General features: G+C 34.7%; 21 protein-coding genes, 1 non-coding gene and 1 pseudogene across 31 annotated transcripts in view; 14 read left to right on the top strand and 9 right to left on the bottom strand.

The window, feature by feature from the left end:
- The window catches only part of LOC105179525 (leucine-rich repeat receptor-like protein kinase PXC1), a 2397-nt gene extending 1307 nt beyond the window's left edge, over positions 1–1090 (top strand). The window contains exons 1-2 of the mRNA XM_011103177.2: positions 1–127; positions 217–1090. The exon at positions 1–127 is cut by the window's left edge and continues 1307 nt beyond it. Coding sequence (XP_011101479.1) covers positions 1–127; positions 217–893 — 804 coding nt within the window. The 3' untranslated portion in view covers positions 894–1090. The remainder of the gene's footprint in view (positions 128–216) is intronic.
- A 1302-nt stretch (positions 1091–2392) lies between these two features.
- Positions 2393–6597, bottom strand: LOC105179524 (uridylate kinase). The gene is made up of 7 exons (XM_011103176.2): positions 5680–6597; positions 5020–5179; positions 3953–4006; positions 3773–3864; positions 3084–3319; positions 2830–3000; positions 2393–2735 (listed from the first exon to the last, which is right to left on the bottom strand). Exons 1-7 carry the CDS (start codon positions 6303–6305, stop codon positions 2638–2640), a joined length of 1437 nt encoding a protein of 478 aa, XP_011101478.1. The 5' UTR covers positions 6306–6597; the 3' UTR covers positions 2393–2637.
- Positions 6598–9210: 2613 nt separating this feature from the next.
- On the top strand, positions 9211–15006 carry LOC105179523 (pyruvate kinase 1, cytosolic). Its single transcript, XM_011103175.2, has 16 exons — positions 9211–9479; positions 9618–9733; positions 9814–9904; positions 10122–10277; positions 10685–10762; positions 11188–11319; positions 11812–11892; positions 12000–12071; positions 12194–12283; positions 12694–12838; positions 13078–13166; positions 13367–13462; positions 13592–13659; positions 13756–13855; positions 14252–14311; positions 14482–15006. The coding sequence occupies exons 1-16, from the start codon at positions 9411–9413 to the stop codon at positions 14632–14634; spliced, it is 1596 nt and encodes a 531-aa protein (XP_011101477.1). The 5' UTR covers positions 9211–9410; the 3' UTR covers positions 14635–15006.
- Positions 15007–15694: 688 nt separating this feature from the next.
- On the top strand, positions 15695–15767 carry TRNAR-UCU. Its single transcript has one exon. It is a non-coding gene; the product is annotated as a tRNA-Arg (tRNA).
- Positions 15768–16163: 396 nt separating this feature from the next.
- On the bottom strand, positions 16164–18329 carry LOC105179522. The gene is made up of 2 exons (XM_011103174.2): positions 17866–18329; positions 16164–17758 (listed from the first exon to the last, which is right to left on the bottom strand). Exon 2 carries the CDS (start codon positions 17682–17684, stop codon positions 16347–16349), a length of 1338 nt encoding a protein of 445 aa, XP_011101476.1. The 5' UTR covers positions 17685–17758; positions 17866–18329; the 3' UTR covers positions 16164–16346.
- Positions 18330–25398: 7069 nt separating this feature from the next.
- Positions 25399–30305, top strand: LOC105179521 (F-box protein PP2-A15). Of its 2 annotated transcripts, XR_849301.2 has the most exons (4): positions 25399–25910; positions 26598–26716; positions 28814–29384; positions 29913–30305. XR_849301.2 is itself a non-coding variant. In XM_011103173.2 (3 exons), exons 1-3 carry the CDS (start codon positions 25599–25601, stop codon positions 29274–29276), a joined length of 894 nt encoding a protein of 297 aa, XP_011101475.1. In that variant the 5' UTR covers positions 25399–25598; the 3' UTR covers positions 29277–29656. The 2 variants fall into 2 exon arrangements, 1 of the variants encoding a protein (XP_011101475.1); XM_011103173.2 differs by lacking the exon at positions 29913–30305 and having other exon boundaries at positions 28814–29656.
- Positions 30306–34345: 4040 nt separating this feature from the next.
- On the top strand, positions 34346–37685 carry LOC105179548 (putative homeobox-leucine zipper protein ATHB-51). 2 transcript variants are annotated; one of them, XM_020691351.1, is made up of 3 exons: positions 34346–34656; positions 35414–35760; positions 37090–37685. In XM_020691351.1, exons 1-3 carry the CDS (start codon positions 34554–34556, stop codon positions 37360–37362), a joined length of 723 nt encoding a protein of 240 aa, XP_020547010.1. In that variant the 5' UTR covers positions 34346–34553; the 3' UTR covers positions 37363–37685. The 2 variants fall into 2 exon arrangements, with proteins under 2 accessions (XP_020547010.1, XP_011101501.1); XM_011103199.2 differs by having other exon boundaries at positions 35408–35760.
- A 1189-nt stretch (positions 37686–38874) lies between these two features.
- LOC105179547 (sulfite exporter TauE/SafE family protein 4) lies at positions 38875–42138 on the bottom strand. Its single transcript, XM_011103198.2, has 12 exons — positions 41908–42138; positions 41669–41828; positions 41302–41502; positions 41124–41185; positions 40974–41019; positions 40823–40878; positions 40648–40734; positions 40426–40476; positions 40112–40351; positions 39544–39637; positions 39233–39373; positions 38875–39137 (listed from the first exon to the last, which is right to left on the bottom strand). The coding sequence occupies exons 1-12, from the start codon at positions 42094–42096 to the stop codon at positions 39055–39057; spliced, it is 1410 nt and encodes a 469-aa protein (XP_011101500.2). The 5' UTR covers positions 42097–42138; the 3' UTR covers positions 38875–39054.
- A 5159-nt stretch (positions 42139–47297) lies between these two features.
- Positions 47298–50469, top strand: LOC105179520. 2 transcript variants are annotated; one of them, XM_011103172.2, is made up of 10 exons: positions 47298–47715; positions 47827–47964; positions 48073–48261; positions 48636–48773; positions 48893–49014; positions 49089–49200; positions 49304–49433; positions 49515–49594; positions 49695–49829; positions 49919–50469. In XM_011103172.2, the coding sequence occupies exons 1-10, from the start codon at positions 47395–47397 to the stop codon at positions 50117–50119; spliced, it is 1566 nt and encodes a 521-aa protein (XP_011101474.1). In that variant the 5' UTR covers positions 47298–47394; the 3' UTR covers positions 50120–50469. The 2 variants fall into 2 exon arrangements, with proteins under 2 accessions (XP_011101474.1, XP_011101472.1); XM_011103170.2 differs by having other exon boundaries at positions 49089–49212.
- A 947-nt stretch (positions 50470–51416) lies between these two features.
- LOC105179519 (embryonic protein DC-8) lies at positions 51417–53492 on the bottom strand. Its single transcript, XM_011103169.2, has 2 exons — positions 52259–53492; positions 51417–52042 (listed from the first exon to the last, which is right to left on the bottom strand). The coding sequence occupies exons 1-2, from the start codon at positions 53360–53362 to the stop codon at positions 51581–51583; spliced, it is 1566 nt and encodes a 521-aa protein (XP_011101471.1). The 5' UTR covers positions 53363–53492; the 3' UTR covers positions 51417–51580.
- Positions 53493–54581: 1089 nt separating this feature from the next.
- LOC105179546 (probable glycosyltransferase At5g03795) lies at positions 54582–58315 on the bottom strand. The gene is made up of 4 exons (XM_011103196.2): positions 57977–58315; positions 56750–56952; positions 56131–56476; positions 54582–55469 (listed from the first exon to the last, which is right to left on the bottom strand). Exons 1-4 carry the CDS (start codon positions 58208–58210, stop codon positions 54792–54794), a joined length of 1461 nt encoding a protein of 486 aa, XP_011101498.1. The 5' UTR covers positions 58211–58315; the 3' UTR covers positions 54582–54791.
- Positions 58316–60618: 2303 nt separating this feature from the next.
- Positions 60619–62636, top strand: LOC105179545 (probable glycosyltransferase At5g03795). Its single transcript, XM_011103195.2, has 4 exons — positions 60619–60856; positions 61066–61223; positions 61354–61699; positions 61809–62636. Exons 1-4 carry the CDS (start codon positions 60638–60640, stop codon positions 62481–62483), a joined length of 1398 nt encoding a protein of 465 aa, XP_011101497.1. The 5' UTR covers positions 60619–60637; the 3' UTR covers positions 62484–62636.
- A 629-nt stretch (positions 62637–63265) lies between these two features.
- On the top strand, positions 63266–74269 carry LOC105179516 (E3 ubiquitin-protein ligase UPL7). Of its 3 annotated transcripts, XM_011103167.2 has the most exons (15): positions 63266–63514; positions 63641–63763; positions 63839–64079; positions 65046–65629; positions 65896–66879; positions 66984–67306; positions 67862–68140; positions 68220–68472; positions 69449–69619; positions 69696–69788; positions 70378–70485; positions 71709–71825; positions 72730–72819; positions 72978–73090; positions 74181–74269. In XM_011103167.2, exons 1-14 carry the CDS (start codon positions 63491–63493, stop codon positions 73059–73061), a joined length of 3474 nt encoding a protein of 1157 aa, XP_011101469.1. In that variant the 5' UTR covers positions 63266–63490; the 3' UTR covers positions 73062–73090; positions 74181–74269. The 3 variants fall into 3 exon arrangements, 1 of the variants encoding a protein (XP_011101469.1); XR_002286350.1 differs by lacking the exons at positions 72730–72819; positions 72978–73090; positions 74181–74269 and having other exon boundaries at positions 69696–69774; XR_849300.2 differs by lacking the exons at positions 70378–70485; positions 71709–71825; positions 72730–72819; positions 72978–73090; positions 74181–74269 and having other exon boundaries at positions 68220–68462; positions 69696–69774.
- On the bottom strand, positions 73423–76125 carry LOC105179518 (GDSL esterase/lipase At5g03820). The gene is made up of 5 exons (XM_011103168.2): positions 75533–76125; positions 75308–75438; positions 74997–75227; positions 74223–74478; positions 73423–74003 (listed from the first exon to the last, which is right to left on the bottom strand). The coding sequence occupies exons 1-5, from the start codon at positions 75774–75776 to the stop codon at positions 73810–73812; spliced, it is 1056 nt and encodes a 351-aa protein (XP_011101470.1). The 5' UTR covers positions 75777–76125; the 3' UTR covers positions 73423–73809.
- Positions 76126–77698: 1573 nt separating this feature from the next.
- Positions 77699–83607, bottom strand: LOC105179515 (threonine dehydratase biosynthetic, chloroplastic-like). 2 transcript variants are annotated; one of them, XM_011103166.2, is made up of 8 exons: positions 83036–83605; positions 82321–82500; positions 81750–82226; positions 80904–81152; positions 80744–80817; positions 80543–80660; positions 78286–78420; positions 77699–78205 (listed from the first exon to the last, which is right to left on the bottom strand). In XM_011103166.2, exons 1-8 carry the CDS (start codon positions 83492–83494, stop codon positions 78065–78067), a joined length of 1833 nt encoding a protein of 610 aa, XP_011101468.1. In that variant the 5' UTR covers positions 83495–83605; the 3' UTR covers positions 77699–78064. The 2 variants fall into 2 exon arrangements, with proteins under 2 accessions (XP_011101468.1, XP_020547012.1); XM_020691353.1 differs by lacking the exons at positions 77699–78205; positions 78286–78420 and adding an exon at positions 79680–80030 and having other exon boundaries at positions 83036–83607.
- A 1459-nt stretch (positions 83608–85066) lies between these two features.
- LOC105179514 (polyadenylate-binding protein 7) lies at positions 85067–90087 on the bottom strand. Its single transcript, XM_011103165.2, has 10 exons — positions 89617–90087; positions 88596–88714; positions 88288–88481; positions 87914–88173; positions 87707–87813; positions 87428–87617; positions 86517–86809; positions 86192–86338; positions 85927–86058; positions 85067–85536 (listed from the first exon to the last, which is right to left on the bottom strand). The coding sequence occupies exons 1-10, from the start codon at positions 89810–89812 to the stop codon at positions 85339–85341; spliced, it is 1836 nt and encodes a 611-aa protein (XP_011101467.1). The 5' UTR covers positions 89813–90087; the 3' UTR covers positions 85067–85338.
- Positions 90088–92416: 2329 nt separating this feature from the next.
- Positions 92417–97722, bottom strand: LOC105179513 (aspartic proteinase-like protein 2). Its single transcript, XM_011103164.2, has 10 exons — positions 97107–97722; positions 96746–96875; positions 96404–96654; positions 95776–96003; positions 94429–94591; positions 93962–94035; positions 93741–93837; positions 93465–93531; positions 92833–92904; positions 92417–92692 (listed from the first exon to the last, which is right to left on the bottom strand). Exons 1-10 carry the CDS (start codon positions 97358–97360, stop codon positions 92517–92519), a joined length of 1512 nt encoding a protein of 503 aa, XP_011101466.1. The 5' UTR covers positions 97361–97722; the 3' UTR covers positions 92417–92516.
- A 5863-nt stretch (positions 97723–103585) lies between these two features.
- LOC105179544 (pistil-specific extensin-like protein) lies at positions 103586–104485 on the top strand. The gene is made up of 2 exons (XM_011103194.2): positions 103586–103800; positions 103935–104485. The coding sequence occupies exons 1-2, from the start codon at positions 103626–103628 to the stop codon at positions 104294–104296; spliced, it is 537 nt and encodes a 178-aa protein (XP_011101496.1). The 5' UTR covers positions 103586–103625; the 3' UTR covers positions 104297–104485.
- Positions 104486–105058: 573 nt separating this feature from the next.
- On the top strand, positions 105059–107765 carry LOC105179512 (dnaJ homolog subfamily C member 28). The gene is made up of 3 exons (XM_011103162.2): positions 105059–105368; positions 106268–106598; positions 107150–107765. Exons 1-3 carry the CDS (start codon positions 105124–105126, stop codon positions 107252–107254), a joined length of 681 nt encoding a protein of 226 aa, XP_011101464.1. The 5' UTR covers positions 105059–105123; the 3' UTR covers positions 107255–107765.
- Positions 107766–110495: 2730 nt separating this feature from the next.
- Positions 110496–112714, top strand: LOC105179511. Of its 4 annotated transcripts, none has more exons than XM_011103160.2 (4): positions 110496–110665; positions 110887–111082; positions 111353–111568; positions 112139–112714. In XM_011103160.2, exons 2-4 carry the CDS (start codon positions 110909–110911, stop codon positions 112385–112387), a joined length of 639 nt encoding a protein of 212 aa, XP_011101462.1. In that variant the 5' UTR covers positions 110496–110665; positions 110887–110908; the 3' UTR covers positions 112388–112714. The 4 variants fall into 4 exon arrangements, with proteins under 4 accessions (XP_011101462.1, XP_011101461.1, XP_011101463.1 ...); XM_011103159.2 differs by having other exon boundaries at positions 110496–110738; XM_011103161.2 differs by having other exon boundaries at positions 110497–110665; positions 110900–111082.
- Positions 112715–115771: 3057 nt separating this feature from the next.
- On the top strand, positions 115772–119865 carry LOC105179510 (flavone 3'-O-methyltransferase 1). The gene is made up of 4 exons (XM_011103156.2): positions 115772–116262; positions 117143–117564; positions 118910–118974; positions 119403–119865. Exons 1-4 carry the CDS (start codon positions 115988–115990, stop codon positions 119703–119705), a joined length of 1065 nt encoding a protein of 354 aa, XP_011101458.1. The 5' UTR covers positions 115772–115987; the 3' UTR covers positions 119706–119865.
- A 113-nt stretch (positions 119866–119978) lies between these two features.
- On the top strand, positions 119979–122370 carry LOC105179541 (annotated as a pseudogene).
- A 3009-nt stretch (positions 122371–125379) lies between these two features.
- On the top strand, positions 125380–128774 carry LOC105179509 (caffeic acid 3-O-methyltransferase-like). The gene is made up of 4 exons (XM_011103155.2): positions 125380–125732; positions 126223–126701; positions 127041–127105; positions 128369–128774. Exons 1-4 carry the CDS (start codon positions 125458–125460, stop codon positions 128669–128671), a joined length of 1122 nt encoding a protein of 373 aa, XP_011101457.2. The 5' UTR covers positions 125380–125457; the 3' UTR covers positions 128672–128774.
- The last annotated feature ends 8195 nt before the right edge of the window (positions 128775–136969 follow it).

Here is a 136969-nt window from a genome sequence, read left to right as displayed (position 1 = left end):
ATGGATGTGGTTGGGAAGCTTAAGCATCCAAATGTAGTTAGATTCAGAGCTTATTACTATGCAAGAGAAGAGAAGTTGCTCATTTATGATTATCTGCCTAATGGCAGCTTACATTCACTTCTTCATGGTACGAAATAAAAAACATTGACTTTTACTCAAACAGAAAACTCTGTTTTTATTTTTCTAACTTAATTTTGTTTTTCTTGATGGTGATAGGTAGCAGAGGACCTGGAAGAATCCCATTGGATTGGACTACAAGAATCAGCTTGATACTCGGTGCTGCTCGAGGGCTTGCAAGAATTCACGAGGAGTACGCAGGTTCAAGAATTCCTCATGGAAATGTGAAATCATCCAACGTATTGCTCGACAAAAATGGGATAGCTTGCATTTCTGATTTCGGGTTGTCACTGCTTCTGAACCCTGTCCACGCCATAGCTAGATTGGGAGGGTACAGGGCTCCGGAGCAGGCAGAAATCAAGAGACTCTCACAGAAGGCTGATGTTTACAGCTTTGGAGTTGTGTTGCTTGAAGTGCTCACCGGCAGGTCCACGTCTCACTATCCTTCATCGGGTGGGCGTCGGGCGGAAGAGGAGGAACAGGCAGTGGACCTGCCGAAATGGGTCCGGTCTGTGGTGAGAGATGAGTGGACAGCTGAAGTGTTTGATCAAGAACTGTTGAGGTACAAGAACATTGAGGAAGAGCTGGTGTCTATGCTGCATGTGGCAATGGCCTGTGTGGTGCCGCAGCCTGAGAAAAGGCCTACTATGGGTGAAGTTGTGAGAATGATAGAGGAGATAAGGGTGGAGCAGTCGCCACTGGGGGAAGAGTACTATGACGAATCGCGCAATTCGCTCTCGCCCTCCATGGCCACTACTGAAGATGGATTGGCCTGAATTGTGTGCTGTTCCACCGTTTGGTGCAGAATTTGCAGTGTCTCGTTGCAAATTGGTGGTGGTGATTAGTTCTTTCCTCGAGGAGATGGAGATTATTTCTTCCCTGTAATATTGTGGCTAGTATTCTTGTGTATCATTGCATTGTGCATCTTGATTATTCATGAGAAAAGTTCGTCAATATGCAGCAGCATTAATCATTTTCAGGATTCTATATTCCATTATGATTGCTAATTGCTATGAAACGTAAAGAGAGTGACCAATCATATAAAAACATATAATTATATTTTTATGCGAATATGCAACCTCGTCCGTATAAAAATTTTCTTCACATTAGATGGCAATAGTACAAAATGAATATGATCTTGATTTTCAATTGACTTGATATGGAAATGGAAGTAAAAGCGAGGTTGGAAGCATCAACAAAACAAGAACAAGCTTTAACCAACTTCTCATTAATGCTAATTGTGTACATAATTACCGGACAAGTTCTGAAGAGAATAAAGGTTGTAACATCATCATCATGGGCTGTCAAACAGTGGCAATGTTGAAACCTTTGACAGGCTTTTGCGTGATTTCAGCTACTTAACGATTTCAAAGCAATCTTGTTGACGTTGGTCATAGTACAAACATGCACACCCGCTTGTCCGAAGTGAGCCAGTAGGGTGGCTAGCTATCAGGTTGTCATAGTTATTCATATAGCTACATTTAGTGGTTATAAGCAATGTTTTCAGAACAAATCAGGAGCTAAAATTGGGTAAATTATCAGTTCGTTGGTCTGATTAATTGAATCAAATTTTAAAAATTGATTCACCTAGATCCTATTATATACATACATATAAATCAATTAATTGATCAAAAAGAAGAAAAAAAGTAAAAACAAACTTAACATAAATATATAATCCAATTCAACATAATTAATACATAATCTCAATATAAGTATTGACTAAATAGACAAATAATTAAATAAAGATAATCAAATATGCTATAATTCTATAAAACCATTAAACCTTTTGCCTTTTAATCTCCAGCGATTCCATACATATGAACCGGTCCGAACACATGTACCGTTCTGATTCTAAAAACATTGGTTATAAGAGTCTATACTAATAATTATTTGCTTTATTTATTGTGTTCTTATTCAAATTTTTGATCTAGAAGAATACAATTTTTTCACTATAAATTACATTACTTTGAATTTTGTGTTTACCCATTGTCATTTACATTATTATTTAAGTAAATTACAATGGGCTCCTCTAAGATTTACTATAGTTATAAATATCTCATCGTTTGAAAAATTACAAATATCCTCTTTGAAAATTAATAGTCGTCTAATAAATATCCTGCTATAATAGATTATTACGAGAAAGTATTTATTAAGTGACCATTAATTTTAGAAGGTATTTATAATTTTTCAAACAACAAAGGAAAAATTATAATTATAGTAAATCTCATAATATCCAATTGTAATTTACCCTATTGTTGAACAAAATCCAGGATCCAAAGACAGGATTAATTTAGTGTAAGATTAGGAGCTTTTACTGATTAAGAGGGAACTCATTCTCACATGGTTTCTTTATGGCACTACACAAACATTTCCAACTTGTACATATTGTACAAACAGCTACAACTTCTAAATGCTCTTGGCAAATTCACCCCTTTTGCCAGAGATGATATGATAGCTAGCACCAATTACATAGAATAAGAAATTCAATAGTCATGTGTATCGTGAAGCCAAATTCAAGTATCAACTCACCGGACCTGTCTGATCAATCAGTATTCCAACCCTTTCTCCACATAATGCCCTTGATATATTTCCAGGCTCGTGAAGATTGAAAATGCCAACTGCAGAGTATGATTCTCCAGTTTAATGAGAGGGGCTATATAGATTACCCATCAGGGACAAAAGATCAGAATAGGATATGCAAATTTTAAAGACCTGGAATCCCGTTCTCCTCGCAGAATGTCACAGCCATCATGTCCATCGGAAACGTGCCCCGGGAAGCCAACTCCCTAAAGGAAATATGTTCCGCTGCTATGCTGTTGTTTCTGGAGTCACAAACATAGATACCATCGACATTTGTTCCTTTCAGGACAGCATCAGCATGAACTGGGAAAGATCGAGGTGTTATCTTATCTATGAGACAGGGAAGAAACCATGGAATAATGGGATATCATAAATCAAGGTCATACTCTCCGACGCTCGAAGGGCTGCAGCTGTATCTGTGGAGAAGAGTGGATTCCCTGTTCCGGCTCCTATACCACCAAAAATTACAACTCTTCCCTTTTCAAGATGCCGAATGGCTCGTTGCCTACTGTAAGGCTCGGCAACTTCTGGCATAGAAAATGCACTCTGCACACGTGTCTGCACGCCCAATTTCTCCAAAGCAGACTGCAGTAGTATGGAATTCATCACAGTTGCCATCATTCTGGTTTGGAATATCATTGCCGAATCAGTGCATGAATGAGAAGGGATTCAACTAATTTGCTAGCAAATATGAAGGATATATGGAAGTTTCAGGACATCTTAAATCATCAACTAAGTGCTTATCAAATCCAGTATTTACTATTTGTTCTTTTGCCAGCCTAATATCGCACAAATAGCAAGAATATACCAAGTGTCTTATTTTAGCTTATGAAGACAACTTCATTCAGACCTTCAATGCAACTGAAAATGAAGTGCTGAAGAGCATAGACAAAAGTGAGGAAATCAAGAAACTAAACCTGCAAATATTCAAAAGAAATATAAATATATGCATTAAAGAGGGCATGTAAAACTGAAGGCCTTTGTGGCAGCACATACTCTATAGGAAATGACGAAAAGATTACAGAAATTCTAACAAAACCGAGAAATAAGGCTAACCTAGAGTTAAGACACTAACCCAATCTGATAGGCGGTACACCTATCCAAACCAGTTGATGTAACCCATGTGTCTCCACAAAAGAAGTTGCGGCCACCAACAACTATAGCCACCTAAGACAAAAATTTCAAGATTGCATGACCAAGCAATTTTGAAAATAGAGAATCCCGAGGTGCTAATGAGAAGTTTGTTAGGTAATACCTCAACACCAACATTGCATGCTAATGATACTTCTCTTGCAATCAGCATCGCCACCTATGGTATAAGAAAATGAAAAGTAATCAAACAAACAGATCATACAGAGAAAAAAGATAAAGCCATGTGATCCTGAATCCCCAACAAACTTACTACCAAAAGTCAAGAAATGAACAACCTCTATTGAGAATCCTTTCAACCAAAGTATTTATTATGTTCAAGTTCTTCATAATCAGAATCCAGAACAAGGATCCCCAAGAATGCAATTCATCCCAAATTACTCTATGAAATTTTCCTTGAAGTTCTGTTTTATGGTTAAATATTCAGAATCACCGCACCAGTACATAACATCTGCCCATCAAGTTTAACAATTGATTAGCCAAATACAGATACGAGTCAAGTTACTGCATTAATCCTTCAAGTTGAATGAACAACAAAACGTATTTACATGGTTATCAACTCCACCCATGTAAAACACCATCAGAAATAACTTGTCCGCACAATTGTGATGCCCAATTATGAAAGGAAGTTCAAACATTCCTCCCAACCCATATTCTTACATTCATAACCCAGTCTACTGTTCAGAACCAAATAACTAAAATCCAGAAAGTTTTCAAAAACACATTTTTTCAATTTTAAATTAGCTTGTATACAGTATTAGCAAAGGTTCAAATTTAGGCCCTTTCTTAAAGAAGAAGCGGGTCAACTTGATAACCACTGAGATAAAAATCATAACTGAAGGAGACGGAATGAACAACCACACAACGCCCATTAGTCTGTAAGTGCATTTTCATGTTGAGAGAAAGGGATCAGATCAATTTGGATTTGTAGCTAGCAAAGGGGCCCATTTATGTATGCACTGCTGTTGACTTTTTCAATCATGCACAAGACATCCTCAAATGTCAATCCCAAGCATATAGATCACCATACCCTTTTATCATAATAAGATGACTTCAAGATAGCTTAGATCATACCTTGCTCAATTATAACATTACTCATGATGCATAGCTTCATCAGATAACAGGTTAAATTTACACGATTATCAAAAATGAAAAGTGGAGTAAGAAATAAACCTTTGGATCAATATTATTAGGATCAACACTATTAGGAGCACTTCCAGCTAGAGCAGCTCCACTAATTTTGAACACAACCCTTCGCCACCTAAGGTTATTTGATGGTTTGGACTTCACGCTATTAATTTGACCACCAGGACTATTGGTTATTGTTCCCAATCTGCCCAAAAACAAGTCCACCGTGAGGAAACAAAAGAAAGAATTCATAAAAGAATTGGAGCATCACAAAGCCAAAAAAGTTATGGGCATCAACTTCACATTCTCCAGTTCATTTCACCAAAACATTTCCCCAAATTTGCCAGCTTAACAAAACCCTGGCTCTTTGCCTCATCAAGTATACTCTACAATTGTTGTGTGCACTTTAAACTCTGCAAACTCCCAGCTGATCAGAGCTTAAACTATGCCTATTGTGCACTACTAAAAACCTCACAACAATTTTCCTCTAATTTGTACTTGCATCACAAAAACAGAGTACAATTTTTTATAAGAAATAACTATAAACTGTATATAATCGACAACAGCTATCAACGAGGAAAAGAAAAAAGGAAGCAACATCACCAAGCAAAGCAGCAGAAAAATGATGTTAATATTTGTTGCATTTTCCTCTATTATCAAAATTTGACACCAGCAGTTAGTCTTCAGAGCCTTTTGGATATATACCTCTTGGACTGCCTAGTCGAGTAGGACACCCCGCCACCAGCGGAGGACTTCTCCTCCTCAGCCGCAGCTTTAGCGGCAAGAGAATTACCGACGATCTGCTCCATCTGCTTGAACCAGGGCCAGTGGCTCGCAGATACGCCGCCGTTGCTTAATCGATGCCTTTCCAACTTATACCGCTTCTTCAAATTGTCCACCTTGTTCTTACACTGCTCCACGCTCTTGGTCTGATTTTCGCACCTCTCACTCACCATCGCCGCCACCTCTTCCCAATCCCTACCCCTCAAATTCCCCCTATTCAACTGCATAAACTTCTCGCTGTACGCCTCCAGCAAACACGCAATCGCCGTGTCACTCCACTCTTCCCTATCCTTCCTGTAGTCTCCGCTCCCACCAGAGCCGGGCAATCTGCTCCTCTTCGATGTACCCAAGTGGATTTCATCTCGATCGGCCAGGCGCTTCCCCGATAAGGTATTCGGGTCGGGCTCGGAGTCGAAGGGGTCTGAATCATGGTCGTAAGGGTTGATTTGATACGGCGGGGTTTGGGTGGTGGTTGCGGTGGATGGTTGGGCGGAGTTAGGGTTTTGGTGGTCGTCGAGGAGGGAAAAGTCGTCGTCACACGAGGCCATGGACGGCGTCAAGTTGACGGAAACGGAGAGGAGTAGACGGACGTGAAAAGAAGACGTTTAGGGATGGCGCCGTTAAGGAAATTGGAGTTGGGGAAAATCTGCAGGGGGAGGCGTTACATTCGTGACGAGTCCGTTAGGTAGGCACGTGGTGAGGGGTCACGTGAGTGGGGCCGTTTTTACGTTACAAATTAAGTACCGGACTCATTTTGCAATAACGGATCATAAAGAAGGCGAAAATGAAATAGCAAAAACTGCAATTTGCCCCTCATATTATTATCAACCACAAGAATGCTCCTCTTAAACTCTTTGCATACTTCATACCCTCCCTTCTTCTCTAAAAAACTTTTTTTGAGTCGAACTGAATTTTCCATTCTATATTTTGGAGTCCATGCCGAGGTGTGGTGATTTACTATCATATTTTTTATTTTATCAATTTTTATTTCAATTGTAAAATTGTTTGGGTAGGTCTTAAATATAATTTTTTTTGATATCTTGATTAATATTAAATGCAGTAACCAAGACCAACTATGATATGTCGAGTCTGATGGTTCTTAATACTAATAATGTCAGCAAATTAAATTTTACTCGAATCGATCTAAATATAAAATAAGCGACTTATTATAATATTTTGGTCATGTGATAAGACTTTATATATGATCTTTGCATCATATTTCATAAAAAGGTGTATTATGGTCCTTTTCCATACTTATTGAACAATATTGAGTTAATTCTCCTGTAAATTCACATTTAAGGATGGCATTTGAACTCGAAAAATTGGGGCCACAACTCGGACGCACTCCAATTGGTGGCACGATTGGCGTTGGTTTTGGCGGGTTTGGGTTTATTGGGTTGGGAACTGATCGAGTCTGCAGGTTTTGTATCTAACTGATTCATATTTCATATATTTGTAATAATTTATTATTCATATGTAATACATCATTAATAAAAAAAAATTATGATATATGTAAATCCTTAAACAATAAGAAATGTAAAAAATAAAAAATATAGTTGAATGTATTATTTGTAGATCATAAAACGATATTAATTAAATGAGAAAATTAATAATTTATTAATTAAAGAACATACAAAACTTCAAAAACCTCTTTCCTCTCCTCAACCTTAAATCTCGACAGAATTAAGGATTTGAAGAAAAGATAAAACTTGAGACAATTTGATTTTTTCTATTTAATTTTGAGAATGACTATCAATTTGTATTGAGGCATGCAAGTGAAGTTTTATGTTTTCTAAGACAAACACACTCCAAATTATTGGGGTCGGATCTCAAATTCAGACAAACCCACTCCAAATCAGCATCATTGCCATTCCTATTCACACCACTTGATGATGTAATAGGATTTTAATTGGGAAATTGAGCATTTGTTTGCATCAAGTGCAAAACTCATAAGCATGTTGGGGTTGCTGTTATACTGGAATACGATGTTAAGTATGGTTGTCTCTTTATCTTGAATCACAATGATGCATTGCGAAAATTGATATTTTTTTAAGGAAAACAAGTAAAAATGAGGGTGGAGTAGTAATTTTGATTTTAGTAGTTTAGAAAATTAAATAATTATTTTTTATTTAAAAAGATATTTATAATTTATAAAATAATTAAAAAAAATCAAAAATCCTGGAGGGCGACCGTAATTACTCTTTAAAAGCCCTAATTTTGAAGGTGGGAAAGGGAAACAGCCCATAGGATAGAAGGGGGAAGGGTTCTGGAGGGCGGGGCCAGAACTGAAATACACGTGGTCTTTTCCCGGCAGGATCATCCGCGTCAACTCCACCACGCCGCCGCCGCCGCCCGCAGCCTCATATTTATATTCAATTCAATACCGTACACATCAATACCGACATTCTTTGCCTGATTAATTAACTTTACCCTACACACTTCCAATTAAATATCTCATTCTTACTTCACTTTACTCTATCAAATTTCTTATTGTCCAACTCACAAAACTCAAAACTCTTTTATTTTTATTATTATTATTAGATTAGAGTAGGTGGGATTTTATGGAAAAATGGATCTTTTTTTGCATCATTTTTATCATGTGCTAGTATATGGACGTAGGTAAGTCTTCTAAATTAATTTTAAATAAAAAGTTTTAGCGGTTTATAAGTCTCAATATCTCATATTCTTAATAATGTTTGTGAAGCACATTCAAAATTAAAACGACTAATATTTCACGCAACAGAGTATCTATAGATAGCAAGCTGCATTATATATAACTTGAAAAACTAATTAGTGATATAGATAGTGAGTATTTAATGGGACTTACGACTCGAATGATATCATATTGTATAAGGTATTATCTACTTTGACTTTGTATGAATTTTACGATTTTATCTTAAAAAGATATTTTGATAGAACGAGAATATCTTAGGACTTATAAACTGATCAAAATCATCATTTATGACTAACATTAGACATTTACATTAATAAGTATTATATGTATTTTAATACACACTTAATTATATATATATAGTATATTATTGAGTTAAATTTATCTAAAAATAATTGAATGACTCGCCCATAATTTCAAAACCACGTGTTTATATTTAACTCAAATTTTGCCACCACTAATTGTGCATGGTCAAACTTAATATTGACAAAAACTTTTATTATTTTTACCCTTATTTCTATTTCAATTTAATAAAAAATATCATTGTTAATTAACAATACCATCCTTTCATTTGTTTAATATCTTCTTTTATTCATTTTTTCGAATTTTATTTTCATGGAAAAGTAATCAAAATCTGGAAACATATAAAAAAATCCGGGTTTCCACCCGACCCGAAAGACAAAAAGGTAAGGGGGAAGTTTTTTGTTTTCTTGGGGAAAAAGAAAGGGTGCCCGGACCCGAAGTCCGAAGCACTGCCCCTACTGCCCACCTGTTTTCCTCAAAACAAACCTTAAACAAATCAAGAAAATACTCCTTCTTCAGAGAAGCAAAGGACAGTTGTCCCTCCTCTCTTCTTCTATTTCTGTGTTCAAACTGTGGACCTGAATCAGAAACCGAGAATAAAGCCATACGATTCTTCCTCTCTGCTAAGTATTCCATTTCTCGTTCGAGTTTTCACACAGATAATTGAAGCCAAGGAAAAATGCATTCAAATCACTTGCTGCTGGAGGAGCCAATCAGGATGGCTACCATTCTGGAGCCATCCAAAGGGGTCGGATTTTCTTTTATTTTCTTTGATTTTTTTTTTTGGTTGAAGTTTCGTTTTTGTAGAGATCTGTTTTTTCGTATGATGTTCGTGTCTGCATGGAAAATTTGGTTTTAGTGAGTGATCTGGTGTTTGTGGGTGCAGAGTTTCTTCCCTGCAATGACGAAGATCGTGGGGACGCTGGGCCCGCGCTCGCGATCTGTCGAGGTTATTTCTGCTTGTCAACTTATTCAAGTTCTTGCCTTTGTTTCTGTCTTGTTGTTTGCTTTTTGTCTTCGTGGGGCTCTCATTTTTTTTTCCTTTCCTTTTTTGGTTTATTTTTTAACGGGACAGTGGCAAGATTTGATTTTTCATGGGGTGATGCGACATATCATCAGGAGACACTAGAGAATCTGAAGGCTGCTAATAAGAGCAATAAGAAACTATGTGCTGTAAGTGATATTGATTTTATACAGTTCTATTTCTTTTTCATTAATTCCGCGGCTTTAACTGTTTTTAGTCGTTTAAATATCCGTGTTTCTGATTTTGGAACTAATTTTTACGGTGGGACAATGAGATGAACTCGTACAGGGCTTTCTGTTGCTTCAGTGTTCCGTATGAATGAATCGTCCAACAATGTTTGACCTCAACGCATGTTGGTTTATCCAGGTTATGCTAGATACCGTGGGCGCCGAGTTACGGGTTGTCAATAAAAGTGAAAAAGCTATAACCCTGAAGGCAGATGAGAAGGTTGTTCTAACACCTGATCAAGGTCAAGAAGCATCGTCGGAGATTTTGCCAATCAACTTCGCGGGACTGGCCAAGGTTCTCTATATAATTTGGCTTCTATCTTTACTCTTGATTGCCTAAAAGTATGCCATTTTCTATTCATTCTTCCAAAATTTCTGATTCCTAATGCCAGTTGTCTAACTCATTTGATTTTTTTTTTTGTTTATCCATGATTAGCATTATTTACTATTGATCTAATTTGTGTAGGCTGCTGTTATATTTTCAGCAACTCTCACAAGTATTTTCCTTGCCTCGTCCATGTATAAAATGTATCTTGTAATAATGACAGTTGGCTGTTTTGCCTCTCTTTTGTTGGATAATGAAGCTCGTTCCTAATTATGACCAGTACTTGGATTTTTTTCTCCTTTGGAGTGCCTAGATTTGGCTGCCTTTTGTTTCAATTTTTGCCTATTGTACTTTCTAATAAAGCTTATTATTTGCAGGCTGTGAAGAAGGGAGACACCATTTTTGTTGGCCAATACCTATTCACAGGAAGTGAAACCACTTCTGTTTGGCTAGAGGTATGAGGTGGAGTTTTTAATTCAACGTGTGTCTTTTTGTAGTTTCTTAGTCTTTTCAACTTATCAATTGTTCACGCTTTCTTGATTTCTTCTTTTTCTTTTCAATTAGCATGCATGCATGCTTGTGAGTGTTTCCTTTTGAATTTTTTGGAGCATTTTCTTGGTTGAATAGTAAATGTCCTCTGCTGCTTGTACGTAGACTTTTTATCTTGCCTCAGTTGTAAATAAACTATCTGTTATTTGGTTCTTCTATATATTCTTTTTCTTCTGCATCCTTCTTTAACCCATTGTAGTGTGGAAACATTCCCTTGGGATCAAAGAGAAAATGATCATTACTACTGAATTTCTGGATTTTGCCTTAGGATGAATGAACCATCACTTATGTTTAATTTATTTCATTCCATGAACTGAGATTTAACTGGCAGGTAGATGAAGTAAAAGGTGATGATGTGGTTTGCATTATCAAGAATTCTGCAACCTTAGCTGGAGCACTATTTACATTGCATGCTTCTCAAATTCGGATTGATCTGCCTACTCTATCTGATAAGGACAAGCAGGTCAGTGGTGGCAAATATTTGTGATGGGTACATGTGTGCTTTCTTTGTCTGAGGCATCCATTGAAGACTTTTTAGGGTCTTATTAATGGACTTAGCAAAATATAATCAATCATTGTATCTCTGGTTGGATCATTAGGAAGTTTTCTTTTTAACAGCAAAAGAACTTGTAGATACACAGAAAAGGTGAAAAAGTAACTAGTTTATACTAATAAATGGTTCTCCGCTAAGTTAGACTATTTCCTGCTGTAACATCCTTCCTTGCTCAATCCTAGACCTCATGCTGTTTTCCTTTATCATACATATTGGTGAATTTTGTTTGATATTACAATTCTTGTGCCTAGTGACATTCACGAGCATAGATTAAGATTCTTTTATGGTTAGTTGAAAGCTTAAACAGCAGTTCTTTTGTCCTTTATATCTCTTTGTTCCTGTCTTGACCTATTCCTTTTATTGGGTAAATTGCTATAGCTTGAATGTACCACTTGTCTACAGGTTATCAGCTCGTGGGGAGCTCAGAATAAAATTGATTTCCTGTCATTGTCATATACACGTCATGCGGAGGATGTTCGTGAGGTAAAACAACAAAGATGTTTTTATTTCTTTATATTGTGAGTGTGCACTTTCTATGCTTTTTTCAACTCATTTGGATACCTAGGCTCTGATGGTTTTGCTTCATGCAGGCTCGTGACTGTCTATCCAAGCTTGGTGGTTTAAGTCAGACCCAAATCTTTGCTAAAATTGAAAACGTAGAGGTGAATAGTACTCCTGTAATTAATTAAAGAAGGGATTTACCTTACTTTTCTACAAGAGGTTGAGTATGGGCTAGATGAGCTACTTGTGAAATTAACAGCTTACTTTGGCACCATATTTCCAGGGTTTGACCCATTTTGATGAGATCCTACAAGAGGCTGATGGAATCATCCTCTCACGCGGAAACCTTGGCATAGATCTTCCACCTGAGAAGGTTAGTTGTTGTGATGCTTTCTAATGGAAGCAAAATGAGTTGTCAATGCTGAATTCTATTCTATAGTCGCCGCGGTTATCATTTTAGATGCATTGGTACCAGCTTATGCTATCCACACGCACAGTCTCACACAGAAAATATCTTGTTTATGTAGCTAGGATTCTGTATGATATTTCAAGTTTCTGAAATGATTGCTGGTTTAAACCTAGTTCCATTTAGAACTCTGATATATCCTTCTCATTTTTAGGAAATAGTCGGGTGTATATTTGTCGGTGTATCTTTCTATTGCAGACACTGTACTGTTAATCCTTAATTATAAGTTGATGAAATTGCTTGCTCCTTCCAACATAAGAGAGGTCAAGTACATGTGGCTCAAGCATAATACATGTTGCTTTGTTCTATATTTGCAGGTTTTCTTGTTTCAGAAGTCTGCTATTTACAAATGTAACATGGCTGGAAAGCCAGCAGTGGTGACTCGTGTTGTTGATAGTATGACTGACAATCTCAGGCCTACTCGTGCAGAGGCAACTGATGTCGCTAATGCTGTTTTGGATGGTCAGTCACCGCCTCAAATTCTTACAACGAAAGTGGCTATGTACTTTTGTGAAATTTAATACCTTTGTATCATTAGCTTTTCTTTAAGTGCTTGATGTGTATTATAGGTTTGTTCACGGGTATAAGTTAAGATGGGATGTCTTCATATCTGTATTTGTAGTTCAATTTATTCTCCAGTCCTTGCTTTCTTTGTTATTGCTTAATCCCTACAAAGCTGGTACCTCATCACTATGTTTCAGGATGCGACGCAATTCTTCTTGGGGCTGAGACCTTACGTGGATTATACCCTGTTGAAACTATTTCCACTGTTGGCAAAATTTGTGCCGAGGTAAGTTGTCTTTATAATACCTGAGGATTATTTTCTAGAGTTTTCCTTTCCTGTCCATGTTAGTTGGGGTGTGAGAGGAGGGTGAGTTGAACAGCTTCAATTATGAGTTGCCAGTTTATGCGACCGCAAGCCTGTTGGTTCTTTTTATATATTCAGGTGCTGTAATGAAGCATAACTGCCATTTCCATATTGGTTCACAGGCAGAGAAGGTCTTCAATCAAGACCAGTACTTCAAGAGGACTGTAAAATTTGTAGGCCAGCCCATGAGCCACCTGGAATCTATTGCTTCCTCTGCGGTATGTTCCAAGAAAAAAATAGAAAGCATAGGAGAAAAAGAAATAAGGAAAATCAACCCGACGAGAACTTCTATTATTGTCCAGTTCTCTCCATTCTACCTTTCTTTAAACGATAACCTTTTTCTTTAGGTTCGAGCGGCCATCAAAGTGAAGGCATCTGTCATCATATGTTTTACCTCATCAGGAAGAGCAGCTAGGTATAGTATTACTTCATAGTGTGTTTGAAGTGATATCTTGAAGTATTTGCTAATACATTTTGGCATATATCCAAACGTTTCTTGCTAAATACACAGATTGATCGCTAAGTATAGGCCAACAATGCCTGTTTTATCTGTGGTCATCCCTCGGCTCACTACAAATCAATTGAGGTGGAGTTTCAGTGGTGCATTTGAGGTATATACTTCGACCATAATCTGTGATGATACTCTATAATAAAAATCGTTTGATCCTAATCTGCTGAGTCCATTTCATAAACAATGACAGGATAGCTTTTATATTAATGACACATTAGGCACTAATTTCATGGTATGCCGTACAGAAGCATACTTCCCCTGTTTGTTATATGATCTGGATTCTACTGTTATATACTAATAGCCAGGGCAGAAAGATTATGCTCATTGTTAATGCTTTAATACGATCTATTTGTCCATTATAATCTTGGAGCTAGTGGACTATTTAACTGTTGCTCGGAGCATAGTTCTCCTTTTTCGTCTCTCTCATTGCTGGTGATCAATGCCTTTAAGTTTGTTGTCCTCCGACGAGCTTATGGTTCTTTTCTTTAATGTTTAGGCAAGGCAATCGCTCGTAGTACGTGGTCTCTTCCCCTTGCTTGCTGATCCTCGACATCCAGTAAGTTCTTAATATTATGCCACTTAATTGCCATCTCATATTTACAAGAAGGGTTCTCTTAACATTGAACACCTCTCTGTTTCCTAAATAAACCACCTGTTTCGACATGGGTGGGGACCGTCTTAGGAGCCTTTTCCTTGGCAATAAACTTACTGTCTCAAATCTTACAGGCTGCATCCACAAATCCAACCCACGAGTCAGTTCTTAACGTTGCTCTTGATCATGGAAAAGCCTCTGGAGTCATCAAGTCTCATGATCGAGTAGTTGTCTGCCAGAAAGTTGGAGACGCAGCTGTAGTGAAGATTATCGAGCTTGAAGATTGATAACTTAAGCCGATACATCTTTAACACGCATTACCCTCCTTTTTTTTCCTTTCCTTTTTGGGTGGTAGTGCGATCAACAATCATATTAGGCGTTGCCTTAAATTTTGATGGTAATTTTTGGTCATACGATGCGTTTTACGTTTAGATCAAATATACATCGGGGTATTCTTGATGGGAATTTTGCTCTTGTGCAAAGCTCTCCATAACCCCAGCAATTTTTCTGTTGCGGCTGACCGATGTAGCAACAGTTCGGAGATACTAATATGTAATTTTGAAGCTGCATATGCAGAACCATGAAACTGTGGCTGTTTGCTGTTCATTCTAGCAAAGCAACTAACTTATATACCAACACATGACATGATATGATGTATATGTTGGTAGTATTTATTTATTTATTTATAAGGGTAAAAAGATAATTTTTTCCGTGCAAGCCACATAATAAACACATAAATCCTATCATATTATAAAACTCAAAAATTCCTTTTTCAAGACTTAATTTCGCCCTGTGAGCAATTGTGTTGAGTGTAAAATTCTCATTTCTATCATTCTACTCCAATTTGAATCTATTGCCCCTATGGTTGGGGTAAACACTATCCTCCCTTTGTTAATCTTTAGACTTTGTTTACTTTGCGAAATTGGATTGAATTGGTGGTCTAATTACCTTGAATAAGTTATCATAGTATTGCTCGTCTAATAACTAATGAGCCCAAGTTGGTAGCTGAGTCGAAACACATGAAAAGATCAAATTGTTCAAATTTTGTGCTTTTATTTTTCTTTCATATATAATAAAAAAGAGGCTAATATGATCATTTTACCATTACAACTTGATTTATCAATCAAAATAAATACTTTGTTAAATGTAATCTCACTGATGCAACCTAGTTCAGTAAATGACTATATCTAATTGTGGATTTTTTTTTATCATACAATTAATTTTGTTTTTATCCTAACTTCCAATTATCCTATACAACAAAGAAAACTTCAATGTTTTTTTATCATGTAATTAATTTTGGTTCTTGGATGACTGTAAAATTTTAAGTACGTCAACCATAATCAAGAAGCGCCCATGGCCTAATGGATAAGGCGTCTGACTTCTAATCAGGCGATTGTGGGTTCGAGTCCCACTGGGCCCATGGCCTAATGGATAAGGCGTCTGACTTCTAATCAGGCGATTGTGGGTTCGAGTCCCACTGGGCGTGATTTTACTTTTATACTTGCCTTTTAGGCAATACAAGCTTCTGCATCAATGGTCAAATGTCAGACTATATTACAGACCAATTTCCTCTCGAAACGTGAAAGCCCTTGACAACAAAATGTCAGAGAGAATCTACTTTTTTTATCACATCGTCCATTAACTTCCTCCTCAGCAGATAACCTGTGACTATAGATTTGTAATAATATCACCACATGATTCTCCCTTACAATATCTGTGTTCTTGAATCATTAGTACTAATATTTGTATAATTAGTAGCTGTTAACTGAGTTACATGGCAGATTCTCATGACTCAAAACATATACTGTCAAGCAAATGAACAAGACACAAGCTTAATACATCAGCTAAATCTCTTGCAATTAACTTTAGAACACTAGATCCTTTAAGCAAAATTTGCAAGAACGAGGAACAAACATCCTATTCTTGTCTGGACTAATCTATTGTATAATCCCAGAAATGGGAGATGATCACTCTTCTTGTTGGAGGAATGTTGTTGCTGCTATTGTTGATGATCATGGCCGAGCAAATCAAGCTCTTGTTGGCGGATGAGGAGAACCATTCTCTCGTTTTCCAACTTCAGTCTTTCGTTCATGAGCTTCTCCCTCTCCATTTCCCTCTCCTTCTTGGTGCTGAATTTTAACCACTTCAGCCGCTGTTTTTCAAGCTCAAGGCCTTGATACTGGATGCCGACACGGTCCTCATCCAATTGCGTCAGTTTGGTTTTCATCCACTGCCTCTTCTCAAAGGAGCTCTTTCTTCTATCCTGCAACATGTTCACTAGTTCAGCATCCAATTGTTGGATTAACGGCGAATGGCTCGTGCCCTTTCTCTTCCTCAATGATCTTTCGTCAGTTTCGTGACTTTCTGATCCTACTCCACTCTCATCCTCCTCCTCATCATCATCTTCATCCTCATCATCCTCATCGCTCATCATCTTTGCCAATTTAGATGCCTCATTCTCCCCTCCATTTAAGTTTGTGGGAAATGGGGCGTTTCCGGTTGAGTGTAAACACCTCTGCTGCCGCGATTGCAGCTGAGATTGAGACGGCTCTGCTGCAGCTTCCGGTGGCGAATGGTCAACTCCGCCAACTCCACTCACACTAGCACCACTACCATGACCACAACTATTGTGATAAGCACACATTTCCCTGAAAAACAAGTGCTTGGAATTGAGCAATTTCCTCACTTCTTCCTTCATCTTTGGTGACAAATGATCCATTGTATCCAGCAGGCTCGGGTTCTCCACCACACGGCACGCAGTTCCCTTTCCAAGAATGTCATTAACCCTCTTATACCTCTTGTTTAAATCATTGAATTTGTCCTCACACTGCTGTGGAGACACATTAAATCCCTTCTCTGTCATAACCTTAGACACCGATTTCCACTTCCCCTTCTTCTGCAAAGCCCCACCACCACCTTTCTTTTTGCTGGCAGGATCATTCCCTTCAGACACAACCTCATCACCAACATAGTACACCACCATGATCAACAACCTTATCATATTGTCAGTCCATTTCATTCTCTGCCATGGAGACATTTTCCTCTTCCCATCATCAGCACTGGTCTCAGCAGTAACCCCAGGCTCATCATCATCACTTAGTGTCAGACTCTGGTTCTTGGACTTTGCAGCAAAAGGGTAGCCTTGTTGCTGGGTTTGTGGATAACAATCACCGTCATGACGGCCATAGCCCACCACGGGATGTGGTGAGTTTTGCTGCTGCTGCTGTTGTATGTGCTGAGAGTTTTGTGGGTTCTGTGCTGGTACGGGGTGGCGGAGTGACATTTCCAGCCCCAACATCCCAGGTTGCATACTAGGATAAATCCCATTAGGCTCCATACAACCTCAAAATTTCAAGCAACAAGACAATCTTGAATTCTTCCCAAGACAAGAAAATTATCGCAAGATGCTATCTGTCACATCAACCAAAAACCCTCATCATACAATACAAAGAAGACTAGAAACAGTCAAAGCTCCGTACAAGGTTAATCCTCCAAATATCAAGAGACAAGAATCCAACCAGGAAAAAGAGAAAAGAAGCGGCGCAATCAGCAGGGCGTTAGAAAGATTCTTGATTGAAAACCAGAAGCTGTCAACCTTTGATCCACATGCAGAAGAATGCAACAAAAAGGTGAAACTCTTTGAAGCAAAAAAACAAACAGACAAGAATAGCAATAGGAAAACCCAAAAAAGAAAAAGGGAAAACTGTATTTTGATCGAAATGTGAAGGGCGTAGGGTGGGCAGAAAGGAAATTGTGGGGAGTTTATACAGTGAATTGGGATGATAAAGCTGCTGGTTTTTATATTCATCTTAAAGGCAGCTGGTTTTAGGTGTTGGGGAGTTCTTGGTTTTCTCATAGCTGACAGACAGCACAAAAAACTACCTAATGCCCATGGTTTTGCAATTTCCCCTTAGCTAGCGTTGTGGGGAGGGAGAGAGAGACAGAGAGAGAGTGAGAGAGAATCCACGGGATTGTGCAAAACAATAGTCCGGGATGATAAACGCCCGTCTCAACCCAATCCCATCCAAATAAATTTTTAAAAAAAATTATTGTAATTAAGAATTCATATGAATTTAGTCGTGTCCCTTCGTCTTCATTTGAATTTAATTTTAATTTAAAATATATCAATTCGATATTATTAGAATTTTTTAATATAAAAAGCAATAATAATAAAAAACAATTAGTTATTTACAAATTTATTCATCTTTTTTTAAATTAAACATTTCTCTCATAAGCATAATTTCATATTTCTATATGAATACATAGTTTATTTCCATTTATCACATTATACATAAATATATAGTTTATAATATACATGATAAATAAATAAATGAAATATAGATTGCATAGTTTGCAATTTGGGTTCGACTTAGAAAAAAATTATAAAACACATTTTAAATTTGATCCAAATTAATTAGCATTCCTAAACTCGTAGTACATGTTATCTTAATACACGTAATATGTGTATATTAAATTAAATTTAAAAATATAATAAAATTTAAAATAAAAAATTCAATCTACTCTTTTAGATTTATGCTGTTGAAAGTAGGTTCTAAAGGCCCGGAATTAATTGAAGGGATAATTATCAATTTTCTCATGTGATTTATTTAGTGTAATTATACTAAATAAATATATCATCTGTGATTTGAAAATTTATATTTAGTATTATTAAAGTTTGTTTCTATTTAACAAAAGATTCATCATTAGTTAATATCTACTAGATATGCTGATATTAGCAAAAAATTGGACAAAAATCAATATTTATTTTGATTGACTTATTGCAGGTCAAACATACATATTTACATACTAATGCATGTGAGGAGGTACATTTTCACTTTTATAGGTTGGAAAAAGATTTGTTCACTTGCAATAAATCAACAATAAAGTCAATTATGGGTAAATATGAAATATTTAATTTTTTTTGGCTAATATTAACACATTCATTGAATTTAACTAACATAGTGATTTGTTTATTTGAAAAAAATTAATCTAACAGATACTAATTGTAACTTATTAAATTATAAAAAATATGTATATAATTATATCAAATTTTAGAAGAGAACGGTGTAATTATATGTTATTGAAAGTAGTAAGGATTTGGGGTTACATCAAATTATCTTGGTTATTGTTGTTAGATTGGGCCATCTTTGGTAATTCGGGGCCCAAATTTTTGGGATATTTGTCACATTTATGATTTCGCATGGATTATAATATTCGTGTTTGTGTACGGTTTTCACAATTTAGTTTATGCATCGTATCAAACTTAAATCGAAATTTCAATATAAGTTACTTTGTATCGGTTTATTGTATCAAACTTTTAATTTATGATTTGATTTGATAAAACCGACGGCACACTTTTGTGTGCGGTAAAAGTATGATCGTGTTCGCATAAACTTGTCAGGCACAACATTGTTTCGACATCATGTTCTCACGTTCAAAATCGTGTTTATAATTAAATATATTTTAATACAATCAATAGCGTGTTCTATGTTATGTTGGTGTGTATCGCATCCGTGTCGGGCAATAATAGATCAACAAAAAAATATAATTTTTTATTTAATTATTATGATTAAAAATAAAAAATCATAATAAATATTAATTAATTATGGCCGTGCAACAATTACCGACCATTTTTAGTGCAAGCAAAACCAAAATATTTACTACAACTAAAAATTATAGCAAAATATTTTGACCATATAGAAACCATGTCAAATACCGACTAACCATGGTTATAACTTAGATTTTTGCGTTGATCATATATGGTGTTGAGTTATGGTTGGTAGTAGGAAATTAATGTTGCTCCTTCTCCCGACACTTATTATAACTGATATGCATTGAGAACATTTGTAGGTCTTTGTCTGCCGAAGGTGGAGTGACTGTCGCAGTTAAAACCGATACAACTACAAAAGCTGTCCTCTCCTAAATTACATCACATTATCATTTGTTGTGTAATAGAAACATGGGTGTCCTTCTATGTTCTATAGATGAAAATTACCATTCTCAATTTAAAAGCAGAAATAGTTTGTATAATGTTGTTGATATTTTTCAGAAGTGTATAATTTTTCAAGAAACAATAATGATTTATGTAAATAATCATGTTGACGTGGCTCTAAATCCTCCTAATACATCAAAAATTTTTGCACTTTAATTCTTGACATTTATTTACACACATATAATGAAATTATCATGTCAAGAAGAGTACATGTGAATTATTAAGGGTGGCAAGGAATGGCCCATAATCCATTATTATGTGTATTAATTAACCTCAAATGTCAAATCTTTGACTGAGTCAAGAGATAATGCTTTGTTAGTTAAGTAAAAGTAGAAACACATTAATGCAACATTCTTACATTTATGTAGAAAATAATTGTGGTAATAAAATTTACCTCTCAACTTAGGGTTTGTGCTGCCCAATTACGGCAACTCAAATTAAGGCCACTTACTACATGATTTATGTTCTTATTAGATATTTGTCCGAATATTTTGTGTTTTTTATATTATGAATAATAATTTATACATAGTATAAAAATGAAAAATATCTTTATTGAATATCAAAATATTACATTCGTCAAGCATCGAAAAGAAAATAATATAAATTAAACAGTATAAATTATATCATATCAACATAATATAAATTTTGCCAGAATAAAAAATATTTATTGAAAAGGGTCATTTAAATGGGTGCAGAGGACACGTGTCAACAGCCCAGATGCTTGCCAAGAAAATAATGAGCCAAGGCAAGCATAGGCTGTATAATTTAAGGAGCTGATTATCTTATCTTGTCCATTTAGTGCAATAAAATAGAAATATTAAGATTGCATCTCTAAGAGCCACATATTTGCATCTTAATGGTATGTTAATTAATTAAGAGTCGTCACGTATATGTATATATGGATAATTTAATTAATTTAGGGTCACATATAAATATACATCTGTGGATAGGTTAATTAATGTCAACTTTTCTATTTAGTCTTTCAATAAGTGTAATTAATTAATTATCCATTTCTCCATCTAAATCCAACAAAAAAATATATTGAATAGGGGTAGTTGAAAATTGAAATCTAATTTCATATAATTTGTATGTAGAACTTATTAAATTATTTTAATGCCCCTTTAGTAATTTTAACTATAGCTTGTTGCACATACAATAAATTAGAGATAATTGTACTAGCATCTCTTAAGATTTGGTGTAATTACACGTGAACCTCTATAATTTAAGAAATTATACCAAGTACCCACGACGTTTGTTTTTGTCTAACGAATAAACTCATTTATCAGTCAACATTCACTGAATTTGTTGAGATTAGCTAAAAAAATAAATAAAAAGATTTATATCCACCTCAAATTGACTTATTAATCAGATATTTGCAGGTCAAATAATTTTTTTGACCGAGCTACCTATATACATCTTCACACGCTAATGTTTGCGGAAAGGTATATTTTCATTTTTATAAAAAGTATTTTCATTAGAAAATATATTTTTGACCTGCAATAAATGAGTCATAAATCAATCCGGAGTAAACATGGATTTTCATTCAACTTTTTTACTAATATAAGCAAACTCGATAAATTTTGACCAACAAAAAATTTATTTGTTAAACAAAACATACTAAATATAATTTTTTAAATTACGAAAAATATACTTATAATTACACTTAAATTTTAGAAAAGGGCGGTGAAACTATTCTATTAAATTATAATGTTAAAATATTGGATTCTCAAAACTCAATAAAGAGGATTAATGAATTAGGTTCCAATCTTATCCATAAATGTATTTGTCTACTTCTACAGTATTTTTTTATTTTTGTTTTTTTCTAAAAAGATTTAAAATAGAAATTTCAAACCTGGCACGTAACAAACGATGTGATTGGTGGTTCGTTTTGAGAAAGATGTACAATTTGAATAGATTAATTGAATTTAATAGATCATGGGGATTAACTAAGACATAATTTAATTAATAAACAAATTCATAAAAATCGATCGATCAATTGATTACCAAGATTTTCACCTTCATTTAATTAAAAAGAACATATAATTTAATCAAGAATTAAGAAATATGTACTTTTTAGGGAAAAATCCAAAAACACCCTCTATGATAATAGGAATGTTTAAAAATTCCCCATGAACGACGGCCGTCACCATCTCCAACGAGGGCGACAAATCTGAGCAACCGGCATCGCCCAGACGATCTGTGGGGCGAGGGAAGGAGAGGGGGTGGGGGCGAAGCAGCTGGGGATTGGGGGAAGAGGGGTGGCGGGGAGGAAAGTTTGTGGGGGAGGAGGGGGGGGGGGGGGGGGTTTGGGTGGGGGGTTAAAATTTTTATTTTGTTTTTTTTATAAAAATAATAATTACATATATATATATTTTAATAATTATAAATTATATATATTATAAATCAAAATAATTATATATAAATAAACTTGATTTGACCGTTGACTAAAAATGGTATTTTAGTCATTGTTTTAAAAAAAATAGGTTCAAATTGATCAAGAGGCGGTGTGGTTATTTATTCACAACACAAGGATGATTTTTTATATTAAAAATTTTATAAAGGGTTTTTTGATATTTTAATATATCACAGGGAGTCAAAATAAATTTAATCCGTACTTTTTATAATTTTCACTAAAATTAGCATTCCTCGCCTTCATCAGGACACTATAAAAATACAAAAATCAATCCAATTTCTATTAATTGCACAAAATGGTCCATTGGCTTTGACAATCCACATCTTATTTATAAACGTCTAACAACTGTACACACAAAATGCACATAATTTAAAACAATTTTGTTGATATTCTACGCTATTATAATTATTTGGTTGAATCATCATTACCTCTTTTTTACTAAGATTTTTAAGTTCAAATTCAAATTTCCATTGAGCATTAAATAAATAAGCATTTTTTTTTGTAAAAAAGGGTAAAATATGTAAAATTGTTTATTTTACCAATTGAGGGTCACTTTATTCTCCTCCTGCCCCTAAGATTTGGGTTGATTAGGTGAAAGGTCAAAAGTTGGGGGGGGGGGGGGGGGAAATAAAAGTAAAAGGTGAAGATTTTGTTCCATGTAGTGGAGAATTAAACCGGGGGAGGTGCATTATTCTGTTCCATCTGCTGAAAAGCTGGTCGGTAATTTGTTTGCATCTCCTAATATTATTTAAACTAAACTTTATTAATAAATAACAACTATTATATTGCTCCCAAAACCACCCCATTTTATTTAAAATAATTATTTTTTTAACGAACAACATGTGAAATACGACTTTTGGACCATTAAATATTTTAAAAATTCAAACCGTACAACACTAATAGTGATATCTTGTGTTGCAACGATACGTTCGTTAAATAATACAATGGGACTACAGTCGAAACGTGACGCTTGAACTGTTCAACGGCTTGAAATGAATTGCATATCATCAATAGTAGTGTCTGTCGATATAACAACGAGTATTTAAATGGATAAATTAATTAAAAAGAAAATTCCAATTATCTCTCAATAATCCCATTTATATATATATATATTCATGTATGCACTCCCACGACACAAATAGCAAAAAGAACGTGAACGTATCTTTCTTTTGTGCATGTAAAGTGAGTTTGACCAGTTTGGAGGGTTGCGCTCGCACGAAATGACATTGGCCTTTGCTGTCCGAATAACAGCTTTATAAGGTTTTGGTCTTGCTTTGAAATTTGATGCAAAAATACAGATCTTCTCAAAACTTGTGGTTTGACAAATCATGTCTTGAATTTTGGTACCAACACTTCAACTCAGCCTATGCGTCAGTGTCAACTACGCTTTCAAATTTATTAATGTCTTCTTTCTTTCTTTTTTAGTAGATCCGATATATCAAATTATTATGTTTGAATATATCAAATGTTAATACTTATTTAAATAAACTCGTGTTTTTATAATATTTACAAGTTTCGAATTCTTATTAGGGGAAGTTGTATGATTTATTTTCATTTATTGTTTCCATACTTTCGTGATATAATACTTATTATTGAATATATTTTTTATGCTTTCACAAAAAAAAGATAAGTTAACACGACCACCAATTCTTTGTACTTTATTGTGCATTGCTTCTTTTTACACTTTCAGACGAGTGAAAATATAATATTCCTTCTGCATGAATACACGCACCTCATGGTGGATTTATGGCTGCGTAAAATTATAATCTCACATCCCAATTTCAAAAGATAGTATTAAAAAAAAAAAATGAAGGTGCTCTTCTTCTTCTTTCGCCATTTTCACCACCTTCTCCGACGGTGGTTCTTCTTTCTGGTGCAAAATTTGCCGCCCTACTGGACCAGCAACGCCCCCTCCCCATGGGGTGTGCGTATGAATTTATCGTATTTTATGTGAGTGTTTGTCTTATTATATTTAACTTGTGTAATTTATTTTCAATAATATTAATATATTCTTTTAATCAATGTAATGCTAAAAAAATTAGAGCAATTCAGAATTCATGTATCAATTTAATTTTTTCAGTAATGTTGGTAAATTAATTAACATAACATGATAAAATTCGTATATTAATCTATACTATTTATTAATTAAGAGGGAGACATCTAGAATTAATAATACCTTTGATATATTTATTACTGTAGAAATAATTGTTTCTTTTAATTAATTAATTTATTATTCATACACATTTTAAATTAATTTATAATATTAGTTCTGATTAATTATTTTGTTTATCTATTAATTACATTTAGTTCAGAAAAAATAATAAAATAATTAATTATACACAAATATCGAATGTGCTAAATTGCTAGTTTGTTATTAATATCACAACTCGTGAAATTAAGCAAATTTTACTCTAAAATAAGTGGTATTTTGTCAAAAATGAGTATATTACTATTTTTAAGTAGTAAAATAAAATTATTTTTAGTACCCATTTAAAAAAAATAATACTTTTTACAATTTTAAATAATTAAGAAAAAGTTAAAGTCTTTTTATTTTTGAATTATGAATTAGAAAAAGCGAAATTGAGTTGTGAACAGTGGTCAGTGGACAACATTTATTTATAATAGAAAATAGGGGAGAGAGAGAGAGAGAGAGAGAGAGAGAGAGAATACGCACAAAACAAAAAAGTAATGGCGGAGCACTAGTGCAGTCAGAAAAACAAAATTCTCTTTCGCTCTCTACTCGTCCCTCACCCTTACGGTGTCGCACCACCGCCGCCGCCGACGGTGGGATATTTTCTAGGAAGAAAGAAAAGCTGAAGCAGTAGTTAGACATACAATAGGTGTATATGGGAGCATCATTGTCCAATTTGACCGAGAATGGGACCGGAAACGGGGGGCCGGGTCTAGGGGATATACCGGAGAGCTGTGTGGCGTGTGTGTTTCTCTATCTTACGCCGCCGGAGATATGCAACCTGGCCCGGCTCAACCGCGCCTTCCGTGGCGCCGCTTCATCCGACGCCGTTTGGGAGGCCAAGCTTCCTTCCAATTACCACCTCCTCCTCCACCTCCTCTCCCATCCCGATGTATATCAAAACCTCTCCAAAAAAGACATCTTTGCCCTCCTCTCCCGCCCTCTTCCCTTTGACGACGGCAACAAGGTATGTTCTTGAAAAATCTTCCCTCTCCTAGACTTATTTTTTATGTATGTTAGTATAAATTGATTTACACTGATTTTCCCTCTGGGGTTTTTCAATCAGTTAATTTTCTGCTGTTGGATTGACTTGAATCTTTGCGCTGCTCGATTTGTTACAGTTCGAAATTTTAGTTGTTGCTCCCTCTTTTTTCGACTGTTTCAGAATTTAATTTGAGGATGCTTTTACGTTTACTATTCTTTACCTCTCTTTTTCGTTAAGGATGCATTAGCATGTTGGTTGAATTCTTCATTTTTAATTGAAATGTACTGTTGGAACGAAGTCCACATTTTCCCAGATATAATTTTTAAGTTGTTTTTGGGTTTTTTTTGGCTGGTACGGGTGATCATAGGAAACTTATCGTGTTCAATTATTGAGTGCAGTTGGATTCTGTGAAAGTGTTGAACTTTTATTTTTGTTAAACATGTACTCCTGAAATTGTCAAAATTTGACATTTCAAATTGCCTAGCCATCTTGTTCCTTTAAATCCTTAAGTTCCTGAGGTAGGTTACTTGCTCAATGGAATCAAAGGATCTGGTTAAATAATTTTCTGTTAGCTTATTAAGCGGAAAATAAGAATTTTATGCATTTTCAGATTACATTTTCACTTTATCCTATTAAATATACTTCTCATTTTACGAGGAACAACTGCAGGTGGTATGGGTGGACAGATTTACTGGGAGAGTTTGCATGTCGATATCAGCCAAAGCAATGGCAATAACAGGCATTGAGGACAGGAGATATTGGAATTGGGTTCGAACAGAAGAATCGAGGTTAGTTTTCTTGTTGTGCCTGATGCCAGTAAATATCCCCTCATCTGTGACATGTTATTATCGAATGGTGTCAAGACCTTCTAATTGGTTTTCGATATGATTATATTCTAAGTAATCTTATTTGAATTTACATTGAAAAATTCAGTACAAATTTTTATGATGTGCGTAATTGTTGCTGGGTTGTGTTTGTGCAATGCAAGTATGATGTTGATCAAGAAAACTTCACCTTCTTCCTATTATATGGACCTGTTAATCCTGAAAAGGAAATATTGGACAAGCTGTCCTGTTGATGTACCCTCAGATTGAATTTCTTTTCCTTAATTTCAATGGCTGGTTTTCTGCAGTATTTTCATTATCTGATAATGTTGGGAATTTGGAAGTAGTAAATTGTTAAGAACTACAGGCAATTGGTATTTGAGGTTTCAGATGGCTGTCCTATTTCAACTATTTTCCAAATATTGTAGGCATTGTTGAATTGGATAACAAAGTGTGTGACTGGAATTATTTTGGAGCTATGTGAAGGGAAAGAATTATGTGAAGTTGCTCTATGATCCATCTAAAATTGTGTAAAATTTCAAGATCTATGATATTTTTTATATTCTTGAGTTTATTAATAAAGTCAATATAAAGCAATTGAAAAAGTTAGTTAATCTTTGAAAATGTTAATTGTTCATTTAGAGGAAAGAGGTTTGCATAAGGCTTACTCAAGCAATCTTGATCCAAGCATTTCAATTTTTAGGGCTTCTGCCAGCCCATATGACAACTGGCATGGAGCAGCCTCTGAGAGTACTAGATTGAGATTTGATGTGTGTAGGGTTCTCAACATGGCAGTAGTATGAGGATGATCAACATTCTAGGGTGGTACTCTGCATCAATTAGAAGTGAAACATTCTTATCATGCAAGAACTGGCATCCTAGAAGTTGCAGAAATATTGGTGTATTGTTCTGGATTCTGGATTCAGTGGCATAATTTATGACTCAGTTCTGTAAAGGTGTCCATTACTTTGAAGTCACTTTATAATTTTGTTTATTCTTTCTTTAAGATCTGATATTATTCAGATTTAGATATGAAATTAATGCTATCTAATGTCTCTCACCGTAATGGACTGCATTGTGTATAAATGCAGTCCCTTTTAGTACTTGCTGTTACTATACAACCAACGCGTGATGCAGCTTTTCATCATACAAAACTCATGGTTTTGGTAGTATAAGTATGGCATATAGTGAATTTCTAGGATATGACTTTTCAAAAATATATAAATAAAGGTTAGAGGTGGCTATATTGTCAGCTGTTAGGTTTGGTGTACCAGAGTTGCTCTGGTCGGTAAGTTTTCCGACTTATCAGCCTTAATGCACAAAGTTCAATGGTTGGCATTCTGACTTTGCCTTCAGATCGATAGTCCAAGAAACTATTAGAGTCCTATAACTTAATAAGAAAACAAGGTCTCACAGCTTAAATTGAAGAGTTTATTCATTGATATGATGACACTGGGAGAATTGTTTCTAAGCACTTGACATTTGTCTTTTTAGTTTTTTTTTTTTCAAATCAGATGAAGCAAAACGGGTCTCTCTGCCTTTTTCTATCCACGGACCATGGTATCATAAAAGTTCAAATGTAGTATAGGCATGCTATATATTGTGTTTGTAAACTTATTCTTTATATTCATTTTTTCTTGGTGTGGAACGTATTAGTAGAAGTAGTTCTTTCAGTCATTACCATTTTGCCCAACTTCGCATGACGATAAATTACTGAAAGTTGTCCTGCATGCAGAGGGCTGTTATACCTCAGCTGTGTGAGGTGGCCATTAAGTAACCTACATGGTACTTGAAACTTCATGATGTTTGTGGACGTTTGCGATTAATGTTCTTGTGGAGGTTACTTGTACTGTTACAATCTAATAAACTGACTTACATGCCTATACTGAAACTTGCATTTTCCCTGCATGTCTGTCAAATACTACAGATAATGCTGCAATATTACAACCAACCCGCCAATTCAACCAGCTTGCATTTGTTTATTAATATTCTTAATTTGGAAGTGATTGGTGCTGAGTATGGAGTATGGAATTAGCCCTTTATGCCACTCCTTTCTTGCAGATTTAACGTTGTAGCCTATTTGCAGCAAATATGGTGGTTTGAAGTTGATGGCGTGGTAAAATTCCCTTTTCCACCAGACATATATACTTTGTCATTTAGGATTCATCTTGGACGATTTTCCAAAAGACTCGGACGCCGTGTTTCGAATTTTGATCATACTCATGGATGGGATATCAAGCCCGTGCGATTTGAATTTTCTACTTCAGATGGCCAGCAAGCGTCACATGAGTGCTTCTTAGATGATATACATCAAGATGATGCTAATGGGAGTTACAAGCGTGGTTGTTGGATAGAGTACAAGGTGGGTGAATTCATTGTCAGCAAATCAGATCCTGAAACCGAAGTGAGATTTTCAATGAAACAGATTGACTGTACACATTCCAAGGGAGGACTTTGTGTTGATTCTGTATCAATTATTCCAGTTGAGTTGAAAGAACGTAGAAGAAGAGGGGTTTTGAAGTAATAGTGCTGTTTGTGTTCCTTTGTTCTATATGGGGTTTTGTCAATACGGCTTATGCTTCTGATAAGCATTGGTACTTGGAGGATTTCATCTAGATTGTTTTTGCTGTCGGTATGTATCCTCTGTCCATGTAATTCTTTTGTGGTTCTGTAATAGATGCAGTTTTGTCTCTCATATCTTTTGCAGAAATCAATAAAAATCTGTCTAATTATACTGTTTGTTTTGTTGCCAAGCACATTGAGCGTGTTGATTTTTCAATGAGATGCGACTGAGATAGGTTCAACTGTATACTTGATTGTTATCAGAGATACGAGCACCAATTTTACTTTTCCAAAAGATGAACGCTTGGATGTAATGTATACAGAAACCTTCTAAATTTGATCTGATCCTAGTGCCGTTTCTCCTTTGCTGAGGCACATGAGTTGATATGTGTTGTTAGCTAGTCATTTTACACTTGTTCTATTGAAGATATCTGTTCTCTACGTCCTCCTTAACTTTTATTTCGTCTTCTTTTTCAATTCAAATCACCCCAATGAATGACTCTAAATGCAATCTCTTTAACGTTCTCTTTAAGTGGTCAGTAATTGTGGCTTGCTGCTTACAGTTCTTAGATATTCTGCTGCCATATCTTACTTACAGGAGCATGTCTGGTGAACATAATGCAGTTACTTTCTTATCAACTGGAGATTTTATCAACTATGATTCACTTTCTTAGCTTGGGATGCATATTGCTTGAGCGTTGAGCAGAGAGATCTAATTTATGGCTGAGGCTGTTCATGCAAGTGCATGTATGCAATTGAATAAGGTTAAGAGTTCAGAAACCGGTACTTATTAGAGTCACCTCCATTACTATAATGATACTTGTATGATAGATGGGATGAGGAGAAGAAGAAATACTGGTTTTGCTCTAAAGCTCAAAACAATTTTGTTTAATATCGACAGTTTTAGGTGGAAATTTCTAACATCATTGAGGAAATTTATCCATGCTTTTTGCTGTCTTTATTGGAAACCTGGTGAAATGATCTGTGTGGCTGTGTTTAAGTTTCCTGTGTATTGTTTATCCTCAAATCCAGACTGGATCACTGTGCTGTAGAACATTTTTCTGATTCAAAATACTTTGTGCTGATTTAACATGAAAATGCTTGTAAAGAGTTGATGATTCTTTTCTATCATCTTATGTTAGTTCTCTGCCAGATTTAATCTGCTATTTTCCTCTCTGCCACTGTACTCTGTTTCTGACTTTATTGCACTGGAGAGATGGTTGCATTCAACGAGCATCTCTTAATTTGAATATCTCTCACAATAAACATTAAAGTGACACTTGCTGTCTCGACCCCCTCAAAACCAGAGACCTACAGATAGGTTTTCAGTGAGTAAATGTAGTTCTTGAATCTTCTTCAACTCAGTAAAAAACATATTTCCAGGCCTGAGGAAACCGTTAGCACAGACCCTTGAACATTGATGCCGAGTGTTGCTGACTTTTATGAGGCTGCAACTGTATCGACCGGAGTATGTCGTTGGTGGTTGGGAGTTTGTACTACTCCCACATTTAGTAAAGTCTGCGTTATTTATGAAATTGTTGGTGTGGTTCCATAGTGAAACTATGCATTCATTGAACTCTTTAGGGGCCCATTCCTCTGTATTTCATTCTAGACGGCGCTTCTGCCGCCCTCGTTGTCCTTGTACTCTCTGGATAGATTTTTGAGACAACGTTGTTTAATTTGTCTAGAGAACGAGTTCTGTAAGGAGGTATCAAGTTCAGTGAACTTTTTCACAACAAATGCAAGTTTACTTATCCAATATTTGTATTCTAACCGGTTCTTGCAGATTCAATGTTGTCACACTTGGGTTTGAATTCTTGTCAAGACGTTCATTCATTCCCGTGCCGATTACTATAGGAAACATCGGCCTGCACGCAAAGTGCAGTCGCAATCCTCCTCAACGGGCATGTAAATATCACCTCCGCCTTCCCATTTTTGTAACAAAATGCATATCTATATGGGTAAAAAGACAACCATAAATTTACTTGGTCCCTTCTCATTATGCACATAGTTGCTCTTACTTTTGTCTTAATTGTTTCCGAGATGGGAGTTGAGGAGTAATATTTGTGTAGGAAAAAAATTAAAATACACTACCCAAGTTGCTATCATTATTCTCTCTCTCTCTCTTTGTTTTTTGAATTTTATTTTATCTTGGGGGGTTTAATTTTGATGAGTAGATGACGCATGCATCTGCAAATTTGAAGAACACCATAAATTTCATTAATAAACTGAGCTGTGGGAGTGACAAAACAATTTACTTCTCTTAATTAGAGCATTGAAATTATTGGAGCTATTGTTTATTGGTTTTATCTATATATGGTTCTAAACCACTTTCCTTCAAATCCAACTCTTTTCTCATTTATTTAATTATGTTCCCTCACTCTTTCTTTTAAATATTTCCTATCCTAATTATTGCAATTCTAAATTCACTACCCTAATTACATTAAATCAAATTTGCCCTAAATTCTTTAACAAGATAATACTTATGTCAAAACAACAATAGTCAAGATTTTTCATTCTTTTTTTCAATTATATCTTTGATGTTTTGATGGTATTCCGAAAATCATGTGTGATTCTGTAATATCTCTTGTTACACACACTGTAATGGTAAATGTTTGGGTAACTTGAAAAAAGATAAGACAGATTCATAAATATTTCCTCATTTTTTGAAAAATTATTAATACCTCCTGACTGTGACGGTCGTCCCACAACTGCTAATCTGGTATTCCCTGTTAGTTTTTTCATTTAATTTTTTGTGATGACAGTTGAAATGCCCTTGTGAGCTATAAATTATAATTTTACTTATTATAAACAAAAATTTATGGACTGAGCGGAGAATTTATTTATAAATTTTTAAATTTTTTCATCCACCTTATCCAATTTTTAAAAAAGAAAGGGCAAAGTGGGCAATTAGCCATTCGCCCAAAAATTACATAATTTCATCAAACATCATAGGGTATTGATAATGCTTTAAACAACGAGAATGTATTCTTAATTATGCTAAATTTCAAGAAAACTTATTTTAGCCCTAAATATTTTGATGGATGGTTGTAATATGAAGAGATCTTTTAGAAATTATCTCTACAACTTTTTTTTTCGATAAAAAAATGTTAAACAACTATATATATATTTAAGAAAATCTATAAATCTCAACACTCAAGTATTCATTGTGTCGAAATCCTTTTACATCGGATTTGAAATTAGGGATTTCGATCTATAATAATAAATTTTTTGAATTTAATCAAATAATTCATATATATCATGAAAAGAAATTCAAATTCTTGGATTCTTACTTTAGATGTACTAATTTTTATGACATTGCGATGAACTTGAACGCATTTAATATAAAACCATTTAATATTTATCTTCGATATTTGTTTCAAATTCAAACCCTTTTATCGAAATACAATATTAATTATATTTGATCATTGTATAGGAATGGGGGTGGTGTTAGGTAATTGAAGTGAAAATGGGATCATTATCCCTAATAGTAAAGAGGGTCCTCAAAAATTGAATAGAAAGCCCTAAAATTCGAACAGCAAAGACTAGAAATTAGAATAGGGATCGGCGCGTAATTCATGCCTAAATCCCTACACCATCTATCTATCTCTCTCTCTTCCTATCCTATGTTGTCCTCTAAATCCTACCTATCCCTTCTTGTCTTAACAAACTCACACTATTATTTTGTTTGACTTTTGTTCTCTACCTCTATTATTTCTTCTCCAAATGATTTACACCTATCTACCTTCTTCATTTTATTTCAATTTCAGCTCACATCATATTGTATTTAATCAAATTTGAATCGATTATAACGAATATTGACATTCAGTTCAGAACAGTTGATGATCAATTATATAATAATTATATTATATTTTTTAACATAACTATGGCCGTTTTTATAATATATTAGACTGTATAAGAATTTCTAGAAAAATAAAACGTTTTTGTTGATGGTGGGGCTTCAGTCTCATGATTGACCGTTTTGTAGGATTGATGTGACTAAGCTCCAGCCTTTAGATTTTTTTTTTATTTTATTACAATAATAATTTTTATAATTTTGATTGTGATAACATATTGTGTTGAATTGTTGTCAATATTAATTAGTAACACAGTATATTAACAATTTAATATATGTAATTGCCGTTGTTATACATTACTGATTACGAATGTTATAGAATTTATATTATTAATAATTTTTTTAAAAATTAAATTAAGACAAAATGAAAAATAATATGTTCAATTAAATATCTATTTTATAGATTAATAGGTTTTGAAATATTTGAAGTTGTTGTCCTTAGTTTGTGTGAGTTTTGGGAATGATAAGGTGACAATGTCGTAAACTCAAGTTCATTGGATCTCTAAATTGACACGTCCACAGACATCGAGTGCAGTTGCACAGTCCGGAAATTTAGATAACGGCGCTCATACAATTGTATCAAATTATACAACTTGCGTAAAATTCTAAAAATATAATCAGAATATTACATTATAAGTATATAATGTCATTAATATTTAAGGTGGCTAAGACTTGATTGGGAAACATTGAGGAAACGAACATAATAAAGTTCTTGTATTATAAAATAGGACTAATTATATTTTGCCATTCGAACTATGGTCGTTTTTATACTTTTGACATCTAAATTTTTTTGTGTCAACTTACATCTCAACTTTATAACTTTGAATTCATAATTATTTTTTGACCAAGTTTTTTGTCAAAAAAATCACATACAGTGCATATGTAATATTAAGGGTTATGTAATGTGATGTTTTTACATATGCACAATATTTTTTCAACAGTAAAATCAATAAAAGAGATAATATTATAATTGATTCAAATATAATCAAATCTGATTTGAATTAAAATTTGAAGTCGGGATTGGATGGCGCTATTTGATTGGTAGTCCAATCCTCTGCTCCTCCAACCGACATCATCTCATCTTCCCCTTTACTACTACTACTAACCGCTCTCTCTCTCCCTCTCTTTCTATCTCTCTTACACAGTACCATAGACAGTACTGTTTTTCTGCTGCAAGTATTTATTAGTTGCATCAAAAGTTAGAGCGGTAAAGGGATGAAGAACCCTTGCAAGAGTACTTACTAAAAACCCTCCACCTTACAAACTATTCATCCATCATCACCTTCTTGCACCAGAAAGGAACTAACACCACTTCTGTCTTACTGTCAGAGTGATCTGTCGTACTTAGAGAGAGAGAGAGAGAGAGAGAGAGAGAGAGAGAGCATGGATTGGAACGGTAATCTTAGAGTCCCTTTTGTTTCTCGACCAGCAGCAGTCGAGAATTCCTACAACTTTCACTACAACTTTAACTATGACCAGTTCCCAGGTAATTTCGTTTATCTTAGAGTTCTTGCATGGATTCATATATATATATATATATATATATATACACGTACGTAAAGTTCAATGTAGAACGAGTTGATGATGTAGAATTTTGTTTCAACTCATGTATATATATGTATTTGTAACAAGGCCTTATTTGAATTCGAAACTAAGAAAAAGCGTTTACATGAACTTATAAACTTCTCAGAATATTTTATATATTTTTTGAAAGTTCATAAGATTTGTAAAGTGCTCGATAAAGTCTTCCTATAACATTCAGAAATAAGATGGCAGTAGATTATAAGTTTTCTTCCAAAAAAAGAAAATAAAAAATAGAGAGATCTTAACTTATTTTTTAAATTTTTAACAAATTATTTCAATTTTAATTGATTTTACTAGTTATAAAATTATTCTCGTAACATCTTAAAAACTTTATAATTTTATCTTATCCGGAAGAAATTCGAAATCTTATTCTTAAAATTAAATTTAATACTTTATGATTTTGAAAAATATTATTAAATATGAACTTGTGAAAGAAGGGTTTTCTTGTCAAGTGTTTGGTTTTTTTTTTTAAACTGTACGTACGTCTATCACATGATAAGTATATTACACTTGTTATATAATTGGTTTAATTTAAACCAAATTCGATTAGAATTAGAATTTCCCTTCATGCAAATATTGACAGGGGCATGCACTATTAATTAAAATCTTTCTTAATTTCATTTGAACTAATAATTGTGGGCTTTTTTGGGTAGTACTAGAAATGAAGCAGCCGCCAATGCTGACAACCCCACAACAAGCAATGCTGCCAACGTTGGCGGACAAGAACAACAGCATGATGCACAATTTCGGGCAGGATCCGAAGAAGAAACGTCTGAGCAACGAGCAGTTGGAGTCGTTGGAGAACAGTTTCCAGGAGGAGATCAAGCTGGATCCCGACAGGAAGATGAAACTGGCCAAAGAACTCGGGCTGCAGCCCCGACAGATTGCTGTCTGGTTCCAGAACCGGAGGGCTCGATGGAAGGCTAAGCAGCTCGAGCGCTTGTACGACGCACTTAAAAGGGAGTACGACGCTGTTTCCAGGGACAAGCAGAAGCTGCAACAGGAGGTATGTACGTTCCTACGTAGCTTAAATGATGTCGTTTGTACAGCGACTGGACATGATTGAATTTTCTATTACAATTAGTATTGCATATTCTATTTCGTTTCATGAAAAAATTTTATTTGAACTAAACAATTACAGAGCAAATGTATCACATTTGCTATATGATTAGTTTCTTTTCCTGAAATGTACATCATTCACACGACAAGTATATTGCACTTGTCATATAATTTATTCAGGTTTGAACGAGTTAGGTCCAAACTAAAATTTTTCTCATTCCACATATACACACTACCTATGTAATACTACATCATTAATTTTATCTAAGTAAAAGTTTTACACACTCGTTGTGGATATATAAAACGAAATAAAAGATACAATAAGAATTGTAATAAAAAATTCAATCGGCCACTTGACTCTGTGTGTTTGTGTGTGTTCTTGATTGCGTTTCCCTGCAGTTGGTGTTAGTACCTCATGCAAAATGATTAGTACGTACTGCTCTGTGGCTCAGATGGAACATTAATTGATTAAGCTACTTCTCTGCGTTTTCTGGATATAGTACGGCGACATCATCAGCTTCTGTATTTATGAGACGACAGACATTATGTGTCTATGTGTGTGTGTATTTATTTAAGGTTGGGTGATCAAACACATCGATTGTTGGATAGATATCAAATTCAATTTGCTGCTACGTACAATGCTTTTTTTTCTGTCTCCCCACTGACATTAAATCATCGTTCGATCCTGTGTTATTTAATTTATGTTAGCATGTTTAAGTTCTCGGAGGTCCAAGAATTCAGTGTCAATGTACCCAAAACTTCAAATTCCAATATTGTGTATGAATGGATAGCTACCAAGATAAAACTTTCAGTTTCATAATAGTTAATTTAGTTATTCTATGTCACTGTAATTGAAAAAATTGTAATTTTAGTCTTGTACAGTACAATTTTAGATTTTATGAGAATCCCTCTTGTCAATTTATAAAAAAAATTGCATATTGAGAATAACAAAAGCCAAAAATTGCTAGAAAAGTGCACTCAATTAATTTAGTCACGTGCACTTTTTCAAGTTATTTTAGCAAATTCTGGTCATTTTTATTCATAATGAAGCTAGATTTTTCTAAAATTATAGGACAAAATTAATTATGAAAATGGATTTAGAACTAAAATGGACACAGCTGTACTTACAGAATTAAAGTTGCAATATTTCCCCCTATAATTAGTGTACTTACATAGTAATTATTTCTTCAATTAATTTCTAAAGTATTGTTTTTTGATGTAAAATTATATGTTTTCTGCTGACCATATACGTTTGGTTTTGTACATAATTGTTTAGGTCATGGCACTGAGGGCAATACTGAAGGAGCACCTGGCGAAGAAGCAAGTACTCTCAACAGGCTACACAGACATCTCCGGTGAAGAAACAGTGGAGAGCACGTCGATTCCGACCTCCAACGACCCGTCTCCTCCGACCACGACAAACAGCCTGCATCAGATCAACGCAGATCATCAATGCAATAATAATTACGGGTTGAACGTCGACGACTACAATAATCCAGTGATGATGCCTCCCTACTGGGCTGCTGCTGCTGCGCCTTCTTGTCCTTGAACTAGTTAGTTATAATTAATGACTAGCTGCTTAGTTTGTTGTTTATATCTCTGTTACAACTTGTCTTGAGTCTGAATTGATGATGAGTTGTTAGGATAATGGAGTGGGTACGTACGTAGGTCAAGATTTGAGGTTTTAGTTTTCGGAGCTAGCTAGGGAGAGTATTATTAACAGCAGCCAACTGGCAGAGGGCTGGTTGATCTCATAGAGGAAGACTCTACTGGTTCTGGACTACTTCTAGTTAGTAGTTGCTAATGTTTAACATTCAAGAATTCTAATAATTCATTTCACTTAATTAGTGTTGTAATTTTGCTGTCCTTGAACCTTGGTCATGCCCATGTTGCCGACGTCCCGGAACATTCTAACTCGAATTGAATTTGATCGTATTTGAATCAATTACATGATAAGTACAATACGTTTAATGTGTCGTTAATACAATTTAAGAAAAGTGATCACTAATATGATAAATATATTATACTTGCTCTATAATTAATTTAATTTGGTCAAACATAATTTGGATAATATCTTCTCAATATTGTCTGTTCTTGTTTTTAAATAGAAGGGTTATTTACTTTATTATAATTCAGGATACAAAAACTATTACTCTGACACATTTCTCATATCATTCGAATTTATAATAACAATGAAACAACAAATTGTAATAAATTTACGTGAAATAATATAAATGCCCACATAATTAGATATAAATTCATGTAGAAAAATATCCCATATTGATTGCAAACGAGGAGCATCAGTGGTTTACAAATTCCAAGACCTCCTCTCCCTTGAGGCTTATAAGACACTCATACTTCTTGTTTGCAATCAATATGAAATGCATTGCTTACATCAAATTTATAATCTCATATATATTCAAGAGAACTTAACAGTCAAGTCAAACATCTTAACCTAAAATCTCATACTTATTCAAGAAAACTAAATCTTACTTAATCATTAGATCAAAAATTTTAACGAGTGATATACTCTAATTTACTTTTCTTTTGGGCAGCGTAGAAATTAAACTAAACAGGCAAAGTGTAACTATTTTTTAAGTGCTGTCTAGATTTGAAATTATTTGTAATAAAATAGGGTCACATGTCACTAGAGTTGGTGCTATATCAGACCATTTGGATGAAGTGGGACCACGTTTTTTATTAGCATAGGCAAAAAATTGAGTTCAGACGTAAATTTCTCAACCTATTAAAAAAAATAAAACAAGAAACAATTAGTGAAGTTTGTTAATCATTTTCCAAAAAGATGAATCGGCTATAAGTGTTCAAGTATAATGTCTGCTTAATGGGTATGGGCTATGTATCAATACCCGTATCCAGACCCAGTGCTTGATTGAGCATCATACGTAGGTCAAGCCCAATAAAATATGTTTATGGATTTGAATAGAGTCTTGTATCGGAACTCCACACTTTTATTTTTGAAAATTTATAATTCCCCATTCTCAAGATAGAAAATATTTAAAAATTTAAGCAATTTCAATATTTATAAAAAGCTCTAAAAACAAACATTGCAAGCCCGGATTTATTGATATAAAAGATTTTTCGTTTTAACGATGTTAGCGGTAGCTAACAATCACCGACTTATAGATAGGTCAATAACACATTGACCGTTATCTCATTGGTTGTACAATAGACTATAACTCTTACATTTTTTTTTACCTCTTAACGACGTTCACAAATGGGACTATTGGCTGCTGCAAAAATCGAAAAATCCCATGAACTCATGCTTGTTTATCATATCGATGCTTTTCTGGATTCCTACGATGCCTGCCCATCAAAGAAGGAACAATTATACTTGGCAAACTCAACAATTTACAAATTTTTTTGACAAGAATTCAGATTAATTTGAATGAATTATATACCCATAGTGACAGCACTGGCGAAAATGACGCCGGAGAGGATGAACACAATGATGGAGGCCCTCTTGAGGATTGTGATGAGGTTTCTGACCAAGTATTGGCCCCAGAAACCAGCCAAGATTGACACCCCCATCATGTACAACGCTGCATCACAAGTTAATTGTTGTCTTTTTCAGCTATGTATCTTGGAATTTTCTCAATTTTTTGTATTTTTTAATTTAATAATAAATATTCCACGTGGATCCTGTGTTATTAAATTGAAATTTAAAAAATAGAGAAATTACTTTTGAAAAAATAAAGGAAATAGGACCTACCATATGGTATGGGAAATCTCTTGAGGAGATAAAACTCCACAACTGACAAAGATGAGGAGAACATCATTACAAAGGTTGCTGTCGCACTAGCTACCTGAAATTATACATCATTATTAATTAATATATCAATATGACTAAAAATAACAAAAGTATATTATAATAAACTTAATTATAATCAGACAAATACACGCACATACGATAGAATTTGAATCCATGACTTTAAATTTGTGCATGAGACCTCAACCATAACCACTTTTAATTTCTTGATCAAAATTCCAATATCTGTTTGATACTATTAATTTACAGAATTTAATGATTTTTTAATGTTATTTCGACAAAAAAAAATAATTTAATCTCATAGACCCAACTCAAACACGCCCTCAAGATTGAATATTGATGGGACATAGAAAATGCTATATTTTCTTCTTCTTTTTTTTGAATTGAAAAAAATGCTATATTTTCATAAATATGAAGATTTAATTAATATTCTGTATCTAACTAAAAAACAATGAAATAATTGTAACATTTTTATCTAAATCAAGAAACATAGACGACATAATGACCGCACCTGTGGGATCACACCAATCTCCAGAAGAAGAGGCCCGAGAACAAAACCGCCGCCGGAACCTAACAGGCCGCCGACGGTGCCCCCGACGACGCCGCAAAGGGCACAGAAGGCTAGATTGGCGGCGGTCCATTCTATCGCCGCCTCACATATCAGTTCTGGATTTCCGGCCATTCTCCTCTTCTTGCTTTCCTTGTACAGTTTAACACATTCATACCCGAAAACGGCAAGAGCAACGGGGAACTGAGAGTATGAAAACAGAGAGAAACTGAGATTGTATCACTTTTGTTAATTCAGACAAACGGACCTTTACGTACCTGTAAGATGTTGAGGATCCAGTACAGTGTGCTACATGCTCTTGTTTCATTCTGTGAATCACCACCATTGGTGTTAAATGATTGGAAACTATTAAGCAAATCTGAAACAAACCAGATTTGGTCGCACCAGACCAATCATATTGCAAGTGTTATTATCTTATTATGTGATTCGTCGCTTTAGTAGTATAAGTTGAGACAGGAAATAGTGTAATATTGACTTGCCTTGATGACTTGAAGAAGCAAGAAGCAAATCCAGACAAGTAGCAGGACCAAAATCCTCTTGATGTTAAGGTTGTCCCTCATAATTTGCTGACATGTAGAACAAGGAACTGTTACATTAATTTCAACAAATTTAAGGAAGAAAAAGAAGAGAGGTGATGAAATACATTCTGCTCACCAGAGTTGTTTTCTGCTCTTGAGGAATCAAGAGTTGATAATCGGTATCAAGCATCACTGATTAAAAGAAAAACAAGAACATTACTCAGATGATGAAATCAGTTTTCTTCTCATGTTAGGACAGATACCTCAAAACCTGATGAGTTTCTTACATTCTGATTGAGGATCAGCTGTTATATGTCTCTCATCCATGGCTTTCTGCAACCAAGGTTATTGATTTTCAGGCATGACCAGATATTACAAACATTTCGACAGCTACTTTACGCTCTAACTTGAAAATTATGTTGTTAAGTCCTACAAACCTTCAAAACGGTCTCGTCCTTCCACATCTCAATCGCCTTACCAAAGGACCTCGATGAAGTCCCTGTCCACGACATACGGAGACATTCGTTATTCCCCATAGTACTGTTATATATATCTCAATTATATCATAAATCCGTATCAACTTCAGCACACTTACTAAAACGTAGTAATCCATACCTAAAAACAAGATTATGATTAAGACAGTGATGAGCCAATAGGGGAAGACGACGCTCAATGCAACACCAACGGTGATGCCGAGCATGAGCATGGGCTGGAACAAAAGAGCCAAATCATAGTCAATTATCGGCACTTCTCTGCACGGATGGGGCACCCGCAGGTTGTACCAAACCGATGATGCTGACGCTCCCATTATCATACCTGCGTAGCATTATTACCCATTACATCAAACAAACTCAATCTTCAATCATAATTTTCGGGCTCGTAACCTTAGCTTTAAATCTAATCCTCCGACTAAAGGGAGATTAAAGACATAGAAAACACACACAGCAACACATATTCCGTAGTGTATATACTTCGTTCTTACACTTGGAAAGAGCGGCCGCAGACTTGGTGTCGAAGCCAATAATCAGACTTAGCACAGGCACGAAAATGCCACCGCCACCAACCCCGCCCACCGTCCCGCAGGCCGACCCCAAGAACCCGATTACCGTCGCCAATACAACCCTCCAGCTGAATTCCAACTCCTGCAATACAGGAGAAAAACTTGTTAGAATTCATTAAAATACACATGCAAACAGAGTCGGATACAAGAAGACAACTCACAGGCCAAACTTTAGCTTCGGACCCATAATTCCGTAGCAAAACGGTAGAATTTGACGACGAACGAAGCCACGGTTCTGCGGTACCGTTGTCCGTTGAGTAATTGGTGACGAAATGAACAGAAAGAAGAGCCAAAGAGAAGGCTGTTAGCAGGTACAGAATCAGCCCTTTTGCAGCCATGGCCTTCAACATTCAAACTCTACCAACCTAGCTTAATGGTCCAATTTATGTAATAAAAACAGTATATACTGTACAAGGAAAGACAATCATGGCCGCAGTTTATATAAGGATAGTGAATCCGTGAACGTGACAGGGATACCGCACATTTCACAATTCACACAAAGCTGGCCATTTCCAAAATTACCGTCCCCAATCATCTTTAGCTTAAGTGATTAACACAAACATACATTTATCTAAACAAGTCTGATTGGATCAAATCAAATTAATTACATATCCAATGTAATTAGTTTAGATGGTTCGAACTAAAATTTTTCACGACCATCAAACAAATACACGATAATCATAAAAGAACAATTGTAATACATGTGAACAAATAGAAATAATGAAAATTCTAATCCAAATTGAGTTTAGTGGATCTGAAACAATTACATGACAAATATTTCATATTATCGAAACTCATTTTGAATAAGATTTTTCCAAAATGTTAATGTTGTGAAACAAATAGGACAAGATCATGGTTAAAAATTTGGAATAATAGTCAGCCCATGCCATATACTGGAAAGAGAAATTTGACTAGTACGTGGATCGTTTTATGGTAATTTTCATTGTTGTTTATTGAGGTAATTAAAAGTTACCGCAAAAAACTTGAGGCTTCCCATTTGAGGATAGGTAATTCAATGATATTTATTAGGCAGATAAATCTATCCAAGAAAGTGAAATTTTAGTTTCGTTATTTATTTTTTCTTTTTTCGGACACGTATAAAAAATCGAACGCAACAAATACGTACGTAGTACTTTTTTATTAGTTTCCTAATTTTGTCACATTGCCAAAGTACAAATTCAAGAAACATGGTATTGGTAAGATTTCTTGGACAGTAGGCCATCCTTATGGTTTTTGTTTTCTTATATATAAAAGGGGCAATCTACAATTTACCCCTATTTCAAAGTGGTAAAAAGCTACCTTAAGAAAAAATAATTTCTCAATTCACCCTTCTTAATTTTTTTATAAATAAATAAAATAATCTGGTCATACGAGTAGTGTAATACATGCGTTTATTTTTTTATTTGTATTATTATTTTACAATCGTTGGATCTTATTTAACACAGATCATCAATTTATATTATATTTATAATAATCTAGGATAGATATAAAATTTTACTTAAATCAACTACTAATATCTTATTTTTAAAAATCAAGGCTCCCAATAATACTTTTAGTTGGCTAGATCAACTTTTAAAATACTTTTCAATAATAGAAATGCCCTTAGGGGTGCTTCTGTAATTATTAAAAGTAGAAAGAGGTGTCTAAATAATATTTATAAAAATAAGTATTATGACTTCATATATTTTTTTATTATTTATACCATTTTTTAATTTATATTAATTTTTTAAATTTTAAAGATTGCTAAAGGTGATTTTTATAAATTTTAAAAAAGTAGGAGTGTCTCCGTAAAAAGCAATAAGTAAGGGGTGTAAAAATTAACCCTAAAATCTAAAAGACTTGAAGAAGGACGAAAACGGACGTGGGGACAAAGGTGATGAATTTGGGGCAATATAGAATTAGGAGAAAGATATGTCCTTGTCTGCGGATCCAGCCCACCAGTTAATGATTGTAGCGAACAGGATTGGGCTGCCACACTGTCAACTATATCCAGTCAGTACGCTGCTGCATAGACAATTATTCCCCCTCGATTTATCTTTCATGAAACTGAAACCTCCTCCTATGTTTCACAACCTATTCTCATCTCATCTGCACCTCTATTGATTTTTTTTTTTCTTTCTATTTTATCTTTAAAAAATTCTACATTCTTAATTTTAATTTTTTATATGGATCGAGTATAAAAATATCAAATAGTATAAATTATATTATGGTACCGAAAGGCATATGTTGCTTTATAAGACACTAAATGGTGCTAATGATTATTTTTTTATATTAATATTTCTTCAATCGTTTTACAGTTAAAATTGTTGAATTTATCAAAAAATACTCTCTTTATTCAATAAATATTTTTAAAATTAGGAACGTACACTATGAGAGAAAGAATATTGATGATAAAATATGTATCAATTATTATATCTTGATGCCATAAAAATGAGTTGATTTTAAAGAAATTCAAGCAATTTAAAAGGAAGAAAGAGATAGTCCGACAGAATATAAGGTCAAAAGTGCCTCGTATCAATCTCAATTTAGGTAAAGACCCAGGGTGCCCTCAAAAAAACAGTTTGATTAGAGCTTCTAGGACACGTGGTGGCCTAATCGAAAGCAATTTCCAAATCGTAAAAGTTTGGACTCTAATGATGGGGGAGTGCATCTTTTCAACCACCGAGCCGAAAAATTAGGGAAGACACCTTTATCCCTAAAGATACCTCATCCGCAGCGGATTCCAACCGCCTCTGTAGATCATGTCTCTACAACTGTCAAGAGATAACACTCCATCAAATATGTGAAAATTCAGTTTTATCCAACCACATCGTGATAATACTCCACCAAATTTGTGATGCATTCGATTTTGTATAATCTATCATTCGTACACAAGAAACGAGTAATTCTATTATCAAATTTTGCACATTTATACTCTACCATCTTACTTCATTACTTTGTATTCCAACTGGATTCGAACCCCACTTTTTACTCGCATCACATTTAACTTATTAGTAAGAACTAAATAAAATACTGTATATCAAACCAAAAAATACAAAAAATTGTGGATACAAAAAGCAAGACTTATCTATTTTAGTAGATGGGCTAATGCATGTAAACCCATTCTAGGGCCAGAACCAAATCATTCATAAGATTATAAATCTACTTGGAAAATGGTTCATCCTATAAGGCCCAATACCTGAATTGGAAATTTTAACAAAAATCTAATATAATCAGACCTAAACTAATCATATCTGTATTTTTTTTATTTGCGTAAATCAGTTATTATTTTAATTATTAAGAGTTAATATAAAGTAATTATCAAATATGTATAATATTACTAACCAATAAAATATTATTTCAATAGACCAACAACTACTATTAATGTATACTGACATGCGCACGTAAGTGAGATTTCAAACTCAAGACCAGCCTTACCTTCATCAACCAAGCTCGGTCTCATTAGCGAACTAATAATATATACACTTGTCGTGTAATTGGTATAACAATTCATAAAAATTAATAAATTACATGACAAATACACTACACTTACTATTTTTCTTTTTCTTCTAAAATTACATTTTCTAATTTTTCTTTCTTTGCAAGCAGTTTCGACTCTAATTATTACCATTAATTAGGGTAGATACTTTTTTTTTCTAAAACATCTAGAAAGTACTTGTAAATTATCCACCAACACAAATATCACGTTACAATAAATAATCGTAACAGACAACCTAAACAAAGACACAAACAACTTACCTAATAAGCAAACCCAAAAATAATTGCCCTCCAAACTCCATAATTTCACTTAATTAACATATTTAATGTTTCACTAATCTCTATCCACTTACCTAATAATTTTACAAGGGTAGCTCAGCAAAGGCTGTTTTTTCCCCTGTAATGTGTGATTTGGATTTGGACATAATTAATGAAAATGTTATCAGCATCCCATCTGTGGATTAAATCACACATTATATAGTTAATAATCTTTTAGAAAGAATCAGACTGGGTTAATGCATACCCCTCTTATTATATAGCCCTGCAGTCTCTTCTTCCATTTTTGCCCTTCATTGTTGGTCAAAATGCGAAAATGCCACGGCTTAAGAATTGCTATACGGCAATCCTTTTAAGACTATTTCCACACCGTTATTTTGTGAATTATGATGTAATGATATGAAAATAATTTTTTAACTGTTAATAGAATCCAAAAGAGTATTCACAATGGAGGTAGAAAATTTTTAACTGGTAGAAATTGTTTAAGTACTGATTTAGATCATATTATCACCGCCACAAATGATTGGAAGAAAATTGAAAAAGGAAAAAAAAATTTATATGGAGAAAATTGTTTTGTTCTTGTATATATATATATATATTTCAAATTTTTGGGAATTTCACAATTTGGTTTCTAGTTTCTTATATGATTTGTACTTATAATTGGTAAATAATTATTTGTTTTAAAATTCCCAAACTAAGAAGTTATCTTTTGAAAAATATATATACAATATTTGAATCCAGACATTATTTGTAGCATCATCTATTAAGGGGTGTTTTAGTAATTTATCATGTGCTATCTCGATTATATATTTTTATCTTTCACTTAATTTGTACCGCCCTTCAATATGATATCTCCTGAACATTTTTCCCCCCAATAAATTAAGGGTTTTGCACAATGACGGCTCGCACCTTTAATTTCTATTGCTGTTGCAGTACATCGTAGTCGGGCTGTGCTACTCCTGTTAAATACAGACTAGATGTTCTTGTCCTTGATATGTGATTTGGAGAATGTGATGCGTGTTTGGTATTGCGTCTGCAGAGGTTTTGATAGCTTTTTATAGTATTTTTAAGGAGAATGTTTGAAATCAGTCCAGAATTCATCCTGTTTGTTTATGGTTTTATTTTTAGTTTTCAGCGTCAAATATGTATTTTCAATTTTTTATAAATCTTGGTATAAAAATGATAATATGTTTGAATTAATTAATGGGATTGTGTTTTTATATTGAATTATAATGTCAAATCAATATATTTTCAATAAAAAAATATATAAAGAAACTTATTTTCACTTAATCACTATTTCAAAAACTAAAAATAAAAAATGAAAACACAAACAAGTTGTTATCTTCCAAACAATTGTAAATTTTCAAATTAATTATTCTTTTTCTAACATTGCCAATCTAATTTTGCTAGCTCCAAACTCGAACAAATATATAGTTTTGTACAGCCCCAAGGAATGATAGGAAAGTTTTTATCCGAATCAGGTATGATTGAATTAAATTAATTATAAAATTTGTGTATTATATTTATTATGTGATTGATCAATTTTCTTGGACTGTATATTAATTACACAATAAATATATTATAATTATCCTATAATTAGTTCAAATTCGATCTAAATGATTTCGAATTAACGACAATTTCCACCCATATGTGGTTATATTTAAAATTTAATAAATATAATAAATTTTTAGAGAAATCATTGTAATTTATTTTAATTTTTATATTTTAATACATTTTTTGGGATCGCCTTTCTGCATATTTAAACCCCAACACTCCCACCAACTTTCCTCCACCCCCTCTTCTTCATACTTCCGGTGGTCTTTCGCTCCCTCACAAGGGAAAGTAACGTAAAAAACCACTTTCCCTCTCTTTGCATCCAAACGCATATAAGATAAATGCAAGGGATGGAGAAGGATTTCGAACTCGTTGAGGAGTATTCTCCATCACCGGTGATCGGACGAGAGGATCATCAGGTTGACGGTGAATGGCAGACGGTCCGGAGGAAGAATCGGAGGCGTCAACCTCTGAGAATCCTTTCGACGCATGAGAATTCTTGCGGAACGGAGCAGCAGGATCGCTTAGTTGCTGATGCGGTGGTGATGGAAAGTTCCAGTGGAAATGATGTTGAAATGGACAAAAGGCCGAAGGTCACCGTTGCTGAGGCTTTTCGTAATATTAATGTTACTCAGTTTGCTTCATTCATCGCTGATATCTCGGTGCGATTTCATTTTTTTTTTCTTTTTTTGGTTTTTATCTAAGTTTTTTCTGTTACAGCATTTGAAGTACGAGAATTCTGTTGATTCTTTTGTTTATATTTTTCTTCGCAGGGAATGTATGAGAGGATGCATGATGTGCAATTGATGAGATTCACCGATTATTTCCGTACCGTATTGGCAAAAGTTAGCCACTCGCAGTTCCCATGGATAGAGATACTCAAGGATTCTTCTGTAGCCAAAATGGTCGATGTGAGTTTTTGGCCTTAATTCATTCTTTAACAAAAAAAAGCTTTGTTAATTTTCAAACTATTTTCTCATTAATGCCAATAATAAAGAAATTTCGCTGTTCTTAAACAGATTCCTCTTGTTGACATACCTGAAGAGGTGTACAAGATATCAGTGGATTGGCTCAGCAGTCGTGCTGTTGATGCGCTTGGTTCTTTTGTTCTGTGGTTATTGGACAGCATCGTCGGTGAATTTGAAATCCATCAAGGAGTTGCTAAGGCTACCAAAAATGCAATACCAAAAACACCTCCCAAATGTCAGGTACAATTATGCAGTTTTGGTTAGCCAGCTAGCCTGCTTCCTTTTTTTTCCCGAATTTAATGGTGTCATTAATTTGTCACAATTTTTGGTTAATCATTTATTGTTATGTACCTTTCTACATTCTTGGGGTAATGCCACTGTCTGCATTTCAACAAGGAAAAAGACAAGGATTATGGTTGAACTTTTTCTGACAATTAGGATGACAAATGCTGGTGGATGTCATTCTTGGAAATTTTTATGCAATTTTTTGACAAGTTATTTATTCTTACATCAGTTTACTATGCTTTTTACAATTTATATTTTTTGTGAGGCCCATTCCAACAACTGGCCTAAATAATTATTTACTCAACTAAATTCACGTGCCATTGCTGCAGGTTGTCATCTTTGTGGTTTTGGCAATGATACTTCGATGCAAACCTGATTTATTGATCATTTTGTTGCCGATAATCAAGGACAGCGAAAAATATAAAGGACATGATAAGATTCCTGTCATGGTGTGGGTGATCGCTCAGGTAACTATCAAGAAAAAGTCTACGATGGTGAAATTCTGTTCTCTAGAGGCCTTATCATTTGTTTGGGTTTTCTGCCTGCACTTTGGAATTCTTCTATTCAAGGAATTAGAATTTTGTAGGCCTCTCAAGGGGATTTGGGGGTGGGACTATTCTTGTGCGTACACTTTCTCTTCAATATGCTTAAAGATGAATCAAGTTCCAATATGCAGTCCTGGGACTTCATTTTACAAGTGATTGAGAGGTAAGCACTTCATAGCGACTGCTAAATTTGTTCATACATCTTATCAACTCTAACTCATAGAAATCTCTACTTAGAATTGTATCTTCCCCAAAGGCTCGAATCATTTTGCTAAATCGTGCTGTTAGAAAGGGCGAGCGCTTGGTCCCTCCATCAGCGCTTGAGTTTCTCATGCGAACCACATTTTCAGTTCAGTTCAATGTAATTAAGTCTTGTTTTTTGTTTTCAGAATTTAACTTTTTGTTGCATTCATGTGCTGCTAACTATGTCTTCGTGCTTAATATTTAAATAGGGAACTGAAAGACTTCAAGTTGTATATCCTACTTTAAAAGAGGTAGCAATTGCAGCTCCCTCTGGAAGCAAAACATTGAAGCAAATTACGCAGAAGATAATGCTCTTTGCTATTAAAGCTGCCGGAGAAGGTAATTGACAAATACATATATTTGCCTCTTAAATCTACTCGTTTTATGCAACTCGCATTTGATGCCAAGAAAGGGTTGTAGGTATCGTCGCTCTATCACAGGAAGCAGGTGACTTGTGTATTTGGTGTTTAACTATGAACCAAGATTGTTACAAGCAATGGGTGAGAAGAACTTCCTCTATTGTTTAGCCACCTTTTTCCTCCTGTCTTAGCCAAAGTAAATTTCTTTTTACTCTTTTCATACATGTAATCACTTGAACAGGAAGATATTTATTTGGAAAATATCGAAGGAAGTATCCTTGTACTAAAAAAACTACTAGATGGGTGGAAGGCGTTTTCTGTTAAGCAACATACTCTTCATCCCTTGAAGGAGAGCATACAGAGATTCAGAGTGAAGGTACGTACATATACATAAACTTGCAAGAATTGAAGGTCACTGCTTATAATAATTGAACAGAGGTTTTCATGTATTTGTGGTGTCAACAGAATCAGCAGGCAATGGCTGGTTGTGAGAATGCTGCCTATCAAGCATCTTTGAGAGTTGCTGAGAAATACTGCAAGATGCTATCAGGAAAAATATCACCTGGCCAGAAATACATGAGAATTTTTGTGCTTGCAGGCATTGCAGGGATTGTAGTGGGGATCAATGCAGCTTTCTTGTTCAAGGACTTGAAGTCTTCCGGTTAGGAGTAAAGTATATGATTGTCACGGTATGACTCTTGCATGCTAGTGTTGCTTGTCTGCACCACAAACTAAGTTGCGAAAGGCGGCCATAAGACAGTGGGTTGAGACGGAAGTTGGTTTTGGAAGAATATCCACTAACGCTTGAAGCAATGTAGGCCGGTAAATCTTCTCAAGGACGAGGCAAAATAATCTATTGATTAGCACCATACAGATAGCAGCAGCAGCAGGAAGAAAGTTGGGGAATTCCGGAAAAAACAGAAACAAAAAAGAATAAAGAGGAAATGTTTAAGATGAGTTGGTTACCTTGTTCATGTATCATTTATGCAATTAGTCCTGATGTCGTCTCTTAAGTTGCTCGATCACAGCATTAGAATTATGCCGTTGTTCGAAACGCTTCAGCTGAATCAGAGAGAAAGATACCAAGAAAATTCAGTACATGTGCCATTCGATTAGGTAATTTGCACATAGTGTCATCTCTTGTTCCTGCGGACGACCCCTTTTATACGGAATTCTTTTTCATTAACTAGAAAGTATGTACCAAATATGCAAATACTTGTACAAGTTTAACGTTCATGTGTGCTCCTAAAAAATTACCACTGATATGTAATGAACAAACAGTCCCAATTATATTATTCCAAACTTTGATTAGTTAGAAAATCTTGATGTCAAAGTTACTGTAGTACCAAAACTACTTCCAAACTAATTATATGGAGATATAGATTTGGCAATCGAGTTAAAGGAAAAACTGAAAAATGGAGGAACTCGAAAGAAGATGAAGAAATCTGAGACTTCATTTAGATCCTCCAAAAGATGAAGAAATCTAATAACTTCATTTTGTTTGTAAATGCCGGATTAAATAAGTAGTTAATCATTAAAAAGTTCCTAGAATTGAAGAGTTATCTTTAAAGAATTATTAAATTCACTAAGATTGTATTCCTACAATGGAGGAGTTATCGTTACAAAACTACTAAATTCAGTATGGTTGTTTAGTAAGCTTCTTAAAACTTGTATAATTAGTACCATAGCAGATAATTGTATTGCTATATTAATAGTTACATTCTTTGTTTAATTTCCATCAAACAAAGTGACCTCCTTAAAAGCACGTAAGTTAAATAAAAGATCAAGAATACAAAAAAAAAATAGAAAAATAAGAACTAGAGAATGCAAAAATACTTTTGTGGACGTAGACACATAATTTTTAAAGAAGTACAAAGATTTTGAAGCAAAAGCACAATTGTAATTATTATTTTCGGAAGATTGTGGGTTAGAAATACTGCTCAAGATCTAAATACAGTAAACAGAGGCCACACAACCTGATTCCATACATACATGATATTAAGCAAGCAAAACAAAACATTGTCCGAATTTATACATCATATCATCTCCATCATCTTGAAAACGCCCGTCAACAACAACATCAAAATACTCCAACCAAAACACAACTTTATGCACGTATGACTTCAATCACATCTTCCCACTGCGATCCAATCGCACGCGTGCAACGCCTTCTTCACCCAGGCGTCCCACGTCATTGAATGTCTGACCCGTCAACTGATCCGCCTCTTTCAGGGTGGATGCGGTGGCTCCAGCAGTTGTTTCATCCACATCCACCACCATGACCACCGGAGTCCCCTCCTCGTCCACCGTCAGTCTATGCCCCGTCTTCGGCTCCCCATGGCCTCCATATGAAACCCGTGTTCCTGTCTCCTCCGTTGTCTCAGTTGCGTGAGGCATCAGCCTATCTTTGATCGCATCCTTCACGCCACCTATTGCACCAAACCCCCCCCCGCCGCTGCCTCCTCTGGCCTCCTCATACCTTTCGGCTGCAGCATCCCGCTTCTCATCCGCTCGCCGTGCAGCTTCATCCTCGATTTTCAAGTCTTCCATTTTCCTCCGGGCTTCTTCCTTCGTCTCTTCGACCTTCCCCTAATTGCAGATAGAAGACACAATTCCACATCACAAACTCATAACGTACCTACCATGTTATAACGTCTAGAGAAACAAGATAATCCTTTTGACTGCAAAGGAGTCCGCAAAAACTTTATTGAACTTTCATGCAAAGATTCACAATATAACGATACGGTCCTGAATTAAACCAGCCAACGAACTCAATAAAGCCGGAGTTGATCATAAACGGCTAACCTTGGCTGTTTCTTTAGTATCTTGGGCCATCTGCATCGTGGCTTCGCCAGTTTCTTGCACCTTCTGCTTCGTCTCCTCTTTCTTCCCTGTAAGATAATCCATAGCCCTCCTCGCCGCATCAGCTGCAGAATCCTTCAACTCAGTGATCTTCCCTACTGTAGTGTCCTTCCCTTCTTTAGCCTTCTCAGCAGTGTAATCTTTGTATTCGCCGGCCTTCTCCACTGTGGTATCCTTCGCCTGCCCTGCCTTCTCCATTGTCGTATCCTTCGCCTGCCTTGCCTTCTCCAGTGTCGTATCCTTCGCCTGCCCCACCTTCTCGGCAGCGTAATCTTTATACTCCCCGGTCTTTTGCACGGTTGAGTCCTTAGTCTCCTTAGCCTTCTGAGCTGCATAATCTTTGTATTCCCCTGCTTTTTCCATTGCCGAATCTTTAGTCTCTCTTGCTTTCTCAGCAGCCGCCTGCGCCTTCTCTGCCGCATAATCTTTGTACTCTCCGGCTTTTCCCATGGCAGCGTCCTTCGTCTCTCCCGCCTTCTCCGCTGCATAATCTTTGTACTCTCCCATCTTCCCGGCTGTGGTGTCTTTGGCCTGTTTGGCCTTCTGGGCAGCAGAATTGGCGGCTTCTTTCGTCTTCTCCGCTGCATAATCTTTATACTCGCCCATCGTCTCCATGGTGGCGTCTTTGGCTTGTTTTGCCTTCTCTGCAGCGGAATCTTTCTTCTCCCTAGCCTTCTCACCAGCTTCCGCTGCCTTCTGGGCAGCAGAATCCGTTGTCTCCTTAGCTTTCTCCGCCGTGTAATCCTTGTACTCCGCCGCCTTCTGGGCGGCGGATTCCAATCCTTCCCTCGTTCTCTCGGCAGCTTCCTCCGTCGTCCCGCGGGTCCTGTCAGCAGCTTCATGGGACTTGCCCATGACAGCATCCTTAGCGTGCACCACAGTGCCCTGAACTGTCCTGATCAGGCTGCCAATCACACCAGGACCCCTCTCTTCTTGCCGGACTCCTTCCACATCCCTTCTCTCTCTGTTCACATCGTTGAGCTCGTCCGCCGCAGTTCTTGCAGCCGCTTCAGCCCTCTCTTCCTTCGCTGCTTGCCTCGACGCCATGTTTGTCCCGACACCCTAAAAGAAAGAACAATCCGTGAAAGTAAATGCAAGTACGTAAATGGAAACGTGTTCAATACTTCTTTCTTCAGAAAAGGGAAGTTCAGTGCTTCGATGTGAATTTTAGCAAGCGCCGGGGACATATATATGAGCAGGTTGAGAGATTGTGTACAGTGACACCTGTACGGTTGAATCCTTGTTGGGGTTCCGACGGGGCAACACGTGGTGAATCATGCAAATTGATGCATCCGTTTGCCGCCTGGCACGTTGCTGGTATCAGCCAGGCGGATGAGACCATTGGGAGTTCCGAGCTGCGGGGGTCATACGTCGGTGGTCGGTTGGCTTTATCCTCGATTAATGATATATAAATATTATACATATAAATGATGATTAATCAAATTTTTAAAATTATATACGGTTCCTATAATAGCAAAACAATATTGGATAGATATTCACAAAAATTCTAGAATGAAGAAAGTATTAACTTGTAAAATTAAGATTAGCGTTCTAATATTTAAGTTAATAATTTATTTAATTGTAAAAATAGATAAAAAATTAAAATATTTACTCAAGTCAGTAATTTATTTAATTAAATAAATTAATTAATTAACTTGAAATATCATTAGAATAATAGCTACATATAATGACAAAGTAATAAAAATACGTATAGTCATGAACACACTGAAAAACAACTGAAAACTGAGAGAGAATTAAGTGTGATAGTATAGGATATTTGTTGTCGAAGGTCTTCATTTATACGCTGATGAATAGTGAATCTTGGAAGTGGTTGCAATTAGTAATATACGATTAGAAACTTGCGTCAATTACGAAAATAACCCCCCCAAAAAAAAAAGATTGCGATTTGGACTTATCTTGAAAAAATTAGAATTGTTTCAAGAATTTTGTCAGTCAGCTCAATTTCTCTGGGATCCATCTGTCATCGGTCTAAGAGGAGTTTGGTATGATGTATCTTATCATGATATAGAAAAGATATTTATAACGTATCATCTTACCTTTAAGGGAATCACCATATTGAATTTGATTTATTTCTTGTTGACCAAATTAGTAAATAACAGATGTGCTATGAGTTTAAAACCTTAATTGGCAGGATGTGTTAAGGAATTTAATTAAATTACTTTTATTGCTCAAACTTATTATTACTTTAATGTAAGCAGCTAAATAAAATAACCCAAACAAATTAAATTCGTACAAAACACCTATTCAAATAAATATTCAACGCCATTTAAATTCTTACAATATCATCATTCAAAAAAACATCAAAAGCCATTTAATTAAATTCTTACAAGACCTAATTAGATAACGAGTTAAATATTTGAACAATGACAAACATAAATTATCCTACAGAATACAGATCGTCCATGCAGATCTCTAAACTATTTTACTACTTCTGGAAAATAATTCCGGGCCGGGTTCAAGAATCTTCATGTTCATGGAGGCGAACATTGAGCCTTCTCAGCCATATCGAATGCAGTATCATATGAAATACATCGTACCTCTTCGGCGGCGAATTCACCTCAAAATGCCGCCGCATCTGAATCCCCCTCTGCTGCATCTGCACATACTTCTTCATCGGAATCGCCGTCAATATCGTCTTCAAGTTCGGGATATCCTTCACCGGAACAATCACCGCAAACGTCTCCCAGTTCAGGACATCGCTGAACGGGATGACGTAGCCGTCCTTGATCAGCACCGGCACGCAGCCCATGTAAAGGCCCTCCACCATTCTCGGGCTGGCCACCTCGTACCCGCTGGGGCAGATGCAGTAGCGGCTCTTCCGCATCATCCCGTAGTAGGAGACGTTTTGGGGGAGGTATTTGTAGATTTGGACGTCCGGGTCGGACTTGTTTTCCCAGTGCTCCAGGAGGATTGGGCGGATAGGGCCGTGGACTCCGCCGGCGTAGAAGACGAGTATTGGGCGCTTGGACGGCGGTGGGCCGCCGATCATGCCCCGAGTGCCGCCGCCGGGTAGGTGGATTTCGGGGATGGAGACGTCGCGGGAGGGGTTGAATTGTTCGGAGGTGTTGGCGTTGCACAGGGCCCGGATGGAGTTCTTGTATAGGTTGGGGATTGCAAACGAAATCTCCGGCCCCTGAAATATTTTTTGATGCAATATAATATTTTCGAATTTATGAGGATCGATATATAATTATTAGTTTGAGAAAATTGTAAATGTGAGAAAATAGGATAGGATATTACTTTGTTAATTTTTTTATAGAAAAAAATTATATTTTTAGTCTTGAATTAGGAGTACGACACATTTAGTCCTATATTTTTAATAATTATAAATTTAGTAATGTAAGTTATATTTCTCACACATTCAGTCTTAATTTTGACATATTTTATTAAAAATCTCACACATTTGGTCTAAATTGATAAATTTGATCATTCGTTGTCGAATTTGATTATTTGTAAATTTTTTTTTTTCAAAATATATGACTTGAAATGACATGTCAACATGTGGCAGTATAATGTCTTTTCTCGACAACACATGTTAAGTAGAAAAATTTACTAAAGATCAAATTTGACAACTCAGGATCAAATGTGTAAGGTTTAGGACCAAATGTATGATGTTCTGTACCGAACGCGTGAAAAATGTATGACGTGGTGTAAATTACAAACTAAAAAATTATAATTACTAAGATTAATAGACTAAATATGTCATAAATATAATTTTATCTTTTTCATATGTCAGATAATTTGGCTGAACACAACCAACCAGTTAACACGAGGCAGGGAGTTGAATGTCTTACCCAGTCATGGCAAGCAAGCATGAAATGATCAGCGCCAAGGGTTCGATTCCAGTAAGGATGCTTTTGAGCAATGACATTGATATAATCGGAGGCTGTATTCTTCATTTGACTCCATTCATGGGATTCAGGCACATATATCACTTGAGTTATCATCGTCACGCTGAAGGGCAGGAAGAACAAGTGAGCCTTGTTGTGGTCGAATGTCCGAAAACGGCTAACCTCCATGTTTGCCATGAAAATTCCCTCTATGGCGTATGTGTGCTTGCAGGGTCCGAAGTGGAACACCGGGGGATCCCCTTCCTCGTAGATGAATATTTTCAATCTCTTTTCCATTTCCAAGTAGCTCCTAAAAGTTTGCGATACTCAAGAGATGTCAGTTTAATATTTTCTATATTACTGTATTGTTAAGTCACATAAATCTTCTCTTAAAATGATACTTGCATAGACAGTCGATTTGTCTCGAACTGTGTCTTTTGACCCTAGAATCATCCTAATTCCGTGAATTTTAGATATTTTATAGTTCAAATAAACTTTCTATGACTTTGATGCTTATAAATAATTTATTTTTATTATTTTTTTTCTTTTTTTCAAATGAGTGATGATCTAATGAAACGTGTACCTGTGGAAGACCTTGGAGTTCCAATACATGGGCCCATTTGGGATATAATCAGGGTCCTCAGTTTGGTTTCCACCCGTGACGATGGCTTCCCTAATGGCAGCTGGAGCCTGTACAAGATCGGCTTCCACCATCTCCAAGTCGCTGTATCTTTTCTCTGGTCTTCCATTCCTAGTCGCATTTTTGTACCCCTCTTCCCTTCTCTCCTGTCGAATGAATACAACAGTAAATAAATTGGTATAAAGTTACAAATCAAACAAGTAAATAAGATACTTATTTTTACAATCATGTCCCACAAATGTGCAACTTCTCATGAATCTAATTCTGAACCGTTGATACACTGAGTTTTTTCACACACTTATGATCATTATTAGCTATCTCACCCTATTAGAGATCGAGACTATGAGCCCAAAATCTATACAAAACTCGAGCGGTAAGCCATTTGAATCGATCGCAGTAAATAATAAAATCTTTTATTTTTGATTAATTGAAAAAAGTTCCTTACCGATGAACTTATGTACGAATTCTTTATTTTGTTAAGTATGTTGGATCACATATAGTTAAACTTAAACTATAAATTAATTACATAAAAAGTGATGTACTGCATTAATTAATTAGCATTAATCAAATAAAATCGGAAACTTCCCACTACAATCATCCTTATTCGCGGAAAAAAGAAATAAAAGTTGGGACGTCCTAAATATAATTTTTGTAATAAAGGCCTAAAATATACTTATTCTTTTTTCCTTGAAAAAGAAAAGTGGTTTGTCTTGGAGAAAAGTAAATAGTTGTATGACATGTCTAAAGTTGGTGTGTTTGATTAGGCAAGAAGGTATGTTAGGGATAGTGATGATGATGATCCTTCTCCCCAAACTAGGAAAAAAGTAACATGAACCGATTTTGCACCACTTCATATGTTTTTCTCTTACCCAATCTGCCCATTCCCCTGCCCATCACCCCGCCCCCTCACTTCACCATTGATTTCTCCAATAATTTCTTTATTAATAAACACACCTCTAATGTAGATATTATATATTTACTACTCATATAACTAATTAATGGATATATTGAAAATGAAACTAACAAATATTTAATACTAATGGTGGAATTCTATTGTTTATTATTATTATTATTATTAATACATGGAAAATTAACATTTTCCACATACATGCAATGCCTCGAACGAAATATTCAATCAACAGAATACAATGTGAAAGGGGCCCAACTTACTGGTTTTCCGTCAAGTTCATCATCCACAAACAAGTCATCAGCATTAGCAGGCGAGGTATCGAGACGGGGATCATGATGATGATCAGGAAACCTGGAACGCAAGTACTCCTGTAAGGAATTAGAGTTGAAAGAGAAGGTGGAGGAGGCCTTAGGAACCATGAAAACCACCACAGCCACCCCCACAGCAAGTGATGCCAGAATCCATAAGTGCTTCGACCATGAGGAAACCTGCATCTCTATAACTGTGTGTGTGTGTGTGTGTGTGTGTGAAGTGAGAGAAGGATTAATATTGGAGTGTGGGAAGAGAAAAGAATGGTGGGTGGCGTTATGGCACTTGATGTTCACATGCATATGTATCAAGTTTTTCATGCAATTATTTGTATATATATATATATAGGGAAACTTGGTAATGACGTTTTAATTTTTTCCTTCTTTGCTTAGATTCTTTACCTTGTTACATGCACCCCTTGGATGTTTGACCTTGTTATTATGGGAATTCAACACAAGATTATGCCCATGAATTTGCTTCTTCATTATTAATTTCTTTTGTTTGGCTGCCTTTATTTTATTGGGCTGCCATAATCACTCAACATCATTCATATCATATCATAGTTGCCCCTTTTTCCTTCACTTGATTTTCTTACAATTTTACATTATATATTTCAATCACCAATATTATCTATATTAAATATGTATAATTAACAAATAATTACGGTTACATTAGTCCATTGACTACTATTAAGATAGACTAATACCCACAAATTGATGCGACTAAAATTCATTACCTCTTCGTCAACTAAACTGTGCCTCGTTGACGAATCAAATTCTTGGGTTTTTTCCCTTTCTTCTTTAATTGGTTTTGAAATTCTTAGTTTCTTTGAGCAAATTGTTGGCATATGTTAACATTACTTATTATATATATATAATGAACAAAAATATATTGATATTATTGTAGAAAAACACCCGCATAAGTAGCTTTGAAAATTAAGTCAAATTATTCGATACTCAATTGAAATTGATCGACAAAAGCTCGTCTAACAAACCAAATTTGAACAAAAATTTTCATACGATAAGTTTTCAAACTTGACTTGGGCTTGATTTAATTAATGCAAAAATAATAAAATATACTTAAAAATATCAAATTACTCAAATTTGATTCGTGTTTGATCAGACTAAAATTCATTTGGGCTCTATTAAAACAATGATCAACTCAAATTCAAACACAATTTTTCTACTCGACATCAGTTAAAATAAATCTAAATAATAATATATTTGATTCAATTCGAATTATTTTGAACCTTGCACATGACTTCTAAAAGTCAAACCCTTCAAAATATAGGATTGCGGGTTGCGACTTCAACGATACGGCGAACATCATCAGAAACGTTATATCTAAATAGAGTAATGACGTTCATATTAATAGAATTATTTATGTTGCCCACTTGAATAAAAATGATCGCAACGTTAAACTTGGTTCTAAAAATATATATTAATAAAAAGGAGTAAAAGCAAAGGAAAAGTCGTGTTTGTGGACTTGTACCAAGTTGCAACTCCATGGGGATCTACAATCCAGAAACAGCCAAGTGGTGGGCTTCTCGGTGTCATAAACCTCGAAACGATTCATATGTAACTTGAAGTTGCCGCATGCTAGCTACTTCATACTACATATTACACAAATCATGCGAGTTTCCGGGAAAGAGAATTCAAGAAATCACTTCACACTATCCCCCAAAATACCTCACGTGCGCACGTGTAGATTAAACGGCTGTTTTATGATTGTTTAAGACAAATGTTTTATTTAATTTATTATTTATTACAACTTTTTATCGAGGTTAATGTTTGAAAATTCTTATCCAGAATTCGTTCGATCAAATCAATCCAATTACAGAGTAAGTGTGATAAACTTATTTTGTGATTAACTCATTTCTTTAAACTGTATATTAATCACATGACAAATGAATTGACTTGTGATGGGAATTGGTTGAGTTGGGTCCAGATAAGAATTTTTCATGTTTAAGTGATAAATGTGGATTATCCTATCTGTTGAACAAGCAAGATACGCTTCAAATCTTATTAAATGTGGACCTATAAGATAATAATCAGTTAAAATCACGTTGAGAAGGTTTCTATAATAGTCTTTCGATTCTTAAATACGATACATTATAAAATATTGTATTTAAGATTGGACAAAACTATAAAGTTGATAAAAATTGTATTTAGGGCATGAAAGACGGTTATTATAAATTTTCCATAATAGTACGATTTCATACAAATTACCAAAAAAAAAAAATGATGGAATGGTTATGGTGAACCATACATATAAGAATTTTGGAAATATTGATCCCAAATAAAAAACAACTTGAAATGAACGGAATGGTCAGAGCTCTTCATAAAAATGAGTTGAGGGCGTAGATCTTTGTACAACGACAACGATTACCCTCATATCACAATTTTGATTTTTTTTCATTTTTAAATTAAATTGATATATAATATTAGTAATTTTGTATCAACTAACTTTTACATTTTATTCATAAAATAATAATTGAAAATACTATCAAATTTACTATTTTATTTAATAATATTAAATATGCTTAATCACTTATTTCCAATGCAAAAGCAACTCAAGCTTGGAGATAGCCAGAACAAGAGAAAGAAAAGAAAATGGCGGATTCATTACCATCTTCTTCTTCAAAACTTGTGTATTTTGTAGTAATTCCATTGATTTTGGCGTCTGCGCTTGTGCTTATACTCAACCAGAAGCCTTCCACAACTTATTCATGGCCTGATTCTGGTGCTCCTCCTCCTGTTTCAGCCAAGGATAGGGAGCTGACTTCGTGGGCGCCGCCGCCACCCACCGCCGCTGCGACGATGGAGGATCAGGTACCTGTAACGCCACCCCTTATTCTCTTTCTGCTTTTGCTGCACAGACAAAATTATCATGGTTGATGAATGTTAGATGAAGTTCAACTCTTTTTATGTTACATTATTCTTTGTTTATTGTTTAAGTTGAGAATGGAAGTTGGACAAGAAATCACCTTAACTTAGTAAAGGGAAATGGCTAAGAACTATGATGTGATTGTCTGGTTCAGATTGTGGAGAAAAATTACAGTGATTTAGAGAGGGCTGAGGCTAGTCTAGCAAGAGCTCGAGCAAGAATTCAAGAAGCTCAGCGCAGCAATCAGACATCATATGACCCTGATTACGTCCCTAGTGGTCCAATGTATAGGAACCCCAATGCCTTCCACAGGTGATCTTCTTCAATAATGTCCTAACTTAGAATTGGAAATGCAAAATTGTCTGAGATGTAGCTCTACAGATGAAGATTAAGACTAATGATCAGGTTATGAGAAGGACTGACTATGATTTATGTAATGTAGGAGCTACTTGGAAATGGAGAAACTGTTTAGGATCTACGTCTACGAGGACGGAGACCCGCCTCTTTTCCATTACAGTAAAAGCCTGGGGATTCTTGGGATCGAGGGGATTCTCATTCATCATATTGAGATCAGCAATTTCCGGACCAGAGATCCTGGAAAGGCCCATGTTTTCTTCGTCCCAATAAGTGCACAGTCGATAGCCAATTACGCATACGTGATCCATAATCGTGCGTGGAGCCCCTTGCAGAACATAGCCAGAGACTATGTCAATCTTATTTCCACCAAGTATCCTTACTGGAATCGAACCCTTGGACATGATCATTTCATGCTTGCTTGTCATGATTGGGTAAGCTTTATTGTTTTTGCTGCTTTTCAGACTGATGTGCGTGTAATCTGGTTTTGATCCTTTTCTACGCAGTTAATGGTCTAAATTTTGAGTACCTGAAATGTCACAGGCTCCGAAGATCTCCAAAGGCGTTCCTCTCTTATTCAAGAACTCGATTAGAGTCCTGTGCAACGCAAACACCTCAGAAGGTTTCAAGCCCTCTGTGGATGTGTCGATGCCAGAGATATATCTTCCCGGTGGAAAGATGGACGGCTTGATTGGCGGGCCGCCTCCATCCACTCGTTCTGTCTTAGTATTCTACTCAGGAGGTGTTCATGGATACATTAGACAAATCCTCATGGACCAATGGAAGGACAAAGATCCAGAAGTCCAAATCCATGAGTACCTTCCAAGGAACATGTCGTACTACGGCATGTTCAGGAAGAGTAAATATTGCATTTGTCCTAGCGGCTGGGAGGTAGCTAGCCCGAGAACGGTCGAAGCCCTTTACACAGGATGCGTCCCAGTTCTGCTCAAGGACCATTATGCTAAGCCATTCGATGATGTTTTGGATTGGAGTAAGTTCTCAGTTGACATTCGGGTGAGTCAAATTCCCGAGTTGAAGAATGTCTTGAAGGCTATACCGGAAGAACGGTACATAGAGATGCAGAGGATAGGTGTTGAAGTAAGGAGGCATTTTGAGGTTAATTTCCCTCCTAAAAGGTATGATGTCTTCCACATGATACTACATTCTATTTGGCTCAGACGAATGAATGTTCAGCTCCATGATACCTACGAAAACTAACACTGACATTATAGTTAAGGATGTTGAGGCCAATTCCCACTGATTATACTGTAAATTAATACATATGTTGAGAGTTATTACATTCAAGCATAGTTCATACAATTTGTGAGATGGGTTTCCTTAATCATACGATGGATGTACCGTATGTTACGATTGCCGGTCTACTAAGCTGTGCTGTGATTAGTTCTTCTGCTTCTTCAACCTCAAATGCTAACCCAGACGGAAGCATGAATCTGTTCACTGCTCCTCCAATCCATTGTCCACTGACGAGCATTCTAACACTAGTTCATGATACAGTCAATTAACTTCATGCGAGCTGAAACTAAGACACACTCGAATTGGTCTTATAGATGCTACACACTAATACTATGTTAAATACGTTTGGAATATACATGATTGATACACACTCTAATTTTGAAGATGGCAATTACTATGCACTCCGTATACAAAAATATTGAATGTAACGTAAATTTAATCAACACGTTTTATACTAATTTAAATTGTGGAATTATATACTATGATACCATTATATACATATTAAATTATTACGGAACTGATCAATTTGGATGAAGGATATATTAGTGCATTATCGTCGCTTTAATTATAGTTTTAAAAATAAAAAAATGAATTTTTTAAGAGGAGTAATTTTATTTGGGGCGCCAAAAAGAAAATAAGAACATGATTTAAATATATAATATAATTTATAAAATATTAAATAATGAATACACTTTATTTTGATGAACATAAATTTATGGAAGATTAAGTTCAGTTGGAGAATCAATTTCGATTCTGATCAGTAAAAAAGGAAAAGCCGGCCGGCTAGAAAGAAGAGAACCGAGGAGAATTCGCGGACCGGCACATCATCGTCATTGTTCTGTACTTCAAAGAGAAAAGAGACGTTTTGATCAAATATGCACGAAATTATTGAAGAAAAACTCATCAAGAATCTCAAGAACTAGAACCTTAAAGGCCTCGTTTGGATCTCTCCGTTTTGGTCACGGAGAACCATGAATGAGTCTCGTAAACACCAGGTCCGTCCCTGCCTTCTCTTACTCTTTTTCATACTTAAATTCTCGGGCTTCATGTAGAAATTGTGTCTTTTTTTTGTGATCAATCGTCGGCTGCATGACGAATTACGGGTTTGAATTCATGATCAGGTGTCGCTGCGGGGAGCAAGCGCCAAGGAGATTACGAGGGATGCCCTTCTGGAGAGGGTTAATCAAGAAAGGGAGCTCCGGAATTATACCAGGCGAGCAAGCGCCGCCGCGTTGCTAATTCAGGTTAAAAAATTTGATCTTGTGAGTTAGAAAACCTAATACGGAATTGCTAATGTAAGAATGTTGACGTGCTCACAGAGGGTCTGGAGGAGGCATCATGAGACGAAGTCGGTGGCGTTGCAGCTCCGGCAGGAGTGGGAAATAATGATGAATAATCGGGCTGGTCCGCTCACCAGAATGCAGATATCGAGGGAAATTTTGAGACCCTTTCTTTTCTTTATTAACTATTTATCAGTTCGATGCGGGAAAATTGGTGCCAGAGATAGGGATTGTATGATAAATTGCTTCAGAATTCTTTTGGAGGGCATAACTCCGAAAGGTACATCATTGATTGAATATTGAGTTTCTGTTGTGTAAATTCAAGGTTATGTATGATTATTGAGAATGCATAGGGGAGGCAATGACATGCATAATGATTGAAGTCTTGTGGTTTCTAATCTGATCATTGTTACAAAACAGATCGTTCAAAGGGGGACGCTAGAAGAAAAAGATGTTATTTAACTGTCCGCATATTGGACTGCGCTCAGTTTGGATGGAAATCAATAAGGAAAAGGTTGCATAAGAAAAAGTGAAAGTAAAAGAACTTAGAGATTTATGTGCCCTGTTAAGATTTTAAAATTGACAAGAAAAAGATAAGGCGAGCAAAGAACAAAAATATATGGATTTTTGCCTTGTGGGGTTTTCTTAGAAAATATTAGACAACTAAGTGTTTGCATATTTCTGTATGAGATTCGGGCTTCATTAGTTGGTACCCCAATTAAATATTCCTCTTTCCTTCTCCCCTTACTCCACATTTTAGTTAGGATTAGGAAATACTATCACTTCTATTGTTCATTCTAGAACTTCAGTATGTTAACATGATTTGCTCAACGTTTTCAAAACGTGGATTGTTATTGAATTGAAGAATGTTGGTCTTTTACAAGTGACGACACGGTATCACAGCTAGAGCAGGCCGTATGCGAGGGCTGTTAGGAGATCATATATATCAGTAGCTGCATGAGTATATAAAACCTGAGTGTGTTTCCTTCCTTTATATACTTGAGAAAGTGCTAGGGGGCAGAAATGCAATTTAGGTCGCTATAAGAATTGAATTGTTGGATTAAGTACTTAGACATATATCAGCTCAATATAGGAAATCCTTCGTTTTTTTTTTTGGCAGACCTTTATATCTTTCTAACTTATGATAATACATGGACAGATTCTAGTTAGCTTCTTGGTTTTTTGTTTCTTTTTTTTGGTGATAAAATATAAATGGTTCTGATGTACTTATACCTTTGACTTGCAGATGTACATCAGAGCTTTTGCTTGTTGGCAACTGGTAGCATTGAAGAGAGACAGATATGGTTTCATCAATCAAAAAAGCTGATTTCTGTTTGCTTGTTTATTTTATCTGTGTTTGACTACTCCACTCAAAGGGTTCAAGATGTTGTGCTCACATCAACTGCAATGCGTTTATCAGTTCTCTTAACTGATCCAAAAAGTTGGAATTGCATTGCTGATGATGCCCGTGAAGATGCAAATACTGCAGTGAAAAATCTAGTGCAGTTTATTGGGAGTAAAAGAAGTGGGTTGTATAATTGCATCAGGAAATTCATTTGTAAATTGGAAGCTCCTGTTTCTTGTCAAGAGACGGTCTTTTGTCAGACAGATGATAGATTCTTGATAGTTGCCAGTGCTATAACTTTATCTTTGCGACCATTCCACTTAACAAACATGGACACAAATGATAATGGCATGTTGGAGTGTGCTGTGGAGCAGTATTGTGTCTCACTACTCACGATACCTTGGCTTCCTCAACGCTTGCCTGCAATACTTGTACCTGCTTTGAGACACAAATCAGTGTTATCACCATGCCTCAGGACTTTACTGGTAAGAGTTGGTAAACCACGTAAAAACTCCTGCATTAATAACCACTGAAAACATTGAAAGCATTTTTAGCTTGGTCAAGGGATTGATTTATTGCTCTAGTAACTGAACAACATGTTCTGGAACTTTTTGAATTTGTTTATTCTAAGTTATGTAGTTCATTCTTTAAAATATTTGTAATACAAAATGATTGTTCAATTTTATGGAACTTATAGCTTTCCTATATTAAAGCACTAGGGGGCTGATCAAACCATGGCAGGTGATGACAGATCGCAAAAGAGAAGATTTTGAAGGAAATTTCTGAGATGGATCAGCTGGACATAACCTCCAGAAAGATGCCACATGTTGGTTGGGCTCTTGCTAACACTGTGTGCCTTGCGACAGGGAGTTATATGAGTTCACTGGATTTGGGGAAGTTTACTGAAGGCCTAGACTATGCGTCCTATCTCCATGTTGTTATTTTACTTGCGGATAAGCTATTGGCTTCACTTGAAAACTTTGGACGGATGACTAGGAATACTGAAGAACTCCAAGCTGATAATGATACATCTGCTGAATCTGTTTTTCACATGGATGAAACCACTTGTGGATTCTCAAACCTGTCATATATGGACCTTTTTAGACCTGTCTGTCAACAGTGGCATCTTAAGAAACTCTTAGCTTTTGAAATAGATGCTTCTGGAAGTGGCGCTGATAATCTTCCATCAAGCAATCAACAGGATTCATGGAAGTGCAGATTGCTTGACGTAGCTTATTATTATTCATACATGCTTCAACTATTTTCAACTTTGAATCCTTTGCTCAAATCTTTGCCTGTCCTCAACATGCTCTCGTTCACCCCTGGATTTCTTGTCAGTTTGTGGGGAGAACTAGAAAAATCTCTCTTTCAACGACAGAAGCATATTGCCAATGCAAAATCACTTTATGCAAATAATATCCCAGGAGATATAAGTGATGGTGTTTCTGATGGAAGGCAAAAGAGATTTAGTAAAGACACAGGCTATAAATGGGCCAATGTGTTGCAAAAAATTACCGGAAAGGCACCAACAGAGAATGTTTTTGTGGACTCAGTCAATTGCCATTCCAACTTTAGCCAAACTGAGGAAGATCCTTCAGATAAGTGGGACATTGAGGCCCTAAGGCGGGGTCCTGAAGGCATATCGGAGGACATAGCTTGTCTGCTCCTTCTCTTTTGCTCCACCTATTCACATCTGTTGCTGATTCTGGATGATATAGAGTTTTATGAAAAGCAGGTTCTATTAAATTCTTCACTTAGTACATCTACATAGTGATAGTGAATTAAACTTGAACTTATACATGGTGGTAATGATTTATTAACATAAATTTAATTGATTAGGTCCCATTCACGTTGGAGCAGCAGCGGAAAATTGCATCAATGGTGAATACTCTTGTATATAATTCCTTACCCCGGGGAGTTAGTCCTCGGCACAGAGCTATTGTGGATTCTGCAGTTCGGTGCCTGCATTTATTGTATGAAAGAGATTGCAGGAGCAAATTTTGTCATCCTTCTTTGTGGCTTTCACCTGGTAACAATAATAGGATGCCAATTGCTGTGGCTGCCAGGACTCATGAAGTTTCCTCAGGTGCAGGTGGAACTGCCTCCTCAAGCATGGGTTCCGTCATTACTACTATGCCACATGTATTTCCATTCGAAGAAAGGTAAGTTCAACACAACAAGATCAGAATTCATTGTTGATAGTCGTAGTACTATTTCTGTCTCGACTTTGCTAATAGCTATAAGTTCTATGGTGGAGTTGCTTTCCAATTAGTTTTCCTAGAAACTCTCTTTTATATATCGCTTGGAAGTAAGAAATCTGAAACTTCATACTGCTTTCCACTTTTCTAGAATTTAAGCAACAAGCCAAAGCTACCAACCTATGTAAATTCATAGGAGCGAAACTTGAGATATCTGGTTTCTGCACATTTATAATCGAATATCTCTCTTCCCTTGGGATTATAGTAAGTAATTTATCTGTGATTGTAAAAGCCCCTCCAGCCTCTATGAAATGGTATTCTTTTCCTTTGACTTACATTTACTTTGGGATTACTTCCAGCTCCATGTTGAGTAGTTTCATGTTCTTATAGCACATGCTTGGACATACCAGTGAAATTCTTTTAATTTTTCACTTTTTCTCATAGACTCTTAAGCCAACTTATTTTCGCATTTGCTTTATGATTTCAAAGAATAATCTGAAATACTCCTGAATTTTTCAGAGTAAAAATGTTCAGAGAATTCATCAGCATGGACAAAGTGTCAAGAAGATTGGCTGGTGAAGGGACTGGACCTGGTGTGCGATCAATTGAGGTAGTTATTCGTCGCGGTCATATTTTTGAAGATGGACTACAACAACTGAATTCACTTGGTTCACGGTTGAAATCTGCCATCCATGTGTCCTTTGTTAGTGAATCTGGCCTTCCGGAGGCTGGTCTTGACTATGGTGGATTGTCCAAGGAATTCTTAACTGACCTCTCAAAATTAGCGTTTTCAGCGGAGTAAGTTCTCCTGTGCTCATGAAATTTTTTTAATTCATCCTTCTTGTTTTCTGATATGACTGCACTGTATGTTACTCAGGTATGGGCTGTTCTGTCAGACCTCAACTTCTGACAGGCTTTTAATTCCAAATACAACTGCAAGATTTTTGGATAATGGGATCCAGATGATTGAGTTTCTCGGAAGAATAGTTGGTAAAGCTCTATATGAAGGAATATTGCTTGACTTCTATTTTTCACAAGTTTTCGTGCAAAAGTTGTTGGGACGCTATAGCTTTCTGGATGAACTCTCCACTCTTGATCCTGAGCTTTACAGGAATCTCATGTATGTTAAGGTGAATGCTTTATGAAACCATTGGAATTTGTGAAAATATACAGTTCCCTGGTGTTTAGCGTGTCATCTCAATTTTGTTTCTTCTTGTGGAGTGCTTTATAGCATGGAACTGACATGCAACAAGCAGTCTTGATCTCTCCTCTTCTACTTTTTTTCTCTTAGATACAAAGCCCATCTGCAGTTTACCATCTTCACTGACCATTAAATAGAATTTTGAATCTTTATTGGTTCCTGCTCATATATCATAGGCCATTTGGCTAGTGCCTTCCCATCTTCATAAGGATAGGAGTTTGGCCCAATCCCTACAAAGGGCATGAGCATTTCGATGGGCTAGAATTAGATTTTAGTTTTTCATGGCGTTCATGGTTTGTGGTTTCATACTACCATCATATTTAATTACAAGGGAGGAGAGGGAGGGGGGCTTTTAGATTGCTTTGCATGGCAGAGAGAAGTTGGCATAGCAGAGTATGAAGGTGATGGTGGTGTTCCATGCAGAAACTTCATTCATTGGCAAGTAGTCTGTCAGAAAAGGGATTAAATATTGGTTGTTAAGGTTGAGAACTGGTGCTGCAGACAGAGAAAGCTAACTGATCCTGTGATGTCAGTTGCGGCAGATTTTGGTGATAGGACTCTGGTTTGAAGTATATATAGATGTCCAAGAAATAATTTGGCTGTTTACTATTTGCATTTTGGGTTAATCCCTGGTGCAAAAGAGGTGACATTTTGCAATAGAATGACAATTCAGACCATACACTTTGCGTGAACTATGGCTTTGCATGTTGGACATGTGATTTGCTTGTCATCATCTTTCTTTTTTAAACTGTTAAAAGTAGCATGGTTTTCCATTGATGTCTGAGTTTCTGTCTTAGAGTTTTGGTGGTTTGGATTCATCATATATCTTCTTGAGCAATTCTGTTACAAATGAGGTTGCGTAATTATGTTTGAAATTTTCTGATATCAACAAATTGCACATGCAGCATTATGATGGTGATGTTGAGGATCTTTCCTTGGATTTCACCGTTACTGAAGAATCACTTGGAAAACGACATGTTGTTGAACTCAAACCAGGAGGCAAGGATATCTCTGTGACGAATGAGAACAAATTGCAATATGTTCATGCAATGGCAGATTATAAACTTAACCGACAGGTATTGATGGGCATTCATGTCTGGATGAAGTTGGCATGCTTGTAATTGCTTATTACCTTATCACATTGAATTGCAGATACTTCCTTTCTCAAATGCATTTTATCGAGGGCTGACGGATTTAATATCCCCTTCTTGGTTGAAGTTATTTAATGCAAGTGAGTTTAATCAGGTATCTTCCTCTGACGCATTAACGTTTAGTTACTTATTTTGTCTATGTATAGGGCTGCAAGTGTACTGTATTTAGTTTTTTGGATCTGTTGGGAGAGCTCACATCATATAGTTCTAGGAAGGCTAGCACTCATATATGTATTTGAAGAAGTAGATATTGGATAATTATTGTAAATTTTCCAAGTTGACCATCTTTCTACAGATTATACTTATAATACAAAATGGTTTATCACTTATGTTGAATATGGTCTTTACATACCCAAAGAGGTTTTAGTGGAATACGGTCTTTACTCATCGAAAATGGTTTTAGTGGACAAAGTTTGCATAGCACTTTGAGGTGCTAAGTCAAGAAAAATGTTTCTTTTTTATAACAGATACCGGTCTTTTATACAAGGTCTCCATTTTACAAAGACTCTTGTAACTTCAATTGGCAATAATATTAATCATTGTTGCACATGATTACTCTATATCATAATCACGGTCCATCAAATTAACTTGTGCATGCATTTTATGCCCTTGACTTTTGTATTATACTAAGTTCTAGTTAGTCTGGACTTTCACTTCATGCTGATCTATGTTTTTGTTTGCAGTTACTTTCGGGTGGGGATCATGACATTGATGTTGAGGATTTGAGGAAAAACACACAATATACTGGGGGTTACAGTGAAGGGAGTCGAACCATTAAACTATTTTGGGAGGTACATGCACCTGATAGCACTTTAAGTACCTGTTTACTAATTGGTTCCCATATTTATGGCTGAATGAAACTTATAATGCTAGCATTCAAGCTGCACAATCCATTACCATTTTGTTTTTAAAGCAATTCTATTATTGATTGGACAAGTCTGAGGGCTTTTGATTTTCTTTTCTGCAAACTGAAATTTCTTTGAGTTCATTCTCCTGCACTCCCAATTCTACTATATACAAAGCTGCCTTGTTCAGGTAGGCCGAGGCTGCTGTGTTAACTGCTCTTTTCTTCAAAATCTGTTAAGCTACACCTCTGCTCTTACTCAACCTACTCAGAGAACCCAAAAGAATGTAGAGAAATTTTGCCATGTTTCGTGGGGAGATGCTCTCAGGCCAGCAGTGTTCTACATCTAGTCAACTGCTTCATGCTCTTTGGTTGAGTTTGAGCTAGAGCACAAAGTTACTGAAGGATACTTCTTAGCACCTAAGTCCTATTTTTCAGCTACAAGAAGAAACCCCATGGAAAAGTAGCACACCTGTTTAAGCATGGTTGCTTTCGGCTTGTAAACCCAAATGGTTGGGAGATTATAGCTGCTCAAGTTGTCCGAAACTCGAACTTACTCTTTAAGAACCAACAAACTACTTTAGTTTGATTATCTCAATTTCATTACAAAGCTCATAGAAAAACAATGAGCAAGAGCTGTAAGAAACAAGAGGAAGATGAGAAATGCATTCTCACGGTACGATCACATCAGTTCTCTAGCATAGCCCTCAGCTCGGGGCATTCTGGTGGTAGCGTACAACACTTTCTTAGAGGATTATGCGGCTTTACTGCAACAAATTGATTTTGCTCTTCCTCATATTGAAGTTCCTACAATTTGGTGGTTGTATGGTGTTCTTTGTAGTACAATGAGTCTGATTTTCTTGGACCATCAAACTTGGAGACTCTCTGTGTGATGAGATGATTTTACATATTTTCTTATAGTTGGAATTTTCATTTTTGAGCATTGCTCGTTGGGCTACTAGTTTTTATGGCATTAATTCGAGCTTGCTTATCTGTCGAAAACCAAAGTGGACTACAACTACATAGATATGTCTGTTTAATTGCAGGAATTGGTTGTATAAATTGATTGCTATATATCTGTATTCTGTATCTTCTTTTTCCATGATACCAGTTATGCTGAAATTGTTCATCTGTAGCTTTTAGGTTATAATTTGGTTTGTTTGTTCATAGGTATTTGCAGGATTTGAGCCAAGAGAGCGCTGTATGCTTCTCAAGTTTGTGACCAGCTGTTCTAGAGCACCTTTGCTTGGGTTCAAACATCTTCATCCAGCTTTTACTATACATAAGGTATTTGTCAACTTCAGTTCATTTGTTTAATGTTTCATAATGATGGGAATTCTACCTGGGTTCACAGATTTATTCAGGGCCATCAAACTTTTATTAATTGCCTTTTCATGTATTAAAACATTGGAGTGATTAGAATTAGGAAGTCTTTTCGAATCTAATCAGACAATTTTTTGGTCATATCCGGGCCTATAAGTATGAGTGATGAATAATAAAAATTTAGACCCATTTAGTGTTATTTTATGTAACACAGGTATATGACTGGATGAGTAAACGAAATATATATGTTATTTGACTTGTCCTATTTAAAATTTAGACCACAATCTTTCAAAAAGCGTTCTGAGTGAGTTATATTTTTTATACTTTATTTAAGAAACTTTACCCATCTATAAAATAGATGGGGCATATCTCACCAAGATAGATAAAAGTATCTCTATGATCCAGATTCGAAATCAATGTATCTTGCTTGATAGCAATTAGTTTATAAATGAAAGACCTCATGTGATTTGGAGGATTTGGTTTAGCTAGACTTGGCAATCTGTTCTTAGGCATTTTTGGCCTTTCATTAGGGTCCACCTAGTGTTTGGGTCGCTCTTTTAGAAGCATTTTTCATGAATTACTCTTGTTGGTGCATTTTCTGATTCAAAAATCATAATCGAACATATAAAAATGGGGTATTGATAATTTTAAATTGGTAAGTGGGTAAGCGTTATTGATTTTTCAACATATCAGTTAATTGGCTTAAGAAAAGATAAGAGAACAATTATCAAGGAAAATTATTTACTCCCACCAGAAACCAAAATGTAGAGTACATACGTGGCCTAAAACTCTGAAGGACATCCAAGATATTGAAAGCAACAAGAATGCAATGTACATGTATCTGACTCAAGAACTTGTGATTAAGTAGGTGGCCTGTGATGCTCCTCTTTGGGCTTCATTTGGAGGACAGGATGTGGATCGACTTCCATCAGCTTCTACATGTTATAATACTCTGAAGGTACTGTTTGTATGGGCATATAATGGTTCATTCTTAAGGTTGTGGGATCTTCTGGTGATCTAGCTATATTTTCATCATCTAACGAGAATGCTTCTATTACTTTGTCAAATCATTAATGGATATTGCTTTTGATCTTTTGGTTCATGTAATGGATACAGCTTCCAACATACAAACGTGCGAGCACTTTGAGAGCAAAACTTCTATATGCCATCAACTCGAATGCCGGATTTGAACTTTCTTAGTAGCTTGTGACAATGAATCCGATGATAAGGTTGGTGTCTATTTAATGTTGATTTTGTGTTGTATATTGCTTTAAGTGTTGTTATATTATATCGTCTTTGAAACAATGAATTTTTTCGATGGTTATGTAAATTTGGGTTGGAGAATTACACAATGTAGTGCCCTTCAGCTCTTAGCATTCAATTTCACTCTTAAAAGTAGGTCCTATTGATGCTATCTTGTTGCATTGTGGATTCATTGATACCGCTTCTTCATAATGGGTGGACGGGATGCTGAAATATAATCAATCTGAGCATCACACAATTTTTTCCCAACTATACAGAAATTAGATGCAATGCTTGTTGTGTTCCCCATACCCTTAGGTTGTCATCCTCTCTAACTGCGTTCCTGGTATTTTGTCCATTCATTAAGAAGTTTACAAGTAATCCTCACTGTGAGAGAATCTTGATATCAGACTATTTTGTTGGAATTGAACTCAAGGGACTGAACTCGTGACACCTGAGACTTACTAGTTACTAGTTTGCATGATGTGGTGCTCTCTTTCTTTAACTTATAACTCATATAAACAGCAGATTTTGAGGTTGGATATCTTAGTCTACTTTACAAAGCTTAGACTGTCTAATAGCTTAATACATTAACCAACTTCAGGAAATGAAACTATCAGTACCACCTTAAAAGCTCTAAGAGCATATAATATATCAGCGGATGATTGAAGTGGAACTAGGTGATTGCTGATACTGCATGTGGGCACTAGGAGATGAGATCAAATCCCTGTTCAAGTAGATCTTGGGCCAACTTTTCATTAGCAGCTTCAGACGGGTGGAATCCATCCCAGAAAACATACTCTGTGGCATTTGAGCATGTCCCCACTGACCTTGTATTGCAGAGAAATGATGTCTCAATTATACCTGTCCCACAACAAGCTCTTCTTGATTCGAAGAATCCTGGAGATTAGTATAAAACTCGTAAGATACATTTGGATGACAATTAAAAGTAAAGGATGTGAAGCAGAAACTTCTTTTGGTGCATTTGGTGTGAATTCGCATCATGTTTCCTCTTTGTTAGATACTTTCTTTGGATGGTATGATTTTAGCTGACAAAATTGTCATATGCTCATGTAGGAGTCTTTAGTCATCTTGGGATCTTGTAAATTTTTGACATACCACTATCGCTCGGCTTTGCAATCATATCCAGCAGAGGTTGGTAGATATCAAAAACCACAAGTTTCAGTCCAGGATGCTTGGTCTTCAAATATTGGGATGTGGTGTTCAATTTATTGTTAAATGAAACAGCATCTTGGTTCATCCTTGCAACGCACTGGTTGCTTCCTGAACCAAATAAAGTAATGGCTGCTGGCAAGCATCCAGTTGGTGGCAGAGATGTAACTCCAATTCTCCTCGCTCCTAGACTGTATAGATTCTGTGAAAGATGCATGATTGCTAATGTCAATATACTGCTGAAAGAAACTGTGTTGTAAGTATCATACTAACATCTTATATGACTTTGTAAATCATTTTTTAGCTTGGAGCTAGGTGTACTCTGTGTTTGTCATGGAACCAAATATATAGTTAACAACAGTGCATTTTACTTATCTTTAATCACGTTTCCTTGTAAAAACTTGTTTTCATTTGTACGTACTAATAGAAAATTAAAATAACGATGTGTATATTTTGTCTTTTCCCGCTGAAGTTCTTCAGATGCTTTATGCTACACATTTTTCGCGACTGTAGACTAGTGAATTTTGAAAATGCTACGACCATTATCTATGTGGCCTTTTAAAATCTTTACAAAGTTTCTGAGCATTGTCACTTGATCAAGTTTTCTTTTACTGATTTACTGTGTTTGAAAAGGAAAAGGATATGCAAACACATATGTCGGTATTATATTTTAGCAATGTCAGTCATATGGCTGCCAATACCAAGTATAGCAGGTTTTACCTGGATTAAGGTAGAGTAGGATCTCATGAGAATGTCTGAGAACTGATCTAGGGAGTAAACTTTGAGTAATGGATTGATGTAGTAATTCTGAATGAAATCACTGGTCCCTGCACTTATGAGATGGATCCCTCCTGAGAATATAGCATTAGCTTTCGCTCTTCCTACCATACTCACCACTTTTCTCTGCCAATCCCTGTAATATTCTAACTGCTGTGCCAATGTCAAAGCCCGCTGCACATACAAATTCAAGTTAGTGGTCTATGTGTGCGTCTTAAACATCTATATATATATTTATATGATCAAGTCCTTACATATAGCTGTCCTGTGGGTTCATAGTACCCAGATGCAGCAGAGGCGAAGTTGACCCCAGTAAGTATATTTCTCCCTCTGGCTTCTTGGCTAAGGTACGCAGGTTGATATGAAGTGAATCCAAGGTACTCAGCTGTGGATACATAAATACAAATGAATTAAATAGGTGATGCTGCGTATTGGAGGCACCAGTACTCTGTGTGTGTGTGTGTGTGTAAATTACTTACCAGTGAAGTCTGTGGCCAGCTTTCCATTGCAGAACCTTCCTGTAGGTTTATGGGTGACGAAGTCTCTTCCATAAGGAAGGAAGTTTGCTTTGACTAACGTTTGCAAATTGTTGTTGTTTCCAACATCAACCACAGAGTCCCCGAAGAGTAGTAGCGCAGGAACTAGAGGATCCCCAACTACTACTACTACTGATGACACCATGAAAACAAGAAATGCAGCTGATATGCATCTTCTCAACCCCATTTTTTTTACTAGTGTTGCTGGTCCTCCTGAATTGTAAAGAATGGGAAGGGAAATTTATGGATCAGTAAAGGTCAAAATGCAACAAACTGTGAACAGCTTAGTTAGGCGTCTCCTTCAATAAAGTGACTTCAAATTTGTCATTTTCAAGAATGTAGATGTCTGTTTTGAACTCATTCAAGGTTAGAGGACTTTGGGGGATCTGCAGAGCAAAATTCGCGTGACATGAACATGTTTCGTGTAGGATTTGTCTCTGTTTGTTTTCCTGATTATTAGCTGCGGCAAAATGGGTGGGTGATGGATGAGAGTGTGACACAGCATGAATTGCACGCTTATCAACCTCGAGACAAAAAGGAAAAGAAAAGTTTCAGGCTTTCTATGCTCTCTACATGATTACGCATGTTATATAGCTCTCAATCAGCAAAACCATGTTGTTTCCCCACATATACGGCATGTAATCATGCCACCAAATCTGGAATTATTATTTTCCAACTGTTGCAAGATCAGTATTGTACAGTTGATAACTAACTTGAATATGAAACCCCTTCTTTCTATAAACAAGGGTAAATTATAATGAATTTTCTGAGATTTGTTATAATTGTATATATTCTTTTATTTTTTGAAAATTACAAATGTCTTTCTGGGTTTGACAATTTTTTTTAATTATTCAAATAATGAAAGACTTAAATTATAATTATTATAAATTTCAGAAGAATATGTTATAATTTGACAAACAGATAAATGGGAAGATATTCTATCCTAGTGAGTTGTTAAACGGGCCAGGTGGACACGTTGACTGGCCCAAGAAGGCCCAGCAGCCCGATCCCACGAGAGCTCATATAGAATGAGCTAGCCAGACTATATGATGTCGTCCTAGGAGAGGAGCATTCTCGAAGTTTCTGAAAGGGCCTGATCCACCCCAAGTGGGAAGATGAAGACAGTATCACAAAGGAAAAGAAGCCTTATATTATCTCTAACGGACACCCTCAAGATGCACAGCAGGCTGGGATGGTCTGGGCTGGACTGGTTCAGCCCTGCCTAGGCTTGAATTAGTTAAATAAAAAACAAGCTGGTCCAATCTAGGCCCGATTGGACCGGACTGGCCAATTCCAAATATCAGTACCTAGAATTAACCTAATCCAATGGGGCCTGGTCCAGGCTAGTGGGTCTCCAATTAGTCTAATTTTTATTTTTTTTAGTAATACATAACATGTAATTTTTATTTTATTTTTCCAAATTGACTAGTAGATTTTCTAAAGTTCTACTATACTAATTCATTGATACTCTTTGTTTATTCTTTTCAAAGTTTATCTTAAGTTCTTTTTGATTTGATATTACCTAAGTTTATTATTGTAAGTTTGTTGGTCAAATAATTATTTAAGTTCCTACCTAATTTAACTATTTTTTTTTAAGTTATTAATTTTTTATTGTAAATATTTGTTTGACTTAATTTATTATTTATTTTATAAAATACTTATGAATCTATATAATTATTCAAAAGATACCCAAAGGTAAAACAGGCCCAACTGACCCTGATATGAGCTTGGTCCGCACTTGAACCAGGCCTCAATTGGACTGGTTAAAATGCCAAGCCTGAATTTAAAAATGGATCTAATTAGGCCATTTTAAGATGCAAGACCAGCCAAGAATCCTATTAAGCCGGTTTTGGACCGAGTTTATTTCAAGCTGATTCGTGCGAGTCTTGGATCGCCCTACCCAGTGTGCACTTTGAAGACACCCTCCGTAAGCCTTGTACCTATCTGTAGGTTTAGGCAACGCTTCTCAAGAGAGCCCTGGCAATTCAAGTGTTCATAAGAAACAAATTTGAAATAAGATGAGTGGGGCTTGCTCATGCGAGATTAGGCTTATTTCAACTCTTTCAAACGTAAAAGGTGCAAAATCAAACTATACTTGGAAAGTGGTGGTTGCTCAATTGGGCTGCTGCTGGAATGCAGAGATCCCATCTCCAAATTACTATTATACAAGCAGCAGATTCAACCTGATATATGTCCATGATTCAGAAGTATAATTCTAACCTGAATGTTAAAACTTCTATTTTATATCCCACACTTTAAAAGGACTATGTTACAGAAAACAACTGGCTGTGAAGCAAATCCTTTAGATTAATTCACAACAGATGGAAGTTGGAAGTTGTAAAATCACAGAGAAGACAAGAAAGGGTCAAGGACAAACCAAAAACTCATACCACCCGATCCACTTGGGAAGATGGTATAAAAAAGCTTCAACTGATAAATCAATCATCAATGAGTCTGTTCTGATTGTAGACTCCATCATCGCATTAAAAGCTGGAATGCTTCATTACTGGATTCCAGTTCATACTCATACCCAAGACTATTCGCACGATCCCGGAACTCGTCCATCTCATGTTGAGCTACTTGGATACCCACCAACACATTTGCACCAGTTTCTCCCTATTGATACATTGAAAAGGTAAATTTTGTGTACATAAAGAATAAGAAGATATGCATAGACAAGTTTCGGAGATCACGACCTGCCCACGGTAATGGAACAAACTTATATTCCAACGTGGACTCAAAGCATCCAAGAATTTCATCAAAGCACCTGGCCTCTCAGGAAAAACGAAACGGCACAGCAGCTCGTCTTTGACATAGGATCTTCCACCCATCTGAAATGGATAAAAATCAGCAAATACATCAAGTACAAAATCTGTAAAGTGTATTGCAAACTAATACATACAGACTTTTCAAGTCAACCATTGAGAATACCTTCTCAACCAAGAGACAGACTGACATTACAGCAAGCTTAATCCTGTGTTGCTTTATTCATAACACATATTAACGAGAGGGACTATATAGTAAAATTTAAGTACCCTGTTTCATTCCTGGAGTAGAATCTAAGATTTAAAACACAAAATTAATTTGACAGGAACAAAAAATTCAACACAAGTTCATAGCAACAAACAAGATTAATTGGTTATTTCCTAATATGAAAAATATATTCTACATCACATGCTGCATCAAGATTGACATTTGTCCACCTTTGCTTTGGGTGACTGCAAACTATAATCTTGTCCATTCTCAAAACTTCCATTGGTATACCATTCCATTTATTAGAATTACTTTTTGTCAAACTTATTCAGGAATAATTCAACTCACAAATAAAGCTACTAACCATTAATGCTTCAAGAATAAAAATAGTTGTTTCCAAATTAAATCATTATTATCTTAATATAATGGGAACATGGTTTCACTCTAAGCAATCTATATTCCATCATTTTTACATAAGAGAAAAAATTGAATTCCAACAAAGTGACCTATACAAAATCTCTTTTAAGGAATATCTATATGAACATTCTCCATCAATTGTTGACTTATCAGTCTGTAAATTTTCTATAATACGTCTGGCCAAAGACATATTTGTACTTGGATTTTGAGACTGCTTTAAACAGAATAGCCTTTCTGATTGATAAGATCTTAAACATCCCAAAAGAAAAATCATCAGGTTATGCAGTCAAAAGTCTTTATAAACAGAGAATTTAAATACTCGCTAATATGCAGGAAACATATATGCATTTTGCTATTTCGCATGAAATAAGGCATCATGTGCCTCCATCAACTGGAGGGTGAGCATCAATACTTGCATTCGATAATAAACCATGACTGTATTAGTAATAAATAAATCACTCTTAACCGCTTATTCTTTACTATCATTATGAGTACTACCATTATATAAAATCAAAATGGAAACACCTCTTCAGTCATCTATTTTCATATCCTGGTATAATCATAGTGTTCACTTATCTTTTCAATTCCATGAATTTTACAGCAATAGATTGATCCATGCCCAAACCAGCTTACTGATTTGGTCAGAAAATTGCTTAAGTAGATTATGTACCATCTCAGGCGAACTCCAACATCTAGCAAGTTGCTAAACTAGGATGTTCATGAAAAATTTACTGAAGAAGTCGTACATCTTGGACACTTAGTTTAGGATATTGTTTACTGTGAACATTATTCTACAATCATTTTCTTGAAACAGAATGCATCTCAGACCCACCAATCCTCCAAGAGGGATGGTAGGCAATAGCACCACTGTCTTGAAACAAATTACAGAACCATCTATGCTAAAAAAAGAGACAACTATGTATTTACAGTTGTATATGAACCCAGTTGTTAAGAGATAGTTCACATGTATTTTTTCTAGCTTTTTCAAGTTTGATCAAGTAAACAAACTGAATCCATGCTTGTCATCTTCACTTGTGGGCGACAAGCTGACCTGAAAACCAGAGTTTCCAAATTAAATTTGTTGATGAGCAGTGCCATGGGCACAGTGCAAGGCCACTCTTCCATAGACAATTTACTGTACATGTGGAGTGCAAGCTTTCCTACAACTGTCACCTTGTATATACTTGTAAACCAAAATTGAAACAGCATCAATCTTAATCCAATCAGCAAATACTTACCAGCATGGTTCAAATTTTATTGAGAGTCACATTTGGATATGGATTTAATACAACACCATTCATTTAGCTAAAACATGCATCAAGAGAGTAACACTGAACAGAGAGTACACAAGCATGTTTGGTTTAATCTTAACTAACGTGTCAAGCTTACGTGAAAAAGCCAAAAAAAAAAATGAAGATCAATAGTACCTATGTTCATAGCTCATCCTTCTCAAAGCCTCAAAAATTCATAAAAATACATCAGACAGATGAAACAAATCGCTCCACGAGCACAAACAAGTATTAGAAGTCAATTTCCATTTAGAAAAATGAAAAAAGTCCCTACCAAATGTCGCAAATGATCTTTGACCAAGTCATTTTCTGTAAGATTAATAGTCTGTAGTTGAGCTGATTTCATTCTCTTGACCATTCCTTCAAGTTCTAATTCTGTATGAAGGCCAACACTGTTGATGAAAGCAAAAGAATATGTAAATGAACATATTTTGTTCTTTGGGAAAATGAATGAATTACATGAATCATCACTTGCCTGTATAATACTAAAGCTTTTTCTTTATCTGAATTATATCTGTATTTGAATTCAGTGATATTCATAGGCCCCACCTGCAACAAATAATAGCAAGTACTTAAACTTGGAAAGAGTCACTAAGATTGAGAAGGAAAAAACCAACATGCATTACAAAACTGACAAGCTCGCAGAATTGTTTAAAGCTTCCAGGCTCCTCTGTCATGTAAGTCGCAAGTACTGCTTCACGTCGTCTACCAACATCTGCAAGTTCAGTTACCAATCTCAATCTATCAAAGTTCATGTTAGCTCCACTAGTCACTGCTACTACATTTGCACCCTTCAGTCCATAGTACTTGCAGTAAGCTTCCGCACCAGCCAGGGCAAGAGCACCTGCTGGTTCTAAAATGCTCCTTTTCTCCTCAAACATGTCCTGTACCATGGTAACTTAATAGTAAGAAGTAAGTCTCAAATTCGATGAGAAAATATATCCAAGCATCAATCATATAAAAACAGCCAAGTTAGTTGGTTGGTAAAATTGAATCTCGATAGTAGGACTACAGACCAGCCTCTGAAAATTGTCATGGAGATAATAAGAGTAATAATTATGAACAAAATTTACATCAGAGAATTCGAGGTTAGCTTCCTCATTCCTCGGCCAAACATTTTCTAATAAGAGTTTGTAAAAGGAGTTGGTGCTAGAAATCAATAAGAATCATTCTAAGTAGTAGTTCCTCACTACACGGTTTCAGTTCAAGCGACAGCCTCCTCGAAGAAATAAAGATATCACTCACACTATGCCTCACTTTTCTTAGAAGCACGAAGTGAATCAGGAATTTGCTGTTGATATGAGTGAAGGAGGGGTCAAATAGAGTTTCGGATCAATTTCTTTATTTTCTCTTGATTAGCTTAAACTGCCAAATAAGCATCATCGGTGCCAGAATAAGGGATCTGCTTCTGACCGATAAGGGATCTGGTTACAAGAAGGCATCAATAAGATATGAAAAGAAAAATAAAAAAGGCAGCTAACCTTTATTGATGCGCAAATAGCATCACGGCCAACAAGAACTATACCATCGATCAGTTCCCGGCAAAGACGGAAAGGCTCTTCACCAACCACTTTTACTGCTACTCCATCAGCAAAACCGCCCACTTGATCCAGCATAACTCGCTGGTCATGGTAAAGTGATAATGCCATTGCATTTGCATCGAATGGTTCAACTCCAATAATTTTTACCTCCGGAGAAACCCTTTTGACATAGGCAGCAATACCAGCTATAAGCCCACCACCACCAACAGGCACAAATATTGCTTCTATTGGGCCTTTCGTCTGTTTCACAATCTCCATTCCAACAGTTCCCTGCCCTATGATTACATCAGGGTGATCAAAAGGAGGTATAAATGTGCGGCCCTCCTCTTCAGCTCTCTTTTTGGCATAAGCTTGGGCTTCATCATATGAGTCCCCTACAAGTACAACTGTTGCCCCCAGTCTTTCAACCGATCTCCACTACCAGTACCAAGCAAAAGAGCTTCACAAAACGTAATAAACTGATTGTGGAAAATTAAGAAAAACATAAACATATGATTAAACAAGTAATAACCTTAATTTCTGGTGTAGTAACAGGCATAGCAATCACAGCATTGCACCCCAACCTCTGTGCAGACAATGCCACACCTTGAGCATGATTTTCTGCTGATGAACAAATTACTCCTCTTTTCAACTGTTCCTTTGGAAGTTTTGCCATCATATTATAAGCACCTCGAAGCTTGAATGAGAAGACCTGCAAAGCAGATGGTCAGGATATCTTAACATTTTACTGTTTTTCAATCCAAAACCTCAGTCACAGAGAAGTCAATCTGCTAAGTATCAATGGACAGGATATTAGAAATGCTCTCCTGCAATAGACTTAATCTTGGTTGAGGTGCTAGACTTCCTCAAATTTCGGAATCAATTGGAGTTCAAAATATACCCAAAGCCTTATAAGTTACAGAACAATACATGAACACGAGCAAGCTGCATCTTTTGAACCATGCCGGTTGCAAGATTAGCAGATAACTAATACTGAAAGAATCACAATGATAATAAAAGAAGACATTGCTTCATACACATAATGCCAGAAACTAAAGATCTTTATAAGTTTAATAAACTATTCCAAACTTAGCTGAAAATTGGAACCAAAATCCAGGGTTTGTTGACGATTTCAAACTGCTCATCCAGGCAATTAACGCACACAAGCATGCATATATTACCTACGCAAAGAGACACATAAACTGGTAAGACACACATACAGACGCGCGCATCAATGAAATACATACAGGCTGAAGATCCTCTCTCTTGAGCCAAACATTGACCCCCCACCTCTCGGAAAGCTTCGTCGCCAGCTGCAACGGCGACTCATACGCCACATCATACACCCTTGACGCCAGTATATTCGTCAAATACTCCATTGCATTCAGCGTACCGTCGTTAACAACAGTTCTACCCAGATTCTCATTCGGCAACATATACCCGCTGTCGCACTGGAGAGAACTTGGAGAAACTCTCAACAGAGGCGCCGACGGCGTGGAAGGAATCGGGCCATTCAACGGCGGAACCCTAGGAATCTTTTCGGCCGAGGGTAAAATCTCCGCCCCCGGATTAGACAGAGTGGCATAGATCAACGGCTTTAGGCGGGAGCACTTAACGGCATTGGAGGATGTGCTGACGGCATCCTTGGTGGAAAATTTGGCGTGAAGGGGGAGTGATCGCGCAGGGACAAAGCGAAGAACTTCCATTTCTGAATACGTCGACGTTTTTTCCCCGCCGGCGGTGAGGAGAAATGCGGGTACAGATAGAAGACCACTAACGGCCTGCCCCAATTTATAAGGAACTTATTATTCTCTGTGGACGGCTGCACCGGTTATCAGCTCGAATTAAAATTTAGGACTACACTTAAGTCTTTTTCAATAATCAATTATTAGCGACAAACAAATCAAGAGATAATTACATAAAGATCCCTTGTAATTTAAAATATTATAATTAATATCTTTAATATTATTTTGTTGATATTAAATAGAATATTAAATTAAATAAAACACTCAATGATTTATAAATTTATTATAAGTCAAATAAATATTTTCATTAATTTACATTTATAAGAATGAAGATGTATCATTTTATATGAATTAACGTGTGAAATTGTAAAAATAATTTGCTCATTAAATATTTATTTAATATACAATAAACAGTAGTAAGTCAATTGATCATAAATATGAAATTTTGCGTACATTTTTTTTATATCAGTAAATATTATAAATTTTCATTAAGATATAAATTTTAGAGGAAAACAACTATAAACATATTTGTTGTGGGCGGGGATAGGCACCTACACTAGCGTAATGCTTAAATTAGTGGACACCACAGCTGTAGCAGCCATAAACGTTTTTGTATGGTGGATTCTCATTAAGTAATAGTTATTTAAAAGGATTTTAATGTAAAGAAAATAGTTTATTATGTACAATATGATAGTGAGATACGGCACAAAATTGTAATGAAAGCCGCCCCCAACGCTACCCATATCCTTATGTTAGCATTGTGGAAGTCCAGTCACCAATTTGGTCCAAACCTTTCAGGCATGTAGTAGCATTAAGTTTAACAATTAGGGATGTGCATAATTCAGTTCGCACATTGAATTCAAACCAAGTGAAATTTCAATACGTATTGAATATTGAATTTGATTCTGATACAAGTTTATTTTAAAATTTTAAGATTTAATTCAATTTCGATTTTAAGTATTGATTAAAGTATAAAATCAACCATCTTTCTTTGTTTATATATATAAATACAGTGAATATAGAAATTTTTTTAGATTATTTTTTTCTTGTTTTGTATTTTATAAAATCAAATCAAAAATTTTGATTTGACATTCAACAGGCAATTTTGATGTACTAAATTTCGATCAAATTGGGTACGAAATTAATTAATGAACACACCATTAACATCGTCTCGGTGCTTGATGCCCAAGTTGGATTTGCGGTCAACATAATACATTATTGGACAATTTAATGATGATGGGTCAATGTTCCAAGCCGAAGAGCTGGCTGGCGGGCGATGTGAGTAAACCAGAAAGGTCAAATTTCAATAAAGCAATCTGCTTGAGTCAGCAATCGCTGAATTAAGTCATAATAAATATCTGATATTGAAACTTAATTTGGATAAAGAAATGAATCCTAATATTGTAATAATTCAATAATGCAAATCAGACATAATTGAGGGACTGCAGCCGACGCCAACTACAGCAAGGAGCTATTGCAAAATCAACTCAAATATTTGACACTTGCCATCCTTACCTTCAGAAAGCACACAGATTAAAAAACAAATCGAAAACTGGGATTAGTCTGCAGATTTAGTTTCTAACTCTATGTAGTCTGTAGTAGTTGCAAAATGGAACTAAATATCAGGTATAGTCGTCACTCACTACTAAATTCAGATCCTATGCCAATGTCAAGAGCATGCAAACAAGGTCCAATACAGCAACACTTGTGTAGCCAGATTGAAAAATAACGGGTGTTCCTAGTGAAAATTTTTGGATTTGTAGACGTGATTATCGAAGTATATTAGAGAGACACGGCGGGTTCCCTCAGTTGACTGCGACTTCAGCAGAAAGGTAATTCGAGCGCAGAGAGTCTTGGTTTGAGACTTTGGACTTGGAGAGTTTGAGCACCTCAACCGCCTCTTCCACCTTGGCTGCTAGTGAATCTGGTGAATCTAATAACACTAGTAGTTCAGAATTGTCCATCTCCAAAAGCATTCCTGTTATCTTTGCTGCTAGATCAGGCTGCAAAGAAATATAAATTAGCATTCAAAACCCCTTCATTTTGCCAGGTGAGATTATTTTTTGCTTCAAAAAGCTGGTGTCAACAGTCAAAGTGAACAATGCAGATACTTCCAAATTGAATGGCAAGTTCAAGGGTAATACCAAAAAAAAAAAAAAAAACCTTTGTAAATGAAAGTGTGCTGGGAAACAAACAAAATTCAAGAAACCCTTACCACTGCTGTGTATTTAGCTCTTGTAAATGAAGGCGTGCTAGGAAACAAAGAAAGTTCTAGAAACTCTTACCACCCTTGCTGTGTATTTCTAAAACCAATCCATTTCTTTAGCCAACCATGCATATAGTATAATTTATATGAAAAGAAAACAGAAAGGAATATGTGAGAAAATCTTCACCTGATGATGACCAACAAGAGGATAAAGACGCTCCCCAAGTATCTGTTTCTGCTGCTCTGGAGGAGCTGCAGCAAGCACGCTACTTAACATCTCTGACCCCTCAGCACCCAGTCCAGCAGCGATGACTATAGGCTGAACAGCAGTAGAACCTTGGCTCAGTTCATGTCCATTTAAAAAAGTGCATATATTTGAGGATGACCGACTCAAAATAATACTTCAAGCATATATACTTGGGGGAAAAAATAGACCAAAAGTGAAAGTAGACCTGATGGTTGCTTGAATCTTTTGACGAAGCCAAAGAATGAGTCTGTTGTTGCAAATGTGGTGGGTATGACAGGCCAGCACCCTGTGGAAGGATATGCGAGTTCGTTCTTCCCCTGTTCTGTCTTTGATTTCTTGAATTATTAGGTACCTGTAAAATGTAATTGACAAAAAAATGGAAGACAATGACCAGCTTGAGATGATATAAAAAGTTAATGAAAACCCAGCCGTTCTTGATGCTTCTAGATGGCAGTGGATGGACCCAGCTTAAATTAGTAGAAATAACATAGAAGACTAAGTTCTTAAACTGAACATAATATAACACTGACCGAGGCAACTGGAGATGGTTGAACTGCAGGTCTAGTAGGATTCGTGATGCTATTAGCCCTCCATCCTGGCCTGATACCCGGAGGCTGATACATCAGACCAGGTTGTGCAGGAATCGGTGAAACAACACCAGGAGCTGGATAATAAAGAGGAGAATATCCACCAGGAATAACAGTGGATTGTTGTCCTGCTAATGCTGCCATTCGTTGAGCATATAGAAGTTGTAATTTGGCATGCCTTTCCTCTTTCCTCTGAGCAATTGCAACATACAATGGCTTCCTACGCAACATGAATCCTGTAATACATGCATAAACAAGTACACTTCATAATATGTTAATGGTAGGCTTCGAAATCATCAGCAAATAGAAACACTAAACTGAAGCCAGAGAATCTATAAAAAATGATTAAGAAAAGAAACTGATTCTTTAAACTCATCCTATGTCAAGGTGTGCATCTAGAAGGTGGAATTTCCAATGATATTGCTAACTACGCAAAGAGAAACCACTATCCAACTCCTGAAGAAAAATGAACCAAGTCAAAAGTTTCTAAGGATTCTGAAACTATAAGCACTTATTAACAACAGAAAATAAAATTTGTGCTTCATAAAAGCCAGTACAATTTACCCTGAGATATCCATATAGATCAAAGTATAAATTTAGCAGACTCTTAGAGGACCTAATGCCAGCTAGATTAAAAATCGAGAGGGGAATGAAAAAGGCGTCGCTCCAGTAAGGGGGTTTTGCTATGCCGAACCATGTCTTAGTATCTTGACCATTAATTACATTTCAAGTGGAAGAAATGATAATTGCAAGAATAATTATATTTCGTCAACCAAAAACCTCTAAAGCAATTTCACATATCTTGAATATGCACCAGAACTAGTTTTAAAAGAAGTGCGTATAGACATACTTACCATGGAAAGTATACACAGCTTTATTTGCCTCCTCTGGCGTGGAGAAGCAAACGAATCCAAATCCCTTGCTCACTCCTTTATCATCTCTCATAATCTTTGCGGAGGTAATTGTGCCACACTGACTAAAATGTTCCTTCAGCTCATCATCAGTGACGTCATCATCAATATTCTTCACATACACATTTGAAGCCTGAAATTGGTCGTATAAGAAAATCATAACCACATACAACTGATAAAATTACATAAGCATATACTGGAAAAAGCTGAGTCCTACAGGACCTGGTACTTGAGGATCTGTTCCTTCCTTTTCTCCTCAAATTGGCGGCGTAGCAATTCCTCACGTTCAGATTTTTTCTGTGCCCGGGCAACATATAAAACCTTCGAGCCTGATGAATACATACATTAAATATATGGCTAAGTTTCAAACAACAAAGATTCTACAGGATAATCTTGCAATAAACTCCTCTAGAAAATTCATGATTATACCAAGTTGTGATCCATGTAAAGCTTCCACTGCACGTTTAGCGTCGTCCGGATTCTCAAAGTTGACAAATCCAAAGCCCCTTGATGCCCCATTATCGTCCTTCGAGACAGCTAAGCTTACTATTTTTCCAAATTGAGCGAACTTCTCCATAAGGACTTCCTCGGAGAAACCCGTATCCAAATTCTTAATGTACAGATTTGTGTACTTTGCTTCATGACTAGGAACAGCTCGGTCACTCTTCTTCACAAATTTACCCACATACCTGTGCAAGAAAAATACATCCCAGAATCGATAAGACCATTTTTGCAGATAAAACTTTCTCGCTGAGTACCAAAACACAAAAGCATGAGGAACAAGATAGGAGAATCCAACATACATCTGTTTGTCTCCATCGGTTGAACCGTTGAGCTTCTCAATGGCAGCTTTTGCAGAGGTTTCAGACTCAAACTGGACAAAGCCATATCCTTTACTCTTCCCATCATCAGAAGTGACAACTTTACAGGATAATATATTACCAAACTTCTGAAACATTTCTTGAAGCTTCACACTATCCATGGTGTCACACAAGTTCTGCAGTAAAAACCATAATTAAATTATTATATTTCAACAAAGTGAATCATGAAACAAGATAAAGATATCTCAATAACCAAGTCACGTCAGTTCAAAAGTGAAATCAACAGGTACCTTGACAAAGACATTTCCAATTCCACTTCTTCTTGCATCTGGATCACGATGTGACCACGTAACCCTTATCACCCTCCCGTTCAATGTGGAATGATTTTTCACCTCAATAGCATGGATGGCTACTCGAAGCATTCAAGACGAGAATATGTTAGAAGGTACACGTAATCACAATAAAATACCAAATTGATTAAGTGAATCAAATAGATGGCAGCTCAAAACTTCAAGCTTCAAAAATCCAACACCAGGAAAATCATGTACCAGAATAGAGGTGCAACTCTAGCAATGCATGGAATCTGAGTGAGACATATATATTTGAGCACATCTCTGAACTGTTAAATAAGCCATATCTATAACAACATTTCATCTCTCAGTTACAGGCGTTGATCACATAATTTTAACATGTTCTCACCGATGGCTTTACAGCTTGCACCCATTTGGTGATGTATATTTGCAAACAACCTCAAATTAGAACATCTCCAAAATTTTCATTGTAAAAAATATTCACATCCTTTCCAATAACTATTGACCAAGCAAGCTCACTCATGGATATAGCCAGCACTAATGCGTAAGATTCAAAAGTTTGTGTAAAGAAGAGAATTTTCACCACAATCCTGATAGGCAAAGAGATTTAGCCGATCAAACATCAATCGTGATCAATAATGCACAAAAACTCCAGTACATCATGTATGTACTACTGCGAAAAGGACTGGTTCATATGTCTCTTTACGATTATTTTTGCTCGATTACAATCTTATTAGGTACAAATACTGGTTTCATTGCCTGTAAGATAAATCAATTGATTTGACCATTTCAAATAGGAAATTCACAACCAAACAAATAAGTCAAAGCAAAACCAAAAAATCAACTAACATTCAAACAACCTTCAACCACGAAAAAACAATCACAGCAACCAGCATTCAATCCCGATCCACCTCCACACACACTTAAACTCACGTACGTATACACAAACGAACAAGGCAAGCAATTTTAATGTATATAGATTAAAAAACAAAACAACTACCGTCTTGAGGCGAGATGAAGTTGACATAGCCATAACCAAGGGAGCGGCCAGTGGAGGAGTCACGGCAGATACGAACGGATGCGAGGCTCTTGAACTCCGAAAAAGCGTCAAACAGCATACCATCCGTCACGTCCATCGCCAAATCTCCAACGTACAGCGACGCCGGCGAATTCGGCACCGTCGGTTCCACAGCCATCACTTGTTCCAAGAAAATTTCCGGCAGTAATAATAAACTCTAGCTGCGTATATCCTAGGCGTTCGTAGTGAATGCAATGGTGCGTATTAGGTTGGAAGCTCCAATGGAATGAAGAATCCGAGAGCGAATGAGGTGAATGAGAAGGGATAGGGGAGATTTTTTTCCTTATGGGGAATATAAAGAGTGAGATTGTAATTAAGGGGAAATATGAAAGACGATGAATAGGAAGGAAGGAGTAGGAGTAGGAGAGGAGTGAGTGAGGAAGTGTGTGCGCGTATTGATTGTTTGTTGCTATTTGTTGCATGGACGCGGGAGTTTTTTGTGCCGTTTCGCCAAGCGGGTACCAGAAACGGTGTCCTTGTGACGCTCCTCCTGGGTCGCGTTGCTTTCACGTGCCAATCATTTTTTGGGCTAGGTGAATCACAAGAATATCATTATTAGCTATGGTAATATGAAATTTAGTGTAAACTCCGTGTAATTGAAAAAGGGCATATTATTAAGAATTTAGACATCATGAACCATTTTTTTTGTAAAATTTATTAAAATATCACTCAATTTGCATCATCTCGATTTTACCAATATAGCAGGAATCAAGCTCAATTATTATTAAATTAAGTATTACAATACCCAAATAATCGTTATATGAGTTTGTTAATGGAGTCAACCCAACTTGGTCATGTTAATTTGTTCAGAAATTTAATCATTGCAATGCATAATGTTCTTTTAACTAAAATTTGTCGTGATGTTCTTATTTTGATTATTTTAGTCACTAAAAATTTCAGTGAGAATTAAATGCTGCGCGTGTGAAGCACCAATCCAAGTGAAGCGAGTGAAGAAAACGAAACGACCTGCGAACGGGAAGTGCCAGCGCAGCGTAGAGAGAGAAAATGATAACGAAAAAGCGTAGGTGGACCCGGACAGAGAGAGAGAGAGAGAGAAAGACCGGTTCAAAGCAGAGAAAGAGCTGCGAAAACAGTTACACTAATGCGCCGTCGTCGCACCTCAGCCACAAGAGTGCGCCCCATTCGGGCGCCGTATCAACTTACTACCGCTCCCACTCTCACTTCATCCCTCCACTCATTTTCTTTTTTCCTTTTTTTTTTTGTGATTTTTGGGGTATAATTCTTTACTTCCCCTTTTGGAGTTAAATTTCCTACGCAATTACTTCATAATATTTCTTTTATTTTGTTACTAGCGAGAAATGTCGAACATAATTTGTGCAGTTTTTAATTAAAATTTATCATTTTACGCTATTGTAATGTCGTTGTAAACGCTGATGTGATGTGCCTGAAGTGAAAAATATTCGCCTAAGTCTTGGAGGAATATAAGTTAATTTATATAATACATATAATATATTGAATATTCAATTAATACATAATAATTTATTAAATTAAAAAAGTTAATTTAATAATAAATAAAATAATATTCACGATTGCAATATATTGAACATATTCGAATTTAAGAGTGAGAATCCCATGGAACTCGAATCCAGCTATCTCTATATTAAATTATTTTTATTTTTTTATTAAATATTTGTATTTCTTGATTCCTACATATAGTACTGTATCAGAGTCGAGTACCAAAATAATAGAGAGTAAACAAAAATTCTGATCAGTCCATATTAAGAGGGTGTTTGACTATACTTTTTTAAAAATATTTTATAAGCTCTTACATTTTATTTTAAAAATATTTTATAAAATATTTTAGGAGCTTATAAAATGTTGAATTTTATTTTAAAAATATTTCATAAGCTCCCAAATTATTTGGATAAAACAAGATGTTAAAGCTTATAAGATATTTTCACATCTTAGAAAATATTAGGATATTTGGCTTATAAGATCTTTTATTGGTAAATTGATCAAAAAGACATGCTACCATTATAATCAAATAAACTGTTATTTCTTAACATATTTTACATTTAAATATTTTTAAAGTAATTTGATAAATAATTCACATTAATCTCACTCTAAATAAAAGTTTAATAAATAATTTTTTTAAAAAAATAAAAAATATAATGCATTATTACCTAAATTTTGCTAGTTGAATATTAATATGGATATATAATTAACACTTTCTTTACCAATGATTGTTTCTAATCATATAATATATGTTTAACTATAATAATTTATTATTAAATAGTAAAATATGTTATTCTTTTTCAAATGAAAAAAAAATAAATAGCAAAAAATTTAGAGAGAGAGAGAGTGTGTGAGAGGGAAGAATGTGTGCTTGTGTGTGAAAATAAGGATATTCTTGTTTGACATATTAATCTTATAGAGCTTATAATATGTTTTGAAAAAAATTAGAGAAGTTAACTTCTTTTTAAATAGCTTACAAAAAAAAAAAGTCACCCTTTTTTAAAGCTTATAAACTTTCGAACATCTTTTAAAATGTTTTGAGGAGCTTAGTTTAGCAAAACACCCTCAAGTTTCATAAATTTTGACAACATTAGCAGTAGATAGCAAGCAAAATTATACTTTTAGTAGCATATAAATTTAGTTCTCTGTTTTACAAAATTTTTAAAATTATTCCAGAAATTTAAAAACTCAATATGTTTAGTGTTATACTTTGTGTAATTTTCAAATTGATCTCAAAATTGAAAAAAATCAACAGATTTAATCTCTTGAAGTGGGATTAACGTTTTACCAATTACAAAGAATATAAATCAGAGACAGCAAAAAATGGATATGCGTTGAACTGTAATTTACAAAAGCTGAATCCCGATAAAAAATACCAATATATGCAGCATGAGAGCATTATACGTTTTATGCATTGTTTTGAAGATATCAGTAGTTGATGAGCTTCTGCTCACACTCAGCTGTCCCGCATTCACATATTCGTCTTTACCAGAAGTTATGGAGACGTTCACCGACAAGGAACCTGAGAAAAGGAGTTCCGCTTTCATAGTTAGAAATAGATTTGATGAAAGATTGATGAACAATAAGAGATGATAATAGTAGAATCTGAGCAGGGAATTATGCTCATAAAATGATAAACCAAGGATGAAGAAGTCGACTTACAATCATAGTCTGCCCATCCTATTCTTTGATGAGCCAAATCATAAACAAAGATTTTATCTTTGAGAAAAAGATCTGGATACAAGAACACAAAATTAAGTTTCCGCAGCCGTTAGAAAGAAATACAAGCTAAATTTTGGATGTCAAGGCACGATTAGATAAGTTCATAACCACAGAGCAAATCCCCAGTAGGCAAAAGAGGAGCTGGCCAGAGAGAAAATAACATAACAGCACTCATTCTTTTTGCTGCTCTTATTCCAGAAACTTTTGCAGTCAAAACCAACTTAAATGCTAAACAAAGATGGTTTATCTAGCATCAAGAATGCTAAACAAAAGAAAAGATAAAAACAAGATGGCTATGTCGACAAGTTGAACAGCCGTACAACTTTTGTTCCCATAGATGCCAACATAGTCATAAGTTTTACATAAGTGCACCCAAATCTTTACAAGATACTAGTAGTACAAATGTTTAAATTTAGTACCATAAACCTCCAGTTTCAGAGATGATGCAATATGCAAGACATGGATTACTGGAACTGCTGAGACTTTGACAGGAGCAAGTTTAAGGATACTAGTAACACATATTTCAAGCAATCATTGTATTTCCATAGCAGTGACATAGATAGGCAACCAACCTCCCAAAATAGTTGTGCCTTCATTCTGGACCTTAAGAAATCCTATGCACCACACAGCAGCACCATCCTGAGAAAAACAGTAACAATTAGAAATTCTCACAGTTAGCTAGCCATAGCATCATCATCATAATGATGCTGAGGAGGGTGAGGATGAGGATGAGGATGAGGATGAGCAAAAGGTTGAAGGCAGCATATTTTAGTATCAACAACAATCATAACGTAACTGAAAGGTCAGGGGAATAATACTTTATATGTAGAGATAAGCGGAAGACTCACAAGATATCCCGTGAGCACAAGGTAGTCAATCGGTCTTAAAACCATGGATGCACCACCAGCAAAATTGAATGAAACAGCTGGAAATGTCTCAGCTACACTGTTTAGAGAACAGAAAGCAATCTTATTCAAGTGTTCTTGCGGTTACTTCATGAATTCTTCTTTTCTTGAAGAAAAAAGATTCATTAGCTCTTAGCTACTATTTAAATTGACAACAAACAAACCTCGTAGAGACTAGATAGCACTGGTTTCCGTTAGAAGTAATTAGTCTCACAGATGAAGAAACAGCAGCAGTTATCTGCAGACCCAGGAAAACCTCAGAGGAGTTGTGACAAAATTTGGGTTCATTAGCTATAAAGAATAAATTTCCTCATTCTTCAAAGAGATTCAAATTAGATTAAAGTCTCATGTTTATACCAATGGTCACCTAAAAGACTAACTAAACTTCTTAGGTAGTTTGATAATTGAACGATCAACTAAAATCAGAAATATTTTTCTTTAAGGTTATTGCCAGATCCTGGCTTTAGTCGCTCAGTTCTGCAAAAAGCATTAAGTACAACCATAACATTACTGATGAGGCATGTTGCAAGATAAAAAATGATACATTGACTGCTTTCAATACCGCTTTGTAGCTCCATAAAATTAACAACGGGAGAGAGGAGGCAGGTCTTATGTGGGTTGAGATACTTACAGCAGCAACTAAAGGATCATAAGCTCCTTCGACAAGGTATGCCAAAGTTGTTCCAGAATCGACAATGGTTCCTTGGTTGCCTGATGTTGTAAACATTGCTTGATCAATAGGTAACAACTGCCCATTGACAGCAATGCTCTGCAGATATAAATTATAATGAGGCCTGAAAGATTAGATATAAAAAATCAAACATCGAACTAATATTAGACGTCTCCATGCTTTAAGTTTTCTCAATGTAGTTGTAGAAAACTAACCCAAGCAGGAAAACCATCTCATCATCTACTTATGCGAGTAGTTTAAAGGAACTGGAGGTGCATGAATAGATAATCTATAAGTGCTAGTTTAGAAGTTCAGTGAAAGTTATATGAGGCACTACAGATCAATGTTTCAAGATACATGCTAATAAAAGATCTTCAAATTTTAACACTCCACAAGGTCATGGAATAGAATTTAATTCTGAGAGATGATAATGGCAACATCCAAATGATATTATAGGTGGCAAAGGTCCTGGCACAAAATTCACCAACACTACAAAGGAAATGCGTCCAAGTAGGACACAGATGTAAAAGAAACCAAATATATGATGCAATCTCTCTGCCTTCAACTTTCACATGCCCATTGACTAGCAGAAATTTTTTTGGGTAATACATTCAAAATTAAAACACGACATTGTCTGTATGTAATAGAAGCAATACGCCACGCAAGAGAATAAAAAAATAAAGGAAACCAACTAAATGATTTCAAGCTGTTTCCTTTATTGCCCGATATCAGCTGAGAGCGACTTAATACTTTAGAGAATTGTAACATCAAACAATTTGGTCATTTACAATCTGGGAAATAAAATTACATGAACAATAAGAATTTGAGTGCAGAATTAGCTTGAATACATAAAGATTCATTGGTTCCCCCCGACAGGATCACAAATATCACCAGATAAATGCAGAAACAAGATAAGATGCATTAGAAGGGAAAAACATGTTAAGCATCAATATAAAGGGACAAAAGCCAAAGACCAAGAACCTTTGGCAATATTATGAGCAAACACAAGAAAACCAATCACAATTCCAAACAAACACAAAATACCATCAGCAAAGGGACATCAAGTACCAGTTATGTCATATTATCCACCCATGGTACGTACAAAGGATTCCCGGTTTACAACTACCTAGAACTATCGCAGGCCGATAAATGGGTTTCTAAGACAAAAGGTGTGTAGAGAGCTTGTTATGAAATCTCATTGGCCCGATTGTAATGCAGTGGCATGATCACAACATTTTCTAATCGTGAGCAAAAGAATGAATACACACAAAAGCATTAATTATGTTTTGATATTGTGAAAATACGTACTGTGATGGCACAAGGGGAGTATAAACGATTCTCGGATCCAATATCTCACCAAGAACTAATATGCCACCACCACGGCCCTCTCCTTTCAAGCAGTGAGAAAATACTTTAGGTGTGATTCCTAGTGATGACAATTGTGATATCACCGACAGACCCTGCTGTCCAAACCCAAATATTCCATCCACTGCTCTATCTGATTTAGTCAAGTCCCCAAACACAGAGGTGCTGCACCTGTTCCACATAAAATTCAAGTTAATGCTTCAGAAAATAGACATTCTATTAATGATTAAGCTAGAACAAACAAGGTGAAGGATGAAAGTGACAAAAAAGATACAGAATCTAGTGCATGTCAAGCCTAAAGATTCAAATGTTTATTTAAGTAACATTATTAGGATTCTCTTCCAATTACCCAGCAACATTATCTGAGTTTTCTTCCAATTGCCCAGAAGACTCACATCATTACTAATTTCTAGAGCACTCGCACAGTAGGACTGTTGGAGGTAGTGAAATACAATTATCAAGTTGGCTACAAAAAGCTAATTCCATATTGCTCGGGTCTAAGAGAAACCAGAGCATACAACCACATATAAGCATACACATATCACCAATAGGAGTCATTATAACAGCTTACCCGAAAACAATAGGAGCCGAAGAATTGGCTATCAATGAGGTACCCAAAATCGTATCAAAATAAAGCATATCAGATGCATAAAAGCCAGCAGTACCACTCCCGTCTCCATATTGGAATGAGTATCCACACTGGTTGCTTTCAGTAGAGCACTCAGCAGATGCAAGTTGAACCATGGAAGCACATATATTATCCGAGCAGGATATAGATGAAAAAGATGAAGATGTAGCAGCATTGAAGAAATTGAGAGGAATCTGAAAGCCCAATGTGAAACTCGGGTTACTCAGTAGAGCACCAAACCAACAAATGAACAAGTAATAATAAGATGAAGAGCGAGAGTTTTACTCCCAATCCACTGTTCTGGGGACAATCGTTACAGGAATTGCATGTAATCCACAAGACCTCACTCCCAGTATCAATTTGCACATTGAACTCTTGTGGCGGAGATCCCAATCTCACCTTGGTGTAGTAAAGTCTATAAAATTCAGCAGTGAGAGTTAATCATCAGAAGAATATATGTATACAACTATTATGTAATTATATACGGAATACAAACCCAAAGTAAACTCAAAACAAGACTGAATGAGGACATCAAAGTTCAAGAATGCCGTCAAAGCAGCCATATATAAACCCAAACCACATCAACAAAACAAACAACTACTGAGGACCAAGAATAGATAGAATTTCAAGAGATGCGATGGAGTACCCCCCGGCGTAGGGATCAGAGGTACCGCCAACCGTGAAATCCACGATGCCGCCGGGAAAGCTCTGCAAGATTCGCGCGTGCCTCGCCCGGTCCCGAGCTTTAATCGCCTCAAGCTCCAGTCTCCCCTCCACCGGAAACGCCCTCTCCAGAGTCAGTACTCCCTGAAATCCTCCACCGGCTTTCAACGCCGACACCACCGCCGCGGCCGCCATAGCAACCACCGCCGCCATCACCAAAAAACCCTCGGCAGCCATCGCCGGCCCTCTAAAACCCACCAAAACTGTTTCTACACAGCTTAATCTGAAGCAGCTTATACTCCACACTATATACGTGTATAAATCAAATGTATAATGAGAATTACAGAGGAACGAATAAAATTAAAAGCTCAAATGCTTTTCCCTTCATCAACTGCATATGTATACACAATATATATATACATATAGAGAAAGAGAGAGAATAGGGGTTTGCTGAAAGCTCTGGTCTACAGGTTGATGTAGAGAAAGAAAGAAAGAAACCTCCCACAGTCACACACTGAGATGTCTGTGTATGAATCAATATATATATATATATAAGGTGAGACAGAAAGAGAGACAGAGAGAGAGAAATTGTGATTATAAACAGAAATGGATTAGAGATAATACAAATACATATGTATGTATTTATGTATGAATGTAGGAAAAGACTAAAGTAATCAAACTGAGAAGGGCTGCAGCCAAAGGGTGAAATGGGTAAAGTAATAATAATATAAGTACTTTGACTGCTGTCCACTTGTTTAATTGCTATTTTATTTTATGCTTTTCTATAATTAATTACTTTAAAACAATTCAAAATATCAAAAAATTATATTCTGCTCTTCCCTTTGCCTTTGCCATTGAAATTACAGTTACAATTTGAATTCAAGTACGAAATATAAATTAATTTATACGATAATGCACCACTACAGTCTAATTTATAAGACATCGTTCATAAAAACATCTATACGGCTTGTAAATTTTGAAAAATCTCTTTAGAATAAAATTGTATGATTTCGACCGGACAAACAATATCCCACACAAACAAGAGCATGTGAGATAACAAACATATAACTATGAATTTTAATTCCATCCAATATGTTAATGCTTAACTGTTTATCTTATTATGTGGATTTGTGTTTTTTATTGTTTTCATTATAGTTATTATAATTATATGAATAAATGTTTAATCACTAATAAATATATGATATTTAAATCATTAAATGCTTCCCCGTACGAATGTCGTTCCTGCTGTTAATGTTACCGTTGGGGAGGGCGAAAATCGAGTGAGCTTTGATGTGGAGAGCAACGTCAACTTCTGATATCGAGGATGCCGGAAAATTTCAATCCAACTTCTCCAAATAAGGGTTTTTATAGTCCAAATAAATTAATAATTTGTGATACAGATTATTTGTATGTAAATTAAATAATATTATTTAAAATATAAACCTCAAAAAATATAAATAATTTATAATTCAAAAGAGCATTTTAATCAGTGAACTATAATTTATTTATTTTTTAAAATCTAATGAAAGTTAATGGAATTGGCCGGTTGTTAGATAAACGTCAAAATTAAGAGGGTATTTTTATAATTTTTTAAATAACAAAATTATTATGTAAAACTTCATGAGAAGTGATTGTAATTTATCTTAAGATCAAAATGCTAGTAACTTTTAATTTAGTTCGTGGAGTTGAGATTCATGAGGTCCTAAGTTAAAAAAATCCTATCAAATTGTTCACCTTGTAGACGTAGAAGATATAGAAAGTTTGTCGGGTGTGATTCATAAGATTCTACAGTATATTATTTCACTTATGTTTAATTTTTTGGTTAGAATCTCCATAGTAATGTCTTTATTAATTCTCCGATCAAAATACGAGAAAACTCTATTCAATTCTCGATGGAAATGGAGTTTTGCGAATTCTCCCCAAAACAAGAAGATCATCTCGAGATCTTCGAATATATTCGAGGGTTCAATGTGACTATTGTCACTTCGTCCAACACACAAGATGAGATTTTACCACCATGGAGCAGCTTTTTACAGAAAGAATATTGTTTGGATTTATTTTTTGAGTGTTTTGTTGTATTTTTCGGAGAAAGAGAGAGAAAAATAAATATAAATAAGTGTGTGTTAGAGATAGTATGTATGTTTGGATTTATTTTTGGAGATAATTTAAAATAAGTATTGTATGTTTAATGTTGTGTTTTGGGAGACAAAAATTACTATTCATTGTCAAATCATGTCTTTTTTATATATATTTATGTTAAAAACATCTAAATAAGGTGTTTTTGAAAAATAACAAATATTGATTATATTTTGACTCGTCTTGAAGATAACTTGAAAATGAAAACAAACATAGTGCATAAGTTCTAACTCATCTCATGCCCAACTCGAATATTCACCCAACTGCTCGCCCTAAGAGAATAACGAGAAAGAATCCATTAACTTATAATTTAATAGTATTTATGGATTGAATGTAATAATAGTTGCTAGTTAATATAAATATTTAATATTAATAATTTATATAACAATTGTTAATGATTGAAATTTATAATATAACTATTATTAATTCACTGTAAACAAAATAACAATAAGATTAGAAACCTTATAAAGATAATTGATGGAATTAAATATAAATTCTATCTATTTATAAAATAGTTAGAACCTATTTAAATTTTAACAGACACATGATTATGAGTGTTACTCTTGTTTCAGTTCAAAATTTACATTCTTTTTTGTAGAAATAATAATTGCATAATGATATTAATATTTTAAAAATTACATAATATATCGAATCGATCAGTACATCAATATAAAAACTTCGAAACAAAATCTTTTATATGTCCGGTAAAATTCGAACTCATGAAATCTCAATCCAACCACTATAAAAATTTGATCTTTGCAATATGTAATTACAATAGAGATTGAAAGATTGTACACGCTAGATATAAAATAGATTATCCCATAAGAGACAACCCCATAATTTGGGTCTTAATGCATTTGGGCTCAATATTTGGTATGCCATTTTAGCATACCAAAATTTCGATTGAATTTGAAATAATAATATCGAACGAACACTCCGAACCATAATCATCGATGGTGGAACTTTAATGACGAAAGACAATCGGTTGTAGAATCCATTGAAATAGACAGGTCGTCATTTGAATTCCCTTTTCCAATCGATGCATTAGTGTTAGGGTAGCTTAAGGACTAAGGTATATAAATATATATTAAAAAGAGAATTGAAACTTGTGTTCATTACATTAGGGATTGTTTGGAAAAATCTGTGCACTAATTTTTACTTTATGCTTAATTATTAGTAGTGTTATTTACTTTTTTCTGGTCTCGTCGTTTTGTATTGATATGAAATTTTCAATGAGTGTTGGAAATATAATCTATGTAATAATTAATTAGAGGAGTCCGGGGTGCTGGTGCCTATCAAATTCAATATAATATTTTTATTTAGGCCTCATTTATTAGGCGGGATTCGATCGGAACATCCCACGTAATATAGTGTTTATTTTAAAAAGGCTTGGCCTGTGAATTTTTGAGGAGCAATTCGGTATTATGGGAGTGTTTGTGAAAGTTTTTCAGAAAAACGTTTTTCAACTTTTGATTTAAAAAGAGTATTTTTGGAGCGTTTGAGATGTCAATTTCTGCTTTTAAAAACTACTGTAAAAAGTACTTTTAAGCCCAAAGTTAAAAGCACCCTCTAACTAATTTGATTTTTTTATAGATAAATTTAACTTTCTTTTAGACTATTTTACACTCATTATAATAACTTTGATTGGAATTTAAATTTTTTAATTTATTTTTAAAAAGTTGCTCATATAAAGTTGATATTAGAGTTTTTAAATAATTTGACTAATTTAACACTAATATAATTTATAATTTCACATATTTAATATTTTAGAATTTTTATATTTTATTTTCTATATTGTATGATATTATTCTTATCCCATAGAAAAATATAAATTAAATTGCTGTTATTAATTGAGAAATATATATTTTTCTGACAATCATGAGAGTTTATTTATTGTGTATGAGTGGACAATGATATTAATTAGTGAGAGCATTATTGAATTAAACATTTAGTTTTACTCTTCTAATTCAATATTTTAATAATATAAATGATAAATATTTATAAAAATTAAATATGTGATCTATACTAATTGAAATAAAATTTATATTTTTTGAGGAAAAATAATTATTATTAATAAAGGACAAGTGCAAATATTAAAAAAAATGGTATCTTTTCAACTGATGGGGATAAAATGGTCTTTAATCTATTAAATTTGTTTTAGAAGTGTTTTTTCTTCAAAGAGTACTCTATTTACGAATACAATCCACTTTTGATTCTTCTACAATTTCCAACTTTTATATAAAAAGTATTTTTCTAAAAATAGAAGTTTTTGCAAATACATATTACGTTAGATTGATATTGGACATTGTTGGAATATTTTGGCCAATGACCCAATTGTTAGGCTCAGCCCATATCCACCCAACCCAACACACATGGATGGCTCTACCCAATCCGTCACCTGGCCCACTCCAATGTTGACCTGACCTTGTCCATCACTTAATTACTCATCATCCTACTCGGGCTCTGTTTCCCTTCGTCTTCTTAATCTCTTTTCTCTCTCTTCCTTGTTTCTTTAAACCCCCATGGCCTTGAAATTTCTCCACCGTCTTCATCTTTAATGTTCTACCACTATAAATCTTCCAGTGACTTATGACTTTTACACACAAGAGAATAGCTAAGAACAAGAGAGAAAAGCTGGTAGCAAATAAGCAGAAATCTGAGTCGTTTTGGTGGTCTATGGTGGATAAGCGACTGAGCCTTTGTGACATGTTGGTGTGAGCATCCGGCGTGTTTGGGTTGACGGCCTTGGTGGCCATGGGCTCTCCCTTCCCGATCTGGCTACCTGAGTCATCATTATTTTTCTGATTCTAATATTATATCTGATATTCTGTAATTTGTCTATTAGCGAAACTGTAAATTGAGCTTGTAATTTTAGAGGGTTTTTGTAACCCTCAATTTTCTGTAATAGATAATTAAGAATTTTATTTATTGGGCTCACTGCGAATATAAATTCCCAATAGCCATAAAATACTGGTTACTTTCTCAGAAAATTTAGGGGGGGTGGGTTATGGAAAGGAAAGAAATGTGGAGGAGGCCTACAATAACAAAACAAATCTTGATTAATAGGGATATCAAGTCCAATCCTTTTAAGTAAAAGAGGCCTACAATACCAATAGAAACAAATGTGGAGGTAAGTGTGAAGGTAGGAAAAGTCAAAAGTAGTGAAGCTGAGAAGGGCTGTAGCAAAGGGTAAAAGGGGTATATTCTGGATTAATTATTTACCGAAACAAGTCTCTCATTAAAAAAAAGCATTTTGGTAAAAATGGCAAAAAAAGGGTTCCAAGCCCACAAAAATCAGTCACAAACGCATTTCTAGAGTCTTCATTCCACCTTCTGTTAGATATTAATGAAAAGGGGGTTTTAATTTATTATTCAAACAATATGGGCTTTTTCAGCTATTTTATAAAATTACAGGACCTAAAATAGAGTTCAACCTTTAAAATAAGATCCTAATTCCATTTTCAGGGAATGCAAAAAGACATCTGTTCCCATGATTCCGAGCTTTTGGGTCCAAGAAATGATTGACACACGTGCTCAAAGTGCACACAAATGGGAGAAAATGGTATTTTTATCCCCACAATTCTGAATAAATCCCTGTAGATTAATTAAGAAATCAATGCTTATCTTTTGCTAATCATTTTTAATTAAGCATCCACATTCTTGTTGGCACCAAAACCTACTCCACTAGAAAACATTCTTTTGGAACGTTAATAATTTGAATTTTTTAATACTTAATAATAATTTTAATCAACTATATAAGAATTATTATTATTAAAATAAATAAAGATTCACGTTTTATTTTGAGCCTCAGAGCAAAGTTCGAATAGGCTTGAACACACAGAGCTGGACTATCATCTTCAAAGAAAATGAAGGCTGAAAGCGTAGTGATGTACTTGATAGAGAGAGCATTGCAGTGCTCTGTAGCTCCTCTCATCTGTTACGTGATGACCGACAATGAGACCACCACCACCACGGCTGACGAAACGGCGGTGGGCTGACGCCAGATGCAGAGCACTTGTTATGAAATATGAGGATAAACGATAATCATATGTAAGAAAATTGCGACAGAATTAGATTCTTTATCGAAATTAACAGGAGTTAATTTGGATCCTTTGGCTATATAGTTCTTGTAACAATACTTATAATTTGATTGTCCCTTTAGGGTTCTCTTTTTAAATTTGTTTTGAGTTGACCTGCCTTCATGGCTTGCACGTCGAAACTAGTGGCCTTCCACGCACAACATTTGATGAATTATGCCCGACATCCTCATCTCATCTATATATACAATACATTATCTACATACATTATTCCTTCTCTTCAGCTCAACTTAGTACAACATTAACGAGGTAGAAATCTGAAAGAGACAATGGGGGTGGCAGATACTGTTTTGAAGATTGCCGCCTCGGTACTTGTATTGAGCTCTATTTGTATGGCTGCCGGAGATGCCAAGGCCGCCGTCTTTAAAGTTGGCGGCCGAGTTCTTTGCCAGGACTGCTCCCAAGGATGGAACGAATGGGTCAATGGTGCCAATCCCATTAAAGGTACACTATTCCCCTGGAATCGAAACTCTAGTCGTTTAAACTTTTAGATAAAAAATTGATCATATCATTTTTTAAATAAAAAATAAAATAAACTATGAGTTGGTTCTAATCTCCACCAAATGTACCTTTCTCAGGTTGCAAAGTGTCCATCACATGTTTAGACGATAGAAACAGAGTCATCAATTACGCTAGCGACTTAACAGACGATGCTGGCGACTTTGAAATAACTTGTAACAAGTACGTCAACGGCAAGGAGCTGAAGCCCCAAAACTGCTTCCTAAGGCTGGTGTCGTCTCCCGACCCCATCTGCAACATCGCCACCAACTTTGGGGGCGGAAAGAGCGGCGTGAAGCTCCTCCGCCCGGCCATAGTGTACCGGGACGTAGTGAAGTACATTCTGGGGCCATTTTATTACACAACTCCAATGTGTGATGAACCAGACACTAGTGCTCCTGATGAAGATGATTCCGATGATGCCAAACAGACCAACTACTAGTACTAGTCTTATGATTTTGTATAAGACTTAACTGGCGTTGTCTTTTTTTATTTTCTTATCTTTGTCTTGTCCTCAGAATCAATTTATACTATGTTTTTAGATATAATTTGTCTATAAAGTATCTCAGTTTATTTGTGAATTATCGAAAAATTTAAATATCGGGATGAGGCCTTAATTAAATAGTAAGATTGAGATATCACCATTTTTGTATTATTTGTTCTGAATGTAGTTTTTGATTTAGAAATGTTTTACCAAAAAAATTCAAGTTCAATATATTATCTCTCACAATTTCATACTCTTTTAAGTGTATATTAATAAATAATTTTAGTCATTTAAAATAATAATAATTAAGAAATACTAATCAATATAAGCAACAAATTAAAAATTTAATACAATATCTAGTTAGATAATAATTTTTTTCCTTCATACTCCAAAAAAAATAAAGAAAATAAATAAGATGGTAGAATTGACACCGTTAAATCAATTTTTGGTGTGATTAAAAATATACTTTTCAATTAATAAAATAATTAATTTATTTAATTTTTTAAATTTATATTAAATTAATATATTTTATATATTTAATTATAATTATAATATATATGTCTGCAGAAAATGCGCGTCATTCATTCGATAATATGCAAAAATTATATTCACTAATTATTTATTTTGGAGAGTTGAAATTACAACCTTGATTGTCTACCGCTCGGCCACGTAGATTCATTACAGGACTCAGATTTTATAAATTATGATTGGACCAAAGTCGGGTCAAATACAGAGGCCCAAGTGTTTTGTGAGGCCCATTTTCCAAGATCTTTGGATCGTCAGCCATGGCTCTTCGCTTTGCGGCAAGGAAAGCTCTCTCCTCTTCAGCTCCGTTGGTTCAGAAATCGAGGACTGCCGGGGAATCCATCGTTCTCCGTGGAAGATGGGCGTCCTCTTCATCCTCGTCGTCGGATCCTTCTTCTCCCAAGCCCAATAAGAAAGTGACCCATGATCGCCTCGCCTCCGTAATCGACGCCGTCAACGACCGTAAGCTCCCGCCGGAGCTCCGTGGACAACGTAACAACGTCAGGTGAATACTGTAACCTCCTTTCAGCATAATTTATATTTTCTTCACGGAACATGTTCGTAAGATTTCACAATTTCGTGATCAATTTCCTGAAAATTTTCGAGGGGTTTCTCAATTTTGATGGACGCTCCAGTGGTTATGGGTGTATAAAGGTGTGGTTTTGGGCATGATTTTATTGGTGGCTGGAAATCACTGGTGTACTGCTGGTGTATGATATGCCAGTGTTGAATTTAGCTCAAACTTACTTCTAGAGTGTCAGACTGTCAGTGCTCTATGGGATAACAGAGTGTAGACATAGTGTTATGCTCTGCGCTTCTTTTTGTGATGAAATTCAGTTCTGAATACGATTTTCTGATGGTTTATGGTTCAAGTACACAATTGCATCAGCTATGTTGCAAAGTAGTGTTGGAATTTCTTTGTTTTTAACCAAGGAGCTGGAGTCCTAACAGGATGGCTTACATCAACATGAAAGTCGCTTGAAGCTCACTCTGGGATGGTGCAAACAGTTTATCAAGCTTGATTCAGTTTGAAGTTAACATTAAACCAATACACATATTTCAACAAAGTTTTTCTTGTAACGTAATTAATCAATGGTGTAAAGTGTGTGCTACTCTCAATTATCACCTCGTTTCTCATACCTGAGAGATATGTGCCCGTAATATATGAGCAGACTGTTTCTGGTATTATGATCACTGGAGGCTTTAGTCGTTCGGCATATGTAATTTCCTTCTGCTTAGTATTAGATTGTCCTACTAATCTGGTCAATGATTAGTCTTACATCTTTATTTTCTTTAATTATTGTCATCTATTCCTAAGTTCCTTATGTACAACTAGATTCTATCTGTCTAACCTGTCCTGAGGCTTGTAAAGTGAAATTACATTTGGGATTGTTGTTTTTCCAGATCAGAAACTGACATTATAAATGTCGTTGAGCAACGAGTATGGCATGCCATGGAAGAAGGTCAATTTGAGAACTTGCCCGGGAAAGGGAAGCCCTTGGACCTTAGCAGTAACCCTCATGCGGACCCGGCTGAAGACACCTTGTATAGGATTCTTAACAAAAACGGGTGTGCACCAGAGTGGGTTGAACTTAACAAGGAGATAAGGAATAGCATTGCTGGCTGGCGATTAGCACTTAGGAAAGCTTGGATGTATAAAGGTGGGCGTGATGATTCCAAATGGCTTGAGTTGTCAGAGGTGTTAAAACTGCAGCTGCGTGACCTAAACAATAAGGTATCTTCATTTTTAGACGTGCTGATACACAAGTTCTCATGGAAAACCTGGATTACGTTACAAATGATAAAACTGAACATTTCGTTCCTTGCCATTATACTTATTTAGTTCAATTGTATTTGAAAAATATTGTAGTGATACTTTTATCACGACCTTGACACATAATACTCCTGCAGGACTACATAATTTATCAAATCGAACAATTCTTCTTCATGTTTTTCCTACGGGAAAACAAAAATGAAATAAGTCTAGTTATTTGCGCATATCTCCTTGTTAATATAATAAAATACAGTAATATTATTTAAATTTTGGATAGGGATACCTGGCTTTGCAACGCAAAATTCTCGAAGAATGGAACAATGTTGAGCAAATTAGTAGAAGTAAATGTGAACCTTCTCTGTTAAGGGGAGGTTTGGATATTATCTTACGGAAGTAGAGACTTAGTCGTAAAATTTAGCAGTTTGTTGATGCCACTTCGTTTAGAAGTAAATGTGGCTTATTGTTCTTGGAGGCATGATTCGTTGCTCAGACCAAGTGTTTGTATCTTGTAGGTACTTCATTACAACCTCATTGTTCCCTTTGGCCGGCAGATGTTTGGATTCAAGTGGGAAAGAGAAATAGATCGGCTGAATGAGGAAATTCAGATGGATAAATGACATACCCATTTCTTCTCGGTTGTGTGCTTATTTCGAGTTCCGCTATGTCATTTTTGCCTATCCTGACATTTTAGAAATTAAACATTTAAGCAACTTCCACCTATCATTTAGAATGGAGCAGCGGTGGTTATGTTTCATTTGCGCATGAGCTATCTGATGACACATTCCTTGTAAGTGTACAATCCTTGTTGGCCTGTTTAATCTTTTTAAGTCTTGCACAGCAGCTCAGATCGTGTTCGGATACAGCAATTGACCACCCGTAAATTTGAGCTGCTTGAAAATCATGGACGCCAAAAGGAGTTATAGATTCATAGGTGGGTTTCAGATGGCTGCTGGAGGAGTAAATGTGTGGCAGATCTTCTTGTATCTGCTGTAATATCAAGCAGCTGCCTGTGCAGGGCTTCGGATACGTCGTCTTTTTCATTCTTTGCTTCTGAAAGATACAAAAGAAACTGTTCATACTCGTGTAAGCAAAGAATGAAATTACGCAGTTAAAAAATTACATTTTATACGGTTGTCATTTGTTTCATCCCAATAAATAAATTCATCTGTTAGTCAAAATTTATAAAATTTGTTGATATCAATAGGAAAAAGAAAAAAGAACTAAGTTGAATGAGATTTCATATTCATCACTGACCTATTATTGATAATAAAAAAAATTCTGATTATAATTTGTTTGGTCTACAATGAGTCTGTAGATAAATCTGAGTAAATATAATTTTTTTTTGTCGATCTTAACAAAATTTATGAATTTAATGAACATATTACGAGGATTGAAGAACATCTTCAAAATTATAAATTCTTATTTTGTCCAGCAGCCGCATCGATTATTTAATAGCTTATAAAATAAAGTAAATTAAAATAGAAGTACTGCAGTAAAATAACTTAATATATCCTTTTGACTTTAAAATAACTTAATATTAAAGGTGCAATTTCAGCAGTCACGATTTAATCTTCCAAACGTTAGGGATGACACAAATAAGGAGACCGTGATGTGAAACGTAGAAGCACTTCATGTTTAGTCTTATAATTAAAATTAGTAGAAGCAAACAACATTAAGCATCACTTTTAAAAAAATAAAATATAGTGATATTTATAAATCAACCAACATATTATAATATTTAATATGCAACATATCAATATTTTTAAACTAATCAATATGAAGATAATAACATATTCTATTAAAAAATAAATTAAATATATATTTATAAGAACCAAACTCATGATCTTTTAATTGAAGCATTAGTTTAATTGGGTGTATTAAAGTAATTAATGATTGAAGATAACATGCATTCAGGCCCTTGCTAGCAAAAAGCGTTTTTCGATGCACCTTCCCATATGTTTTCCTTCGCTCCCTGCCCACTATATAAATATATAAAATAATAATAATAATGATAATAATAATAAATCCGACCTTTTTCCTTAAACTTTATTCCTTTCTTCTCTATCAGGCAATTTTATATGTGGAAAACATATTATGGATATTTTCGTTATAGTTTTTCTAGTTTGTTTGTACTTAATGGTAATTCAGCTACTACCTTGATGCAAGAATATTCAATCGCAGTCCCATTCAGACAATCTAATGATTTGGATACAAAATTTTCTAATCTTGAGTGTGTGCATATATTAAAAAAAAAAAAGTATATTTAATTGAAATGGACAATTAGTAGCTGACGTGGCATACAACGAGGCCCATGACTCAGTGACTTACATGGCATACAACGAGAAGAAATATCCGTAATTTATATCAATGACTCATTAGAAGAATATTTATGTGCATTTATTGCAATTTATTTCGTAGCATTTAGGTATATTAATGTAATAATCAGACGAATATAATATTGATGTAATCCTATAATTATTAAAAATAAAGGATTAATTAGGTGGAAAGCTTTGGATGTGAGTAGAATTTGAAGGCATATAAATTATGAACAAAGTTCCAGCTTTTGGAGCCTTGTTTTTTTCCTTGTATCACGGAAAGATTATACTTTTTGTGAAGAATCCACGCAAAGCCATTCCCCCAATTTCAGCTTTTCTCTCGTCCGAATTTCATCCTCTAATTGTTACATCAACAAAACGTCAAAGACAGAAAACAGTTGTTGTATATTTTGTCCGAACATGTGCCTCACAAAGTTTCTGGCGAATAACCGATTGATTAATGTGTTATTGCTGTTGTATTTCATTATTGATTAAGATTACATTATTGATTAAGATTAAGATTGAGATCCCATAAACAAGTTCGAGGTCATGAGTTTGATTTCATATTTATCTCATTTTATGTAAATTAATGATGTAATTTGCTTACTAATTTTAGTCATATCAATATATTACTTGAATTGATGTATAACTTAAAAGAAAAAGAATTACGTTATTTATTTTATTTAGAAAGATTTATACGCATAATATGTATATTAAAATGTATAACTATACTTATTATTGTTTATATCTATTATCTATTGAATTAAAGGAATATATTATGAGTATATTATATCATTATATCGTTGGGTTTAATTTAAATGACATTGACAACACACACAGATATATAAACTAACTTAAAATATAAAGTCCAATTTTGTTTCTTAAATTAACATATCAATTACATATATACTCATTCATAAACAAATATCAATAATTAATAGTTAATTATCATCAATATATGATAAATCAAACTAATTAATTAAATTTTGTTTTGTTAAAACTTCTTGACTATATATATATTTATATTACTTTAGAAATAAAGTGTTAGAACTAAATATAAACTCATTAGCAAGATAATGTTAGCTCTTCGATTGTAATCTCTTCATCATTGATTAATGTATATATTGATCTTTTTTTTTTTAATAACAGAAAATAATAATTTATTTTTATTTTTATTTTTACTTATTTTCGTCCATTTATACTCAATTGTTTTTACTTGTTTGCACTTTGCATTGTAAGGAGGTACGAAGTAAAAATTGGGAAAACTCGAGGGTAATATAGTCAATGATGATAAAATCATTGCTCACGTCATCAACAACGTTACAACTCCATACTGTGGGGACCAAGCCATTAACCAACGAGCGCGCGCCACGTAAGAGAAGCACCGGAGGGGGATCATCGACGACGCCGTATGCGTCAAATTGAACTACTTTGGCGGATTAGCGTAGTATAGTATAGTATAGTGGGCGACCCTTAATGCCTACGTACAGACGAAAGGAAGATCCCAAATATTGTAGCGTAAGCGCCAAACCCTTCCACCTCCTTTTCTCTCTCTCTACTCACATCCGACGTCTCAGCATAACCTTGAGCCGACCCTTTTCATCCTTGCCGTTCCTTGTCAAGCATTTCATAAATCTAGGCTTTTTGTCCACCCCCCACCTCCTTAGCCTAGGTGTAGTTTTCTTGTGGGATTCAAAGTTCTTGGTTGTTTAGGTTAGGCTTCCTCTCTCTCTCTCTCTCTCTCTTCAAATTTCTATCAGCATTGAGGAATCCCAATTTCATAAGGGTAATGCGTATATATATGTGTGTAAATATTTATCTCTATTTTATTTGATAGTTCTTAGGCCATTACTTTAATTCGCTCTCCTCTCTCTAAGATTTTTACATAGTGTGTGTTTTACATAAATTATAACATCCAAACACATTATTATTAGTTCTGAAACGCAGGATAACACAATGCTGGTTCCTCCATGGCTAGAGAAGCTCCTAACCACCACCTTCTTCAGCGTCTGCCGGAGCCACGGCGCCTCCACCCGGAGCGAATGCAATATGTATTGCTTAGACTGCAATGGTGACGCCTTCTGCTTCTACTGCCGCACATCCAAACACAAAGATCATCGAGTAATTCAGGTTACCCTTTTCTCTCTCTCTCTCTCTCCTGTTCTTGGTAAAAAATTATAACATACAGTACCAGAATATCTGAAGTGTTTAATAATGCAGTAATTGAGCAGTAGTAACTCCCATGACACATGAATATTCTGTGTTGAAACTTTAAACAGGCGTTACGATTTATGGGTTTTTTTGTTGGGGAAATTTTAATTCAACTAATTATACGCTGATTTGGTCGAACTTGGTTTGATATGTGTGAAAATAACAATGTTGGTTGGGTACGGTGTGCAGATAAGGCGATCGTCGTATCACGATGTGGTCAGGGTTTCGGAGATTCAGAAGGTTTTGGACATAAGTGGGGTGCAGACATATGTAATAAACAGCGCCAGGGTTTTGTTCTTGAATGAGAGGCCTCAGCCTAAGGGTGGGAAGGCTGTTTCTCACATCTGTGAAATCTGTGGGAGAAGCCTTTTGGACACCTTTCGTTTCTGTTCTTTGGGATGTAAGGTCAGTCCCTTAATATTATTTCTCCCTCTCTCTTTCTGTAGAAACACACACACACACACACACACGTGTGTGTGTGCTTTTTCCACCTTCTTAACATCATGGGTTTTTAATTCTTTTTTACATTGTTGGTTCATACATATACATCATGATTCATAAATATACGTATAAGCCCATCTCCATCAGCATCACCATCATTGTAAGTTGTAACAAACCACTACAATATATAAAATAGTCATGATCATCTTTGTAAACCCACCATATATGTAGTTGATGTATGGTGACATTAACCCATTGATGAAGAATGACTGCAGATCATGTTACAAGCCAGACTAATAAATATTTAAAAAACTCATGTAATTAATTAATTACTAATCACCCATCTTCATGCATCCTTTACATCACATAACATAACCAATTAATAATGGTCATTATCATGATCATCATCTTTTTAGTTATGTCATGTATACATCATCGTCACCATTACCATTATCATGGGCCATTCTTTTTCTCTCTCTCTCTCTCTCTTTTTTTTTGGTTAATCTTTCTTTGGGGTTTGGGGGAATTATTCAGCTTGTAGGAATAAAGAAGGATGGAGATGGGAGCTTTTTCTTAGATGCGAAGAATGAGGTAGGAATGCAAAGAGGTGAAGGGATATCAAGAAGAGTGAATAACATGTCATCATCATCAACATCATCAAGAGAAGAGGAATTGGAAGTGCGTGAAGGCTCACAACAAGACATATACCCACCCACACCCCCTCCACCTCCTTCTACAAGAAGAAGAAAAGGCATTCCTCAAAGAGCTCCTTTTACCTCCTAATTGCACTCTCTTTTTACCCCATCATTAATCAAAATTCTAACTCAAATCGTGTTTGGTCGAACCTTAATCAATTATATTATAAGTATAATATATTCATTTCAGTGTAATTGGTATACAGTTCAAGATAAGTGACCAACCACATATAAAGTACATTATACTATATGACTGTTTGGTTCGGCCAAATCTGATTTGAGTTAAAATTTAAGGGGTTTGCACCATTTTTCCGTTGGAATGTTGTAAAAAAATTATAATTTATAAGAAAGAGCAATAATTATTATATAATTATATAGAATTGTAAAAATGTAATTTTGGTGGAAAAAAAAAAAAGAGCAAAGTGTTTGTGGATTGTGATATAAATAAATATAGTTATGATGATGGATGGGGCCAGCAACCCACATGGGCCGTTTACATAAAGAAAAACAGCTTTGATTAGTTTAATATTTGCAAAGTGACAAATCACTTTCTGTGAATGAGGGATTCATCTCTTTTCCGATTTTTGTTTTTGTAATTGATCGATTTTAGGACTATATATGTTTTTTTTTTAATAATTGAAACTGCTCTTAGTAATTTATATATATATATATAGTCTGTAATTGAAGGGTTTCTTTCAGGTACAGGCTGTGTGCACAGCCTTTCCAGATATTAATTATTAATTACTTGTGATTAATTAATTAATTCCTACCAATTCAATAATATATATCTTTGACAGTAGGGTTTGTTTTGGAAGTTCTTTCCATCCTGCTCTCATTGCTTCTGCAAATTTTATGTAAAATTTGTGTTTAAAATGTCACTAAAAATAAAGAAAAGTATTATTTTAGTTCGCTAAGTATGTCTAATTTTAATTTTAGTTCGATAACTATATTTATTTTTATTTAGGTCCAGTAACTTACGAAATTATTTACTTTTAGTCATCTGACAGATTTTCGGACAATTTTACTTTTGAAATACAGGATGGAAATGCAATTGTTTTCCTTAGAGTGTGTTTGGTTGAGGTGAAAAGTAGGAGTATAAGAGATAATTTGGTGTTTGGTTAAGAGATGGAGGTGAAATAAAACTCGATGTATATGAAACATCTGCTGAGTTCAATTTTGTGTTTTGGACAGAAAAGTGGAAGTATAAAGCAAAAAAGACAAAAAAATACAGTTTTTATTTTTATTTACTTTATTATCCATATATATCATATATATATATAATTTTTCTCCAAAGTTGCTTTGGTACAAAAAAATGCACTGATGTTTGAACTCAAATTCGTTAGTTGAAAATATTATCAGTAATTTTTATTAATAAAATTTTTAAATTTTTGATATACTAAAATTATATTAGTATAATATTAAATTATTTATTTTGTAATACGAAAAAAAAGGGTTATTTAGTATAAGAGATTAGTGGATATATAGACTTTATATTTAATTATTTGGATTGTAGTCTTATAAGGATTGCAGAGATTAAAGTATTCATTGGACGTATAGAATTAGGTATGAGAAAGTTCCTTTTATTCCTTCCCATCATTGCTTAATATTATTCTCCCCAGTCAATGGGACATACTGCCAACCAAACCTTATTCCATCACTAAACTTGAGAATTCATAATTTTGAATTTCATCAATGTAAAAGTGTATGTCTATTTTTATAATAATCTATTGATTTTTCGTCACATTTCAATATATTTATCGATTTTAATTATTGATATATTGAATTGATTTTTAAATGTAATTGATAAAGGCCGGACCTACACATAACATTTTAAATTTGGTTGTTTTTGGGTAGTTTTACGTTAGAAACACAAAAATTAGGCGGTGTTTGTGAAAGTTTTTATCCTAAAAAAATGATATAATGGGCCTTCCAACAGCCCAGATGCGCATATAATGGGCCAAGCCCGGCTACCAGATCTGTTCAGCATTTACCCCAAAGTTTGTAGGCCCAGAATTAACCTGGCCCAACCCATCTCTCTCTTTTGATGTACAACCAGCCCAGACCAAGTTCTGAATCTACATCTGAGTTTTTTACATACTCCTTGTAGTTTCAACATATTACATTTAAGCCTCCATTTACTCATTTTCATTGTCCCACATTAGCAAAAAATTCTAACTCATATTGGGTTTCGTCGAACACAACTAATTGTAATACATTTATCATATAATTAATCACTTTTTTTGAACTGTACAACAATCACATAAGAAATATAGTGTGAATCGGTAAAGTTTAGTTGATACCATTTGAACTAAAATTTCTCTTATATTTATCTATACTCTGTTATTGAGTGGAAGCATCTTTTTGATATCACACTTAATTTTGATCTGTTTTTTATTTTTAAAATTTTGAATTATAATTAATTATTTTTACTCCTTCATTTATCATGATTTTTCATAATTAAATTTGATAGTTATTTTTTTTTCTTATGCATTTTTTTATTTCTTCAATATGAATTATTATCTTTGTTTGTCAATATTTTTTTATAAATTAAAATATGTTTATTAACTTACTATTAATATTTAAATACTCTTTTACGCAAAAATTATAGTGCATTTTATATACGTAGAATGTGCTATACTCACTAGCATTTATATTATACTAGCTGTTATTGCACGCTGTTCTTGTATGTATATAATAAATAATTATTTATGTTTTAATATATATATAAATAAAAATAAAATATACAAACCAACACATCATAAATTAATTAATTAAAATAAAATTATATTAGGGATATTATCGACACAAAAAAAATTAATGTGAGTGAACTTTCCATATTATTATATATGGATTGTATAAATCATATAGATGAGAAGAATTTGAGTAGGGGTAGTTCAAAATACACAAGGATATTTTTCGAAATTTTAAAAATTGGTATCACAGTGTAAATAACTATTGTTTGTGTGTGAAAATAGAGTTTTCTTTTTTATATAATGTAGATATAATTAGAAAAGCACCCTATTGGTGTTTTCAATTTATTGGTATGTTATTTTTTTTTTTAAACCGGTATGTTAGTTTTTTTTTTAAATGAAATAATTGCTTTTATATTTTCCACCCATCATGATTTTTCATAACTATTTTTTGGCGTTTTTTTTTCATTCATTTTTATCTTATACATATTTTAAATTACTTTTAACTCTATAAAAAGTAAATAATATAATTTAAAAACATATTTTATTCTAAATATTTTATAAAAATTATGCGCATACATAAAATGTGCACACTTACTAAGTATATCCAATCATTGTTCTCTCTTTTTTTTTTTTTTGGGATCAAATGCAGTTTGTCGATTGGTGCAACCAAATTTTCACATCTTTTACACTTGATATCTAGATTTTTGGAATTTCATCTCCAACGTGTGAGAAAGTTGAAACCTATAGTTGCATCTAATAGCCCTCGTGACTCTGAAAACTAATATCAGACACCCATTTTTCCGTCAGTTATTGGCTCCAGCAGTGTACACGACACGGACATAAACCTAACAAACAAACAGATCTAATCTCCAAAAATCTGACAGCACCGAATGGTCCACTTCTCCTTCTCCTTCTCCTGTCTACATATATCCAATCAATCCTCACCAGATAACAGATCTTGAGTAGCAGAGGAAAATATTGTGGGAGCAGTGGAGATGGAGAACAGCCAAACTAACAGCCCGACAACAGCCATAATGGAGCTCGCCAACATGATAAGTGTGCCGATGGCTCTCAACGCCGTCGTCCGCCTCAACGTGGCGGACGCGATTTGGCAGGGTGGATCCAACAACCCCCTCTCCGCGGCCGAGATCCTATCTGCTGCCGCGGTTGGCCCTGGTGGCGATGCCGAGAACCTCCAGCGCATACTCCGCTTGCTTACCAGCTTTGGAGTGTTTGAGGAACACCTCAACGCAGATGCCACAAAAAGAAGGTATCTGCATTTGTGTGAAATCATCTGCCTAATTGCTAACTGTGATTTTCACTAGAAATCCTCGATCGTGTAATGATTTTTTAGGGTGTAATGCAATTTATTCCCATATGATGATCTCATATAAAAAAATAATTATTTTCATTTCCGTACTTTTTAAAATGCAGTATTTTAAAAAATGCAAATGAATAAATTGTTGTATTTTAAAAAATACGTAAATTGTTCTTCTTTTTTATAGAAGTTTTTCCATTTTCTTTAATCCAAATTAGGTTTGATTGGACTAAACAAATCACAGAGAGCAATATAATACACTTTCAATGCAATTGATTATTTTTTTTTAAATTATACATTAATCACACGAGAAGTGTATTACACTTGTTATATAATTGATTCATATTTGACCAAATCCCATATGAATTAACACTTTTCAGTAAAAATATTTGTTTTTGGATTTTTACTCTTTCTTTTTCGTTTTTTTTTAAATTTCATTCAAATAAGATAATGCTCAATTTGAGTGGACAGAATACAATGTTATGTTTTATTTTTCAATATTTCTTATAATAACTTTTCCACTTTTGGCCAGGCAACATTTCCCCTAACTTTTCATTCTGTTCAATTTCTTTTATGAATTTATATTGTATATTTCACATATATACACTACCGTCCAATTTAGTCCGACAATTACATAATTAATTATGTTAATACAATTCGTAGTTAAATTTCAAAATTAATATTATACTTAAATTTAACAAAAAAAATAAAAAGTTGTTTATTAGGCACAATGGTTAAAATGTAGTTTGAATGAGATTTATTTGAAAAAGTGATTATTAACAAAAAAAATGTTTTATAGATATATATGTTGATTATGCACAAATTTGAACAGATATTCATTGACGGAGGTGGGCAAGACCCTGGCGACAGATGAGAACGGCCTATCGTACGGGGCTTACGTACTCCAGCACCACCAAGATGCCCTGATGCGGGCGTGGACGCTGGTGCACGAGGCCGTCCTGGACCCCTCCTCCGAGCCGTTCGTGAAGGCTAATGGCGAGGGTGCTTACAGTTACTATGGAAAGAAGCCTGAGATGAACGAGCTGATGCTGAAGGCCATGTCTGGAGTATCTGTTCCGTTCATGAAAGCGTTTCTGAATAGCTACGATGGGTTCCAGGGAGTGGGAACACTGGTTGATGTGGGGGGAAGTGCAGGGGATTGCTTGAGGATGATCATGAGCAAGAATCCAAGTATTAAAAAAGGTGTCAACTTTGATCTACCTGAGGTTGTTGAAAAAGCACCCAAAATTCCTGGTAAGAAATAAATTATTGGGAATTTATGAAACGTGTTAATTAGTGATTATGTTGTGATCTGTTGATGATTAATTATATATGGAAAGCTGTGGGGGGTCTCATGGGGTCATACTCTTTAATTTCCAGTACAAAAATGTGGGTCTTGTGGTTTATATTAATACTAATCGAATATGCACATTTATATTATTTAATAAAAGAATTTATTATAGAAAAAATGATAATGTAAAAATGATTAATAACTTTGAAAGAGAATATTGAGTAGGAGAATGAGAAAAAATATTAACTAAAATTAAATAACTATTTAAAAAATAATTTTTATTACTTATAGATAGTGGTAAAAATGTGAAAGGTAGTATGTGGAAAAAAAATAAGAGAGAAAAAAAGCAGACTAAAAATAATGGAGGCACCAAAGAGGTGCTCTCTCTTAATATGCTAGCCGTCGTGGCACGCTATTTCTGTATGCATATAATAAATAAGATTTTATATTTTAAAATATATTATGAATAAATATATATATATATATATCTAACTGGCACATCATATTTTTTTTTTAAAAGAAAAAGAAAGAAAGAAAGCAACAAACAAAAAAAAAATAATTTTGGGGTATTATTGACATAATAATAAAATTGGTGTTGCAAAGTCGTAATTGCCATTTGTGAGAGAAAAAAACTTTTTTTTTTATATGGTATAGAGTGTAGATGTAGATAACTAGTATTTGTGACACACCCAAATGAGTGGTAATTAACTTAAAATATAAGTAATAATTTATTACTTTTATAAAATATATATTTTGGTTAAATAAAAAATATTAAAATACTAGAGGTTGTTAGTAGTTATTGAAAGGAAAGTGGGGAAAGAAAAAAAAAATATAGAAGTTGGGATAGAGAGAGTTGGAAGTTGAGAAAAATGAAAAAAAAATACTGAAATAAATTAAAAAGTAAAAAATTGCAGACTAAAAAAAATTTAGACACCAAAGAGGTGCTCTCCAATTATAATAAGATATAGTGACTACTAATTTGTGGCACACTCTATGTGTGCAACTTTTATAAATATCATTTAAAATAAAAATATTTATAAATTTCTATTATCTAAAATTTAGAATAAAATAAAATAAAATATAATATAAAATTATAAATTAATATTAAATTCATAAAAAAATTATGAGAAAAAACGATGAATAAAAATTAAAAAGAAAAAAAAATAACTATTGGAAGATAGCTGGAAGAGACACTAAAGAAGTGCTCTCTCTTAATATTTAGTATAAATATATAGAAAAAAGGATGCACTGCTGATATTCTGAGTAAAGGTGAAATAATTGGAGTTTTGCTATGATGATGAGACGCAGGTGTAGAGCATGTTGGTGGTGACCTGCTCAAGACCATTCCATCCGCTGTTGATATTTTCATGAAGGTTATTCCATTTCTCAACTTTGACCAATCTCTTTTCACTTTTTCCTGGTTTTGCCCCTCGATTATTTGCAGTTTGAATTTCTTATTTCAGTTTATATTCCATTTTACATGTACATGTCACTCACGTGTATAAAGATTAAATTATTAATTTTTTTTATACACATAATATATAATATATACATATATATATATCAGATGCAATAGAACATACGACATGAATTGCTATAGAAAATTCAATATTGTGGATTCATTGAGAGCTACTCAATTTTAATTTTATCTATTACTTAAATTTTTATTTGAATTTATGACATATGCGTATGTTTTGATGTGTTTTAGCAATGATAACACAGATAATTATGTGTTTTTGTTGTAATTCGTTATTGGTAACAATTGCACGTTGCTAAAATGGACATTATTTGCACTTAGCAGTGGATACTAACAACATGGACAGACGACGAATGCAAGCATATCTTGAAGAACTGTCACGATGCACTTCCACCGGGAGGTAAAGTCGTTGCTTGCGAGCCGGTGCTGCCCAACCACACAGACAACAGCCATAGAAGTCGAGCCCTTCTTGAAGGAGACATCTTTGTCATGACGATTTATAGGTCTAAGGGGAAACACAGGACGGAAATGGAGTATCGGGAGCTAGGCATTGCAGCGGGCTTCCGTTATTTCAAGGCAAAAATCTTACTCGATCAATTCTACACTGTCCTAGAGTTTCAAAAATGATTTAAATCTTGTACTATTTCTATGTGCTATAATTTGATGTCAGTCATTTTACATAGTTTTCGAAATAATTTGGGTCGGTTTTCTTCCCCGATGTAACTATGTTAATTTTGGACTATTGAGGTGCGTGTAACATTTGTTCCAAAAAAATGTTAATTTTGGACTATTCAGCAAAAAAGATACGAGATATTTTTTTTATCATTTTGGTCCCATCTAGTGGGAAAGCCCTAATGTAAAGGTAGGCACATGATTTTATAGGCGAAAAAAGATTAAAATTACCAAAAATTAAAATAATAGAATTAAATGATTTACTATACCCTTAATTAGAGGACGGGCAATATTTCCTAATACAACAATAATACAACTCGCATAAAAGTTGGTTAACCCATTTCCATACTTCGCCTGCACGTGGCTATATATATTAGATCAACAAGCTCCATTTACTCAATTCATTTTAAGAGAAGATAAGAAACACACAGTGAGTGTGTGTGGTAAATTGAGATGGAGAGGAGCCAAATCAATAGCCCAATACTAGCCATAATGGAGCTGGTCAACCTTGTCAGTGTCCCCATGTCTCTCAAAGCCGTTATTCAGCTCAAGGTGCTGGACACAATCCGGCAGGATGGATCCAACAACCCCCTCTCCCCGGCGGAGATATCCTATCTACCATCGCGGTTGGCCCTGGCTCGTGATGCTGAGAACCTCCAACGCATTCTCCGCTTGCTTACCAGTTATGGAGTGTTCAATGAACACATTGGGGCAGATGGCTCAGAAAGAAGGTACGATATATGCATTTCTGTGAGATCATATCTGCTTATTTTGGTTTTCACTGTATATCTGTCGATACACAGTCTCACATACATGCAGGCATACACACACACACATACATATATACATATATAGCACTTGACGTATGCATGCTTATTTCACACATGGATCAAAAGATATTCATTGAAGGAGGTGGGAAAAGCCCTAGCAGCTGATAAGAACGGCCTGTCCTACGCACCCTACTGGCATGGCCACGAGCGCACGAGGCCGTGCTGGACCCGTCATCTGAGCCATTCGTGAAAGTTCACGGCGAGCTAGCTTACAGTTACTACGGCAAGAATGTCGGCAGAAAGCCATGTCCGGTGTATCTGCGCTGTTCATGAAAGCGTTTCTGGATGGCTACCATGTGTTCGAGGGGGTGGAGACACAGGTCGATGTGGGTGGGAAGTCAGGGGATTGTTTGAGGATGATCATGAGCAAAAATCATATAGTATTAAAAAAGATACTGTCAATTTTGATTTGCCGGAGGTTGTTGAAAAAGCACCCAAGATTCCTGGTAAGAGATATATTAACTATGTGAAGTTCCAACTTCCAATTGATCGTATGATAGGAAATTATAACTCAGATTATCGAATCTAATTATATGGTAAATATAATATATTTGTAATGTAATTGATGTATAGTTAAAAAATAATGATCAATCATATAAAAAGTGTATCATACTTGCTTTATAATTAATTTTGATTCGATCAAACCTGATTTAAATAAAAAATTTTACGACTATTATGAAAAGTAAAATAATTGAGTTTTCCTAGGATGAGATGCAGGTATTGAACATGTTGGCGGCGACCTGCTCAAGTCCAATATTCCACCATGTGATGCTATATTTATGAAGGTACTTTCATCTAGATCTCAACTTTAAGCATTCTAATAAAACTTTTTTCTGGTATTTGGCCTTAAATTAATTTTAAGAATGCTACTGAAATAACCAAAGAATAATTCTCTATGGAAAACCAATAATTACAAATAATAGCCAGAATAAATTAATATAATTAAGTGAAATAATTGCATGCATCTAATGGAAACTCACGTTGTCATGCTGGGAATATGAGCATTGTATGTGCAAGCATGTATATATATGCAGTTATTAATTGACTTATTATTATTATTATTATTATTATTATTATTATTATTATTATTATTTAATAATAATTCGTTGTTTTAGTACCACTTGTAAATTATGAATTCTTTTTATGTTTTTACTTTAATGTAAGATATATATAACGATCATTAGATGAAATATGACTTTTCGTTGTAGGAAATATTAATTATTCATTATTGCACAACGATTATTAGTTGTTTTGTATATGATGTTAAAATATTAACTATAGCTAAAAATTATGACAAAGTATTTGGGCATAGATTAAATCATTAAACCATGAATTTTTGCATTAATTTTATTTAACCACAGTAAAAAAAAAATTGATTTGCCATGACGTATAAAGTGTAATGATTTATAGTATAGGAAATTAAAAAAAAAACATCATTTTTTCACTTGAGAAAAAATATAAAAATTAATCCTTGTTTGTGCGATAATGTTAAAGTCTATATACAAGATAAATGACTAATTTTACAGACACTATAAAATGAAAAAATTCAAGAGAAGTAATTATTTTTCAGTAATGTACATGTTACTAACGTACATTATTAATAATTTGCATGTACCGGTGGATATTAGTGACATGTACTGATGAGGAATGCAAGCGAATTCTGAAGAATTGTTACAATGCAATTTCACTAGGAGCGCAAACGCATGAACGACAACAGTAGGAGTCGAGCTATTCTTGAAGCAGATATATACGTCATGACAGAGTACCGGACGCTGGTTTCCATAGTTTAAAGGCAAACTTCAATATCGATCATTACTTCACTGTTCTGGAGTTTCAAAAATGATTTTAAATTTTACTATTTTTGTGTGCGTTGTAATTTGATGTCATAGTCATTTTATGTATTAATGTTCAAGATTAGTGTGCACGTGTTTTATTTAATTTTAATAGTAATTGTTGTTTTTCGAGATCATTTTATTGGGAGTAATAAAGTTTGTTGTTTACTAGTTGTGCAAATTAGGAAAAAATAATAAATTTTTTATTTTTTATATTTTCTTTTTACTCTTATACTATCACTAAAGTTGTTTGTAATATAATTATCTTGTAATAATCTCTTTACATCTTATTTTATTCCTCATGTTGGTAAAAGATAATTTGAATTGTGAAACATCTCTTTACATCTTATTTGAATGTGAAACAAAATATTAATAATACAAATAGGCAATCAAAATAGTTAAACACATCATATTGACTAGTAATGACATCGATCAAGCATTTGAAGACCATATTAGGCAAAAATCAAATTATATGATTACTACCTTATGTCTTCCGAAAGATCGTTTACTATCTTATCCTTCATGTAAGGTATGACTGCATTGAACTCCCCATGCCTAATACATGACAACACCAATCACACACATAGACAACCTTCAACCTATTTATGAAAGGACACCCAAGTCGAAATTGAATCATAAGACCTCAACTGGCAGCCTAATGCTATCCAAGATGTCTTGCGAACTCTCCAGCTCCATGCCCCTTTACCACTTTGCAAGAACCATTTCGACAAATTCATGAAACCAATCTAAAAATCATATAGAGACAAAACATTTAAAGATTACGACAAATGGAATAATACTAAGATAAACGAGACCTATTGAATACTCATATGGACTCTAGATGTGGTTTTTAATATAAGTTCATAACGAATATTAAAATTTCACATGATTAACATAACAATCACATTGTAGTACTTAGCTCCATAGAGTTTCGAACGCTCATTTAATCTAAATAGATAATCAAATATTATATTTATTTTCATTTATCAATGAATAATTTGAGAAATATTTTACTCAAATTCGTCGAAAGAAAACGCCACCTTTCATACATATATATCCATGCATGATACCTAATTATATTGTTCTCTAATTTTACAAATACTAATTTAATTTTAAATAACATTTACAGTAGGATCCGCACTGCTAATCTGGTCTCACGATTGATTGAATCACCTATGCGAACTAATATAGTTGAATATTTAAACAATTATATTTCAATCAAATGTTATTGTGAAATCCAACTATTTATATTCTTTTAATTAGATAATTGTTAATATTTTAATCAACTTCAAAGGGTGTGTCCTTCTTACAAAAATTAATACCTGTATTTTTTATTTTAAATTTATAATTAAGCACGTGATGCATCTAGAATGCTTTATATTAGATAAATGGTACAAAAAATGGAATAATTCCAAGATACTACTCAGCTGAAAAGGACAACAAAAATCTTGTGTTGCAGCTTTGTACCACAAATGCATTGGAGGTAGCTGAAAGATAGTGTGGTAGGTTATCCCATGTTGTAATCATGCAGGAAAATAGGCGTGCTTATATCTGTATATACGTGTCAGCAGTTGGATGGTGGGGGGTCAGGGGGAGGAGGAGATGATGGTGTCGGTCGGTGGGGGACACCATAAAGCTGCAATAATTCACAATATATTAACTGCATGTTTTAATTCTTTATTGAGCTCAAAATGTTAAATTATTATTTCTTGAATTAATTAATTATAATTATTAATATTATTTAAATATTTAAAATTAATACAGCCTTTTACTTGACACAATTAATTTCAAGAGAAATTAATAAAAAATAGAGTAAATCATATTTTACTATTTAAACTATATTTATTTTTATATTTCGATATTTAATTTCTTTTTTTATGTATTAATTTGTCATCTCAACTTTAAAAAATTTATACTTTATCATATATGATTGTTCTTTTGCTGAACTTTTGCAGAAAAAACATCATATATACTGTGCATATGCAAAAAATATCACATCATATAACACTTAAATATCACATATGTTTGACAAAAAAATTGGTGAAAATATAGTTAAGAGACAAAGTACAAAATTTCATAAAGTTAAGATGGTAAGTTAACACAAAAAAATTTAGATGTCAACATGTAAAAATGGGTATAGTTCGAATGACAAAATATAATTTACTCTAAAAATATTATTTTATAATTATATGTATAGAGTTTAATTCAATTTACCTCTCTGCTATATCTCAAATGAGTCAATTACCCCCTATAAAAAAATAATAGTAATTTACATCCATGTATTTTTTGAAATGAAGTAATTTACTTTTTTGTCTAAGCATGTAACTTGCTTTGTTTTAAAAACCACAGGATGATAAATTGCTGCATTTCTAAAAATATAGTAAAGTAGATTACTACTTTTGTTTATAAAATAATAATTAATTTATTTATAATATCACAAAAAATTATTTGCATTTTTTTCTATATATATTAATATGGGATCGATTTTGACATTGAACCTGATAGAAAGTCGTCTCTATAAACTATTCGACTTCAAGTCGTAAACGCTTGATTAAAATCGGCCAAATCCTAGCCCCCAGCAATAATTAAATTTGATAGGTGGGTTAATATTAATTCATACGAGATTGAGTTTACGTTGATCCTTATCAAAGGTGGTAAGGTACGTACCAAAAAATTAGGAACTCGCGCCGTACGTCCGCCAGTTCAATAATACAACAATAATACGCCTCATATAAAAGTTGCTTAACTCATTTCCATAATTTGTTTGCTGGTGATGGAAAACTTTGGTCCAAATCTGATTTGATGATCAAACTAGAATTAATTATATGACAAGTGTAATATATTTGCTGTGTAATTGATGGTGATAATCACATAACAAATGCATGACGCTTGTTTTGTGATTGATTTAGTCTAACCAAACTTAATTTGGATTAAAATTTTTAGTGGTGACTATATATATTTGATCTTCCAGCTCCTTTTACTCAATTCACTATAAGAGAAACTAGTTTGTAAGAAACGCTAAGTGAGTGTGTGTGGTCAATTGAGATGGAGAGGAGCCAAATCAATAGTCCAATATTAGCAATAATGGAGCTGGCCAACCTTGTCAGTGTCCCCATGTCTCTCAATGCCGTCATTAAGCTCAAGGTGCTGGACACAATTTGGCAGGATGGATTCAACAACCCCCTCTCCGCGGCGGAGATCCTATCTGCCGTCGCTGTTGGCCCTCACGCCGATGCTGAGAACCTCCAACGCATTCTGCGGTTGCTCACCAGCTACGGAGTGTTCAATGAACACATTGCGGGAGATGGCTCGGGAAGAAGGTATATGCATCTCCAAAAATTTTTATTTGAATAAAGTTTGATCGAACTATGTAATCGTTTGAGAACACATTCACTTTTGGTTCCATGCACTTAACAGCCACATGACCTTTTCTGTTAGACATCTAACGAAAAGGTATAATGGGATAAAAATACTATTTCTTTTAAAGTTATGGGATTAAAAGTGAGAATTTCGTAACCAATGAGATCAAAACTGGAAAGGTTTTAAGTTACAGGATGAAAAGTGTTATTTTTCCTCACATTTGTTATGTGATTGGTCACTTTCACTTAACTGTATACCAATTACATTGCAAATGTATTGTATATGTCAAATAATTGGTTCAATTTTGACTGAATCAGGTCCAAACTAGAATTTTTCCGACAGAAAGAACAATAAAAATAGAAAAATCAAATAAATATCTACTTACATACATATATATATATATATATATATATATAGCACTTGACACATTTGATTTTACACATCTTAAAGATATTCATTGACGGAGGTGGGAAAAGCCCTAGCAACTGATGAGAACGGCCTATCCTACGCACCCTACGTACTCCAGCACCACCAAGATGCAATAATGCTGGCATGGCCGCTGGTGCACGAGGCCGTTCTGGACCCGTCATCTGAGCCATTCGTGAAAGTTCACGGCGAGCTAGCTTACAGTTACTACGGCAAGTATCCTGAGATGAACCTTCTGATGCACGGAGAGCTACCTTACAGTTACTACGGCAAGTATCCTGAGATGAACCTTCTGATGCAGAAAGCCATGTCCGGTGTATCCGTACCGTTCATGAAAGCGTTTCTGGATGGCTACGATGGGTTCCAGGGAGTGGAGACACTGGTCGATGTGGGCGGGAACTCAGGGGAATGTTTGAGGATGATCATGAGCAAATATCAAAGTATTAAAAAAGGTGTCAAATTTGATTTGCCGGAGGTTGTTGAAAAAGCACCCAAGATTCCTGGTAAGGGACTAGGATTAGGGAAAATTATTTATTAATTTTAGTGTAATCATGTCTGTTTTAATAATTAATCATTTAAATTTTAAAATTGCTAAAATTTAGTCCTTTGTCTTTGATCGAGAAAATGACCAGTCATGCCAACTTGATATTTTTAGGAATTTTTATTTGTAAAAAATTAAAAAAATATTGAACTAAAATCTAATTTAAAAAGTTAAATAATAAAAATATCAAATAGCTTAAATTGCAAAACCAAAAATACTTTAATACTTCCAACTTCCAAGTGAATGTTTATTTCTGAATAAAAGTAAAATAATTTGAGTCTTCCTATGATATGAGGTGCAGGTATAGAGCATGTTGGCGGTGACGTGCTCAAGTCCGTTCCACCCGGTGATGCTATTTTCATGAAGGTGTTTCCATCTCTAAACTTTAAGGATTCTCTTAAACTTTTTTCTGGTATTTGACCGCAAATTACATACATAATTTTTTTTTTGTTATATCATGGTGAGAATATAGGCACGGTGTGTCGTAACAATCACTACAAGAAATATAATTTTTAAAAAAAATATATTATTAGTCCTATAATTTATAATGAGTGGCATTTTTTATTTTTTATAAATTGATTTTTGCAAGTTCGTACTGTAATAAACTTTAAAAATTTTGCAATTTGCATCATTTTTGACCAATTTGGCTGGAAATTACATGTGATATGCGCATGACCCGATTAAATTATAGCCTTAGTCCTGTAAATTAGAAACATTGGTACAAATTGATTTACAGGACTAAAATTGCAAGTTAATTCGGTCACGTGCAAGTCACATATAATTTTTCGATGAAATTAGTTGAAAATGATTAAAATTTCCAAACTTATAAAGTTACAAGACTAAATTGCAGAAATCAATATTTGTACAGAACAAAAAATATACCTCCCCTAATTAATTACAGGACTAAATTTGCAAATTTTCCTACTTTTCGTTATGATTAATTAATTAACATGCTTAAAAGTAAAAATTGTGGGGAATACTAATTAATAGTTGCACAATGACTATTAGCTGTTGCTTCTGTAAATGATGTCAAATATTAACGACAGCTAAAAGTTATGAAAAATCATTTGGCCATAAAATAAAATTACGAGTCTCTGCATCGATTTTTGTTTGACCATCATAAAAGGTATTGATTTGTCAAGAATTTTAAAATATAATAATTTATAATGTAGGAAACTAAAACAAAAAAAAAAAATCATCGTTTCATTTAAGAAAAATAATCAAAATTAATGGTTTGTGCGATAATGGTAAAGTATGTATATAAGATAAATGAATAATTTTATAGACACTAAAATGAAAGAAAATAAAATAAAATTCAAGCACCTCAAGAGAATATTAATTACTTTTGCAGTAACGCGTATATGTTACTAATGTACACGCTATAAAAAAGAAATATTAATTATAATATTAATGGCTATGACTGAATCTGATAAATAATTATTATTAATCACAATTAAATAAAATTGACGAAAAAATCTAGCTTTTTCATTGTAAAAAATGATTTGCCACAACTAAAAGACATGATAAAAGCATAAATATTTTAGCCACACTCGTAAAAACTACGATTATTAGCTATGGTTAGATTTTATATTTGTTGTAGTGACATTATTAATAATTTGCACGTACCAGTGGATATTAGTGGCATGCACTGATGACGAATGCAAGCAAATTTTTAAGAATTGTTTCGATGCACTTCCACCGGGAGGAAAGCTAATTGTGTGTGATCCACTGCTACCCGACCGCGCAGACGATAACCGCAGTAGCCGAGCCATTCTTGAAGCAGATATATACATCATGACAATGTATAGGACTAAGGGAAAGCACAGGACAGAAACGGAGTGCCGGGAACTAGGCCTTGCTGCTGGTTTTCACAATTTAAAGCCAAAATTCAATGTTGATCATTACTTCACTGTTCTAGAATTTCAAAAATGATTTACATTATGCTATTTCTATGTCCTCTTGTGATTTCATATCATTATCCCTAATGCTGAATATTAGTGTGTTTTATTTGAGTATGCGCGCTTGTCTACGTTAATACTAATTGTTGTTTTTCTACATCATTTTAGTATTGCTTTTGTATCCAGACCGTACATTTACTTTCAAGTAATAATATATGATAAACCAAAAATAAATATAAGAATTAGTTGAAAATTTACAAAATCTACGTTATAAATCTACATCTGCCAATACGATCAATAAGCGAAAGTTACATAATACGTATTGATCGATGCTGCGAAAAACTGGAGACAATCCACCTTCCGAATTGTCGTGTTGCATAAAGAAATTGTTAAAAAATGTATTTGTTTTTACAGTCATACCTAATTTGATCGTGTAATTTGTCGTGATGCTAATAATACGTGATAAGTATAATAATTTAAAACTATGAATTGCATTAATCTTCACCTAATTATTACAGTCGTAAGCATTACAACTCATCTATTTACCTGAACTACTTATATACCTATTTAATTTGAAAACTTTAAAAAAAATCAATAATTATGCTACTTTTGTTTCAAATTCATCTTCTTTTCCATAAATTGGCCATTGACAAAACGAAAATACGCAATTTCGAGTGGCCCATAATAACAAAAACTTGTAATTAATTAGTCACAACGACAAACTCCCTTAAATATTTAATTAATGGAAGGAACACGTGCAGATCATACAAATTATATCTTTTAACTTCCTTTAAAAAGTTAAACAACAATCGTGTGAATAGAATATTTTGATGGCTTCAAAATTTTGGGCAATTATGACAAAACTTGATGTCAATTAGTAATAACCAATACGGTAGCGTATGCTACTCAACACGATTTGAGTAAAAATAGTAACACACTGTAGGACATAGTACGAGAGAGAATCCAACATCGGATAGGTGATTGCCTATGTAATGCAGTAGGATACCGTATGCAAACTAATTCTGGCAAAAGAATGTTTTCTTCATGTGCACTAACTTTGATCTAATTATTATAGTAGTATTCATTATAATTTTTTATTTAATTCGTGTGTGATATAACTGATCGTTTGCTAATAAGTCTGTAAAGAGGCCTAAATTACCCAGGTCCAAGCCCATTAACTCACACTCGTTAAATTAAAATAATTGAATTTGAATTAAATAATACACCTGTTGCTACCCATTTTATTGATACCTAACACGTACCCAATTTTTTTTTTCGCAATTCCACATATCAATTTGATTTGAAAGCTTAAACAAAAAAAAAAAAACATTAATAAATATGCATCTTTTGTTTTAAATTCATCTTCTTTTCCATAAATTAACCATTGGCAAAAACAAGATACATCTTATCCACATCATGCATATACTTTCAAGCAATAACAGCAAGCCAAAAGTATATATAATAATTAGTTGAAAATTTACAAAAATGTACACCATAAAACTACTTTCTACCAGCACCGTCAATTTGTGGAAAGTTAAAAAATAATGAATACTGTTGCAAAAAAAATTAGAAAATTCATCTTCCGGATTATCGCGTTGCCTGAAGAAATTATTTAAATATACATATTTTTCCTTTCAGTCTTACTTAATTTGGTTTTATTATTTGTAGTTTGTTGTGACGCTGAACATACATGGTAAGAACAACAATTTAATATTATAAAAATCTTGCTTCAAAATATCGTGTTGTAGATTGTATTAGTTTTGACCTAATTATTACAGTGACATACGTTACAACTTTTCTTTTTCCTTTGAAATCCATGTGCATCACAACTCATGCCCCCAATTTAATGTGAAATTCAGAAAACATGAATTATTATGACACTTTTATTCGAATTTCATCTTCTTTTCAATAAATTTCAAAATCTGGTGTTAGATATATAAGTTAACTTCCTTTGAAAAGGAAAATAACAATTGTGTGAATAGAATATTTTGAGGGCTTAAAAATTTTGAGTAATCATGAAAATAGTGATGTCAATTAATAATAACAAATATCATATAGTATGTTACTCAACATGATTAGAGTAAACATTGGACATAGTACATGAAAGAATTCAACGTCGTACGGGCGCCGATCTATATAATGCATATAGTATGCAAACTCACACAAGCAAAACAATTATTTTGTCCCTGCAAATTTTTTTCTTATCTCTCACACATGAGGCTTCGCACATTTCTTCTCGCTCTGTATTTTTTTTTTCTCTTTCTCTTCCCCCTAAACAAAATTTAGGACGAAAATGATGGAGAATTTAAACTGCTAATAATATTTGGTAAGGAAAATAATTTAGGTTTTTATAAAAAAGAATCATTCTTTTTGCAAATAAATTACATTAATTGCGACCTAATTGTTAGAGTAGTACATGTAATAATTTTTTTAAAAATTCGTGAGCGTTACACTCATCGCTTTTGAATAAGCCTGTCAAGGGGCTAAACTTAATTACCCTTATCCAAGCCCATACTCTTAACTGATACTCGTTAAATTAAATTGATTGGGTTTGGATCCAATGATATACCCGTTGTTTCCCATTTTATCAGTACCCAACTCATGCCTAAATTTTTCCACAATTTCACATACCATCTCTAGAGAACTCTTACCTATGAGTTCGCTCAATACTTGTCGTCGGTCTGCTCATTCTGCTCTCCATCCCCGTCGCCACCCCCGTCGTTGCAATCGCCGGCCACCCTCCACATCTAGCCCAAACCCTTAAAAAGGAATTGGGGATGGCAAGGGCAATCTTAGCCATGTCATCAGTAATGTCTTAAGATTGCAACCGACAACTCCTAGACATGAGCTCAACAAACTCGACGAGTGTGCTCCCTTTTTCGATGGATTCTTTGGCTTTCTCTTTCCCCAGGCAGGTTGGCATCTCTCTCCCCCTCCCTTTAACAGAGGAAGCACGTGATTTGCACGTGCTTTGTTAATTACTCTGTTTTGAATCAAGATCCAACCCTTTTTTTTTTTTTTTTTTTTTCTGCATGCAACTGAATTCTTTGGTTGAAACCAATCCGTAACCTGGATTTCTCTCAATCATTTCTGCAGCACAACATCTGTGAGTTCAAAGAACTAATGAGGATAAAAATGATGGAGAATCCAAACTGCTAATATGTGGTAAGTAAAATAATTTAGAATTAAAAAAAATCTTGCTTTTTGTAGATAAATTGCATTAATTAAGATCTAATTATTACAGTAGGATGTGTTCTAATTTTTTTTAAAATTTGTGTACGTTACAACTCATTGCTCTTGAATAAGCTTGTCAGTAGGCTAAATTACCCATTCCTGTGCCCATACCTTTAACCCATACTCCTTAAATTAAACTGATAGGGTTTGGATCGAATAAAATACCGACGCTTTGTTTTCTATTTTATTAGTATCCAACTCATACCCAAGTTTTTCCGCAATTCCACCTACCACTCTCTTGAAACTCTCACTGACTTAGATCTCTCCGTACTCTTCGTCAGTCTGCTCTCCATCCCCCCCGCCACCCCCATCACTGCAGCTGCCGCCCACAACTGCTTTGCAACTGAAAGGGAATCAGGGATGGCAAGGGCAATTTTAGCCATGTCATCAATAATGTTTCAAGATTGGGACCCACAACTCCTAGACCTAGGCTCAACAAACTCGGCGACGTGTGTTCCCTTTTTTGATGGAATCTTTGGCCTTCCTTTTCTCCATACAGGTTGGCATCTCTCTCCCTCAATCTATGTGTTGCCTTTTTTTGTGACGATCTTGGTGTGTTTGTGCTTTTGCATGTGCTAGTGTATGTATTTGTGCTTGTGTGTGCGAGTAAATTTGAGTTTTTTTGTCTTTTGACTGTGTTCTCATCTCTCTCAAGAACACTTCACAATAAAATTCTTGGCAACAATGCCCTAATCATTTTGATTTCTCTCAATAAAATTTGGGCTTTATTTTAATTTGATTTACTATAAATCAAAAAAATAATATTTGGATTTCTCTCCATAAAAGTTTGGCATTATTTTAATTTGGTGTATTATATAACAAAAAGAAAAACACTGGGTATGGGTCTGATCTGACCCGAAAATATGGTGTGTTCCAGTGCCTTTGGGACTACAGACCTATTGAGTCTTGAGTTGGGTGGGTAGGATCTGGGCATCAATAATATGTTTAGATTTTATATATTGACAGACTTAGAATTGAGGGATCCGAACTATTTATATACTTATTTAATGTGAAAAAAGAAATAAAAACATAAATTATTTGGAACTTTTGTTTAAAGTTCATCTTTTAAAAATTATATTTTCTTCTCACAGTCAACCTAATTTGAAATTATAGTTTGTCGTGATACTAAAATACGTGGTAAAAATAAATAATTTAAATCTTAAATTGCATTAATTTTGACCTAATTATCACAGTTGTATGCGTCACAACTCATCTAATTAACTGAACTATTTATATATCTATTTAATTTAAAAAATTAAACAAAAAAAAAGATTAATAATTATGCAACTTTTATTTGAAATTAATAATTATGCAACTTTTATTTTAAATTCATCTTCTTTTCCATAAATTAAGCATTGGCAAAAAGGAGATGCACAATTTTCCAGTGGGCCATAATCACAAAAAATTATAATTAATTAGTCCAAACCACAAACTCCCCTTAAATATTTAATGGATGAGCACATGCAAATCAGGTGCCCCATTAAATAATTGACTATTGATTTAATAGACAGAGCACGTGATTTGCACGTACTTTGTTAAATGTTTAATAAAAATTTTATTATAATTAAAAATGCCAATTTTTGTGACTTATGGACTAAATATGGCGAGCGTTAAAATGACTGAATAAAAAAGGCAAAGAAAGCAAATTGTGGGACATAAATTTCAATTTTTTATATTCTTATCCATACCATATATATACTTTCAAGGAATAATATATGACAAGCCAAAAAGATATATAATAATTAGTTGAAAAATTTCAAAATTCACATCATAAAACTACTTTCCGTGAGTCTTATCAACAAGTGAAAAGTTAAATAATATTGAATTTAGTTGTCGAACAATTTAGAGAATCCACCTTCTTGATTGTTGTGTTGCGTAAAGAAATTATTCAAACACATATATATTTTTCTGTCAGTTTTACCTAATTTGAAATTATGGTCTGTAGTTTATCGTGACACTAATAATAGATGGTAAGTATAAGAATATAATATTATAAAAATTTTTCTTTCTAATGTCGTGTTGCGGATTTATTATAAATGATATTAATTTTGACCTAATTATTACACTGTGCGCATTAAACTCTCAACACCAAACTGTTTATATATTTATTGAATGTGGAATTCAAAAGACATGAATTATTATGGAACTTTTGTTTGAAATTCATCTTCTTTTCCATAAATTAGTCAATCTATCACAGAGAAGATACATAAATTTTTAAATCTTGTGCTTTGCTAGATATATAATTATTTCTTTCAACTTCTTTTGTGATACATAAATTTTGAAATCTTGTGCTAGATATATAAATTATTTCTTTTAACTTTTGTGGAATTTTAGTTTGAAGTTCATCTTATTTTTCAAAAACCTCATTCAGTCAAGTCCCTAATTCGAGAATTTACTTATCACATATTCAATCTAGCGTCATTTTTATTCATACTGTACATAAATCCTCAATTTAAAAATTCTTTACGCATCTTATTTATTACGCTCTTATCATATTAGAGAGAGCACGTGAATTGCACGTACTTTGTTAAATATTTAACGAAATTGTTTGTTATGTCTGAAATTGCTAGTTTTTGTGACTTATGGACTAAATATAGTGAGCGCCAAAATAACGAAACTAAAATCACAAAGAAAGTAAGTTGTCGGATGTAAATTGCAATATTTTTTGTTCTTATCCATACGATATATATACTTTCATGCAATAATATGCGACTAGCCAAAAATATCTATAATAATCAGTTGGAAATTTACAAAATGCATGTCATAAAACTACTTTTCACCAGTACTGCCAATAGGTGGAAAGTTAAAATATACTAGTACTACTGCTGAACAATTTAGAGTATCCACCTTCCTGATTATCGTGTTGCGTAAAGACATTATATATATATATATATATATATTCTATAGTCTTATCTAATTTGATTTTATCGTCTGTAGTTTGCCGTAGCGCTAATAATATATGATAAGTATAAAAATTTAATATTAAAAAAGTCTTGCTTTCAGATGTCGTGTTGCTAATATTATAAGAAATTACATTAACTTTGACCATATTATTACAGTGATAAGCATTACAACTTTTTTCTTTGAAATCTGTGTGCTTACAAATGTGAAATTGAAAAACATGAATTATTTATGGAACTTTTTTTTGAAATTCATCTTCTTTTTCATAAATTTTAAAATCTTGTGCTGGATGTATAAATTATTTCTTTTAAATTTTTTGAAAAGGGGATCATGAGAAAAGATAATGTCAATTAGTAATATCGAATATTCTATCGTATATTAATTCAACACGACTAGAGTAAAAATAGTGGCGCATTATAAAACGTAGTAGATGAGAGAATCCAATATTGTACAAACGCTGGTCTATATAATGCAAATACAATATGCAAGCTCCCACTAGTAAATAAAATATTTTGTCCGGTTTCACATAGTTCTTCTCACTCTGTTCTCTCTCTTTCTCGCCCTCTCCCTTTTCCCAAAACAAAATTTAGATCAGCCCCTTTTTTCTTTTCTGCATGTAACTAAATTCTTTGGTGGACACTAATCCATAAGCTGAATTTCTTTCTTTCATTTCTGCAGCACAACATCCGTGCATTCAAAGAACTAAGGAGGACGAAAATGATGGAGAATCCAAACTGCTGACAGTATATGGTAAGTAAAATAATTTTGAATTCCAAAAAATCTTGCCTTTTGCATATAAATTGAATTAATTGGGACCTAATTAATTATTACACTAGTATTTGTTGTAATTTGTTTTAAAATTCGTGTATGTTATAACTCATTGCTCTCGAATAATAGGCTAAAATTACCCATGCCCGAGCTCTTGTTCATGCCCATAGGGAGGCTTCCCCCAAAGTATCGAATAGCAACCAACAAGTAAAACAACTTTAAACTCAATGAAATTACAAAGCATTAGTTCAATATTTCAACTAAAGGGTTGATCACATGTCTGAATTACACATAGCATATTCCGTAAACATCAAAATTCTTACAACAAGAAGACAAGCAATTAAAATGATACATTGCATCAAACTGAAAAACAACAAATGCACCAAACTAATGCATTGTCGACTAAGCTAAAGTGGTTTTCATCAAGGAACTCATCAACCACCAGATTAAAAATTGAATAGGGCACACTTAGCAGTAGTTTAGAGGAACCTTAAAGCACAAGACATATCACCCACTGTAGAAACTAGTCCTCTTCATGGCGATGTTTGCTGCTCTACTTCTAAGACCACTTCTTGCCCCTACCCACTCACGAATATGCCTTCCTGCTCCTCCCCACCCACTCGCGAATATGCCTTACATGCGCGCACACACACCCACCCCACACTCACACACACACACACATACACACATTCCCCACCCCCCACACACACATACACCCACACACCACACACACAAAAATAATAAATAGATGCACAGATAAAGAAATGAAAAAGCCGAAACAAGGAGAATAAATAGACGCACGAGAAAAAGGATTGTGAAAATAGAAATGAAGACATAGAAATTGAAGAAGAATGACAAATGTAACAAGACGCAGATGACATTCGTTGGCTCAGAAGATAAAAGCAACATCTCACTTTTTCTATGTTCAAAATGGAAGTAAAACATGTTTTACCGTGACACGCACACACCCACACACACCCCACACACACACAGAGAAACACCCCACACGCACACTCACACGCACAGACACACACACACACGCACCCCCCCCACACGCACACACACACACACACACACCCCACACGCACACATACACACACACACCCCACACGCACACACACACACACACACATACACCTACACACCCCACACACACCCCACACGCACGCACACACACACACCCACCCCACACTCTCACACACACACATACACACATTCCCCACCCCCCACACACACATACACCCACACACCACACACACAAAAAAAATAAATAGACGCACAGACAAGGAAATGAAAAAGCAGAAACAAGGAGGGGGTATCATTCAACAAACTTTTCAAGTTTGTAGATGATAAAATTGGAAAAAAAATGCAGTAGCTGATTAGAACATACAAAAATATATTCCATCACATCATGATTTCAACAGAAACC

The sequence above is a fragment of the Sesamum indicum genome, unplaced genomic scaffold, assembly GCF_000512975.1.
Source record: "Sesamum indicum cultivar Zhongzhi No. 13 unplaced genomic scaffold, S_indicum_v1.0 scaffold00165, whole genome shotgun sequence".
Lineage (NCBI taxonomy): Eukaryota > Viridiplantae > Streptophyta > Magnoliopsida > Lamiales > Pedaliaceae > Sesamum > Sesamum indicum.
This window is presented reverse-complemented; position numbering and strand designations above follow the sequence as displayed.

What these genes read in the sequence shown, in the direction of transcription:
- LOC105179524 (XM_011103176.2), bottom strand. Translation starts at nt 6,305, where the DNA reads ATGGCCTCGTGTGACGACGACTTTTCCCTCCTCGACGACCACCAAAAC. An exon ending in TCGACTAGGCAGTCCAAGAG is followed by an intron (nt 5,180 to 5,679) that starts GTATATATCCAA and finishes GTTTTTGGGCAG; the next exon opens with ATTGGGAACAATAACCAATA. An exon ending in CGAGGAGAACGGGATTCCAG is followed by an intron (nt 2,736 to 2,829) that starts GTCTTTAAAATT and finishes CATACTCTGCAG; the next exon opens with TTGGCATTTTCAATCTTCAC.
- LOC105179523 (XM_011103175.2), top strand. Translation starts at nt 9,411, where the DNA reads ATGCATTCAAATCACTTGCTGCTGGAGGAGCCAATCAGGATGGCTACC. An exon ending in TAGATCTTCCACCTGAGAAG is followed by an intron (nt 12,284 to 12,693) that starts GTTAGTTGTTGT and finishes CTATATTTGCAG; the next exon opens with GTTTTCTTGTTTCAGAAGTC. An exon ending in TCATCAGGAAGAGCAGCTAG is followed by an intron (nt 13,660 to 13,755) that starts GTATAGTATTAC and finishes CTAAATACACAG; the next exon opens with ATTGATCGCTAAGTATAGGC.
- LOC105179522 (XM_011103174.2), bottom strand. Translation starts at nt 17,684, where the DNA reads ATGGAGCCTAATGGGATTTATCCTAGTATGCAACCTGGGATGTTGGGG.
- LOC105179521 (XM_011103173.2), top strand. Translation starts at nt 25,599, where the DNA reads ATGGGAGCATCATTGTCCAATTTGACCGAGAATGGGACCGGAAACGGG. An exon ending in CCTTTGACGACGGCAACAAG is followed by an intron (nt 25,911 to 26,597) that starts GTATGTTCTTGA and finishes GAACAACTGCAG; the next exon opens with GTGGTATGGGTGGACAGATT. An exon ending in GTTCGAACAGAAGAATCGAG is followed by an intron (nt 26,717 to 28,813) that starts GTTAGTTTTCTT and finishes CCTTTCTTGCAG; the next exon opens with ATTTAACGTTGTAGCCTATT.
- LOC105179548 (XM_011103199.2), top strand. Translation starts at nt 34,554, where the DNA reads ATGGATTGGAACGGTAATCTTAGAGTCCCTTTTGTTTCTCGACCAGCA. An exon ending in TAACTATGACCAGTTCCCAG is followed by an intron (nt 34,657 to 35,407) that starts GTAATTTCGTTT and finishes TTTTTTGGGTAG; the next exon opens with TACTAGAAATGAAGCAGCCG. An exon ending in AGCAGAAGCTGCAACAGGAG is followed by an intron (nt 35,761 to 37,089) that starts GTATGTACGTTC and finishes ATAATTGTTTAG; the next exon opens with GTCATGGCACTGAGGGCAAT.
- LOC105179547 (XM_011103198.2), bottom strand. Translation starts at nt 42,096, where the DNA reads ATGTTGAAGGCCATGGCTGCAAAAGGGCTGATTCTGTACCTGCTAACA. An exon ending in TGCGGCCGCTCTTTCCAAGT is followed by an intron (nt 41,503 to 41,668) that starts GTAAGAACGAAG and finishes AATGCTACGCAG; the next exon opens with GTATGATAATGGGAGCGTCA. An exon ending in AATCATAATCTTGTTTTTAG is followed by an intron (nt 41,186 to 41,301) that starts GTATGGATTACT and finishes TGTCGTGGACAG; the next exon opens with GGACTTCATCGAGGTCCTTT.
- LOC105179520 (XM_011103170.2), top strand. Translation starts at nt 47,395, where the DNA reads ATGCAAGGGATGGAGAAGGATTTCGAACTCGTTGAGGAGTATTCTCCA. An exon ending in CTGTAGCCAAAATGGTCGAT is followed by an intron (nt 47,965 to 48,072) that starts GTGAGTTTTTGG and finishes GTTCTTAAACAG; the next exon opens with ATTCCTCTTGTTGACATACC. An exon ending in ATTTTACAAGTGATTGAGAG is followed by an intron (nt 49,015 to 49,088) that starts GTAAGCACTTCA and finishes ATCTCTACTTAG; the next exon opens with AATTGTATCTTCCCCAAAGG.
- LOC105179519 (XM_011103169.2), bottom strand. Translation starts at nt 53,362, where the DNA reads ATGGCGTCGAGGCAAGCAGCGAAGGAAGAGAGGGCTGAAGCGGCTGCA. An exon ending in ATACTAAAGAAACAGCCAAG is followed by an intron (nt 52,043 to 52,258) that starts GTTAGCCGTTTA and finishes ATCTGCAATTAG; the next exon opens with GGGAAGGTCGAAGAGACGAA.
- LOC105179546 (XM_011103196.2), bottom strand. Translation starts at nt 58,210, where the DNA reads ATGCAGGTTTCCTCATGGTCGAAGCACTTATGGATTCTGGCATCACTT. An exon ending in ATGAACTTGACGGAAAACCA is followed by an intron (nt 56,953 to 57,976) that starts GTAAGTTGGGCC and finishes TTCATTCGACAG; the next exon opens with GAGAGAAGGGAAGAGGGGTA. An exon ending in TGCTTGCTTGCCATGACTGG is followed by an intron (nt 55,470 to 56,130) that starts GTAAGACATTCA and finishes AAAATATTTCAG; the next exon opens with GGGCCGGAGATTTCGTTTGC.
- LOC105179545 (XM_011103195.2), top strand. Translation starts at nt 60,638, where the DNA reads ATGGCGGATTCATTACCATCTTCTTCTTCAAAACTTGTGTATTTTGTA. An exon ending in AACCCCAATGCCTTCCACAG is followed by an intron (nt 61,224 to 61,353) that starts GTGATCTTCTTC and finishes TATGTAATGTAG; the next exon opens with GAGCTACTTGGAAATGGAGA. An exon ending in TGCTTGCTTGTCATGATTGG is followed by an intron (nt 61,700 to 61,808) that starts GTAAGCTTTATT and finishes GAAATGTCACAG; the next exon opens with GCTCCGAAGATCTCCAAAGG.
- LOC105179516 (XM_011103167.2), top strand. Translation starts at nt 63,491, where the DNA reads ATGAATGAGTCTCGTAAACACCAG. An exon ending in ATGAGTCTCGTAAACACCAG is followed by an intron (nt 63,515 to 63,640) that starts GTCCGTCCCTGC and finishes ATTCATGATCAG; the next exon opens with GTGTCGCTGCGGGGAGCAAG. An exon ending in GTATTTCCATTCGAAGAAAG is followed by an intron (nt 67,307 to 67,861) that starts GTAAGTTCAACA and finishes TGAATTTTTCAG; the next exon opens with AGTAAAAATGTTCAGAGAAT.
- LOC105179518 (XM_011103168.2), bottom strand. Translation starts at nt 75,776, where the DNA reads ATGGGGTTGAGAAGATGCATATCAGCTGCATTTCTTGTTTTCATGGTG. An exon ending in AACCCACAGGACAGCTATAT is followed by an intron (nt 75,228 to 75,307) that starts GTAAGGACTTGA and finishes TTGTATGTGCAG; the next exon opens with CGGGCTTTGACATTGGCACA. An exon ending in TGCAAAGCCGAGCGATAGTG is followed by an intron (nt 74,004 to 74,222) that starts GTATGTCAAAAA and finishes ACTAATCTCCAG; the next exon opens with GATTCTTCGAATCAAGAAGA.
- LOC105179515 (XM_011103166.2), bottom strand. Translation starts at nt 83,494, where the DNA reads ATGGAAGTTCTTCGCTTTGTCCCTGCGCGATCACTCCCCCTTCACGCC. An exon ending in AGAGAGAGGATCTTCAGCCT is followed by an intron (nt 82,501 to 83,035) that starts GTATGTATTTCA and finishes TCTGCTTTGCAG; the next exon opens with GTCTTCTCATTCAAGCTTCG. An exon ending in AAAGCTTTAGTATTATACAG is followed by an intron (nt 80,661 to 80,743) that starts GCAAGTGATGAT and finishes TTTCATCAACAG; the next exon opens with TGTTGGCCTTCATACAGAAT.
- LOC105179514 (XM_011103165.2), bottom strand. Translation starts at nt 89,812, where the DNA reads ATGGCTGTGGAACCGACGGTGCCGAATTCGCCGGCGTCGCTGTACGTT. An exon ending in TTGGAAATGTCTTTGTCAAG is followed by an intron (nt 88,482 to 88,595) that starts GTACCTGTTGAT and finishes TTTTTACTGCAG; the next exon opens with AACTTGTGTGACACCATGGA. An exon ending in CTCTTGTTGGTCATCATCAG is followed by an intron (nt 85,537 to 85,926) that starts GTGAAGATTTTC and finishes ATTTCTTTGCAG; the next exon opens with CCTGATCTAGCAGCAAAGAT.
- LOC105179513 (XM_011103164.2), bottom strand. Translation starts at nt 97,360, where the DNA reads ATGGCTGCCGAGGGTTTTTTGGTGATGGCGGCGGTGGTTGCTATGGCG. An exon ending in TTGTGCTCACGGGATATCTT is followed by an intron (nt 93,532 to 93,740) that starts GTGAGTCTTCCG and finishes TGTTTTTCTCAG; the next exon opens with GATGGTGCTGCTGTGTGGTG. An exon ending in AGGCACAACTATTTTGGGAG is followed by an intron (nt 92,905 to 93,464) that starts GTTGGTTGCCTA and finishes TCTTGTATCCAG; the next exon opens with ATCTTTTTCTCAAAGATAAA.
- LOC105179544 (XM_011103194.2), top strand. Translation starts at nt 103,626, where the DNA reads ATGGGGGTGGCAGATACTGTTTTGAAGATTGCCGCCTCGGTACTTGTA. An exon ending in TGGTGCCAATCCCATTAAAG is followed by an intron (nt 103,801 to 103,934) that starts GTACACTATTCC and finishes TACCTTTCTCAG; the next exon opens with GTTGCAAAGTGTCCATCACA.
- LOC105179512 (XM_011103162.2), top strand. Translation starts at nt 105,124, where the DNA reads ATGGCTCTTCGCTTTGCGGCAAGGAAAGCTCTCTCCTCTTCAGCTCCG. An exon ending in GGACAACGTAACAACGTCAG is followed by an intron (nt 105,369 to 106,267) that starts GTGAATACTGTA and finishes TTGTTTTTCCAG; the next exon opens with ATCAGAAACTGACATTATAA. An exon ending in TGCGTGACCTAAACAATAAG is followed by an intron (nt 106,599 to 107,149) that starts GTATCTTCATTT and finishes TGTATCTTGTAG; the next exon opens with GTACTTCATTACAACCTCAT.
- LOC105179511 (XM_011103160.2), top strand. Translation starts at nt 110,909, where the DNA reads ATGCTGGTTCCTCCATGGCTAGAGAAGCTCCTAACCACCACCTTCTTC. An exon ending in AAGATCATCGAGTAATTCAG is followed by an intron (nt 111,083 to 111,352) that starts GTTACCCTTTTC and finishes TACGGTGTGCAG; the next exon opens with ATAAGGCGATCGTCGTATCA. An exon ending in TCTGTTCTTTGGGATGTAAG is followed by an intron (nt 111,569 to 112,138) that starts GTCAGTCCCTTA and finishes GGAATTATTCAG; the next exon opens with CTTGTAGGAATAAAGAAGGA.
- LOC105179510 (XM_011103156.2), top strand. Translation starts at nt 115,988, where the DNA reads ATGGAGAACAGCCAAACTAACAGCCCGACAACAGCCATAATGGAGCTC. An exon ending in AAAAGCACCCAAAATTCCTG is followed by an intron (nt 117,565 to 118,909) that starts GTAAGAAATAAA and finishes GATGAGACGCAG; the next exon opens with GTGTAGAGCATGTTGGTGGT. An exon ending in CTGTTGATATTTTCATGAAG is followed by an intron (nt 118,975 to 119,402) that starts GTTATTCCATTT and finishes TGCACTTAGCAG; the next exon opens with TGGATACTAACAACATGGAC.
- LOC105179509 (XM_011103155.2), top strand. Translation starts at nt 125,458, where the DNA reads ATGGAGAGGAGCCAAATCAATAGTCCAATATTAGCAATAATGGAGCTG. An exon ending in GGAGATGGCTCGGGAAGAAG is followed by an intron (nt 125,733 to 126,222) that starts GTATATGCATCT and finishes CACATCTTAAAG; the next exon opens with ATATTCATTGACGGAGGTGG. An exon ending in AAAAGCACCCAAGATTCCTG is followed by an intron (nt 126,702 to 127,040) that starts GTAAGGGACTAG and finishes TATGAGGTGCAG; the next exon opens with GTATAGAGCATGTTGGCGGT.